Consider the following 144,179-nt stretch of genomic DNA (forward strand, 5'->3'; position numbering starts at 1 on the left):
GGAGAAGAGGAAGACAGACGATGAGTAAGCGACGTCGACAACGCCTGAATCGCTGCCGTCAGCTGTGTTTGTTGTTCAATGAGCGCTTGCATAAGCTGTTCCATGTTTGCCCCGTCACGAACACGCAAATCCACAACGCGGTGAAAATATCCCGACCTCGTCGCCAAAAAGTGTTATAACCTTTCATCACAATAATTGCGTGGATTTTCACACTCTCTTTAGAAACAATAGCTGATCACATGATTACAACTCAGTCTCTCGTATTCGACTGCTGTGCCGTGACATGCGGCCGGTGCCGTTCGTAGCTAGGTGGCGCTCCCGCGCTCATCTGATTTGCGGAGCGCCTCTATCGCCGTTTGTGCGTACTGTCGTGGCGGCACTGTTAAATGTCGTGGCACTATCACAACAACAACCAGGAAGCATAATTCAGTATATTCCATTTCTGAACGCTTTGTCTATTCTCCGTCATCCCTGTTGTTAAAAGGACATGTTTTCTTTCCTGTGAAATTCATGAACGCAGCACAGTGTATTAATATTTTGTAAATGTGTTGCACAAAGATACTCGGCTGGTAATGGCAAATGTTTCATCTTCATCACACACATGAGTTTTAGATGATCTAATTGGCACTAATGCAGTTCTTATATACACTCTTTGGGCCAGAACCATTGTTGGCCAGAACCATTGTTGGAATAAAATTTACAATCATATTGCACACATTAATATTTATTGAAATGGAAACTTCATACACCATTAAAGCAGAGAAACTAAGCTTATATTTAATGTAACAAGGGCTTCTTGACTCTTCACTGTTTTTTTTAACTACAGTACCATCAAAGATAATCCAGTCACAAGAACAGAACAAATAGTGGAGCTCTTGTCAACTTATTTAACTTTTAACAAGAGAGAATGCTGATATTGTCACAAATTAATTGTAAAATAAGTGAGTCCTCCACTGGTGTTAGTGATGCTACAAAACCTTAAAAAAAATTCATAGGCATCTGTGATGTGTCCAAGGGGAAGATTTTACTGTTTGAAGTTCTGACTGATTATCAATTGCAGACCATCACTCATTACAGTAAATTGCATACATGCTTTAATGTATGGTGCACTAAGATCGAATGTCAGGAAAGCAGAATACATGCTCAGCAAAAAATTTCACTATAAGTGTCATTCTAATTGGGAGAAATTTATTACCATGGATAGGAAGAGACTTGTTAAATCCTCAGTGAGCTGGCCAAGGTTCTTGACAAAGAAGTGATTGCTCAGTGGTATCTGGGATGGTTTTGGACAAGGTGGGAGAAGATTTATCAGTAACTCCAAGTCAACATGTGCACTTCGAAGAAAACAGTGTGGAGAATACTAGTGAATCAGCCATTACAATTACAATCATATCATAAACAATTATGCAGACAATGAGGCCTACTGATTTTGAAGCCAGAGTTCAATTCTGTCAGTGGATTATTTAGACCACTACAGCAGTGCTGAATTGTGTGCTCAACTGAGATGAAGTTATCAGCTGCTACAACAGCCATGTTGTGGGTGATGAAAATTGATATGCTACACTTGTTTCAAACCACCAGCAACAATCTTCCATCAACTTGTGGACTGGAACTGTACAATGTCAACTTTAATTATTATCTCATCTGAACACTGCACATTACCTGGTGTTCATTCAAGATTTGGTGCCATACTGTAGGAGTTTGTACCTCTTGTAATGTAAGCACTGCTCGATATCTCCACTGGAATTAGCATGTTCCACCACATCTGACATTAAGCTCAACATTACAAATTCTGTTTCTGTTCAAAAACACACATATTTACAGGATACTTAGCTTTGTTCTCGATGGTCTCATACAAGTTGAAACAGCACCGTTAGTATCTCTAAGCTCACACTCACATCTTTGCAAGAACTCATAATGGATTTAATTAGCACAAAGAAAACACCAGCTGTTAAGTTTCAATACTCTTCATGATTTATTTAGGGTTCTTGCTCAGCTCGTATCTTAGAAGTATTTCAGCCAAAATATAAGAACTAAAATTGTGAAACACTGTAACTTGAGAAGAATTTACATAATATGCCTGTATCCTAACACATCTCGTCAGCGACTCTGCCCTCCTCCTTTCTGTGACAAACATGTTGTACTTGGTCCAAAAACAATTTTCACATTTTAGCTTCTTACGGAAGACCACTAATGATATTTCAATTTGTTTGTTAAATATTAAACAGATGATGTTAATTTTCATACAATGTCTCCATTTCTTCTAAATGATCGTATTCTTTATAAACATAATTTTGCATTTCTGTTTTTAACTTTTTGAGGAATTTGGGCTTGGTGATTGTTGTGATACTCCAGAATCTGAAATTACACTTCAGCGTCATCTTTTCCCTTGAACAAAACGTTTCCAGTTTTTTATATTGTTTCAGTGTTACAAAAATCTAGATATGATGTTAGTATTTGTAACTGTGAGAATTGTGTACATTTTAGAATTTTGATCTGAGGTGCAATTTACATTTTTAATACTTGGTTTTTATCTCAACTCAACAGATTTGATATGATTCAAAGAGGCACTGTAAATCTTCCTGGCAAATTAAAACTGTGTGCCTGACCAGGACTCAAACCTGGGATCTTTAGCCTTCATGAGTATGTGCTCTACCAACTTAATAAGTGCTCAGAGATTATAAGGTATGCAATTTAGAGCTCGTGTTTATGGCACTGTTTTGCTCTGAATGATCATCTGTCATATCCTTGAATATTGGCTAATCCCTGAATATTGGCTATTATTCCAGGGACATACTGTATAAGTATAAATATCCATGTTATTCTGAAGATTATTTCTTAATTTACAGGTGTTATTTGCCAATATTTAATTGGGTAAACTTCTATTGTAGTACCCAGTATATGGTAAACAGTGTTACATTTTCCAATACAAGACCTAAGTAAGTATTGTAGTTTCAATGCAGGGTTTAAAACATTGCAGTATTCAATAAAATGACCTGGTTTCAATAATGGGGTTACATAAAGTTGTTAGTGTATGAAACTACAGTATAAACTGTCTCGATGTATAATGGATAACAGGGATATTTGATATTGCACAGTAAAATTATGTGTGCCACACACTGGTAATCATTTTGAACAACTGAGCACTCAGTATAAGATCTGTACTTTGTGGTAACTACAGTACAAACTGTCTCAATGTATAATGGGTAACAGGGATATTTGAGAGTGCACAGTAAAATTGTGTGTGCCATGCACTGGTAATCACTCTGAACAACTGAGTACTCAGTATAAGAGCTTTACTTTGTGGTAAGAACAAGAAGGATAGCAGTAACATAATATGAAAATAAAATTTTCGATATACTATAAAATAAGGACATAAGAAATTGCTACCAACCATTTTACTACCTTTAGCTTTCAGGCTACTGCTCCCACACACACACACACACACACACACACACACACACACACACACACACACACACACACACACACACACACACACACCTGAAGTGTTTTACGAGTAGTTGCTCAAGCTGATCACAATGGGCAAAGAGGAAAAGCATGTTGCACCTGAGAGAGTAAAACGTATTGTGTGAAGTGATAATAGGAAGCATAATAGAAGGGGCAAATATAGCTCTTAGTGACAGTGCTGCAGAACCTCACTAATTTGACCTTGGATAGTTTGACTCTCCGCTTAGTTCAACCAACCAGTATCTGGAGTTTAATGTACACGGGCCATTGGTACAGGACTTGTCAGTGACTCACCGTGTGATAGTTCAAGCAGTTTTAGTATGAAATAACTTGTTTCTAACTTGATCAATAAGCGTTATTGCACAAGCACTTATTTTATAAATTACTGACAGTGCTGTTCTTACATATTGAAGAACATAAAACTAATGACACCAACTAAATGTAAAGACTTGATGCTGTCTTTACAACCAGACATGTAGGCAAATGACATGAGTGGATCATTACAGCAGATGTTAACTGTACAATAGAAGTAGAATTAACTGCTGACCAGATCATTGATGTCCCTCCCATGGCACCTGTCAGAGGCACCTTCAGTGTTGGGTGGGAGAGCTTGCGTGTTCCATCAAAGTCAAGAGCTGTGCTGGCAGTAGTGTAGCTACTGACAGGATCCCCCAAGCCGGAGTGGTCTTGACGGAGGAGCCAGACAAAGTGTGTCCCACAACACTGGGTAGGGAAGGCTCTAGAGGTGTAGGGAAACGAACTTCCCTAAAGGAGTAAACCTGACACAAATTGTGGTCCTCCAAGCTGTGGGTTGGGCAAGCAGCTGACAGCCCCTTCCTATAAAAAAAACCGTGTTCAGAAACCTCAATGTAAAGAAACCATGGCAGGCAAAGTTGCACTAAGAAATGTGATGGAATGCACACAGAGTGCTTGATACAGAAAGCTGGATAATTTTCTACCATGGTCCAGAGAGCAACCACGAATCTGGTACAGGGTTCACAGTAAGACAAAAATTTAAACATATAGTGGGTGGATTTATTGGAATAACATCTAGAATCTCACAAGTGACTGAAGACCCGATTTGCAAACTGTCCATTGATCAGTTTAAATGCAGCTACAGAAGCAACAGATGATCAGGACAAAGATCCCTTCTATGAGAATCTCGAGGGAGCCTATGACAGATGCTCTGTGCATGTTGTTAAAATAATTATGGGAGACCTCAATGCACAAACTGGAAAAGATCATTAGCATTCCACAATGGGAAAGCATAGCCTTCATGAATACGCAAATGATAATGAACACCGAGTTATTCAGTTTGCACTATCACGTAACATGACTGTAGGTTGCACTACATTCCCACACTAAAGATCCATAAAGCAATATGGTGTAGCCTTTATCACCATTCCTTCAACCAAAATGATCATGTAATTACTGACAGTAGGCATTTCTCAAACTTACTAGATGTACGTACCTACAGAGGAGTTAACATGGATTCAGACCAACACCTTGTAATAGCGAAACTAAGAGCTCAGATATCTAATGCAAGGAAAGTGAAAGGAACATGTTAAAGAAAGTATAGGGTATCAAAACTGAAAAATGAAGACATTGCTAAAACATACTCTGAGAATATTATTCAGAATCTTGCACTATACACTTCTACTGTAAGTGATACTCTGGATCAGGAATGGAGGGCTTGCAGCGACACAGTCATTAAGGCAGCACAAAAAGTGCTAGGGAAAGAAGAAAAACAACCAATGAATTCTTAGTTTGTGAAAATTACAAGAGGATAAGTCATAGGAAAAACCTGGCTTATAGCAAAATGCTTGAGAAATCATATATACGTTTAGGAGTAAGAAATTATCCAGATAAAAGGAAAGAAGAGAAGAAACTGCATAACTGCATCATAAAATGCAAAGGGAATGGGAAAGAAAGCAGATTGAAGGACTGGGGACATTTGGAAAAACAAATAATTTCAGAAAATTCTATCAGATAATTAATAGTGAAAGAACTTTTAAGCCATGTATTAATATACGTAAAAGTAAAAATGGGGAACTATTAGCTGATGACCAAGAGATATTGGAACATTGAGTAGAATATTTTAGTGAACTATTGGATGCTCCAGAGCCCCCTATCAAAGAGGTAATAATGCCCCCAGAAAAAGAGGATGAGGCCACCTCCCCTCTCTCAAGGAGCAGTACACAAAGCAATTGGCTCATTGAAGAACAATAAAGCACCAGGGACTGCTAATATAACATCAGAACTATTGAAAGCCAGAGGAGCTGAGTTTAATTGCAGGATATACAAGATTTTGTGCCTTAGCTGGGAAAAAAAGAGTAGCCAGAAATATGGAATTTAGGGTCAGTGTATACAAATACATAGCTTCACAGTGACATATAATGATTAAATTTTCTCGGGCTTCAAGTCATGTCCAGTAGTTTAAAATACATGAGTTTTAAGCCCAGTTCTCCTCGGCCATGTCACCACTTGACAATGGTCGTGGAGAACTCAGCCACAAGCTTGTGGATTTTAAACCACTGGACGTGACTGGAAGCCGGAGAAAATTTTATTAGGGACAGTGTGTTTGACACACAAGAATGGAGATATATTCAAATGTGACATCTACTGAGGCGTAACATATTGCAAATAAAGTATTGTCAAATATCTTGTTTAGTAGACTTTCACTCACAACAGAAAACATTATTGGACATTATTAGTGTTGATTCAGAGCAGGAAAGTCAACTATGAGCCAGATATTTACTCTCCTGCAAATAGTAGAAGAGACCAACAAATGTAATGTTGGTGTGCACCATCTTTTTATTGATTTCAAATCTGCATATGGCACAATAAATCAGGCTAAACTTTATGAGGCACTGCAGGAATTTTGGGTGCCTGAGAAGTTGATGCATTTGAGAGGCCACCCTAAGTCATCCCCTGTGTACTGTGCGAGTGCAGTCTAGGCTGTCACCCCAGTTTCTCATACAAACTGGGCTACTCTTAAACTTGGCATTCGAGGAAGTGGTGCATGAATTGGGTATCCAGACAAGAGGTACTATCTACTATAAATTTACTACTGTTGGGTATGCAGATGATTTGAACCTAACGAGTAGAACATTTAGAGATCTACAAGGTGCCTTCTCAGCTCTAAAACTGAGGGCAGAGAAGATGGGCCTCAAAATTAATGAAGGAAACACCAAGTGTATGTACAATGGTACAAATCAACTCTTACAGCCCACAGTAAACCTTGATGGAATAACTTTAGAGCAAGTGGAATGTTTCACAAGTCTTCACACAAAGATAGAAGCAAACAGCAGTACATCAACTGAAATTATGGACTGCACAAGTGCTTCTAATTGGTTTTATTTTAGAATGCTGTGACATATTAAATCCAAGCTTCTATCATGAGAGACTCAGTGCCGACTCTATAAAATGCTGATATGCCCAGTACTTGTGTATGGTTCAGAAATGTGGACGATTACAAAGCAGGGTGAAAGTAGACTGAGATCAAATGAAAGAAATATATTGAGGAGAATCTCTGGACCTGTGTATCAAAATGGGAGCTGAAGAAGATGAAGGAATGAGAGTGTGCGTAAACACAACTCACACACTCAAGACCACAGTCTCTTGCAGCTGAAGCCAGACTACACACACTAAAGTTGTGTAGATTGAGATGGGCTGGACATGTAATACGACACGATGAGATGGCTCCCACAAGTAAAGCCTGCTGCAGTGCACCTGGAGGAAGAAGAGCCAGAGCACAACAGAGGTTGGGATGGAGTGATGAGGTTGGAGAAGACACTGACAGCATTGGTTGTTGACAAGTCCCATCCTGAGATGCAATGTCAATGGAAGCGGAAGAAGAAAAAGAACAAGAAGACGAAGATATCATTGATGCTGTAACTAAACAACCGATGAGAATGAGAAAGATGACGACGATAATGAACCTACAGCTTGAGTATCACATACAGATATTAAAAACGCATTTGATATAGTGTTTAAATTCATCGAGCAAGCTTATCTATTCCAGTTGACATTTTGTGGATGGCTGAAAATTGCAACACTATCAAGGTTGTCATCTGCTAAGTAAAAGAACATTTTAGACTTTTTTCATCCTGCTTAAGAATAGAACACCTTTTACTGTGTGATTTTTCATATTGTATACAGTTCAGTTTAAATCGGTTGTCTCAATGTAGTATGGTAATAAAGTATCTACAGAAGTTACACTTTTGCTAACAGTATCAATATCTTACTGTGTTATACAGGCATATTTTACAGCATTGGCAATAATATACATTACACTTTCATGTAAGATTTTTTAGTGTGTCGACATTTTCCTTTAGTTTTGTTACTATTTCAACACAGAACAATATTTCAGACAGTGTTTCCAGTCGAAAATTAAAATTGTGCGGTACTGTGATGTAATGGGTCACATCCAACCACCTTTTTTTGCATTCTGACCATACTCCCGGACGCATGGAGGACAGATTAGCAACACAGATTTAATCCGCCAGGAAGTTTCATATCAGCGCACACTCCGCTGTAGAGTGAAAATTTCATTCTAGAGATTAGCAAGGAGCTACGGTACCAAAGTGGGGACTGAAAAAGGGATGTTCACTGAACATTAACAGGGAGAGGGGAGGGGGCAGTGAGTAGAGAAATTTAAGTATAAAATTTAGAGGAGCAGGAGAGTGGTGTACGGAAAGAAAAGAGGAAAAATTCAGTAAGGTCATAGATATGGGAAGGGCACTAGCAGATGTTTAGATCCATGGGATTGAGATAACAGAGGATATGCTGGAGAGACTGTTCTCAACTGTTCACTTCTTTGTAATGTACTTTGGTAATGTACATAGGGGATCCAAATTGTGTGGTAATGCAGTAATTGATGTTGTGATGGGCAGTAGATTCATCAAGTGGGTGGTTGTGTTTACAATTAGCCACAGTTTGGTGGTGGCCAGTTATGGAGGCAGGCAACTGGTTGTCAGGCTTACATGTAATGCTGGAACAAGTTTAAAAATATTGATCTCATAAATGACCTGGCTACTTGTAAATACTCTTTATAGGGTAGGAAATACCTGTAACTGGTCTACATTATGAGGCAGCGGATGTATGTCTGAAAGAAGTCTCTCATGTAAGTCATTCATAGGCATGGCCTAGAATATTGTGCACGTCTACTGAACTATCAAATACTATTTTGGGTGGTAAGTGTAGTATTTTGGGTAGGCTAATTTCATGTTAAAATATTTGTCTATGTAACTGTATTTGCAGATGTGGAATATTTCAGGTTGTGCATAATGTTTTTCCTACAGCAGTTAGATTACTAACTTAGAGCAGCAGTGCAATGTGAAACAGGTAAAACACAGAATTTTCCTTAATTGGAATACTGTGGTTACACTGCATAGGTACCTTTTTAATTATGTGATACACAAATAAAAATTTAGTAGCCTGATGACAAAATACTGGTCACTTCAATGAATGGCACAACATATGAAAATGTTCTCCCTTCAAACCACATACCAACAATACCTATGTAAATTAAACTTGCAAGTTAATAATTTATTATTTATAAGATGGTTTGTTTGGAAGTTGCATGCCACATGCTTCACTATATGATGGCGGTTGATCTTCACCTGCGAGGAATGAAAAAGAAATTATTGTAAGTGTACAGTAATTAATAATGATACAATGCTGTTGAATAATCAGTATAGCATGAATGATAAAATGAGTGTATATGCAGATGACATTGGTCTGAAAACTGAAAAACCAAACAGTATTAATTTTTCTGGAGTACATTCTACATACACTATTGTTTACAATATTTATTCATACTGATCATGACGCAGACAAAGAATAGTACAAAAGATTGACAACTATAATTTACTGCTGATGCAATAATTCAAAAGTATCTAGGCAGTAATTATGTAGACAATGGTTGTTTAGGGTAGTATGACATCTAATTTAACTTTAGACCACTAATATTTCATTTCTACACAGTAAGACAACAAAATGAAAAAAAAGATAGCTATTGTATAAATTATGTTACAAGCACCACAGTTTTTGGAGGGGGTGGGAGGCCACTCAAAATGGTGTAAGACTAAAATGGACAGCAACCTGTTCAGTGGCACACCAGTCTAAATTTGCACAGTCAATTCGAATTTATTTGTTGACATAACACATTTTATAAACCTTCCTATTATTGTGAATAGCTTAGAACAGTCTCCATCTACATCCCATTACAGACTAAGCTTTGATAATTACATTATTAACTTTTCAACAAAATGAATTATTCAAACCTCAGGGAGCAATGATCCAGAGTCCAGAGAATCTGACTGATTTCAACATGTGAGGTGTTTTTGATACTTTATATACAGGTCAATAATCTAAGAAAATATTACCAGAAAAAATACATAAATAAATTAAGATAAAAAAAGAAGAAGAAGAAATAGTTTGGCTGCCACTACTAGACTGCCACTACTAGACTGCCAGTCTAACTTCATGTACTTATCAAGAACAGTTTAAGGTACACAGCAGCCAACAAGTTGACTTCAATGACCATAGGTTGTAGTACTCCAGTGCCAACCATTCCTCCTCCCACAGTTGCATAACTCTCTGACTCAACAGCAAGATAACCTGTAGTAGAAAGTCGCATGGTGATTAATGCAGGCCTATTAGTTTCTGTCTACTTGCCGCTCCTTTCCTCAAATTCTCACAAGCTCTTGCTACCCAGTATAATCGGAGATGTTTCCCTTGCTGCAGAAGCAAGTGAAATGTGTCCTGCATCTTGTGGGTCATTTCGTCTGTTGGTCACTAATGGAACTGAAGCAGAAAAGTTTTTTTCTGTACACTTCAAGGAGTCTAATATACTGTGAAAAAGACTTAAAAAAATAATTTAAAGTACAGATTTTCTTTATTTAATAAGTCTAAAATAATTCCACGTTTATTATGAGGCAATCTCTCATATGAATATTGGAAGTCATCATTGTTCACCGACAATTGGAGAGTTATTCTATTGGTGGAATTGCAATGATGTAGTATGACAGTATCTTTAGAATGGACAGTATTTTATAGCCATGCTGTATTATGAGGTATCACCACCTCGAACAATATGGTGGTTTTCCTGCGTCAGAAACAGGCTGTGAGTAAGACTGGTTCCAAAAGTAGTGGCGACCAGACTAATTCCGTCAAACAGCACCAAACTCCTAATACTTTGAAATAAGATAGTGTGGTATACCAATTAACCACGCACACAGAAACAAGACTGTACAAATGTTATGTAAAACTAGAGCAGACAGGCTTGGAAAAACACACTTAATATTTGAACCTCACAGGGACTGTAATTTCTGGTCGGTAAACGTGGGCATCACATAAGCTTAATTAAAATCAAATGTGAGACACACAAACTTCACTATTTTTTTTTTTTTAATTTAGAACACTGAACTTCATCCTCAGTTTGAAAACGTGAACAATAGAACACAAACATATTTTTTGTTTCAGTACTTGAAAACTTTCTTTTACATCCTTTCTTCAAGCTTCTTAGCTGTCAGTTGCAACTGACAGATTACTATTGTTATGCGGGTAGACGAAAAGAAGACAAAGACATTGTCTGCAAATAACCAAAGAGGCTTCTTATTGTAGATGTTATATGATTTATAGTGATAGCAAAAAAAGTGAAAAAATGCCATGAAGGATCTCTTGTTGAAAGTGGTCAGACAATGTCACAAAGACAATATTTTAAATAATATGTGGAGGGGGCTGTATAAAGTTGTGAAGACTTCCTCAGAAGCTTCATCCATGGAAATGTCTGAGGTAATGTGTCATCAAATACACTCCTGGAAATGGAAAAAAGAACACATTGACACCGGTGTGTCAGACCCACCATACTTTCTCCGGACACTGCGAGAGGGCTGTACAAGCAATGATCACACGGACGGCACAGCGGACACACCAGGAACCGCGGTGTTGGCCGTCGAATGGCGCTAGCTGCGCAGCATTTGTGCACCGCCGCCGTCAGTGTCAGCCAGTTTGCCATGGCATACGAAGCTCCATCGCAGTCTTTAACACTGGTAGCATGCCGCGACAGCGTGGACGTGAACCGTATGTGCAGTTGACAGACTTTGAGCGAGGGCGTATTGTGGGCATGCGGGAGGCCGGGTGGACGTACCGCCGAATTGCTCAACACGTGGGGCGTGAGGTCTCCACAGTACATCGATGTTGTCGCCAGTGGTCAGCGGAAGGTGCATGTGCCCGTCGACCTGGGACCGGACCGCAGCGACGCACGGATGCACGCCAAGACCTTAGGATCCTACGCAGTGCCGTAGGGGACCGCACCACCACTTGCCAGCAAATTAGAGACACTGTTGCTCCTGGGGTATCGGCGAGGACCATTCGCAACCGTCTCCATGAATCTGAGCTACGGTCCCGCACACCGTTATGCCGTCTTCCGCTCACGCCCCAACATCGTGCAGCCCGCCTCCAGTGGTGTCGTGACAGGCGTGAATGGAGGGACAAATGGAGACGTGTCGTCTTCAGCGATGAGAGTCGGTTCTGCCTTGGTGCCAATGATGGTCGTATGCGTGATTGGCGCCGTGCAGGTGAGCGCCACAATCAGGACTGCATACGACCGAGGCACACAGGGCCAACACCCGGCATCATGGTGTGGGGAGCGATCTCCTACACTGGCCGTACACCTCTGGTGATCGTCGAGGGGACACTGAATAGTGCACGGTACATCCAAACCGTCATCGAACCCATCGTTCTACCATTCCTAGACCGGCAAGGGAACTTGCTGTTCCAACAGGACAATGCACGTCTGCATGTATCCCGTGCCACCCAACGTGCTCTAGAAGGTGTAAGTCAACTACCCTGGCCAGCAAGATCTCTGGATCTGTCCCCCAATGAGCATGTTTGGGACTGGATGAAGCGTCGTGTCACGCGGTCTGCACGTCCAGCACGAACGCTGGTCCAACTGAGGCGCCAGCCACTCTACGATCGTCTCCATGGGAGAATAGCAGCCTGCATTGCTGCGAAAGGTGGATATACACTGTACTAGTGCCGACATTGTGCATGCTCTGTTGCCTGTGTCGAGTGTAGTATCACGTGGGTTCTTACTATGATACTTTATAAGACAGCCAGTTGTGTAGCTACTGACAGTAGTGTCAGGTTATGACTAAGGAGCTCTGGATTCTAAGACTGACCTGGACTTACAGACTGAACCCCCCCCCCCCCCCCCCCCAATTTTCTATATTCATATGAGATTTGAAGGTAAGTAACTTTCCAAAGCAGTATAATGCACCACTCAAAAAGCTGACTGTAAGGATTTGAAGATTAGAGTGCTGTTAAATGTAAACTATTTTAATGAGCATGCAGCTGTGTAGTTCTTGGCCTTCAAACATGAAGTTTCTGGTTTTGTTTTCAATAGATGCAACTTTTTTATTAAAAATTGTCATATAATATTTGTTAATCATTTAAGTTTCCTAATAAATACAGAATTTAGAAAGTTGTGTATATCAAGAATCGAACTAACGACCTCACAAATTACAAGAGGAATGCTTAGCACACACATATGAGTGACAATATTTTAATGATGCTTAAAATGATGAAGAGTTAACAGCACTCACATTTTCAATGTCGATTTACTTGAGTGTTTTAGAGAAATGCACCATATGCCTGGGCACTGACCTTCAAATCCTGTAAGTATCGTAAATTTTACAGAGGCAATCCAGCACAGAATAATGAAAATATTAGACAGTGGTAGATTTCTACTCACCACTGTTGATCCCGCCTCAGTGGCCAGACAGTGGTCATGTGGATGTGAGTAGTGCTTGCCTGAATTTCTGTGTTTTCTACTTTAGAGGGAGACCTTTTGGCCAAAAGCTTAAATGTATAGCAGTCTCTTTGTTGTGCCTGTCTGTGACTCATCATGTCATCTGTACTGTGAGCAGCAATCTATCCTTTTCATATATTGTCAAAATAAAGAGAGCCATTCTGTAAGCTCCAACCCTTTTATGAGGATGGCTCATTATTAAATATTAGGTCTTTAAAAAATAAAATTGATGATCCTAGTAGTAACTTTATAAAGTATTATAATATAAATGGTTTAAGTGCTGAATACTCATGTGACAGAAGCTCTAAGTTAGATGAGCTAAAAGTCTTTTTATCTGAATTTCTAAATGTTAAAGTAATTTGTTTAAATGAACACTGGCTTAGTAGTGATACCTTAAAAATCTTAAATAAAATTGAAACTTCAAGGTAGCTACCAGATTTTGTATGATAAATAAGTCACAAGGAGGTTCATGCATACTCATTCATTCTGATTTAGATTACCATGTAAGATGTGGCTTCAATTGTTTTAATGAAGAGTGTATTTTTGAGCGTTGCTGTGTTGAGTTAAAGGACTTCAATGTTGTTATAATATCAATTTATAGAATCCCAGGGAAAGTGACTACTGAGCAGTTCCTACTTAAATTTCAGAGCTTGTTAGAATATCTCAGTAAGAAAAGAAGAAAAAAATTGTAGTTCCTGCTGATTTAACATCAATGTGTTGAATGAAACATGTGAGGTATCAAAAATTACAGACTTAATAAAAAAAATTAAATTTTTTTGAATCTACAAGAGAAAATGCTCACTCAGCTACATGCATTGACAATATTTTAACGAATTATGTATTTGAAGATGGATATAAATTTCGTCTAGATCTAGGAATTTCTGATCATTCAACATTATTCATTGAGCTACCCAGAGCAGGTAGAGAAGTCCTGTGTAAAAAAGCTTATGTAAAAAGGATCTTCAACCAAGAAACTTTGGCTCTATTCCATGATAAGCTGAACGAGACCGAATGGCACATTGACAAAAATATTTCATGCACAGCAAATTTTGAAGCATTTCTAAGGGATTTTCCAAGTGTTTTCAATGAAAAAAATTATTTTATTGAAATGACAAAATTAAAATGGGTCACTAAAGGTATAAAAATCTCCAATGCTAAGAAAAGGCAGCTACATAAGGAACTAAGACAGAATAAAAAAAATTGAATTTATTGAATATGTTAAACGACACAAAAGTACATTTAAAAAATGTTGTCGAGGCAGCAAAGCAAATGACAAATAATAAATTAATCTTAAAACATGAGAATAAATCAAAGGCAGTGTGGTCAGTTGTACAACACGAATTAGGCATCAAAGCCTCTAAACATGGGATTAGTACAATTGAGCCTGAATATGAGATCATTGTAAATCCGGCTCAAATTTCAGAATGCTTCAATGAGTTCTTCATTAATGTTGTAAAACCAGAGGTTAATGTTGCAGATTATGAGAACAATGTATGTCCCTTTGGACTAAATCATAATTCTGAATGCCTTACAAAATTCTAAACAGTTTCAAAAAAAACTAAAAAACAAAAATTCTGCAGGTTGGGATGGAATACCAGCAAAAGTCCTTAAATTTCCATGTAAAATAATAGGATACCCACTACCTAAAATAATAAACCAATCCTTTGAACAATGAAGCTTCCCAGAGGTGCTGAAGTATGCAGAAGTAAAACCGATGCTCAAAAAAGGGTCAAGAGAGGATATGGGGAATTATCATCCTATCTCCCTCCTTCCAGTCCTATCAAAAATCTTTGAAAATGCTGCTGCTATGCAGATTCGATATTTTATGGAGAAATATGATATTATTACGGAAAACCAATTTGGTTTCCAACATAGCAAAAGTACTATTGATGCAATTAACAAGTTTATTGACAAGATCAGCTCATCATTAGAATTAGCAGGAATATTTTGTGATCTCACAAAATCCTTTGACTCTGTAAATCATGCACTGCTCATCTATAAGCTTGACAAGTATGGGATCAAGGGTAATGTTCTAAATTTGCTTACTTCATACTTATCAAATAGGAAACAAAGAGTGATTGTCTCATCAAATGCAGCAAATTACTATTCAAAATGGAAAACAGTAGCCCAAGACGTCCCTCAAGGCTCAATTCTAGGACCTATTTTGTTTTTGTCTATGTTAATGATTTTCCGAACAATATAAATGCTCCATCGATTTTATTTGAAGATGACACATCTGTATTAATTGAAAACCAGGAGCCAGAAAACATCCCTCTCTACATAAGAAACACAATGAACAAACTAGAAACATGGCTCCAACTGAATGGATTAAGATTGAACATCCCAAAATCCACATGGTCCAATTCAAAACAAAACAGTCAAAGCCCCAAGAAATTAAAATAACTCATACAAATCAAGATACAAAAGAAGTGGATTCTGTGAAATTTTTTGGGTTAAACCTAGATAAAAATTTAAATTGGAATAAACATGTTGACTACCTGTTAAACAAATTATGTAGATTTGCATTTGCTATGCACATATTAGCTGGTGCAACAGACAAGGAAAATTGCACACCACAGCTATTTTCAATCAGTTGTAAGGTATGGTATTATTTTTTGGGGAAATTCAAGCAATACCACTATTTGAAAAACAATAGTTATTAACAGTTCCCTCCTCATACATCTATGATATCATCATCTTTCTACACAACAATTTAGAGTTATTCAAGAAAAACTGTTTCAGTCACACGTATAACACAAGAAACAAAGACAATTTTATGCTTCCCACTCATCACTTAAACCTACATGCACAGTCTCCTCAGTATATGGCAATGAAAATTCATAACAAGCTAAAAGGACAGAATGTTCTGATTATGAACCTAGAGACACTGAAAACAAAGCTATATGATATACTTGTAAAATGCTGATACTACAATGTTGAGGAGTTCATGTAGGATGAACTGAACAAAATGGCTCTGAGCACTATAGGACTTAACTTCTGAGGTCATCAGTCCCCTAGAGCATAGAACTACTTAAACCTAACCAACCTAAGGACATCACACACATCCATGCCAAAGGCAGGATTCGAACCTGCGACTGTAGTGGTCGATCAGTTCCAGACTGTAGCACTTATAACTACTCGGCCACTCTGGCCAGCGATGAACTGAACATTTAAGCAAGATAAATTTTCATTTACTCATAGTATTGTGTGTAAATGTAGCTGTCCTTCACAAAAGGGAAGAAAGAAAAATAAAAGTTTATATTAATGTTAAAATTCTTTGTACCAATTAGGCCTAAGTTGTGTTATCCATTTTTTGGCATGTCTCCTGTACACTAATCATATGATTAGAAATTCTATGTTATGAGACGAATAAAATGCTATTCACTATTAGTGAGACATGCTGTCAGTTAGTCATCTGCTGGTGAGACCAGTACTATGGCAGTTACTTGGGCATGCATGATCCTCCTAATGTTTCACGAAAGAGATTAAAATGTCTTCCTTCTAAATGCGAGGCAATTACACTGCCACCCAAAACTGAAAATGGTTACGATAGTTTCTTTATTTCTCCATGTGAGGTACCTCAACTTGCTATCATGGAAGCAATAGTGATAAAATCCAACTTACACTTGGGGTTGGAATGGCTGTAAACTTTATTATTTGTAGAACAAAAATCTCTACATCCCCTTTCAGTGACTACTCTGTGGTCTTAAAAAAAACTGCAGCCCAGTTGGCACTGGTTGCACCATGTTTAGTATCAAAAATTAGTTCTGATGAGACTGCTATCTTTTCCACCTAACCAAAGCCAAGGAAGTCTTCATTTTAATGCATTTATGATATTTATAATTCAAACATTTATGCAAATGTTTTTTTTTTCTTTTGATGATACTGTGTTGTCACAAATCACATCTTTTACATTTGTGGGGAACCTTGGGAGTACTAGACAACCACAGCCTTTTAGCCGACTGTGGGTAAGTGCGAGCAGATGGTACCCACTTTGTAAAGACGTTCTATGATCTTTAACATATAAGTGAAATGAATGAAATCATTATTCTTTGTAAACAACTTTTTTAATGTAATATAAAGAAAATCTTCATACTCGTTTGCCTGTCAAAAGACAGAGTGCAGATTTTGTATTGATACTGGTCCAATGATAACTGAAATGATGTGTAAAGAGAAGGTGAAATGCTAATTTATTGTAGTAAGTAGTGGAAACTGTTTAAATTAATACCAAATGTTAAATTTTTTTCCAGATGAAAGAAAGTCTATTCATTCCAAGATGTATCTTTCTTCGCTATCAAGCAAAGAAAAGAAGCAAAAAAATCAAGTACAAATGAAGTATAAAGTATTTCTGAAGCAAATAATCACATGATATGATTAATGGTCATACATGTGAAAATCTAAATTTTCCTGCTGTGATCTATCCAATGGCATTATCCCCATACACAGTTCAAATAGTTCTGGCTGCCTCCACTGCTGTCATCCCTCTATTGAACTCAAAAAGAAGAATGTTGGGAATGTTCTGACTTTTCCACGTGACTTCATTTTCTAGCACCCACAGCTCCATTCAGTATCTCAAAATGACAAAATGTAAATTCTTATTGTACCATTGAACTACAAATAAAAAATAACGATCGGTAAATAAATCCTTAACAACTGGAATACCAACATACAAAACAAAACCCCTACAAACTTATGTGCCAATCTAATATTAAAAATATTTTCATCAATTTAGTAAAATGGTTTAGTGTCATGGACTCTTGTTAAAGCAAAAACTGAGAAAGAGAGAACTGTTAAGTGTGCCACACAGACAATAGAGTTGAAACAACGAAGTTCCTGGGTGTTATGATTCATTGCAGAGTAACTGATCTTATCGTTTAACAAGCTTCACAAAGGATTCACCTTATTGATTTTTGCCATATATATTACCTCTCAGATTGGGGATTAGAACACTACTATGTGGTGCACTATGCATACTTCCATGCTCTAATGACATAAGGACTTATATTTTGGGAAACCAGTCACTAGTAAATAAAATATTCTTGGCCCAAAAATGTGTTGTAAGAATAATGAGTGATGTAGACTGAAGATGTACTTGTCCAAATCTTTATCAGAAATTAAACATTCTAATTCCTGCTTCTCAATTTGCATTTTACCTTATGTGTTTCATCAATAAAAATTCTGAGTTATGTAAAAGTAATAGTGAATATCATGAATACAGTAGTAGAAGGAAATGACTACAAAAATCTTATGATTATGCACAATGGAGTGCAGTACTATGGCACAAAAGTTTATAATGCTCTTCCTTCGGGTATTAAATGTAAGTTTTATAACAAGTCCATTTTTAGGGATCCTCTGAAACAGTTTCTTCTGGAAAGGTCATTTAAAGACAATGTGTTCACAAAGTTTGGGAACACTTTCAATTATTTATTGCACAAGAACCGAACATTGTACAGATATCATATATATGTCATTTTGAAGAGAAACCCTGAAAGTTTTTCACGTGTACTGCCACAGCCTAGTTTGGTAATCTGCTGATAGTCAATGCTAGTCCAAACATGGCGAGTTCAGGTGCGGAGCGAGCTTTCTCTGTGTTGGAATTTGACAAAAACAAGTGTGCTAAAGCTGTTCAATGGATGTTTAGAACCAAGTATGGTAAGAATCCACCAACAAGGAAGGCCATCTACCATTGGACCAACAAATTCATTATGAAGGGTTGCTTGTGGCCAGCGAAGAGAAGCGGACGTCCCAGTGTGAGCGAAGTGAATGTTGAGTGCGTACGAGAGACATTGATACTGTAAGGAGTCCAAAGAAACAGGCAGTGGAAAGTCCTGCGACAGAAGCTGTCTATGAAATCATTCAAATTGGAGCTAGTGCAGAAGCTCAATGATGACGACAAAGACAAGTGTTTTAAGTTTTGTTCACAGCTGCAACAATTGAATGTGGATGGGGAAGGCATTGTTTATCCCTTAACTTTTAGTGACGAAGACACTTTTCACACTAATTGGAAAGTGAACAGGCATAATTGTCGAATCTGGGGTACAAAAAATCCACATGAATGCATTGAATGTGAGTGTGATTCTCCAAAAATAAATGTTTTTTTTTTTGCCTTGTCATGTGGGAAACTTCACGGGACATTCTGCTTCGCGTGAGTAGTCACTGGATATTCCTACTTGGACATGTTGCAGCAATGGCTGATGCTTCAAATGCAATCTGACTCTCCATTCATCTTTCAGCAGGATGGTGCTCCACCCCATTTTCATTGTGAAGTTTGTGGCTAACTGAACATGGAGCTGCTGCATCGATGGATCGGCCTTTCTACAGAAGAGGACAGCTGTTTCATGAAATGGCCTCCCCGATCTCATTCCGTGTGACTTTTCTGTGGGGACACATTAAAGATCTGGTGTATGTACCACCTCTACCATTTGACGTAGCAGAGTTCCGGGAAGTGACTGCCACAGTCAACAATGCCATGCTAGGATGGGTATGGCAAGAATTCAATTACCTTATTGACATCTGCTGGGTCACTAATGGTTTGCATATCAAATGTTTGTATATTAAAAAGAAATTTCAGAGTTTCTCTTCAAAATGCAATATGTATGACATCTGTGCAATGTTTAGTTCTTATGCAATAAATAATTGAAAGTGTTCCAAGACTTCATGTACACCCTCTGTATGTGTGATGTTATGTAATGCAAGATTGAACGATAATGTACTTTTTTATTATTTTTAACTTGCAGTGTCTAACTTTGTAAACATAATCTTTTATTACTTTTGTATTTTTAGGATTCCGTTCCTCAGTTGGTAAAAATAGAACCCCTATAGGATTGCTATGTTAGCCACCTGTCTGCCTACGACCATTTTTCTCAGGAATGGGAAGACATATCAGATGGAAATTTATAGTACATACTTGGATCTACTGTCCCTTGGCGGTGTAAAAACTTTTATCAAAAGATATGGTCATTTATGTCATTTGATTCTTGTAAAGTCACTCATCAGTACCTATTGGTTACTTCTGTTTGACTGAGAATCATGAAATTTGGCAAGCAGCAAGGTTTCAGAGTAAATATAAAGAGCAAAATCTGAAAACTTAATTTGTTCTTACATTGCATGAAAAAATTTATATTTGTTACCCTCCTTTCCATCTGTTAAAACCCCATTTTCTCAAGAACTACAATAGCAAATGTGAAATTACACAATAATTTAAACCTAAAATTTAAAGATATTGTAATGGTAAAATTGCTCTGTAATTTAGTACACTATGGTGAGACATTTCCAAACTGGAACAGTAAAGGACCAAGAATGGATTGCTGTATCAGTCCATTTGATGCCCTTCCAATCTGATGTAGCTAGACCACCACAAAAAAAAACCATCTATAAAGCTTAATATTACATTCAGCTTCCAATCTTTGGGGTATGACTGTGGCTGCCTATTTAATACACCACTTATTCTAAAAGATTACCTTTCTGTAATAATATTTAAGTGTCAAACGTTTTCGATAAATCACAAAATAATCCACTTGTTGCCATTTTGTTACTTATAGATTCTAGAACATGTCAGGCACAGTTCCTTGTTTAAGGATGCACTGAATGTGGTTAAGTTCATCACTTATAGAACCACAGCACTGTTTCAACAAATTGTTAGAAATATTATCTACTCTAGCATATTTTTTTCTTCAGAGTGGTGATTGTTGTTTCAATTTCAGATACTGTGAGAAGGCTTGAACATAAATTTTACTGATATTTCTGGAAATAGTAATTTGCATAAGAGTTAAGACTTGATTAACTGAACCCTTGCAGCCTATTTGGCCAGGCACTGTTCTTCCCCACCTACTTTCTAATCAAGTCTTCATCTTATTATTACAGTTATCAATTTATTGTTCATACTATAAATGGTTTTGATTTTTATCGACTATTTAAGGTCTTACAGTGCATTTTATAATGACAAGAGAGTCTAACCCCAACAAATTTTGCTCTTTTGTGCATGGTTGTTTAATTCTCTTTGTGATCCAGGGTTTATTCAGGGATGCATAAGTATCGTTTCTAACAAACTATTTTGGAATAATCCCTTGAGGGATGAAAATGCATTTATAAATATATTAAATATATCGTTAACCTCATCCATCCTGTAGTCCATGCTCCAGTTTATATTTACCGTTTTTACTCGAATCTAAGCCGCACTTTTTCTCCGATTTTTGCTATCAAAAACACCACCTGCAGCTTAGAATAGAGTGCAAAATAAGCGGAAGTTCTAAAAAATGTTTGTAGGTGCCGCCACAACTAATTTCTGCCATCGAATATATTTAGCGATACACAGGCATGCTTTGCAGGCACAAACATAAATACTGGCGCCAAAACCTCTGCGTCAGTAAATAAATTTAAAAAAAATGCTAGAGGATGAGCTTGCACTGCACATGGGCATAAATTACCCCCATTCATAGGTTTCAAGTGAAAGACTTTACCGAAATAGGTAGTGTTTCTAAAAACTGTAATTGTACGAGCAAACGAAACTAGATGGTTTTCGGAGGACATGGTGCTGAAATGGATTAGGCGTGTGTGGAATCGTCATCCTGGCGCAATGCTTGGTTTACGCTGTTTGTTGGTATTTATTAGATGCGTGCGCAGGCCATACAACACCTGCAGTAAAACGAAAATTAGAGGAAAGCAAAACTGACTTGGCAGCAATTCCAAGTGGGATGACTTCAATTCTGCAATCACTTGACGTCTGTTTGAATAATTGAACAATTTAAGGGCAAGCTAAAACGCATGTACACAAACCGGCTTTCGAAAAGCAACAGACAACTGACACCAACAGGACGTGTAAAACGTGCAAGTTTGTCAATGGATTTATGATGCATGGAAGTGTGTTCCAAATCAGACTGTGCAACAAGCATTTAAAAAATGTTCGATTACCAATGCGCTAGATGGTACGGAGAACAATGCTCTGTATGAAGAAATGTACAACAAAGAATCAAGTGATACTTATTCACAATCATGACTGATATTTTAAACATTTCGTATAAGATGTATTCCAAACCTACAAAAATTTTGTTTTAAATTTCAACCTTTAATTTCTAAGTTATTTTCAATCTTATTTTATAAGTGTTGCACAGGATATAAAAGCGTGGGGAGCTGCATCAAACCAGTCTATGGACTGAAGGCAACAACACACTCTGCATTTGAACTCATCACTAAAAATCTACTACGAAAATCCTACTGGCAAGACTGTGTGGGATATATGTCAATATGACCAACTGTACGTTCTGAATTTTTTCCTACCTGTTGCTAATAGAAACTTTTATGAATCGTGAATCACATGCAGTATTCTGTTCACCATAAGAATAATACGAATGTAAACATTACACCATGTATTCTTTCATGTTTGCTGCTATCGCATTTAAATCCTGTCTGCCTAATAAACTACGAAACTAGAGTGAAACAACAGCAAACGCGGAAGAATATACATATCATGTCATGTTTATATTCGTATTATTCTTATGCTGAATAGTGATATCGTCAGAAATGAAGAACGGCAACTAACTAGATTTCTAAATCTAAGATGACTCCGATTTCTGTGCAGAATGTAATGTACTAATGAGGCGTTTGCAAAGATTTTCAAATGGAGTGAAATTTTCGCTAAACTCTCGTTCAGAACATCTTCTATCATACTCAGTCTATAATTTGGTTCTTGTTGATCGTTATCAAAGAAAGCAGCAGTGTAGGTGACAACAAATAGCAGTCTCTTGCCATTGTTTCGCTAATGAGACAATTCTCTTTTTTTTATTTTAAGCGGCGGTAGCGCTCACAAAAGCAAGCCATGCCACGAGCGGCGACAGGTTGTGAACACTCATTATCGGAATGCGACAAACAATGCATGACACAGTACAATAATGCATTTTCAGCCTTGAGTGATGTAAGCACCTATAACAATGAGAAAGGCACTTATTAGATCAATGCAAAATAAGCAATCGGTTCAAATCATACGAAGCACGTGACAAGGGAAGTGTAACCGTATAAATACAGACGGAGCGTCTGACGCATAGGAATGGCTACCTAGTAAAGCTTAACTGCTAAGCTTACGACTCGAACCAAACTACTGTTGCTGTATTTTCATCCATTCGACCTAAATTGTGTCTCATGTTACAATGGACCAACTTTGCTTCGATCTGTCCCTTGAATTTCGAGTCTTAAATTTCAGGTGAGGCTTAGATTCGGGACTCTCTCTCTCTCTCTCTCTCTCTCTCTCTCTCTCTCTCTCTCTCTCTCTCCTTGATTTCGGTTCACATTTTTCAGGTGCGGCTTAGATTCGAGTAAATACGGTAAAGATTTTCAGTGAGTTTCTGGTCATTAAGCTTCTAGATTTCCAGGTGAGCAGTTGTTCTGTCATGCCAAGTGAGGACCTGTCCATCATGGTCAGGGGCGACCTTGAAGCAGTGGCACATACTTATATCCATAAATATATTTACTATCCAAACTCTCTCAGATGTGACTTCGGTTGGAAAGTCAACTACTGATGTAAGATTATATGAATTCATCAGGTGTTCAGCTTTCAGAGAATACAGTAAAATGTACCTGGGTTCAGTAAAGTTACATAAAATTGATTATTACTATTATTCTCGCATCATAAACATACATAAACCACTGTTTACACAACTGTTCACAGCTCAGCACAGTTTATGTAGTGTTTCACCAAAATCTGGCCACTTCCAGTGCATTTTCCATTGTCTGGTGAAGGTCATTTTCTGTGCATGTAGCTGGACACAGTGGACACTGAAGCACATGTTGAACAGTCTGTTCTTGCCCACAGTCACATTGAGTTTAGTTTTCTCCCATGTATCCCTATTTTGCCAGGTTAACTCATGATCTGCCCACTCCTGACCTAAGCATATTCAAGGACTCTCATCATGCCCTGGGGGGGGGGGGAATGATTTTTAAAATCTTTTCCAACCAGGACAGCAGGATGCCTCATCGTTCCATAGTTGCAGCCTGCCTTCTTCATCAGTGGTTGTGAGTTTCTCTGATGTTCTGAGGAAACTTTTCCTTGACTTTAGTCATTGTGGGTATTGCTTTATTACTTTACTTTATTACTAGATCTGTGTCATTTACCAGCCATGACTGGACAGACTGCATCAAGATTAACTACATATATACATTTTAAAAAATATTCACAAAATTAAGGCATTTTTACCTAATAGAAACAATATTTGTTTGTCCATTCACTTTGGTCTCTATTAAAAGAATTTACCAATGGAGTACAATGGGCGTTCTTTCAGGTCCTGTGCTACTCTCCTTCTGAATGTTCCTATCGGCAGTTTTAAAAAGAGGTCTACAGGAATGTTTCACTTTAGCCTTTTTTATCACCCTGATAATCTTTTTCTGCATTTTAAATATTTTTGTAGAATTCCCCCAAAAAATTATTCCATACATAAGTAGCAACAGTATACTACAATGGTACATTGTCAGCACTGATGAGCAGCTTGTATTCTGAGTGAGGATCCCAACAGCTAGTGAATTCAGGCTGTTATTTAGATTGTTTAGATGCACCTCTCCACTTCAGATCTGCCTGTGCATGAATGCCTAGAAATTCTGTATGACTGACCTCACACATTTTTTTTTCCTTTGATAGCGAAAACAGGGTTTGCGGGATGGAGGTTTTGTGTGGTGTGGAAGCTCACAACCACAGTTTTTTCAGAATTTATGATGAGCTTATTGGTCCTGAGCCAGTGCATTAAGGTATGCATAACTGAAATTGCAGCCTCCTGCAGATATTCCTTATTCTATGAATTAATTAGAATATTAGTATCATCTGCAATAAATAAAGTGGTTCCATCATGTATATTTTACTAGCCAAGTCATTTATATACAGCAGGAATAGGACAGGTCCCAGAACTGACCCTTGTGAGACTCCATAATTGATTTTTCTCTTTGTCACTGTAAAAACTAGAAATTTTTTGTGTTTCACTATCTTTGTATTTTATTTCTATAATCTGCTGATGATTACCGAGGTACGACTGGCCTCTAATTCCATAATTACTTAATTTATGCAAGAGAATGCCATGATCAATGACATCGAAGGCTTTACTTATGTCTAGAAATATCCCAGATACAGGTTGCTTATCAACCACTACTTTTAATACTTCATTTACGAAGGCAGAATTTGCTGTCTGAGTTGACTTTCCATGTTGGAAGTCACTTATCGGCCCCTCTTTATTTAATAAAACCGTTAATCTTCTAAAGAACATTTTTTCCATAATTTTGCTGAAGACTGACAATATTGAACCTGGCTTATAATTAGCTTTATCACTTTTTGCACCCTTCTTATGCAAAGCAGTTTTCAGATTATTTTGAAGTGCACCACTGTCAAAAGATGAATTTACTAGGTCTGTCCATTAACAACTGCTTTGTTGCTGCATTTGATGACTTGCAATTTAATGTAATAAGTGTGTTGTTGTGACTTCCTTTGAAGTTTTTTGTTTTTTTCCCAAAACTGTGTTTTTTTCATGGGTGGCACTTTAATTTGAGACTGGCACTTTTTATCTGTTTGTCCATTTGCACATGCTTTTTCCCTGTACCGGTACTTGGTTTTTCAGTTTTCGCCATGTATATGAAAGAACAAAGCCTATTACAGATGTGAATCTTTCCTTGTTTGTTCAGATTTAAACCATGAGTTGTGTATTCATTTCTTTTTACATATGCCTGTGGCAGTGTTGATTTTTTCTAATATAATGAGATTAACAGATCTGAGTTTTTCATTTAGACCTTGTGTGTCGCCGGACGCGGTGGTCTCGTGGTTCTAGGCGCGCAGTCCGGAACCGTGCAACTGCTACGGTCGCAGGTTTGAATCCTGCCTCGGGCATGGATGTGTGTGATGTCCTTAGGTTAGGTAGGTTAAGTAGTTCTAAGTTCTAGGGGCCTGATGACCACAGAGTTGAGTCCCATAGTGCTCAGAGCCATTTGAACCATTTTTTTTTAAAACTTGTGTGTCATGTCTAAGTGGTATCGGATGAATTATTACATTCGTTTCTCATGTGAGTTGAAGTATATATTCCAAAGAATCTATCATGTTCTTCTGAAGTTCTTCCAGAGGTTTTTCAGTGTCATTTGTGTCACCAATAATGATTAATGTATCATTAAAGGAGAAATTATCAGTCAATTTGTCCACGTGTTTCACAACTTCCTTAATTGGCACATCAGATTGTATAATACTTCATACACTGAATTTTTTTACCTAACTTGCCTTGTAGTATACTCCTATAGTTTCTGCCATGACTGTTACTTAAAATAAGCACTTTTTCTCCTTTTGTAGCAGTTGTTTGAGGCCTAACAGATTGTGAGTTTTCGCATGAAAATGATAAGCATTTTTCATTGCACCTTGTTCATGTGTCCTGAATCAAATAAATGTGGGTCTCGCCTATGCTGTAAGATTCAGATATGCCAACAAATTACTTGCGGATGTTCTGAACAGGTTCACAGTAAATTTTCTATCTGTGAATCTCTGCAAAACCATTTACATTCATTTCCATTCTTATAACAAAAGACCAAGGTGATGAAGATTGTACATGAGAGCCAGAAGACACAGTGTTCAAAATTCTTACACATCCTTACAGTTAGCATGATTAAACTGAACACCATATCCACAAAACCCTTAAAAGGCTTAGCTCTGCACTATTTGGCACCTGGACAATCTCCATAATCAGAGACATCAGTGTCTCAAAACTATGCCTACTTCCATTCACTTGTGTGTTGCAGAATATGCTGCTGGGGCGATTTGCCACTGTCAAAAATAGTGTTTGCAAGTCAGAAAAAGCTTGTCCAAATTTTGTGTGGAGTGTCTCCAAGATCCTCATGCTGTATTATTTTAAGTAAATAGGCACCACACACTCACAATATCTCTTTTCAATCAGAACAATCATGACTGACTATCCTTCTCAGTGAGAAATAAATGAATCGTACCATCATCATAACAAAGGGAGGAAATGTGACCTACAATGTGACCGGAAAAACTTGTCACTAGTGCAAAGATGTAAAATACACGAGGACAAAAACCTTCATGCACTTCCAAGTTATAATAAGTGTCTAGGAGTTAATAATGTACTACTTAAAAGTAAACTAAATAATTTGTGTTCTGTAAATCAAGATGAACATTTTTTACTATATCAATTACTGTTTGGATAACATTTCCAAAACTGTAATTTAACCTCTATTTGTGAGTATAATTAGAGCTTACCATTGTGTTTTTCATTATTATTTTCTAATTTGTATTCCAAATCTTTGTGATTCTTAATAATACAAATGTAATAAAGAATTAAATGTTTTGACTCGTTCCATGTTCCATGTCCATGTGTTACCATGCAAAAATTGATCTATGGAATATTTGTCATAATAAATAAATATACATAAGTGATCTTTCTTTTCTTTCTCTGTTGTTCTGTGTAGGTGACCACCAACTGTTTGGCCTGAATATCTAACCACGCACTGGCATATAGCAGAACTCAAGATTTAGTTTATTAATAGAAGTCTGCTCTGTCTTCATTATTTGGAAGATTAGACTAAGATTCTACATCCTATGATACAAAACATCCATCATCAACACACATGATGATACCTTGACCATGATCGGTTATAAAGTACTCAGTCACATTATTTGGGAAGCAAGTCTTGGGTTTCTTGGTGCATCAGTTTAGGCAAATTCTCAAGCTTACCATGAATGCCTCAGTCTTATTCTTCAGGAATGATCAAGTACATCACACTATCTCAGAAACAGCACAAACTGTAAATGCTATATACTACAGTTTACAAACATATGTACCCACATGACTTACTGTGTTTATTTATTTAATATAGCAAGATTAGACCATCTTGCCCTGTCTTACATCCAACCAGTTAATCTACATGACATTCAAAATGTAAGAATGTTATAAGTTACATCTAACATAGAATACAACTTTTAGAAATTACTACAGTGCCAAAGAAAAAACACAGTTTAATTCATTTGAAGTACAACAATGAAGACAAATTAAAGGAAGGCAAATGTAAATTATGTGTGCTAGCAAGAATGGACAGGAGAGAAAGTGTTGGAAGAGGGAGTGAAAAATGTATGTGATAAAAAAATTAATGAAGATAGGGGGAAAAGAAAAGGACATAGCTCAGGAGTGGAAAGAGGAACTTCAGGAGTGGAAAGAGGAACTGGTACAAGATGAAAGTATTTGCTTTAGTGTTTGACAGGGGGAAACTGGCCAGAAATGTTAACTTTTAGGACATATTATGTGTGTGACAGGAAGAAAATGCTGTAGCATCTTCTTATAAGCAACAAGGTAGGGTAGCTCATTCCAGAAGCATCTGGCAGCAATAGAGGAGGAGTTTGCAAATGTTTTTGTTTTACATACAGCTAAGACACTACATAAGTGAGACCTTGGGTTTTGATCGCGATGAGACATCACGTACACAATCTCTGATGTGAGGTACTGATGTGACTGAGTAACTGGGGTACTGAGTAACTGATAGAGTAGACATAGCGTATGGTAAGAAGTCTGGCCACAGCCAAACTAACCAGGCTTATGTAAACTTTTGTACTTAATGAAAACTGTGGTCATCTTCCAATTTCAATTTGTTATTAGTCTGAAAATCTAATTATAACAAATAATATTCCATCAGATGTCAAAATTATTATTCTGCTACCTAAAACTGATTTGGTATGTTCTGGAAAATATTGTGAAACTCAAAATTAACTTTAAAATGTTTAAAAAAATTCTACCAAACGTCTGGCTGAACAAATTTGTCAGTCCTACATTAAAGACTTAGGAAGAATGTTAGCAGCAGAAAGAACTATGTGATGAAAATATACATTAACTTTTTTGTATTAAGTATTTACAAAATGAAAAAATGTACATTAACTTTTTTGTATTAGGTATTTACAAAATGCACTTCATTAATTTTTGATTTAAAATATGTATTTTAACTAGATTCTTCTTACATGAACAAGTGTTAACTGTAATTCCAATTATGTACTCTTCTAAACAATATTGTGTCATACTGTTATTGTGTATATTATTTTACACCACAGTGGTAGTGTCAGGCAGTAGTTGTAGCTGGGTTGTGAAGAAGTGACAAATCAGCAGTGAATTGTAATGAAATCCTATGTTTTGAAGACATCAGCACACAATGTATAAATTTAATTTTGTGAAGTTCTGAAAAGTTTATTGCAATGTGAAAGTTGTTACAGTGTGGTGCTAATGCAATTAATAAATTGAAGAGGAATCAAATACAGTGTCTCAGTTTATTTCCAAATTTTCAGACCCAGGCAATAATCAATTCAAATTCCAAGGTTACGAATTCATTGGCTTGCTCTGATCAAACCCCAGAAAATTACAAATTTAATCTCTTGTAAAATTTCAGTTAACGTTCACAAGTTTGCCCCAGGGATCAGTGTAGGGGCCAATTCTGTTGCCTATTTATATAAATGATATGCCCTCTAGTATTATGGGTAATTCTAAAATATTTCTGTTCGCTGATCACACTAGCTTGGTAGAAAGGATGTTGTGTGCAACATTGGCCTGGTTTGAAATAGTTCAGTTCCTGACCTAAAGTTCATGTTGTTGTTGTTGTCGTTGTCTTCAGTCCCGAGACTGGTTTGATGCAGCTCTCCATGCTACTCTATCCCGTTCAAGCTTCATCTCCCAGTACCTACTGCAGCATACATCCTTCTGAATCTGCTTCGTGTATTCATCTCTTGGTCTCCCCCTTCGATTTTTACCCTCCACGCTGCCCTCCAATGCTAAATTGGTGATCCCTTGATGCCTCAGAACATGTCCTACCAACCGATCCCTTCTTCTAGTCAAGTTGTGCCACAAACTCCTCTTCTCCCTAATTCTATTCAGTACCTCCTCATTAGTTATGTGATCTACCCATCTAATCTTCAGCATTCTTCTGTAGCACCACATTTCGAAAGCTTCTATTATCTTCTTGCCCAAACTATTTATCGTCATGTTTCACTTCCATACATGGCTACACTCCATACAAATACTTTCAGAAACGACTTTCTGACACTTACATCAATACTTAACGTTAACAAATTTCTCTTCTTCAGAAACGTTTTCCTTGGCATTGCCAGTCTACATTTTATATTCTCTCTACTTCCACCATCATCAGCCTTTTGCTCCCCAAATAGCAAAACTCCTTTACTATTTTAAGTGTCTCATTTCCTAATCTAATTCCCTCAGCATCATCTGACTTAATTCGACTACATTCCATTATCATCGTTTTGCTTTTGTTGATGTTCATCTTATACCCTTCTTTCAAGACACTGTCCCTTCTGTTAAACTGCTCTTCCAAGCCCTTTGCTGTCTCTGACAGAATTACAATGTCATCGGCGAACCTTAAGGTTTTTATTTCTTCTCCATCGATTTTAATACCTACTCCAAATTTATCTTTTGTTTCATTTACTGCTTGCTCAATATACAGATTGAATAACATCAGGGAGAGGCTACAACCCTGTCACACTCCCTTCCCAACCACTGCTTCCCTTTCATGCCCCTCGACTCTTATAACTGCCATCTGGTTTCTGTACAAATTGTAAATACCCTTTCGCTCCCTGTATTTTACTCCTGCCACCTTCAGAATTTGGAAGAGAGTATTCCGGTCAACATTGTCAAAAGCTTTCTCTAAGTCTACAAATGCTAGAAACATAGGTTTGCCTTTTCTTAAGCTTCTAAAATAAGTCGTAGGGTCAGTATTGCCTCGTGTGTCCCCATATTTCTACGGAATCCAAAGTGGTCTTCCCCAAGGTCGGCTTCAACCAGTTTTTCCATTCGTCTGTAAATAACTCGCATTAGTGGTGGTGGTGGTGGTGGTTAGTGTTTAATGTCCCGTCGACAACAAGGTCATTAGAGACAGAGCTCAAGCTCGGGTTAGGGAAGGATTGGGAAGGAAATCGGCCGTGCCCTATCAAAGGAACCATCCCAGCATTTGCCTGAAACGAATTAGGGAAATCACGGAAAACCTAAATCAGGACGGCTGGAGATGAGATTGAACTGTCGTCCTCCCAAATGCGAGTCCAGTGTGCTAACCACTGCGCCACCTCGCTCGGTGTAACTCGCATTAGTATTTAGCAGCTGTGACTTATTAAACTGATAGTTCGGTAATTTTCACATCTGTTAACGCCTGCTTTCTTTGGGATTGGAATTATTATATTCTTCTTGAAGTATGAGGGAGTTTCGCCTGTCTCATACATATTGCTCACCAGATGGTACAGTTTTGTCAAGGCTGGCTCTCCCAAGGCTATCAGTAGTTCTAATGGGATGTTGTCTACTCCCAGGGCCTTGTTTCAACTTAGGTCTTTCTGTGCTCTGTCAAACTCTTCACGCAGTATCATATCTCCAATTTCATCTTCATCTACATCCTCTTCCATTTCCATAATATTGTCCTCAAGAACATCGTCCCTGTATAGATCCTCTATATACTCCTTCCACTTTTCTGCTTTCCCTTCTTTGCTTAGAACTGGGTTTCCATCTGAGCCCTTGACATTTATGCAAGTAGTTCTCTTTTCTCCATAGTTCTTTTTAATTTTCCTGTAGGCAGTATCTATCTTACCCCTCGTGAGATAAGCCTCTACATCCTTACATTTGTCCTCTAGCTATACCTGCTTAGCCATTTTGCACTTCCTGTCGATCTCGTTTTTGAGACGTTTGTATTCCTTTTTGCCTGCTTCACTTACTACATTTTTGTATTTTCTGCTTTCATCAATTAAATTCAGTATCTCTTCTGTTACCCAAGGATTTCTACTAGCCCTCGTCTTTTTACCTATTTGATCCTCTGCTGCCTTCACTATTTCATTCCTCAAAGCTACCCATTCTTCTTCTACTGTATTTCTTTCCCCCATTCCTGTCAATTGTTCCCTTATGCTCTCCCTGAAAGTCTGTACAACCTCTGGTTCTTTCAGTTTATCCAGGTCCCATCTCCTTAAATTCCCACCTTTTTGCAGTTTCTTCAGTTTTAATCTACAGTTCATAACCAATAGATGGTGGTCAGAGTCCACATCTACCCCTGGAAATGACTTACAATTTAAAACCTGGTTCCTAAATCTCTGTCTTACCATTAATCTGATACCTTTTTGTATCTACAGGGTTCTTCCATGTATACAACCTTCTTTCATGATTCTTGAACCAAGTGTTATCTATGATTAAGTTATGCCCTGTGCAAAATTCTACCAGGCGGCTTCCTCTTTCATTTCTTAGCCCCAATCCATATTCACCTACTACGTTTCCTTCTCTTTCTTTTCCTACTGTTGAATTCCAGTCACCCATGACTACGAAATTTTCATCTCCCTTCACTACTTGAATAATTTCTTTTATCTCATCATACATTTCATCAATTTCTTCATTATCTGCAGAGTTAGTTGGCATATAAACTTGTATTACTGTAGTAGGTGTGGGCTTCATGTCTATCTTGGCCACAATAATGCGTTCACAATGCTGTTTGTAGTAGCTTACCTGCATTCCAAGCTCATGGCTTGTAGAAAATAAACCAACGCTAAAACACGGAAAGACTCAGTTTTTACAGATTCTAACACACAATTCAACAAAACCTGATGTTTAATTTCACAGAATGGGCATATGATTAGTGAAACTGAATTTCTAATAGTAAACTGTCATGGAAAAAGCATGTTCAAGGTCTTGTTCAAGGTTACTATTAGAACGGCATCTGTAGCGTCCGTTGGACACGAAAATTAGTCTACTTTGCTTATTTTCATTCGCTTATGTCATATGGTATTATATTTTGAGGTAACTCTTCCCCTTCTAAAAGGATATTTTTGGTTCAGAAACAGCCAGTTCGGGCAAGAAGTGGTGTAAGTTCACAAACCTCTTGTCAACCCGTTCATGGGTCTGGGTATTTTGACATTGGCCTCTCAATATATATATTCCTTACTGTCATTTCTTGTTAACCATATTAGCTTATTCCCAAGAATAAGCAGCTTTCAGTCAATTAATACCTGATAGTAATCAAACCTGCATTTGGATCGGACTTCCGTATATCTTGTGCAGATAGCTGTGCAGTATACTGCTGTATCCCCAATAAGCTACCATTCGAAATCAAAAATCTTAGCAGTAATCCATGTGCTTCAAATCTAAACTGAAGAGATTCCTCATCGGTCACTCCTATTCTGTTGAGCAGTTCCTTGAAAGGGTAAGCTAATTCTTCTTGTATTGTCGACTGCGTTTACTTAAACTTATGGATTGACTTTTTTCGGCTTCATAAACATTTTATTATTACCTGTTATTACTTTTATGTTGTAATTTCATGTACTGAAATGTTCCATGACTTTGGAGATTTGCTCCTCAATTTGGTCCTATGGAACTTGATATGTAAATAAAATCAAATCTACGCACACAACATCTTCAAGATATTATGTAGTATCTGACCAGCAGTTAATGTATCTGCCCTCTGAACTACTTCTATTGCCTTAGTGCAGAGCAAACATATATTAAATATCGTGCCTCAAATTGCCAACACAGCTCCAGTACTAAAAAGACTTATTAACTTATTAACATATAAGAATTATTCCAAGAACACTGAAGCCTACTATACAACGACTGCACATCATAAATAATATTATCACATCTACACAACTCAGGTGACAGGAAGTCACAATTCGAGCACTGAGAAAATGACATCGTCCCAACCATGTATGAGGCCTCTCAATCCCTGGAAACTTAGATGACCTTCTGGCAAACTAGCTTAAATATGGGACTCTGGTATTGTAATGTATGAATGAGAAGATGGACACTACAGAAGAATAATGCCAGATATGTAACTAAGCCACAAATTTAAGAGAGATGCGTAGATTAGATTTCACTTAAGATAGGTCATCTCAAATACAGTGTACTAAGGGAGACACTGCAATACTCTTACCTGCAACTGTAGACTTCATGAACAGACTGTGGAACTTCTGGTCAAAGAATATTCTCAGAAGAAATATTCTGGAATGCTCCAAGACTTCTGCATATTTTCATTTCTTACATAGAAATTGTTTACAGCAATTAAAATAATCAGTTTTTGCAAATATAATGTAATTGGATAGATAAAAAGTCTACTCGCCAAGTAGCAGCAGGAGGACACACATATACCGTATTTACTCGAATCTAAGCCGCACTTTTTTTCCAGTTTTTGTAATCCAAAAAACCATCTACGGTAAGTGGAAGTTCTGAAAAATGTTGGTAAGTGCCACCACAACTAACTTCTGCCGTCGAATATATGTAGCACTACACAAGTATGCTTTGCAGGCACAAAGATAAATACCAGTTTCAAAACTTCTTCTTCAGTAAATAAAATAAAAGAAAAGGTAGAAGAATGTAAATATTATGCAACGTATTCTTTCGTGTTTACTGCCATCTCATTTAAATCCTGTCTGCCTAATAAACTACAAAACTAGAGAGACACAACAGCAAATGCGGAAGAATATATACATCGAGTCATGTTTACATTCATATTATTCTTATGCTGAATAGTTATAGTCAGAAATGAAGCACGGTCACTGACTAGATTTTTGAATCTAAGATGACTCTTAATTTCTGTGCAGAATGTAATGTATTGAAGAAGTGTCTGCGAATATTTTCAAATGGAGAAACATTTTCGCTAAACTCTCGTTCAGAACATCTGCTATCATACGCAGATTATTATTTGGTTCTTGTTGATCATTATCAAAGAAAGCAGCAGTGTAAGTAACAACAAATAGCAGTCTCTTGCCATTGTTTCGCTAATGAGACAATTCCTCTCTTTTTTTTATTGTAAGCCACAGTAGCGCACACAAAAGCAAGCCATGCCGTGAGCGGCGACAGGTCGTAAACACACATTATCAGAATGCAACAAACAATGCATGACACCAATGCATTTTCAGCCTAGAGTGAAGTAAACATCTATAACAAAGAGAACGGTACTTAGCAGATCAAAGCAAAATAAGCAATTGATTAAAACCAGAGGAAGGACGTGAAAAAGGAAGGGTACCCATATAAATACAGATGGAGCGCCTGACACATAGCAATGGCCACTTGGTAAAACTTAACTGTTAAGCTTATGACTCGAACCGAACTACTGTAGCTGTATATCCATCCATGCGACCTCGATTGTGTCTCGTGTTAGAATGGACCAACTTTGTTTCGATTTGGAGGGGCGGACTAAAACTTTTCTCTCCCCTTGAATTTGAGGCTGAAATTTCAGGTGCGGCTTAGATTCAGTTAAATTTTTTCTTCTTGATTTCGAGTCTCATTTTTCAGGTGTGGCTTAGATTTGTGTGTGGCTTAGATTCGAGTAAATACGGTAAAGGTACTTAAATTTGCAAGCTCTTGGAGCCAATATCCAGCTCACAAATTGAAATTTGTATGTGTGTTCTCCCGCCACCACCAAGTGAGCAGACTTTTTATCTGTCCAGTCACACTGTAGAAGCTGTTTTGCTGCACACACAAACAATAAAATCTAAATGGAATATCAGAGTTAAGCTCTGTGTCAGCCTTGATGTCACTAGGTGTGGAGCACAAGATTACTCTGGACAAGAAAGGCAAAGGAAACTGACTTTATGCTTGTCTGACGACTAAAAGAAAACATGGAAAATCAGGCTTTAGGCTTGTGTGAGGATTAAAAGAAAACATGGAAAATGTATTTCAAAATGGCCAATTGTAGAATGGAACCTGCCTCCCCTCAAACGTAATTTCATTGTATTAACCACTTGGTGTTACAGCTGAAGCAGCAGTAATATAGTGTTCTTCCAATGTTAAGCAACATTGCATGTTTGAATGTTGTTATGTATCTAGTCTCATCAAACACAGTTTCAAACTAGTTATTAATTTACTGTTACATATTAAAAATGTTTTCATTTCATCTGTGAATGTACGGGACACTTATTGTATTTGGGTTTTGTAAAATAAACTCCAACGCAATAAGGGTAGTCCAAACATCAAAACACTTTGTTAGGAATTGTACCACTGCAGGTAATTTGTCCTAGCTTCTCTCTGTCCTGTATAAGAGAACTTAAAGAATTAAACATGGAATCTGAATGAAGGTAGATTTTTCTCACATACAAATATGTTTCACAGTTTAAAAAAAAGAGGATTTACAGTCTGCAATGACCCCAGTTGCTGGTAACTGTTCAAGTTTTTGCGATAGTCCAACAGCTGATACCAGACCAAATAAATCATGTCATAAACAGCTATATTTGTGTTGTTTGTCATAAATCTTCTACAAAGTGTGAACATCATACAAAGAGACAAGTACTTTACAACTGGCTCACCTGGAGGTTGAGTTGATGAAACAGTTTTTTGTGGTGGAGGTGGTAGTGGTATAGGCTGAAATGGATTATAAAGGGACCTTGGCAATGGCTGTGGCTGCTGCTGCTGTTGCTGCTGGAAGTTCTGAGGATGTGTCAAGCTTCCACTAGTTGATGGCTGTCTTGTTTCTGGTGTAACAGTGACTGTTACTTCCTCCACATCTGTCAAATGACACAAATTAGTCAAAATGACAACTGCATAAAGGAAGCACTAAGAATATCACATCACTTACTCGCATATGGTATTCCTCTTCTTCGGCGCTTGCAGCAACAGTACAGACACCATTTACAAAGTATCACAAGAAGGCCAACTGGTATTATAACAAAAAAATGCCGCTTCCTATATACTCTGAAACATTATAATGTATTGAAATCAGCAGGGACTAATAAGAGCAGTGTATTTTATACAAATTACAATAATGTTTTAAAGAGGGGATGTTAGAATGAGAGTTTTTGCTTCTAGTGAGGTATTCACTGCACTGTATAACCATTATGGGTTATAACTGTATACAGGACCAGGACTCTAGCTTGGATCCATGGCTTCAGGAAAGTATTCTTCTAGTTGAGCCATCAAGGACCAACCCAGCTTACTTTGTACAAGTAGTGTCACTAGGGGACAAGGTATTCAGAAGAGAGATTTGATGTTCATTATAGACTTGTTAAGCCATCACAAGTGTTTCACGGAAATTCCCAACAAACTCTGATTATAAACACCACTAGATATTGTGCGTCATGGAAAGTATTGCTATTATAATTTTAAGAACAGATATTACAAAGAAAACGAAGAAAAACAATAAATCCTCCCACAAAATATTACATAATTACATTGGGAGTAAAATTAGAGGGATTTGGGGGATGGGGGTGGGTTATACAGGTACACAGTGTTCCTTCCACCACGCGCTGTTAAGTAGATTTAAGTATAGGCACCAAAGTAAGTGTCAGATCCCTAGTGAATGAGACCAGAACTGAAACTGAGGGTAGCAAAGCAAAAGCTGAAATGCTTAACTCTGTTTTCAAAAGGTTCCTTTAAGAAGGAAAACCCAGAAGAAGTGACCAATAAAACTGCTATCTAATGTCCTCGACATCAATTTGTTGGAGAATCATAGAACATAATCTGAGCCCACAAATAATAAGATATCTTGAACTGAATGATTTCCCCAATGTCAACCAACATGGATTCTGGAAACATCAATCATGAGAAACCCAACTCTCACTTTTCTCTCATGACTTACTGAAAACTTTGGATAAAGGTAGTCGCATAGATGAAGTATTTCTTGATTTTTGAAAAGTATTTGACTCAGTACCACATATACACTTATAGTTAAAAGTGCCATCATATGGGATATCAAATGAAATTTGTTACTGGATTGAGGACTTTTTGGTAGGGATGACGCAGTGTGTTAACGTGGGTGGAGGGTCATCATCAGATGTGGAAGTAACTTAAGGTGGAGGATCCTTGCTGTTAATGTTGTATATTAATGAGCTTGTAGACAATATTAACAGTAGCCTCAGGCTTTTTGCAGATGATACAGTTATCTATATTGTAGTACTGTGTCAAAGAAGCTACAGTAATGTTCCGTCAGATCTCGATATAATTTCAAAGTAGTGCAAATATTAGTGACTTGCTTTAAATTATCAGAAATGTACAATTGTGCACTTCGTCACAAAATGAAGAAACTATAGTACCCTATGTCTGTAATATCAGTGAGTCACTGTTGGAATTGGCCAACTCATACAAACACCAGGATGCCGCACTTTCTTGGGATATGAAATGGAATGATCACAGAGGCTCAGTCATGGGTAAAGCAGGTGACAGACTCCGGTTTATTGGCAGAATTGCACTGGGAAAGTGCAATCAGTCTAAAAAGGAGATTGCTAACAAATCACTTGTGCAACAAGTTCAAGAATACAGCTCAAGTGTGTGGGACCAGTACCAAATAAGATTAACAGGGGACACTAAACATATACAAAGAAGGGCATCAAATGGTCACAGATTTTTTTGATCCATGGGGGAGTGTCACAGATATACTGAAGGAACTGAACTGGAAGACTCTTAAAGAAAGATGTAAGCTATCTCAAGAAAATGTATTAACAAAGTTTAAAGAACCAGCTTTAAATGGTGACTATTGGAATATACTGCAACTGGTCTTGTATCATTCACATAGGGATCGTGAAGATAACATCAGAATAATTATTTCAAGCACAGAGGCATCTGAACAATAATTTTTTCTGCACTCCATATGTAAACGGGACAAGAAGAAACCCTAATATCTGGCACAATGGGACGTAGCCTCTGCCATGCAAATCACGGTGGTTTGCAAAGTGTAGATGTAGATACATTCATCAGCACATTGACTGTTCCTTCCACTAAACATATTGAGGTAGGTTTTATGTGTAGATATGTTCATTAGTATGTTGATGCTGTGAAAAATTTGATTACTGTGTAAATTCCTCTACCTTAGACTAGCTAATCTTGCAGTGAGCAGGACAGCCTATGTGGAGACTGAAATCAAAAGAGACTGGTAGGAGTGGATTTAGGTTATGAGGGGCACAAACTTTTATTTTATCTTCTTTATTACAAGTTCCAAGATGCCTTGATGTGAGCATACTGCTAGGACACAGAAAAAGTCAAATAATGACAGTAAGAATCACATGTCATTAGTTTTAAAGCTTGCAGTACAATACACAAATAAACAGTTACATGAATAGTATGATACCAGTGCTTAGATACTGTGTTCATATAGTAACATTTAAGGCAATCACAAAGCACAGGTATTACCTTATTTTAAGGACTATAAGATGCCATGGACTATATAAAACACATATTTACTGTCAAGCATTTTTAAATAACATTTTTACCATTTTATTATTAGATTTCAAAGCCAGATTAAAGAAAGAATATCTTTGTTTATAAAACCTTATCTGACCTTTAAAATCCCCGAAAAACTGTTTTTTTTTTTTTTCTTTTTCTTCTACTTGTTCTCCTTCTTCTTCTTCTTCTTCTTCTTCTTCCTCTTCATTACCATCTTTGTCTTCTTCATATATGAGATGGTCTTCACTGCCATCAAGAGCATTACATACGTCATACTTCTTGAAAGATTTAACAATAATGTCTACTCTCAATCTACACCACAACTGACACATTTGTCTGATTGTAGATCATTTTAAAGTTCCCTCCAGCAGGAATTAATGTTGAGTTTGATCCATCACCCATTTCTTCCATTCCTTCTCATATACAATTTAAACAGCTTATCAAGAAATCAAGAGGAAGCAATTGTGAAGTAAGTCCTCTCAGAATGGCAAGCTCTGTTTTTCCCTGTCTCAGTTCCTCTTTCGCAGAATTTTTCAAATGGCTACTAAACTAATCTAGCACAGGAAGAGAACTCTTCTCCAATAAAGCACCTTTCCTTCTCTTCCACATTTTGTCAATCCATAATTTCATACTAGCCATGTGCCTCCAACTCTTGCATGTATGTGAATAACACCTGGCAGTATTTCAGAAGGATTTGGCATTGTTTTGCACTTGAAAATGGTCACTGGATTAAGTTTGGTACTGTAAGCACTACATGAAAGGACAGCGGTGTAACGCATTTTTTCATGTCCACTTGTTTTTGTAGTTAAAGTTCTAGCATCTTTCATGGAAACACTTCTGTTAGTTGGCACATCAAATGTCAGAGGGGTTTCATCCATATCTGCTATTTGAGTTAGTTCTACACTGGTTTTCTTTCAATGCTGAATAATCAAGTGATGGAAAAATAATATTTTCTCTTCATACTCTTGTGGCATGTTCTGAGATATTTTCATTTTGGTTCACATGCTAAGTCTCTGATGCTTCATATATCTGTAGCAACAGCTCTACCCTTGTCAAGTTCCACAATAGCGATAGCTTACAAGCATATGTTTGAATAATTTTTTTTTTATTAATTCCAATGTCATTTTGATGGTGTCCTTGAATCCATTTCAGTATGTCATGTTCTGGTTTTGGCCTTTTTGCATTTGCTCCTCTTTTTGCACATTTAGTCTTCCAGACTATTAGCCCACCAACTGCGAATGGTTCTTTCTATTGGTGGGAGGACTGAAATGCTGCTCAGCTGTTCTGTTTCCACATTGTTTTGCATATGCTGTTAGTTTCAATTTAGAGTTCACATCATATGAATATCTTTTATTTTTACTATTATTAAACTAACTACTAACAAAGATATTGTAGTGTTACTGATAATGCAAATCACTTTCAGTTCAAGTATACTGGCATCATAGACTGCAATGATACATCATCACAGGCTAGACAGTGTCCTGGCTTTGTAATGGTGGGGTGGGAGAGAGACAGTGTCAGCATACTTGTGAATTGTCAGAACTCATGTTTGTCACATCGGTGCACTGCTGTATTCTTCAGTTAACTTAATATCCTCCTATAATCCTCTCTTTTAAGGGTCTCCAGAACAGTAGCTACTCTTTTACAGAATGCCCATTAATATAATGGACAAAAAGTAAATTGATGACATCAGTCGATTCATCAAGATGAATTGCAAAAGAAGAACACGCATGAACTATTTCCAAACTTTCATTTTTGACATATTTTTAATCTAGCAGTTGATCATATTGTCACAATGGTACCATATTGAGTTTTTTTGTCACAGATTCTCCAAGAATGCACTGTACTAGACTAATATACATGGCTACACTAAATCTTCAGCTACCAAATGAGGCTTGAAAGTTTTGGCAATTCTGGAACTAACACGATAGGCACTTCAAGAGCATTCTTATTGTCACTGTTTGCAATGGATACAAAAGTAGTTTAATCATTTTTCCATATGTTAGTTTTCCATGTGAAAAAATTCAGCAGAGTTGTTTACATGGGTGTGGTGTTTAGTTTTTAAATGGCGTATTGGTATAGAAGGTTTCTGAATACTGTTAGCAAGAATGTCTCCAGTAATAACACACTGTTTTCATGGACAGTTCATGACACTTACGTAGTGTAATTAGCACCTGTTTCCCTTCCAAACTTCCACTTTTCAAACAGTTCTCTTTTCAACCAGTTATCTAATTTAATGTGAACAGAAGTGATTCCGATACACTGACAACTTCCTGCATTTGCCACAAGGAGAGAATAAGTAGGCTATTGTTGTAAAACAAAGGCCTTACTGCCATGTAGACATTCCTCAGTGGGTTGCTGTACTGTTGTTAGTATTGTTAGAACATAAAGAAGATGGCAGACTAAATTTTCATTGTAATGAAATCAAATGCATTCCTAATGTGGTTACATAACTGTAAATCAGGCAGTCAAGGTAAATATTAATTTATTATGTAAACAATGCGATAATTTCTGGAAGTTACACGTACACTATGTGATCAAAAGTATCCGGACAACCCCAAAACATAGGTTTTTCATATTAAGTGCATTGTGCTGCCACCTACTGCCAGGTACTCCATATCAGCGACCTCAGTAGTCATTAGACATCATGAGAGAACTGAATGAAGTGCTCTGTGGAACTCACGGATTTCAAACATGGCCAGGTGATTGGGTGTCACTTGTGTCATACATCTGTATGCGAGATTTCCACACTCCTAAACATCCCTAGGTCCACAGTTTCCAATATAGTGAAATGGAAACATGAAGGGACTCATGCCACACAATATCATACAGGCAGACCTAGTTTATTGACTGACAAAGACCACTGACAGTTGAAGAGGGTCGTAATGTGTATTAGGCAGACATCTTTCCAGACCGTCACACAGTAATTACAAACTGCACCACGATCCACTGCAAGTACTATGACCGCTAGGCCGGAGGTGAGAAAACTTGGATTTCATGATTGAGTGGCTGCTCATAAGCCACACATCACGCCAGTAAATGTCAAACAACGCCTCGCTTGGTGTAAGGAGCGTAAACATCGGAAGACTGAACAGTGAAAAAATGTTGTGTGGAGTGACAAATGATGGTACATAATGTGGCGATCCGATGGCAGGGTATGGGTATGGTGAATATCCAGTGAATGTCATCTGCCAGTGTGTGTAGTGCCAACAGTAAAATTTGGAGACAGTGGTGTTATGGTGTGGTTGTGTTTTTCATGGAGGGTGCTTGCACCCCTTGTTGTTTTGCTTGGCACTATCACAGCACAGGCTTACACTGAAGTTTTAAGCACCTTCTTCCTTCCAACGGTTGGAAAACAATTCAGGGATTGCGACTGCATCTTTCAACATGATCGAGCACCTGTTCATAATGCACAGCCTGTGTTGGGGTGGTTACACAACAATAACATCCCTGTAATGGGCTGGCCTGCACAGAGTCCTGACCTGAATCCTACAGAGCACCTTTGGGAATTTTGGAATGCTAACTTCGTGCCGGGCCTCACTGACCAACATTGATGCCTCTCCTCAGTGCAGCACTCTATGAAGAATGGGCTGCTATTCCCCAAGAAATTTTCCAGCACCTGAGATTTGAAACTGTCATCAAGGTTAAGAGTGGGTCAACACCATATTGAATTCCAGCATTTTCAATGGAGTTTGTAATGAACTTGTAAGTCATTTGCAGCCAGGTGTCCGGATACTTTTGATCACATAGTGTATGTAACAAAGGGCATTATAGGATTAATTTAATTCTAAACTAATAATATTAATAATAATGATGATGATAATAGTTATTATAATTATTATTACTATTATTATTAACATCCTTACAAACCTAGGAAAGAGTAATACGCCTTACCTCAAAACCCACCATTATTGAAAAGAGTTCTAGTGAACTCCTGAAACAGTTTGCAAACTCCCTGGGGTTTCACTAACCACAGAGTGGGAAATGATGTACTAGATTATAACATTTAAGATATTAACAAAAAAGATAGAAAAAATGAAAAATATGAAGGTACAATAGGCAGGGAAGTAAATTTGTTCAACCCAAAGCTACCAAACTTGAAAGTGACAAGAAATAGTTACTACTTTATGAGGGGAAAGTTTTAATGTGTGGGGAGTCTTAAATTTAGCTATGAATCTACTAGAAAGTAAAATTTTCCGATAAGAATTATTATAAACTAACATGTTTCTTTAACAAATGTATACATTTCAGAAGGAGAAAAAATGAGGCTACTACACTGTAACAATGGATTTTGAAAAGAATTACTCCTTAAAAGTGGAACATTCTATCATACATGGACTACTGATGAAATGAGATTAGAAAAGGAAATAATAATAATAATAATAATAATAATAATAATAATATGGCTGTCAGGAGTTGTGTGATAACAAGTATGATAATCCCACCTTCCTTTGTACAAGACATCATTAAATTTTATTGTAATGCCCATCTTCTTATACAAAATTGTGGTCAACAGCTATTGTATTGTTGGCTAATATCTCAGATAACAACATATCCACCATCAGCTCATATGGCAGGCCAGCTAGAGAAACCTACTATATTATGGTATGAGACTGCACCAGGAATACTCTACAGCTACAATGGGGAGGATTGTTGTTGGACAAATTCATTTGAGAATTTGGTGTGGCTGATGTGAATGCAACACAAGATGTTTGCTTCTTTTTAAGAGACTGGGAGTGAAGATTGCCATTCTTTAATAATCTCTTGGATTTCCCACAGTTTGGTGGGGCATGTGCTACTTTTCTACTCATTTTCTCATGCTTTCATAATACAATGTTGTAAATAGCTCCCTAGGTCAGTGTCTGGGGTTCTCAGACCTAATGAAGCCATTTTGATTCCCTACTTAGACAGTCTGTTAGCGAGTTCACTACTTGGTGTACTGTGTGGCTCAGTATCCAAAGGAAAGTAACATAAAGTTACATGTCTATGGAGATTATATAGTAGACCATAGATATTGATAACCACTGTGTTTCATGAATAGTATTGCTCTATTGCTAACAGTCTACTCAAGAAATCACTGTGCATGAGGAAGTTCTGGGTTGGAAGAGTTCTGGCTCTGGCTGTCAGCTCTGGTTAATGTGCTGCATGCATTCGGTAGAGAGGACTGCTCAGGACTACCCACAGATACATTGGGGTAGATAACATGACCACTGACCTTGGAGCCATTTGTGGACCCAATTCCAAAACAGATAATCATGTTGGGCTTAGTAAAATATGGTTGGGTAAGTGGTAGGATCAGTATAATCATGAGTTATGTCCAGTCAGGGTACATACTATGCAGGAGCTTGAAATGTGATTTTCTGTATACAGGCAAAAGGGAGAAATTGGAAGTTCACTGCTTAAATATACAAGTTGCATTTTGGCCAGTTTACTGTGTCAGAGCCAATTCATGAGCAGTCAGATCCTTTAGTTTTGGAACAGAGTTGGGTAACAAGGGAGTTCACACTCTTGGTTCATCAGATTGCATAGCTGCCCACACACTGCTGATGTTGAGGTAGTATGGGAACTTCTTCAAGGAGACAACTGACTGGACTTTCACAAAGAACTCCAGTGCTAATCTTACTTCATGTTGGAGTATGGAGTCTAGTAACTGGAGGATAGATGAGGCTGTTGAACCGTTGAACCACAAGTAACATTATCTGTAGTCTAGATGAGACAAAACTGTTTTGTAAAACCACCTGATTTGCTTCCCAGGAAATGTTTCTGAGGAAACAGGGAGCATTATCTTTCTTCATACTGTCTGCTTTTAGTTGGCATATGTGTGGTAACTATATTCAATCTGTTGTCAAATTGTAGACCTACAAAACTGAAATTGTCATCATCTTGTAGCAGTTTACATCCTAAGTAGAGCTCAGAATGGTGATGTATAGATCAGAGTCTACAGAGAGATGTGACACAGTATTCTACCGGTGAGAAACAATAACCATGATTTTGAGCTCAACAAAGTACCTTTTCTATATTTCTCTAAAGACGACATTCTGCAACATGCAGTAACACAGAGCTGCAATATAACCAAAATCATCATAGTACACAGCTGTGAGACTGTTGTTACAATCTTTTATTGCTATCACAAAGAGCATAGTTCTTGGTACCAGTTCTTGTAAGACCATGCTTTCCTGAATATCTTGGTTGCTAAGAGATATGTCCACTTGGACCTGAAACAGTTAAAGTGAGAAAAAGTTTTCTATACAGTTGGGCAGCCTGACCTAAAAGCCTCATTTATGTAATGGGGATAAAAGGTAATAATGCTATGTTGTACTGTATACGTTTTGTAGTTTCTAGGTGCAGATGATGATCACACACTTCTCGGAAAACACAATGGAATTAAGAAAGAAATTTAGCTGATTACAAGCACCAAAAGTGGCTTATTAACCATTATTTCCAACATTTTACTTAAGCTGACTATAGGACATACTGAACTTTAATTACATGTGTTTTGTGCTCTTTTCCTTGTTTGAGTGCTTCCCCACTATGCTTCTTGGCACATTTGATTAAAAATCTCTAGAAAATCTTTTGTACTGTTAACACTGAGGTGTTGGAGCATCTGATTATGTATTTTGCACTTCCTGAAAAAAGATCCTGACATAAAGGTAAGGCTCTGTCAAGTTCCCACTTGTTAAAGAAAAATTAATGAGTTTACAGGTGCTGGGAGTGGAAGGAGAATTTGCTGCATTCTGCTAGATGTCAGTGATTTACATAGGTAAGATGGTAGGTTTTGGAAGCAGAGTATTCTGCTCTGTGTGCTGCTAGAAGTTCTGTAATATTCTGGGGATCAGTGATAAGCATCTTTTAGCAGAGATGCCAGAGATTCTCGTAAGCTGAAGACGTCCACTAACGTGGTGGAGCTTAGTCCATGCTTCAGTGGATGGAGTGTGTACCCTTTCATAAGTGACATATTCCTTTTTTTCGTATTTTAATGAAAATTATGCATTCACTTGAAGTAACCTGAAATAAAATTAAGTTAGTCATTGACGATAGTGTTTATGACATTGGAGCACTTTTCTACTATCTCTAATGGTCTCTGCTGTTTCTTCAGACCTCCGTGGCACAGCCTTCCAGTGCTGAGAACCTGAAGGGAAGGAAATTGTTGCATCTGTAGCATATATGATAATAGCAGTTGTATCTTGAACCATACGACTGATTGCTTTGTCCTGGTTGGTGTTGAGTGGTGCTTCAGAAGCTTACACTTACGAATTGGCTTATATAAGGGACCAAAATGGAACACGTTCATTATGTATTCAGTATGGTAGGAATATGACAATTGGTAAATGGTTGTTATACAGAGGTCTCCACAAATGTTCCACTGCATCCAAGGGGCAAAGCTAGGGCTCCATGCTGTGAAATGTACTACTGAGAAGGTTCCATGGGCCAGTACTGAAATACATTTCAGCTTCTGCCTTTAGAGCATTACAAATTCAGTTTTTTCTATACCTGGGCCAATGAAACATGTCTTTTGACAGCTTGCACACAATTGGTTATACTGCAATATCGCAATAGTTGCCACTGCATATGCCCACAGCTGATAATCTGAAGTATTTTTGTGTAAATCTGGATTTCAGTCAGCTTGTATATAAGCCACAGCATAACAAAATACACAAAAGTATAACAAAGAACATGTTTTTGATACTGGAGGAAACAACTACAGAAAAAAACACTTGATGGCACATAAAACTGTAAAATAAATAAAGAACAATCAAACTTAATGACATAGTATATGAGAAGTCATTCCGAACTATTACTGTAATAGCTGCATGTAAAACATTATTGTATAATGTAAACCTCATCATACCACAGAGCATGCTATTGACATGTCTAGAACAAAATAAAGAAACAGTTGCATACTCTGGTGCAGAGTCAACAAATTAATTCTGGATACATTTATGCACACCAATCTACAATATCAATAGCACAATTACATACAGTTCTCCACAATTATCATCATTCAAATCAGTGTCAAAACTATCATAATGATCATGACCATGATCATGATCATCATCAGAAGAAGAAGAAGCAATCATTAACTATTCATTTTCATTCATAACTTTATCTTATAGTCGGTGCTTCTCTAATAACCTTACCAACGTGTTTTACTTTATTCCTTGATGATCTGGCGTTTACAGTGACAAGATCTATGCAAGTCTTAACATCAGTCCAAACCAATTCAGTTGGGTTGAAATGACAGTGATAAGATGGTAGACTAATTACTATATGATCCTGTACCCTTAATCTACAACATATGTTGGCATCAAAGGCTTATTTTGCTTAACAAGTGAATATAGGAAGCAGCTTTGTCAAACTCATGCCTTCAGCAATATCTCTTGCCAGTACCCACTGCACCACACTTTCTTAGCGGTCATTAGTTGCTGCAGTCTTGTCTAATATTACTGAATGGTAAGGTGTATTAGCCATTACAAAAACTGTCAGAACACTAAACTGAAGCAACATATTTTTAGATCACTGCAGAAATAGTGGTTGGTCGATATCCTCATAGAAGTCACAGGTTTTTCTCAATCATACAGCTAAACATCCTTCATGCACAAAACCATTTGAAGATCTGTCATAGGCCACAATTAATTTGGCTCCTCTTCCCATTGGGTGATGACTGCTGCCAGGTGGAGTAGAATCTATCCAGCATTCATCAACTACTTCTCCATTGTTGACCCATCTTTCATCTAACCATACAATTAATTGGATATCCTTTCCTATAATTTTGTTTAAGAAGATACTAAAAGCCACAACAACATGAAGTTATTTGAGCAACACCTTTTACCCACCTACCTTTTTAAAGTGGAAGCCCATCTTTTTAACGTCATCAAAAAAGTGATGCCCCCCCCCCCCCCCCCCCCCCGAGGAAAGTTCACATTCCTTTAAAGAAATTAACAACTTTGCCATTGTGCAGTATTCTTTCCTACTATAAATCCATAAATGTGCAGACTAACTGGATCAGCTCGGAATGAATTTAGATCTGTAACAGGGTGAGGCTGCTTATTTTATTTCCAGGGATACCTAAAACTAACAGTTTCCTCCTTAGGAACTTTGATCCACATGGTTTACTTCAGTATCTTGCAACTCTTGAAGAAGCATGCCTTTCCTTATTACAGATCTTTAATTGAGTACAAAAGTTTTTGAGGTACACTCTAGAGCTGTATCAGCAGGAACTTATGGATGCCCACGAACAGAAAAATTCTTTTCCTTGCTCATAAAATTCACATATCCTCTGCAGAAATTCTAAAGTCTGACTATTTAATGGGATTCCAAATCCCAACAGACTGTCACATGGTGAATGATGTCTCTTTGGTGACCTTTTTTTAATAAACAAAAATTGTAGGCAAAGTGAGATTGCGACACAATTATGTAGAAGCAGGTGGTCACACACAAAAGTGGTGTGCATGTAAGAAGGTGGGTGGTGGGACAATGCGCAGTGGCAAGGAGCGAGTACCATGTAATGCTCATTCTGCTGCAACACCAGTCTGTAGCACGTGCATGGGTTACACATAGAACTTTTAATGCTAATTTTCATGTTAATTTGGTTTCATTAGGGGTGACATAAAACAAACATGACGAGTATTATGTTAAGGAGCAACAGTGATAGATTTCCGAGCATATAAATTCTGCTAGGCAGAGTCAGAAGCAGAAACAATGGCCAAGTGTAGCAGTCACCACTGTGTTGCCAGTTACCAGGATAGGAGACAGGTTGAGTGTGAAGCACGGGAGTGACAGAAAGAGTACAATGGCACTGGCGCAATATATTCTCTCTCTCTCTGTGCAGAATGCATCTCACTGTTGTCTTCTTATGTGCACCTCACTATAGCACACAATGTTTACATAGAAGCCCATAACATGATAATGTCCAATTCGGAACAAGCTCATGTTGCTATGCTGTATTTGGTGCAGAAGACACAATGCATTCTGTTCCTCATTAATTTGTCAGACATACTGCCAACTTTAAGGCATTTGTGGAGTGACCTTGAAGCGACACGTTTCATTGCCCTGGTATCATGGTTGTCCTCTACTGTCCTTAGTGGTGTTCGCTCCCACCTTATCATCCAACATGGAAGAGAAGGATCTGTTTTATGATTTACTCAGAGACTGAATGGCCAAGGTACCTAGCACCGAGACACTGTATATTCTAGGGGACTTTAATGCTAGAGTTGGATCAGATAATAACATATGGCCGAATTGCCTGGGACATCATGGGGTGGGAATAATGAATGAAAATGGCCAGAGACTGCTTGAAGTGTGCTGCTTTTATAGACTCTGTATTACAAACACATATTTCCAGCTTAAGGATCAGCACAAGGTATCTTGGAGACACCCGCGCTCTCTTCACTGGCATCAACTTAGTCATAGCTAGGCCTACTGGTCTCAAAAATGTGCTACTGACATGAAGCTATCATAGTGCTGATAGCAACACTGACCACACCCTGGTGGCGTGCACATCGAGGCTCACTCCTAAGAAATGTCACCACGCTAAACCAAGAGGTCACCCCCGTATCAACAAAGATCATGTTCATGACACACAAAGAAAGCAGGATTTTGCCAGTAATTTTGACAGTGCTTTCCCAGAAAATGTGGAAGCAGAAAGGAATGTTGATAAGAAATGGGCAAAACTCGCAGGTGCAATCTACAACTCAGCATTATTGGCCTATGGAATAAAAGGAAAAAGAAATAAGGACTGGTACAAGCAAAATTTGAAAGAAATGGAACCAGTCGCTGAGGCTAAACAGAAAGCCCTGCTTGCTTACAAAAGAAACCCAAATGAAAGAATCCGAGATGACCTACGAAAAGCAAAGAATAGGGCACAGCATACATCCAGGAGATGCACAAATAACTACTGGCTGAATTTATGTGCAGGTATACAGAAAGTGGCCGATTCTGGGGATGCTAAGGCAATGTACGATGGTATTAAGAAAGCAATTGGACCAACTGTCAGAAAAACAGCTCCTCTGAAGTCCAAGAAGGGTGAAGTCATTACTGATGAAGGCAAACAAATGGAACGCTGGGTTGAACACTACCTCGAGTTGTATGCAGCCGAGAATGAAGTTAGCAAGAATGCATGTGATGCCATCAAACAAATGCCAGTTATGGAAGAAATAGATGCAATGCCTACTACGGAAGAACTCAGCAGAGAAATAGATTCTCTTGCTAACGGAAAGGCCCCAGGTGAAGATGGGATCCCTGCAGAGGTTATTAAGTATAACAAGTCTGTTCTTCTCAAACATTTTTATTCACTTATCACAACACGCTGGGAAGAGGGTTATGTCCCGATGAGTATGCAGAATTCGAGGATAGTTAATTCATATAACAATTCAACAATTTCATATAACAATTTAAGGAAAGCTTGAAACGGGTAGACTGGGAGGATGTTATCGGGAACCTGATGCAAATGTTAAATTTAACTTATTCCATGATAAACTTGTGGGTATATTTGAAAGCAGCTTTCCTAAGAAATTAGTGAATCATAATTCAAATAAACTTGATAAAAAACCATGGCTGACTAAAGGGATTAAAATTTCTTGTAGCCGGAAATGGGAACTATACCAAGACACTAGAATAAGTCGAGATGAAGAAAAGCTCAACCATTATAAGAAATATTGTAATATACTAAGGAAAGTTATAAAAAAATCCAGAAGTATGTGTATCAAGTCTGAGATTAGCACCTCTGATGACAAAGTTAAAACAATATGGAATATCGTTAAAAGGGAAACAGGGCAACCAAGGTCACAGGACAACAGTATTACTGTTAAGCACAATGAAAAGCTTATAAATGAAAAATCACAGGTTGAAAATATTTTTAATAATCATTTTATAAATATAGTGGAAAATATAGGCACTAGCTGCTCACCAGATAGGGCAGAACTCTATATGAAAGAGGCATTCCCGGTGCAAACAAATGAAATTGAAATCCTACCCACCTCACCGTCTGAAATTAAGAAAATAATAAATTCACTTAAGAATAAAAACTCACATGGAACTGATGGTATCTCCAATAGAATACTAAAATCTTGTCCACACCTGATAAGTCGAGTTCTTAGCCACATATGTAATAGCTCATTGAATCAGGGAATATTTCCTGACAGATTGAAATATGCCATAGTTAAACCCTTGTATAAAAAAGGTGACAAGACAGACGTCAACAATTATCGTCCTATTTCACTTCTGACATCCTTCTCAAAAGTGTTTGAAAAAGTAATGTACTCAAGAGTAACTTCACACATCAGTGGGAATAACGTTTTAACAAAATGTCAGTTCGGTTTTCAGAAAGGTGTTTCAACAGATAGTGCTATACATGCTTTCACTGATCAAATTTTAAATGCTCTGGATAGTAGAACATCACCAATTGGGATTTTCTGTGATCTCTCTAAGGCTTTTGATTGTGTGGATCATGAAATCCTCTTAGATAAGCTGAAGTACTATGGAATGAATGGTTCAGTACACAGATGGTTCACTTCATATTTAACTGGTAGAATGCAGAAGGTTGAAACAGTAAACCCACATAGTACACAAAGGGCATCAGATTATTCAGACTGGGGATGTATCAAGAATGGGGTACCACAGGGTTCTGTCTTGGGACCTTTATTGTTTTTAATATATGTTAATGACTTGCCTAATTATATTCATGAAGATGCAAACTTGGTTCTCTTTGCAGATGACACAAATATTGTAATCAAGCCTAAAAAGCAAGAATCAGCTGAGGAAAATGCAAATAATGTTTTTCAAAGAGTTATTAGGTGGTTTTCCGCAAATGGACTTTCATTGAACTTTGAAAAAACACTGTACATACAGTTCAGTACAGGCAAAGGCATAACACCGGAAATAAATATAGAGTGTGGGGGAAAATCTTTAGCTAAAGCAGATTGTTCAAAATTTCTGGGTGTCTGTATTGATCAGAATTTAAACTGGAAGACACACATTGACAATCTACTGAAACGATTGAGCTCAGCTACCTATGCTATTAGTGTCATTGCAAATTTTGGAGACAAGCATATCAGTAAGTTAGCTTACCATGCATATTTCCATTCGTTGCTTTCTTACGGAATCATCTTTTGGGGCAATTCATCACTAAGAAAGAACGTATTTATTGCACAGAAACGTGTTATCAGAATAATGTCTGGGGCTCATCCAAGATCATCTTGTAGACAATTATTTAAAGAATTAGGGATATTGCCAGTAGCTTCACAATATATATACAGCCTAATGAAATTTGTTGTTAGTAACCCAGATCACTTTAGAATTAATAGCACAGTCCACAGCTACAATACTAGGAGACAGGGTGACCTTCACTACTGTTCATTGAATTTGACATTGGCACAAAAGGGGGTGAATTATACTGCCACAAAGATTTTTGGTCACTTGCCAAACAATATCAAAAGTCTGACAGACAACCAATCGGCATTCAAAAGTAAGTTAAGGGAATTCCTGAATGACAACTCCTTCTACTCCATAGATGAATTTTTAGACATAGGCTAAAGAAATACAGTAAGTATTAACAATTGTACCATATATAAGACTAACAAAGATTATTTGGGATAAATGAATCTTTTGTACTTTGACACGTTCCACATCATTACGAAAGAATCGTGTTCATGATCCATGGAACAAGTAATATAAATAAGAAATAACAAAAATATAAACAGAAGTGAATGTGACAATTACCGAGGCATTTCATTACTAAGTGTAGCCAGGAAAGCTTATGCAAGAGTCATCCTAATGCGATTACAAATATTAGCTTCCAGAATCTACCCAGAATCTCAGTGTGGCATCAGGCCTGGCCGATCAACCGTTGATATGATCTTCTCCTTAAGACAGCTACAAGAGAAATGTCATGAGCAGCAGAGGCCACTTTATATTGCTTTCATTGACCTTGTTAAAGCGTTTGATTTAGTGAGCATAAATGGGCTTTTTAAACTGTTGCAGATGATTGGATGCCCACCTAAACTACTACAGATAATTGTCTCTTTCCATGAGAAAACACAAGCAACAATCTGCCTCAACAGTAAAACATCAGAAGCATTCCCTGTTAATAGCAGTGTGAAACCTTCTACATTATTTGGGATTTTCTTTTCCCTTCTGCTCATATTTACCTTTGAAGAGGGAGTGTATCTACATACGAGGTCTGATGGAAATATTTTCAACATTGCTCACCTCAAGGCCAAGACCAAAGTAAATACAGTTGTTATCCATGAGTTGTTATATGTGGACGATGCAGCTCTAGTAGCGAACACAGAAGATGAGCTGCAGTATAATCAACAAATTATCAAATGCCTGTGAAAAATTTGGTCTACTCATCAGCCTTCAAAAGCCTAAGATCATGGTGCAGAGCACTACCAACCTTCCATCAATCAGCATTGATGGCAATCCTCTCCAGGTAGTTGATGACTTTACCTACTTGGGATCCACAATATGTAGCAACTGTCCATGGACACTGAAATTACTAACAGAATCACAAAGGCATCATCTGTCAAGACTAGATTGAAAAACAGAGTGTGGAAAACGGACTGTTTACCACAAACACTAAATTAAAAGTCTACAATGTTTGTGTTATAAGCACCTTTCTCTATAGCTGTGAGACATGGACAACTCTTTCTAGGCATGAACCTCTACTCAACGACTTCCATCTCCACTGTCTCCGGAAGATTCTTCAGATCTCTTGGAGAGATAGAGTACCCAACACCAAAGTCTTTCATCGTGCAAGCACAACCAGCATCTTTGCACTCCTGAGTCATCGATATCTAAGATGGTTGGGACATGTCAGGCGCATGGATCATGAACGGATACCGAAACAACTGCTGTACGGAGAACTTCAGGAGGGTGTGAAGCCAGTGGGATGACCGCATCTTCGTTTCAAGGATGTCTGTAAGAGAGACCTGACCAAGACCAGAATCAATCCAAGTCACTGGGAAAGCATTGCAGGTGGCCGTGTCAAGTGGTGAGTGACTGCGCAACGGTGTCAAGCTCTCAGAGGACGAACGCAAGCAGGAACAAATCAGCAAGAGGACAAAGCGAAGAGACAGAGCCGCTTCTGTTCGAAGTCCCTCAAATTTCACATGTCCAAACTGCAGTAGGGACTGCCACTCTCGAGTGGGACTTTTTAGCCACAGCAGACGCTGCAGACTCTGAACCAAGCATGTTACACCATCATCCCTAAAGGATGGACGGATGCCATTATTATTATTATTATTATTATTATTAGGGATGTTATCATATTTTGTGCATGTGAGCTTTTATGGACTATATCAAACAGTTAAACTCAAAATTTTGATTTATAGTCAAATTTTCTGATCCCACTGAGTAAATAGCAAGTAGGGACATTTTCTTCCAGTGAGCACAAAGAGTAATGTGGACTTGCAGACTGGAAATTATGGCCAGTATGTTCTCGATCTCTTTCTGGCTAACCACAAATGTAATTTTCAGGTTCTTGTAAACAGCAAGGGTAGGTGTAAAGCACACATGCATAACTTAAGTGTTTTTCATAACAACATAATGAAGTAACAACCATTTTATTTACCTGCTGCCCAAAATTTCCGAAGAGATGGAAACTATAACCACAACAGAAGACAGGGGTATTGAAATAATTGTAGCAGAAAGAGTAACAATCAATACATGAACAGGCAAAATTATAGCAACCAAAACAATAGGGAGGGTAAGACACCACAAGCAGCAGAAAATAAGAAAAGAAAAAAGACTGCAAAATCAGGTGCTCCAATCAAGTCCTTCAAATGTCAACAAGTCATATAAAAAAGCTCTAATACGATTACAAGAAAATCATTGTTAATGGAGGAATTGATCAAAGCAGTCTAGAAGAAATCTGTACAGGAAATAATTTGTGTGTGAGAGGAACAGTAACTGGGAAAAAGACAAATTCGGTTGTGGATACCAGGAGTGAAGCTAGTATACATTAAAGCCATTTTAAAACGAAAATCAGGAAAAATGCAGGTGTCCTCCATTCACAGTAATCAATGTTTACCTTGCAGGAGTCACAGGTTGTGAAAGATATATGGGTTTTAGTGTTGTAGGATTGCCGAATCCAATGATGTACACTATACCACATGTTATAAGCACTATTTTATAACTTGGAAACACACATATACAGTTATATACATTCTTAATTCTCTGTCCACATGTGTACTCTTTGGTGCACGGCCACAGACTGCCGCAAAGAGCTTGTTAAAACAAAGATATTACACACGACTTGGTCGATAGTCACCACATTAGCTCCTCCCTCCCCATAGTGTGGAGCACAAAACATAAATATTGGGCATACATGTAAAGGAAACACCGAGGGGGGAGGGAGATGCTGTTTAAACCGAAACCATACCTTACATTACATTACGTTAGTAACTGAAGTCTTCAAGCAAGTGAGAGGGGCAGATGGTCCTGCCAGACCGGGTGAATCCTCATATTCTTGTACAGCTGTCGAGGGATCCGGGGAGGGGATGGTGGGTTGTGAGGAGCTGGGGTAGCAGACCTGAATGCCTAATGTAGTACATAGTACTTTTACTGTTGATGGGATCAGTACCAACAGGCAAGGCGACTGACTAGAGAACAAGAATGGGGGTTAAGTTGTCATTGGGGGAGCTGGCTCGTTCATAGAAGATACACACATTATCCGGCTGCATAACAAAAAACAGTTTAGTGCTGGAAATAAAATTTGTATTGAGATTCACTACCACTTACGTACACAGGTTGAAAGAGTTCCACACGAATCGGCGGCGCTGACATCACATGTTCTGAGACTGGCCCCTGATATGTTACTGAATCCTAACAAGGGAGAGGTGGCGGGCTACCTGCAGGAGGGGGGAGTCATCACATGCATCACTCTGTATGGGAATGTCGCACGCACCTGTAGCACTGTCGCATGACTGGGAGTGGGTAGTGTCACAAGGGCGGGGATGGGCATCAGTTGTCCGCAGACAGTCGGTAGATGCCTCATGCGAGGCGGTTGTAGCATAGAGTTGGGGCTGACTGGGTGGGGTGTCGAGTGACAGATTTGATCTGGAGGAAGTGAGGGTTCGACTACCTCTGTTGGGGTGGGAGGGGTTCTCTGTACAGCACTTCTGCCAGGGATGCACCAAGGTCCTCTTTGTATGCGGTCCGAACGTCTATCATTACCCATGGAAAGGTGTCGGCCCACTCACCCCGTGCCACATTAGGGAATTTTTAAGCATTCAGTGCCAGTGTTCGACAAGTCCACTGCTCTGGGGATGATATGCTGTAGTCCTAAATCGTTTCACCCCACACAGTTCACTAAGCTGTTGGAAGAGGGCAGACTTGAATTGGCGGACGTGGTCAGTGGTGATAGAAACTGGACAGCCGAAGCTGGACATTAATAAAAGGGCTCGGGCCATTGTGTTATCTATGATAGTAGTGAGAGGAATTACCTCTACCCAGCAGCTAACCAGTCAATGGTGGACAGTATGTAATGGAAGGGGCCCGAGCGCAGTAAGGGCCCAATGATATCGATGTGTATGTGCTGGAATCTTCTTTTTCCACATCAAACGTACCCATGGAGGGCTGTGCATGACGTCCTACTTTTGCGCGCTGACAAGCCACACACACTCGTGCCCAGCTGCGACATTGTTTTATCACCCCAGGCCAAATGAAATGTTCAGATACCAGACGTGTGGTGGTGCGAAGGCCATGGTGTTCCAAGTCGTGGATACTATTAAAAATGTCCATGCAGAGAGGTGCAGGAATCACCGGACGTATGCACCAGATGGGTGATGAAAACCCAGGAAGTGTCCGTAACTCTAGTTTGAGTCCTGTTTCAACATCGGAGCACAATGCAGCGAGTTCAGTATCCTCTGTCTGCAATTTAGGGAGTTGTGAAGATAAAACCAACACGCAACATATAAAATCAGCGACAACATTGTCTGCCCCTCTGACATAACGTATGTCGTTCATAAACTGACATATGAGGTCCATATGCCGAAGACGTCTTGGGGATGAGTCCTTGCCTGGGTTACGGAAAGCATATACCAATGGCTCGTGATTGGTAAATACCACGAGATGGCGACCTTCAATATTGTCTTGGAAATATTTGATAGAAGCGTAAATAGCAAACAGTTCCTGGTCGAAGGTCGACCATTTACATTGGGAAGAAGACAGTTTGTGGGAGAAAAATCTGAGCGGCTGTTCAACAGAACCCACTGATTGCTGAAGTATCGCCACCACTGCTGTAACACTCGCGTCTGTAGTAAGTGAGATGGGAGCATCAGGAATGGGTCAAGCGAGCATAATGGCCATCTGTAAGGCTGACTTTAGGTTATCGAATGTGCAACGCATATCTAGAGTCTACATGACCGCCCGAGACCCTGAAGTGTTTCTTCCTGCAAGAGCATCTGTCAGTGGGGCTTGTATGCTGGCAGTGTGGGGAATGTGTTTGTGGTAGTCATTTACTGTTCTGAGAAAGCGGTGGAGGCCCTGAAAATCTTTGGGCAAAGGCACCATACTAATGGCCTTGACCCATTCGTGTAGGGGGCAGATACCGTCGGCAGAAACCCTGTGGCCCAGAAAAGTGACACTAGTGCAGCAGAGTTGTGACTTAGCAGTGTTCACTGTGACACCGTTTGCTTTTAATAGTTGGAACACTGTATTTAAACGGAGTTCATGTTCGTTAAGGGAGGAAGGAAAAATTAACAAGTTGTCCAGGTAGGCATATGCAAAGTTCAGTTTCCCAACCAACGAGTCAATGAACCGTTACCACGTCTGTGCAGCATTTTTAAGGCCAAACGGCATAAACAAATACTCAAACAACCAGAATGGGGTGATGATAGTGGTTTTTTCAATGCCCTCGGGTGACAATGGCAGTTGGTGATACACCTTGTGACAGTCAATTACACTGAATTTGTTCCCCATGCAGTTAGGAAGCAAAGTCTTGAATATTTGGGATGGGATAATTATCTAGAATTGTTCTAGTGTTAAGCAACTGATAGTCAGTGCACAGAGGCAGAAAGTGTCATCTTTCTTGGGCACCAAATGAATGGGTGACGACCAACTACTAGAAGAAGGGCGAACAGTCTTACTATCTAAAAGTTCCTGAATAGTAGCTTTGGCGTGTTTAAGTTTTTCCAGATTTAAACACTTAGCCTTTGCACGTACCGGTGGGCATTCTGTGGTATTGATTCTGTGGACAGTTCCATTGTCGATCACAAACACCAATGGGGATGATGGACCCACACCCAATGCACTATGACTAACCTATAATGCACACACTTGTGTATCCCAGGCTGGCGGGTCAGTAGCAGTGGTGGTGATCCACTGGTAGTCCTTGTCATAGAGCTTGATGGGGTACTTGCTAGTGTCGCGGGCATAGCTTCTGTCTGGCAGTAGAAACGTCACACAGTGTCGGTGGCAGGTGCGAGGAGGCGGTGTGGGGATTGGGGGCATGGCCTTGTGTGACAGCTGGGTGACCTGCTGATGAGCATCCATGAGCTTGTCTTGCACGGCGGCAATGTGTAAGTGGAGGGTTTTGTTGCTGTCCCAAAGTTCGTCGTTGGGTGATCCAAGAGAGAGCACTGCAACAGCAGTTTCAGCTAGCTGATACAATACAGTGGCACTCTCGGATGAGAGGGAAGAGATACCTGAACCGGTGGCACAGTCTATCAAGTTAAAAGTTAGTGTACTTGGCTGTAGGCTGGTTTACAGTGCATGGGCTAAGAGAAAACCTACCCTGAGCACGGGTTCATCCACCTCCATGATAACGAAAGTTCTCTGTAAGGGGGTATTAATGTTCTGCAGTTTACGGCTTAAATTAGTTATTCCATGAGATTAGATCAGGGACTTATTGGCGGCTCCAAGTGGGAGACAAGGCTGACAATCGAATTTAATAACTGCGACAAAGGTATCATACTAACCTTGGCCCATGTGTCGACTAGAAATGAAAGGCAAGACACTTCGTCTTTCACGTGCAAGTGTCCTGGTGCATGAGGTGAAGAAGTATTAAGTGATAGGCATCTGTGCAGTGCAACGTGGCCCATAGTGTCTGAATGGGGTCGCATTATTGGTTTGGGAATGAGCATGGAGAACGCCATTTCTTAGCCACGTCGTCAAAGTGAGAACGGAAATAACACCAACTGGGACGGTGCATGGTGTTGGCCGTCGTGCTGGCTGAAGTCGAAGTGGCAGTGGAGGGGGTATTTTTTATAGGTTCCTCTGAGGGCGGCGTTGCAGTAGTGCTGGTAGCAGAGGAGTTACGGCGGCGGCTACCATGTGGCGTTGGGTCCATGCGCACTCTGTAACGCACGATGTAAACTGCCTCACATGTGTGCCAACCCATGAGACCTGAGGGCCCCCTGGGGGAGCAGGCGTGGTGGGCAGAATGTTGTAAATCTGGTCTGCGATCTTCAGTTTGGCATCTAGTGGGGCTCAAGTCACATGGAGAAGATGAATTTGAACTTCCCCCAGAAGTTTGAGACGAGTTGGATAAAAGTGTAACGTCTGGCATGTGATGTGTGTCTATCATGGCGCAGAGATGGCGCCAGAGCTGTGACGAGGATCTGGAACCCAGCGACTCGTGACTGATTGGGCGAATAGCGTACTCTGTCGATGTGAATAGTCGCTCAAGGATGGTGTGTCAGGTGAATGGATATTTGTCCTTAGTGGGGGGGGGGGGGGGGGGGGGGGGGCAAAGATCCAGATCCAGTTCATCATGGAGGTGACATAGTAAGCAAAAGAACTTCGAATTGTAATTGGCAACGCCGTGTAGTTGCAGGACATGGTCAAACAAGGCAAACCGCGTACGTGGGTGGTTCTTGAGAAGGGGTGGTAGCTTTGGCCAGCGGATGGGGAAGTGTTGACATAACTGTTTATCAGAAACTGTCACTCCCTGTCCATAGTTCTGCAGTGTAGTTGGCATGGGTGCAGTAGCGGTGCACCAGCTTCTGACACTGACAGTGGCAAGTGGCACAGTAGGCGCGGATGGCTCGACCTAGGTCGCGAAGTCAATGAGTCGTGCATTCAACGGAGTAATGCCAACAGGCTTAGAATGGACCAGTGCGGTAGAGTTGACCATAGTCAATCGATGTGCGGAGAATGGCGGAGTACAGTTTCCGGGACCCTCCCCAATAGGTGCATTAAAATTGTTAAAATCACCTAATGTTTGTGGAACACACACGGTAGACATGGCATGAATGGTGTGTGCCGTCAGAAAGACTCATAAAACGGATGCTGGTAGTGTGGGTGGGGGGCGGTGATGGGGGGGGGGGGGGGGGGGGGGGTGTAGGGGGCTGGTGCAAAATCTGGAGTTCCAGGACAAAGATAAAATTTCTTGTCCTGAGCATCCGGCTCAATTTTTACCACCTCTAATTTGGGTAGAAAGTTCACACTGGCACTTGGGAAACCCGTAAACATAGTCACTGGGGTTTGAGCACATTGTGTCGGCCTTGGTTGAGCACTCGGAAATATGGAAAGTACATATTCGACGTAAAACGTTCGCATTCAAAGTTTTGCGTGCGAAAAATGTTCTGTTGGTATGGAACACTGCCACATGACTGCTGACTCACGAACGATAATGGAAAGTTATTGTTTGTACGTGATGCCAGCACACTTGGCTGTGGGAATGCAGAATCACTGTCCTGTTGAGTACAGCTCATAGGTGTGTTCGGGAACTGTGTCGAACTATTGTGAACACAAGGTGGATAATTGGAAAACGATGCCAAAGCATCTTTTGGGAAACTTAGTTGGCACGTGTGCGGTGTAGTGGTTAGCAAGCGATGCATTGTGTCGACAGTATGAGAGTTCGTTGTAGCACTCGCGAACAAAATTTGGGGTCACCAGTATGGGTTTTAGTGTTGTAGGATTGCTGAATCCAATGATGCACTCTATACTACACTATACCACAGTAATAAGCACTATTTTATTACTCGGAAGCACACATATACAGTTATATACATTCTCGATTCTCTATCCACGTATGTACTCTTTCATGAGCGGCAGCAGACTGCCACAAAGAGCTTGCCAAAACAAAAATGTTACACGCAACTTCGTCAATAGTTGCCACAGATACAAGGCTGAGCAGTAAAGTTTACTTATCTTTGACGCTGATGGAATGCACTTTGAGCAATCCATGGTCATGTCCGCAGATTTTAATCTGAAAATTTTACTATGTCTTTATTGGTTGATATCCAATCGAATAGTACTTAACCTTAACAGAGAAGTAGGGTACTAGTGGTAAAGTTAAAAAGGGTCACATTAGAGAATGCAAAAAATAAAAGTCAGAGGGCTGGCTTAGTTTGAAACAATTTCCACAGGTAGTAACTGATAAAGGTAGGGATGACAAAAATGGAGAAACGATCTGGCAGACTGAAAGTATTTGTGGAAGTGAAAGAAATTCTTCCAGTTGCTCAATAGATCTTACGTAACAGTAAAAATCCGTCATCCCAAAGAGTTAATGTTAGCCAGTCTAAATTCAGGAAGAATGGAAGGCTTATACAGCATACAGAATTTGAAGAAATACCTCCAGAACAGAAAGACAGCGTAGACAAAATAATGCCACTTCCAGTAAAAGAAACATTTAGTTTGACTTCACATGTATACTACCAAAATCAAGGTCCAGATAAACCTGCCACCACTACAGATTGGGAGTGCTTTGGTGATTGTAGGAATGCATGAATAAATAACAGATGGCACTGTCATTCATCAAGATTTTGTGTCGAACTGGGGCAAGGTACTGGTTGAGAATGTGAAATTAGTCACTATGAAAAGAATGGATAATATGGTAAAGCACCTAATGAAAGATTTAGTGATAAAATGTGGGAAGTACTTTTACTGAATTATGAGGATACCATCAGCATCAGCCCTAGTGGCTATTGATGAGACTGGCCTGGGCACTTCCTGTGCTAGATCAATAGTTCACCATTCACCTACCTCCCTTCGTATGTGGACTGGTAGGAGCACTCTCCTACATTTTGCAAATCATACCTGTTGTATGTCTCTACTTTGTTTGTATCTTCAATACTCCTTTGAGTACGTGAGTGTGTCTTCATCATTGTTCCCATCTCACCTTATGGACTGTCGTCAATGTCATTGCAGCTTCGCCACATCTGCAGCAATCACCTTGCTGCCTCCACAACAGTTGTCTCACTGCCTCCATTATCACTGTCACTACCGCCTTCATCTGTTGTTTGCCGTCATCAGCACACCACCCCAAAAGTCATTGCTGTCATCCCCCATCACCTCAGCAACACTTTATCAATGGTAATTATCATCTGCTAAATGTTTCCTGTTGTCTTATCACACTATGGACACTATTACTACCTCTGTCATCTATACCATCCCAAACCCTGCTTCCACTGTCACTATATGGAGCACTTCTTTAATCCACAATCCTATGATCTCCCTCCGTCTCACAGTCTAATCTACATTGCAACCACTTCCTTTGTGTTCCCTACCCTCCCACGAGTTCTTCTCCAATCTTCTACCATTTTCTTTGCAACCCCCCGCCTCCAATCTATCCCTTACTGACCACTTCCTCTGCTCAACCACCAACAAGGCTAATGTCTTGCCAGATTACCATGCCAATCCCAGGAAGGGCCTGCACCATGACATATTCCACCATCTCCAGTTCCCCAAACCCCTGGCTCCACAAGTGCCCACAAAAAAACTCAAACCAATCCGCAAACCCATTCAACACCCCACCCATCACTCCCATGTTATACACCCTCTACCTCATCCCACTTTGTTCACAGCTCCACTTTTTCCAGCCCCGATCCCAAATTCCTCAGTTTCCAATCCCTCACTCTTGAAATCAAGAAGAACGCCCAACTCATTCCCATTGGCCAAATCATATCCTGCAAAGATTCAGTGTTTATCAAATGCACAAACCTCAATTTCCACACACAACTCCTCTCCAAAATCCCACAACCACCCTTGGCCCAAAATCCCAAAACCACCCTTGGCCCTCACACTTCCCTTGCTCCTTCAACACTACCTCCCGACCCAAACAACCCCACCTCCTGGCTGTCCCCCCCTCTCTCAGTGCCGTAATAACTGTTGTCCCTCAGATCATAGCAGAGGAGGTGGTCTCTGAATAGCATTCCCTTCCTGCCTTAGAAATCAACAAGGACCTCCGTATTTACGAACACTCAGAATTGATCAATTGATTTTTTTGGACATCTGCCAGCAACTCATGATGGACTGCAATGTATAGTGTTAGCTGCAAATGTATTCTCCAAAAATGCTTAATTGCACCCACTAAAAAAAACACAAGTAAGGGTGTAGTTAATAAACTAGAAAAGGAGCATTATCTAATAATGAAGGATGTGTTCAAAGCCATGTATGAAGGCGGGATGGCTTTTAACCTGAATAAGCGAGAAATTGTGCAGCCAGAATTGTCATTCTTAGATTATCAGTTAACATCTGATGGTATACAACATAACAAGGAGAAGATAAAGGCTATTGCTTAGTGTAAGAGACCAACAAACAGGAATCAACTGGAGTCAGTTATTGAGCTATGTACATTCCATAGAAAATCCATAAGTGATTACAATATGAATTCACCAAATCTATGTGGGTTGTTAAAAATGATTGTTACTTGGAGATGGTCTGCTAAGTGTTAAGGAATTTCAGGCTATCAAGAACAGCTTAAGTAGCAGTAAAGTATAATACTATGCTGACACGTCACTGCCTTTCTGTATTGCATCTGACTGTTCAGATTATGGTGTATCATCAGTTCTGTTCCAGGAGAAAATGACAGACAGGAAAATAAATTTTGTTTTAAATTAAAAACAAAGAAAGTCAATTTTCTTATGTATATAACCTTCCATTAATTTCACCTTAACTTTTTTAATTCACTGGTGATTGTCTCACCTTTATTTTATGGTTTTGTCATCTTCATTTTATTTGTCCCATGGCTGAAGAGCTGGTTGAAGGCACCACTGACAGCCTGCCCCCCACTATTATGGGGCAAGAGAGATGAAATGACTATAATGAAGGGAAAGAAAGTACTGTCAAGGAAAGTTGCTCAAAAAAATAAAAGAAAGTGACTGGATTCACAACAATGACAGCTATTTTATGATAAACACTGGACTATGATGCAATGGCCATGACTATACAACTGAGGTTAGGACGTCAACGTTGCACAAACACAGTATGAAACAAAAGGGAGAATAACACAGAAGACTTGATCAAAAAGTCAGTAGTATCCACCAGGCCACATGAACTATTTATAGAGGCCAACTTTCAAAATTTATATTATGGTGTTTGAGAAAGAGAGTAGAAGAAAAGGAAGTTCTTGTTAATATACACATCCATAACATAGATTTTTGTTTTGTTTTAACAGTGTGAGGCTTGTGATAGGACATATTATGGTGGCCCATACATGGATTATTACGTAACACGTCTTTATGTATTATGAGATACACATTTCACATCTTAGAAAATGATAAAATACTAGTTTTAGTGCTCTGTATTGTATCAAGCAGCATTGTACATGAGATATATAAGATGTAACACACCCATTTAGTCAACTATAGCTCACCTAAATACAAGAATCTTTCATTAGAAGAAATTAACTTATTGTAATCATCGATTTCTTAGCCACTGGTGCCCCCAATACTTATCTTCTTACTTTAAACACCTATCATCATTCCACAATCGCAACACCAGATCGAATACGTCTATCATCTTGGCTGTACCTTTACATAACACAAAATCTCTCTCCGTGTCATTCTCCATCTCAGCCATACGACTATGGAACGCGCTCCCATGTGATCTTCGTCTTATCCAGAACTACTCAACATTCAAGAGGGAACTCAAGACTTACATATTAGGGACAGTATAGCCACCATTGTTGTGCCCCTTCCATCTCTTTCTTTCTCCTCTCCATCACAGCTTCGAATTTTACCGTTCTATTTCTCTTCCTCTAACCTATCTACCTCTTATATATCTCTTTCACCCCGTTCTATCGTCTTATGTCTCTGCTCGATGAGAATAACTCATAAGCTGCAAGAACATAAAGAGAAAATTCCCACTAACAATGGGACTGACATTCAGAAAAGAAAAGTATGTTTACTTTCATATACATAGTCATTATTATTATTATTATTATTATTATTATTATTATCATTATTGATTGTTATAATTATTTTTTATTGTTATAATTATCATTGTTCTACTGTTATAATATCTATTTTTTTCTTTAACATCAATACTGCATAATAGGCTATATTTCCTTAATGTTATGTAGAAACTGTAACTCGTTCAATCTGAGTATGCCTGGTTAGGTGTAAGAGAGGGCCTGAAGGCCCTAATCTTGCCAGGTAAAATAAATGCATAAATAAATAAAATAAATGTTATGAAATTTACAGAAAAATTAATTATTTCGTTTGTTGTAACTATCAGACAATAATCATGCACAAACATTAGTGTTAAAATCAGTTCAGTCATTAAATAGGAAATTAACTGACAAACTTTGATTATTCCATAAAACATGAAAATTGATTTGGGTAGATTTTGTAGTGCTTCGAGAATTTCCGCATAAATTCCAGAACCACTTGTCCTTCTACCCTCTCGAACACACGATATTTTAAAAATAAGTGTGAGAGAACATACATATTGCTCAGCACAAGTTTGTATGTACAGGCTGGAAAGGAGTCACGAGCATAAGGTAGACGCTACAGTCGAACGGCATCGACAAGTGTTTGCCGCTTGTGCCACGGAAGTCGTATTGGAAGAACAAGAAGTAATGTTGCAGTATGCTTTGCTGTTTTAGTGTCTGTGATTATTGGTAAAGAAAAATGAACAATTGATTTATAGACATTTAATTGTACTTCATTTATTAGAATCGCTTGAGACTAAGAGACTTTTATCTTAATTCATGTCTTGGACTCAGAGAAGTCAAGGTGAATGTTCATATTTTCGTATGGTTTTTAAACCAACTCTTATGTCTCAGTGTACTTAATTATTTCTAAAGCTCGAGATATGAGTGAGACGACAAAGATATTTATATGTCTAAGAAGAGACTTTTGTTCTGCATAGCAGTTCTAGTGCATAATTAAACAACGAGTATGTTGACACTTAAGTTCCTATATGTGATCAATAGATTACAGAAATAAGAAGATATTGTTTACTGTCATCCAGAAAAGCATTAGAATGTGGTGACCAATAAAAAGGACTCGAAAAAACCTGAATTTTGAGAGGAAATAGAAGCAGAAGATATGATGTTTTGCCATAGCAACCAAGTCAAAAAAGACAAGAGAAGTGTTTCAGGGAATTGGAATCGGCCTAAAGTTCAAATGGTTAGAAGTATTAAATGCAATAAAAGAGAAGACGTAAGAAAGATATTACGCTAAAAGAAAAGAGAGAAGATTCTGGCATATTCCAACTAAGAAGAAATACGAAGAGAATAATTTATTGAAGAAGATCCGGTGTGGGGAGTAAGTGGCTCTCCCCCACATCGCTAGGACACAGATGTGGAAACCAGTTGCTGATCACCGATGCTGATTCCACATATGCTCACCGATGCCGAAACCAATATTCGATGCCATCAGCGCCAGAGTGTTCACCGGCACTGATTACGCATCCACTCGCCAATGCAGCTATAACTCTATGCTGAGTGAGTGTGAAATAAAAACTTTATTACTCTAGTAAGACGTGTTATAAAATACTGTGGGGCGAACTTTCACTGTGTAATTGGTATAATTTAATTAGTATTAAATGCTCACAAGAGCTAAAGTCAATAGAAGTAGGGACAGTATACAACAAGTTGGAGGGAAGTCAGGACCACCCATGACTATGAGAATTACTGAAGAAGGGCCTGACTGGTCTGAGTTAGTAAATCTGATCAAAACTTTAAATGCAAAATTAGACGCTCACTTCAATGTCCAGAGTGAAGCTTTAAGTGCTCATTTCAATGCTCAGAGTGCAGCCTTAGGTGGGAAAAAAACCCTAGACTTATTCTAAATTAAAGGCTTGAGGTGAGATTCTAAATATAGGACTAGATTTAATAAATTCTCAATTAAAGGCTCTAAATGAAACATATTCAAACAACAAATATATTTGTTTGTTAAATGTCAAAGTAGATGCTCAAAGCAAAGAATCTAGTAATCTATGCAAAGGCATAGGTGCTTTAAAAAATGAATTTGATGCCAAATGTAATAATGGACAATCAGAACCTATTGAAAGCTTAGACTCTTTGGAAGATGTGTACAATAGTGAATACAATAAAGTAAGACAGGGAATGAATATTTTGAAATGGGGTGTAGATCAGCCTAAAGAATTAATACCAATTATTCAATCACAAATTACAGGTGAAAGTACTCGAGTGGATAATGTCGATAAATACTTCAAATAGAATTTATCTAACTTTGATATTATAAATGTATGTAGTTTGGAGGAACCATCTGCACAAATTATAGACCGAGATATTACTGAGAGCATAATCTTCGGAAACGTTGTGACTGTTGCTTGTCCGTACTTAATGATGCAAGCAAAGTTATGGACAATTTGTGTGAAAAATTCAAATTTGTCCATGACAAAGTAGAAAATAGGCTAACTTTACCTAATGTTGTGTTTCCTAGTAAAGTGGTAATTGTTTTATTGTGGGGAGGCTTTCACACAAAATCTAACGAGAAGTATTGGACCGTAAGTAATTGAGTGAGGTCAATGTCAGACCCTGTGGGATCTGGGCGGAGTCCCATTTGTCTCCCAGGGATGTTACCATTCTCTGTTAATGGGCGGAGTGATGACCGTTGCATTCCTAGTTGTTTTCGGTGTTTCTTCTGTACTATTTTTCCTGCACCAAATTCCCTTCAATTCTTAAACTATTCTGTAATATATTCTTGAATTCTTAAACTATCCTATAATGTTAGTAATTAGGAAACTGGATATGACTACAAGATTAGGACCAATTTAAGAGAATCCCAGATGAACAGTGATCTCTAGACATGAAATGAAATGGATAAAATAGTATTTGAGTCAAAGGTACAAAATGATGGTACTATTTACACCTAGTGGAGTCTGGAAGACATAAACTGAACAGAGTATTTTATGTGTGTACAAAATATAGTGTAAAGTGATTAAATAAACAACTATTTGATTGTAGTGTATAATTTTCTATTTTTATAGAACATTTTATACCTTTTATGAGATGTGATGTAAAGGGAAGGGTTTGTATTGATTTTGGAAGGGCTGGGTATTATAGGTTTAAAGCATGATTTACACTAACTAATAAATCATGGCTAACACAGAACACACACCACACCTTTCAGACAGCTCTTGCAGACAAGTGTGACTGATTCTTCACCATTTGCCATTCCAAAGGGATTGTTAGGATTTTCTTTAGGGACTTCAAAGGTGAAGATGAGAATGTCTGTTCTGTAGGAGACGTTTAACATCATACCTCCTCCAACTTCTCACTCAAGTACCAGCGAAGTAGGGATCCTGGGGAAGGGGGACGGGAAGGATTTCCTGTCTTTGGGGCTGTCTTCTTTCTCTTCTTTGATCTTAGCAACCATTTCTATTTTTTCCTTTCTTACTTCTCTTTTGTGTACCTGCCTATTTTTTCCCTCTTTCCATATTCATCTACTTCTCTTCTCTACTTCTCATTTTACGTGGTTTCCAATAACTTATAACTTATTTTATATAAGTAGGCCGATGAATCAGGCTACACACACACACACACACACACATTGTCATACACACAAATATACACAAGTACGCAAACAATGAAACTACTAACTAGAAACCTGTCGAGAGGTATCAACTGTCAGGTGTTGTAGGAGGAAGGTATGTGTACATCATGAAATATGCACACATTGTTGTTCATTGTGACGGTCCTACATCACACATGTATTATAGAATAGAGAGTAGAGGGGTTTTTTGGGCGCACAACAGAAAGGTCTTCAGCACCCGTTCAGTAACATAGTGAGACAGCTGTCAATAAAAATCCCAGAACAGGAATATAAAACGGGTAAATATATATATACACATGAGAACTATGATGATTTCATATCACATATATACATAAGTATAGAAAAACTATGATGATTTTACAATGAGTATACAAAAGAAGGAGGCATGAGTAAAGAAGAAGAATGCAAGTCAGATTGGAGTTAATTATGATGCTTAATTAAGTAAAGTCAGTGTAGTAAATACTCTGATGGAGTGATGAGTCAGCCGCGTGGGATTAAAATGGTTCAATTGGCTCTGAGCACTGTGGGACTTAACATCTATGATCATCAGTCCCCTAGAACGTAGAACTACTTAAACCTAACTAACCGTAGGACATCACACAACACGCAGCCATCACGAGGCAGAGAAAATCCCTGACCCCGCCGGGAATTGAACCCGGGCGTGGGAAACGAGAACACTACCGCACGACCACGAGATGCACATGGGATTAGGTGAGCGGTCTAAGGTGCAGCAGTCCTGAACTAAGCGGCTGGTCCCGGCGAAGGTTCGAGTCCTCCCATGGGTATGGTTGTGTGTCTTTGTCCTTAGGATAATTTTGGTTAAGTAGTGTGTAAGCTTAGGGACTGATGACCTTAGCAGTTAAAGTCCCATAAGATTTCACACATTTTTGAGTGATGAGTCAGAGAGTAGTGGTATGTGATCATTAGGTGTAGACGTAGTATCTCTATGAGTTGAATAATATGTGTAGACATAGCATCTATTAAAGATTACAGAAGTTGAAAAGTAGAAGAGGACTCTTACAGTATTAAATGAAGTATTAAGAAGTGAGCATGAAGTGTGAGATAGATTTTTATTTTTTCCAGGAAATATTTAATTATAGGGCACATAAAGATGTATACTAGGGCAATAAACCATGAGGCCTACTCCGGAAGGGTAAGGAGGGTACACCCAGCATTTATTGAATATAAAAGGCAGATAGGCAGTCCTCAGAAAGGCTGACCTATAATGTATGGACAGGGGCACAACAAAGGGGATTGACCTGAACCTATCAAAGCGGAAGGAGGAAATGCACTCATAGGGTCAACCCAGGTGTAAGGTATAGATGCTGATCGTAGGAGAAAAGGACAGTATTGTGACAGAAGTTGCACATTTAATAGGAATTATTCTGATAAGTTTGAATTCTATATTCCACCAGCATTATTGTTTTATGTGAGTTTGCAAGTGTCGAGAAGAACACTTTCATTTGCCCAGAGTTCCTCCAGACTACAAACAGTCCATAATGAATGAGGCTATTACATACTAAAGAAGCAGTACAAAGGATTAGAATAAAGAGTAAAATACTCAAGTGTCATTAGCACCTGGAGCTTATGATTGGAAAACCAAAGATTGAGGCCCCACGACTCCTAGATATAAAAGAATTGACTCCAACATTGAGCGAAATATTCCCGTTTTATAATCAAAGTAAAATGAAAAAAGAAAAGCGAAGTAGTAGATAAATGGGTTATGCACAGTTAATAAAAAATGTGGAATTATGAGTTGTTATTCTTTGTAATAAAATGCACATAACGAGTATGTATAAAATATCGCGTGTTCAAGCTGAGGGGAGGGATATGTAGTGTGTTGAGAATTTCCACATAAATTCCAGAACAATTTGCTCTTCTACCATCTCAATTACACGATATTTAAAAAATAAGTGTGAGAGAATGTACATACTGCGTGACACATGTCTGTGTGTGCAGGCTGGAAAGGAGTCACGGGCACAAGGTAGAGGTGACGGTTGAATGTCATCGACAAGTGTTTGCCACTTGCACCACAGAAGTTGTTTTGGAAGAACAAGAAATAATCATGTAGTATTCTTTGCTGTTTTAGTGTCTGTGATTATTGTTAAAGAAAAATGAACAATTGATTATAGACATTTAATTGTACTTCATGTGTTGGACATGCTATAAGTAAGACATGTTCATGATTACGTGGTTGCAAAAACTACACTAAAAAAAAAAATTTAATCGAATCTAATGCTGGACGAATCGGTCGACTTGCAAACATTCGAATATTTATGTGAGAAGTGGTGAATTTATTCTTTGTGGAAGTTGAAATATACCATGGCTAAACTACAATTATTTTGCGAGTAAAACAAAGATTCCAAGACTTACCAAGTGGGAAAGTGCCGGTAGACAGGCACAATAAAATAACACACAAACACACGCACACAAAATTACGAGCTTTCGCAACTGGCGGCTGCTTCGTTGGGAAAAAGGGAAGGAAAAGGAAAGATGAAAGGACGTGAGTTTTAAGAGAGAGGGTAAGGAGTCATTCCAATCCTGGGAGCGGAAAGACTTACCTTAGGGGGAAAAAAGGATAGGTATATACACACACACACACACACACACACACACACACACACACACACACACACACACACACACACACACATCCATATATATGACTTACCAAACAAAAGCGCTGGCAGGTCGATTAGACACACAAACAAAGCGCTGGCAGGTCGATAGACACACAAACAAACACAAACATACACACAAAATTCTAGCTTTCACAACCAACGGTTGCTTCTTTAGGAAAGAGGGAAGGAGAGGGTAAGACGAAAGGATGTGGGTTTTAAGGGAGAGGGTAAGGAGTCATTCCAATCCCGGGAGCAGAAAGACTTACCTTAGGGGGAAAAAAGGACAAGTGTACACTCGCACAGGTGTCTGTGTATGTGCGAATGGATATGTGTGTACACTTGTCCTTTTTTCCCCCTAAGGTAAGTCTTTCTGCTCCCGGGATTGGAATGACTCCTTACCCTCTCCTTTAAAACCCACATCCTTTCGTCTTTCCCTCTCCTTCCCTCTTTCCTGAAGAAGCAACCGTTGGTTGCGAAAGCTAGAATTTTGTGTGTATGTTTGTGTGTCTATCGACCTGCCAGTGCTTTTGTTTGGTAAGTCACATCATCTTTGTTTTTAGATATATTTTTGCCACGTGGAATGTTTCTAGAGAGAGAGAGAGAGAGAGAGAGAGAGAGAGAGAGAGAGAGAGAGAGAGAGAGAGAGAGAGAGAGAGAGAGAGTCTGATAAATTCCCGTAACCAGCATTATTCTTCGGAGAAGGAGGTTTTGGACATCGACGTAGCCCACTATCCAGTGAAGATCGGCTGTGGATATCAAGTAAGTCACCTGATGTGAGAGACACTTGGATTTTGCTTGCAATCCAAAGTCACACCGCTTCTTATTGTCACACAGCATTAGAATTTCTGGCTTACTGATGCACTGCCAATCATGTTCACTCTCAACAGATTATGTTTCTATAAAAGCTCAAATCAGATTCATTGTAAGTTACTCTGTAATTATGAGTCCTAGAACTTTTTGTCATGAACAAACTATTGTTCTGATCACTAAATCTATTTTTGCATTATGTAAAGAACTCCAAAATATGTTAGCCTCAACATTCCTGTTGTAATTAATGAGATATTAATTATTTTGTATCAAGAATTGTTAGTCAAATTTGTCAAGCAAACTTTCGATACTAAATCTGAAAAGCAATTTTAGAAATCATGTTTGTTATAATCAGTCATTTATTATCTTCAAGCCTGTAACTGTAATTCCTTATGAAATAACTGATTTTAATTGTAACAATTAATGTGACTTTGTTGAGCACTACTTTGAAAGAACCTGTATTGTTAAGAAACTATACAAACAATGAGATTAAGAATGGCAGTAGAGTAGTTGTTCTAGAGCAATATAAACATTAACACAAGATGCAAATTATGTGTTGGTGTAAATTATTTAATGTAATCGGCTTCTCACATTGACTCTTGAGATTTCTACAGCGAAGCAATTAATATTATGCACCCAAATTAACACTATACTGGTGGAGAAAGGTCGTCACAACCAATAAGATAGGTACACACTCCAAGCATTTCACTGAAGTTAACACAGACTCATAATCTACGAGTGTGTCACTCCAACATTTTTAGCTAGAATCTGGTAAAAAGTTTGTGTTAGAGGCTATATATGTAGACCACATAAATTCAAAAGAAGTATCTGGATAGGGAGGTAGTATAATAAAGAGGATGACTGATATTAATCCCAAGGGATAATAAAAAGTCATTCTGGTGTCTATGGTAACTATAGTGCTTGAAAAATGAGTCAAATGAGTGAAGATAGTGGGGGATACATTAATACCAGTTGATTTTAACTACAGTTGTTGATTGCATAGGAAAGTTATACAAATGATGAAATGGCTTATGAATAGGCAGGGTTGTCAATTAAAAATTAATGAAAGGTAAGATCACTGCACTGCATTTTTAAGGAGGAATAAAGAGATACAGTACATGTCCAAGGAATCATCTGAAAGTAAGGTGGATACTTTGGAGGAAAGAGGTTTTGTTCTGAATTAGGATATTGATCGTATATGATGGAAGAATTGTTGCTAAGTAATGCTAAGTGGAGTTCCTGGACCTGAGGAGCTGACAGTATAATTGGAGTGTGTAGGTCACACTTGGAGGAATTGATTGTAATTGGGGATGCATTTTGCAGATGGAGCATCCCATAGAAAGCTAAAGTAACCCTAAATATTCATACAGCTATATCAATCTCTTTCTCCTTGACGGCTCCTATTCTGTAGAAGAAATTCTATGTTTGTAATACGTAAAAGGTGGTGGGTAGGAATGGCGATTTATTGTGAAAAATGATCCATGGAACATGAAAGTAACTAACTAATTATCATAAATTAGAGGAAGTTTAATGATTGTCGCCTAATGACTGAAGTACTCAGTGATGGTAGACTCATTAATATAGAGGACAATTCATATGAGAAGACGAATGAATGTACTGTCAAACAAAGTCATAGAAGTATGAAACACCTCTCAGTCTTGTGAAAATTCAAATGGATTTGATGAACTGGTAAAATATAATGCACCAGAGAAAGTGACTGAAGAGTTTGGTAGAAAGTTTCAGGGTGAAAGGTCTTGATATTTCTAGACATTAAAAAATGTAGGTGTTTGATGTTAAAGTTATGAAAGCATAAAGAAGAATCGCTTCCACAATAACAGTTGTTGCCCATATCCTTCAGCTGAGAAAACTTCTGGAAACAAAAAGGGTAATATGAGAAAATATATATGTTGAACAGAGTCAGAAAAGTAAAGAAGTTGCATAATTAGTTATTAACATTATTACTGAGAATATCAGTATTCATTGTATAATAATTGCTGTTTTGTTGTTACAGTATCGGTGTTACTTGACATTGTGAGGATGGTCTGGGGGGATGCAATGCAAGATGCTGTATTGATATACAAATCTCAGTGGGTATTTTTTTGCACATTTCCACCCATTAGAATGTCACACCGGTGTTTTCTCTCTCTCTCTTTTTCTTTTTAAGGGGGGTGGGGGGTGAAAATGATAGGTGTGTGTTAGTTGAGATTGTAATGTTATGTTGCATGTACAGCACACAACTTAGGAGAGCTGGAGCTGGGGTGACAGCAGAGCCATCCAGAAATCAGAACCTGAGCCACAGCTGGTGTCAAACAGGAACGCTCTCACTGGGCATTGAGCTGGCCGCAAAATTTAGGGTCTATGTGAGGTTTCTTAAGAGAGTTAAGCCTAAGCCAGTGCATCAAATGAGGTGATGTATAATGTTGTGGACTTGTGGACTTTAATGTTAATATGTGGAAGGAGGAGAACTGTAAAAGTGGCGGACCCATATAAGATCAGCTCCAATTTTTTTATACATTTCAAGTAGAAAATTTAAGTTGGAAATGCATAGACTTCACAGGATTACCAGATTTTATCTATAATTCAACACCGCAAAAAACCACTGTACAAATTTGGATGAATAAATAATAATCAGTGGTCCAGTATATCCTCTGTTAATTTTTGTAACAGAGAAAATTACATTGCTTACCACCTGTCTAACTGAAAATGCTCACAATCCCAGTGTCCTAGTAAAAATGAACACTAACTCCATGGTTCTCAAGGGGATTTTGCAGCTTCAGCATCATAATAGGGCCTCTGCATTGTTAGGGGCAATGACTGGGAGTCTAAATGATGATCCCTTCACAATGGACATGCAGTGGCATTGTGCTCCTGGTGCATCTATAAGTCCATATGATTAACGTGTACAGAAGGTGTTGGGTGGCTGGTTGGTTGTTGGAGTTAAAGGGACCAAACTGTGACCCATCATCCTACATGTATCGAACTAGGAATAACCCCAGAAGGATAATAGGAAAGGCACATCCTGGGAAACACAATTGTAACCAAGATACAATATGACAGAGATAAAATCAAAGAGAAGTAGGAGGGGAGTAGGATAGGGTAAGGTGGGCAAGCCGCTCTACCCAGAATGCAGCTGAGAGTCCTGGGAGCATGGTATGCTGTGGGAGACGCACCCTCTGCATCTCACCAGCAGCACCTCACTGTCCGTTACCCCAAGGAAATGAAGAACACAGATAAGATGATAAAAAGTTTAGAAAATATAAAACATTAGAAACAGCAAACATTAAAGATCAAGGAGAATAAAAATACGGGAAGGATAGGGGCCAAGTCAGACTGCCAAGCAAGAGCCGCCGTGGGACCAGTGCCCCCGAGCAGGTGAGGGGTACCCTCCAACCCCTCACATAGTCCAAGAGGCCAAAGTGCTCCACCACACAGAGATGAGTAGAAACCACTTTCATGTGTGAAACGTAGAACCAGGTCAGCCATTTTGGCATCGTCCACTACCACCAGAGGTACAATGCCAGGGAGTTAAGACATCGTCACAAAGAAGCCAAATTTGAGCATTTAGTGGGATGTGGACCACCATCAGATGGGCATGACATCAGCAGTTAAGAGGGTCCTCACGTCACACAATGTGGCTGTGGGTCAGCCAAGTGTGGCCATTGCATAGATGACAAAGGACAGTAGATTCCCTGTGAAAAGGGCAAAGGGAAGACTGTCACATGGTCATGGTCTCCTTTATTGCCCTCAGTTTGTTTGGGGAGTTAAGAATGAATGATTCCAAGGTCCAGACATTCAACAATTTATGGCACAGAGTTGTCCGAAGGACCAGTTCTAGGACCCTATTTTCACAATTGGCATCCTGGTAGCCTACTTTGGCAAATAGTCAGCATGTTCATTCCCTGAGATCCCAACATACCTAAGGGTCCAAATAAAGCTGACTAGCCATCCAGCTTGATGGAGGTAAGAAAGAAGATCCTGGATAGATGTGACTAATGGGTGACAAGGGTAGCACTGGCCTATAGCCTGAAGGCTGCTCAGGGAGTCACTGCATATTAGAACCATCTTGCCGGTGCAGGAACAAGCATGGCTAAGGGCTCATTTGGTGCCCACCAACTCAGCAAAGAGCGTAGTTCACTCTACCCTGCATGTAAAACTGATTCATCCATCACAGATTGAGATGTCACAGTATACCGCTTCCGAACCCAGAAATTCATCAAAGGCAGACAGGAACAGGTGGCAAAACACTATGGAGTCAACTGAAGCTTTTGGTCAAAGGGATAAATGAAGACAGATCCAAGGTCTGTGTACACATCAAGGGGGCATATGCGCTCCCTGACAAGAGGCAACAGTGAGGATGTTGGAGTTCAGAGCAGAGATATTGTAGTCGAACTGCAATTGTCATCCTAATTCTAGGTCTCGGTTGTGGGAGGTGGACCTCCCTACTAGGAAAAAGGACACAGTAGTTTGGGTGCTTAGGAGAGCTGTGAACATGTAAAGCATAACTGAGTACCTGCTGTTGGTTCCTGATCCGTAGTGGAGGGTCCCAGCCGTCATGAGTAGGCTGTTCACAAGGCTACCTCAAAAGCCTCCTGCTGCAAGTTGGACCCCCCCCCCCCCCCCAGTGGTGTATCAGGTCCAGTGACCACAATGCTAAGGGTGATACTGAACCATATGGCAGAAACTCATCATCAAAATGGGATAGGATCAGGGCTTTGTAAAGCTGCAGAATGGCCGTGCAGTCTGCACCTTAGTTGGTGTTGTTGAGGCAGCAAAATATATTAAGATGTAGCCAGCACCTTTGCTTAAGCTGGTGAATATGGGGAAGCCACATCAGCCAGGCATTGAAGACCAGTCCCAAAAAGTGATAAGTCTTCATCACACTGAGTAATTGGTCAGTAAGGTAAAGTTCTAGTTGTGGATGAACAGTATGATGGTGACAAAAGTTCGAGACCCGAGTTATGTCTATCGAAAACTGAAAGGCATGGATGAGTGCCCACGACTGCACCTATGAAAGGTGCCCTGGAGTCAGAGTTCACCAACACCCAATTAGAGGAGCAATAACAAAAATCATTGGCATACAAGGAGGGTGATACAGAAGATCCCATGGCTGCTACTAGATCATTGATGGACACTAAAAAGACATGGACACTTAACACAGGGACCTGTGGGACCCCTTACGAGTATGGGGGGAGGGGGTGGGGTACTATGAAAAGCACTGACTCTAATGTTGAAAGTATGGTGCGACAAGAATTTCTGTACAAATATCACAAATGGGTGCCAGAGTCTCCACTCATGTAAAGCAGCGAGAATGTGGTCAAGGAGACAGCAATTAGGTGATAAAGTCAGTGAATAGTTGTCCAGATGGCAAACCAAATTATGAGCAGTGGAATGGCATTGGCAAAAAGTCTCAGATAGAGCCAGAAGGCCCTGAGACTCAAGAGGCCAGCACAGTCACTGGCTCACCATGCATTTGAGTAACTTACAGAGAACATTGGTGAGACTAATTGGATAACAGCTGTCCACCTCTAGGGGATGCTTACCCAGTTCCAGTACCAGGACAATGATGCTCACCCGCTATTAAGATGGGAGCTCACCCTCTCACCAGGTAAGTTTGGAGATGGTAAGGAGATGATGTTGATAATCCAATGACAGGTGTTTGAGCATTTGGTTGTGGATGCAGTCTGGTCCTGGGGTTGTATCAGGGAAAAGGGTTAGGGGACTGAAGAACACCCACTCAATGAATGTAGCATTACAGGGACCCAGGTGGCGTGTAGTGAAAGATAAGTGCAATTGCTCAACCTTCTGTTTAAAGACATGAAAGACAGGTTGATAGTTTTGAGAGGCAGAGGCTTGAGAATAAAGCAGAGCAAAATGTTCAGCTACGGTGTGTGGGTCAGTAAAAACAGTACTGTTTGAGAAATACCAAGTACATCTGTGGAAGACTGGTATCCACAGAGGTATCTAATCTTCTCCAAAATCTGCGAAGGAGGCGTACATGGTCCAATGGTTGAAATATACTGTTCCTTGCATTCTCCCTGCCATCACTTGATCAACTAACAGACCTCAGCATGGAGCTGCTTAAAGGCAATGAGATGCTCTATTGATGGATGCCACTTATGGCATTGGAGGGCCGATCTCTGATCTCTAATGGCCTTGGCAATTTCCGAGGTCCACCAAGGTACTGCCTTTCGACAGGGGGATCCCGAATAGAGAATCACTAAGTCAGCTGCTGATAGAATGGCTGCTGTTACATTCTGGACAACCTCATCAATGCCTCCAATTAGTGAGGAGCACAGAACAACAATGGAGGTAAAAGTCTTGCGAAGAGCCAAACTAGGTAGGCATGCTGGGGAGTGACGCTGAGGGAGGGACAGGGAGATTGGGAAGTGGTCACTACCACACAGGTCACTGTGCACTCTCCAGTGGTTGGATGAGAGAAGACCAGGGCTACAAATAGAAAGATCAATGGCTGAATAAGTTTGATGTGCCACACTAAAGTGTGCAGAGGCACCAGTATTCAAGAGACAGAGGTTGAGATCTGCCAATAATTTTTCTATGTCTTTACGGCAGCCAGTGATCATGGTTCCATCCTACAAAGGGGGGGCACTGAAGTCACTCAAGATTAGCACAGGTGGGTGGAGATGAGAACCCAATGCAGAAAATACGTTCTGAGGCACTCCACAACTGGGAGGGAGAAACATTACAGATGGTAAAACGCTGAAATGCCCTTACCCAAACAGTCAGCCTCCAAAGTTGTGTCAAGAGGAATAAGTTCTCTGTATATACAAAGTGCTATCCAAAATTTACGGGACTGCCGCTGCCATCTCTTGAAAACATTACCTTTGGACTAACAGTCACCATCACTCTCAAAGTAGTTCCCATCTGCATGTACACACTGGACCCAGCACTTCTGCCATTGGTCAAATGTTTTCGGGAAATCCTGTTCTTTGTATTTATCACCGCCACAAGATTTGCACAGAATTTGATATACACACACTGTTCTGTTCACACATCCATCGTAAAATCATCACACACCAAACAGAGTATTATGAAAATCACTGTGGACACGCAAAACGTCCTCCCAGCTAAATGCCACACCACACACTGACTCATAAGATATGCAGCTCTTGCCGCGTAGTGGCGCAAGATCTACTACTCCTACTTTCCAGATGGGAGCACCAGTCCCAGAAATTTTGGATTCCACCTCGTCTATAGTTCAGAATATACTGGCAAACTCCACCTGATACCTTATCATAATCAGTATGACTCTTAAAATATCCCAAGTATCCATGAAGGGCAGAGGCCCAAGTTGATGGAAACCAAGTTTCCTGAAAGGCAATGCACAAAACAGGGGGAGAAGGTTGAGAGATGTTGTAGTTCAGGCAGGTAGTGGAAAAATCCACTGCAATTCCGCTGGAGAATTGTGCTGTCAGTATACTGGGAGGGCGTGACGGGACCAAGGAGGCAGGTTATGTCCCAGGATTACCTGCTGCCACTGGTTGAGAGGGTATGATATCAAGACACATAGTTTCTGAAACACATTGTATGGTGCAATCTGTAGTCTCAGAGGCCACCGGGAACACTGACATGATCACAGGAGCAGAACATATGGGATCAGTTGGCGTGGGGTGCCACCAGAACTTCATTCTTCTTGAAAGACTTCTGTTTGTCTTTCTGTTCTTTAAGGGGTTTGGATGACTGGGAGGGCTTCCCTGAAGTAGTTTCAGGGACTGAAGATCATGAAGCTCTACAACAAGCAGCCTGTGGCTCCCAGGAATGTCCTGGGGGATCCGTTCCTCGCATGAGTAACTGGACAAGGGTGATGGGGCTTTGGGTGGGGAATGGGAATCAACATCTCCATTGGGTGGAGAGCCATTGATCTCAAAGTGTGTGTGTGTGGTGGAAGATAGTGGGAGGGGGGGGGGGGGGGAGCAGCAGGAAGAAAACCCCCAACCATCAGGGGGAGGCATGGTCAAGCCCTGAGGGCTCGTTGTAGGACGCTTAATGGAGAAGACTACTGTTTGCAGAGACAGTGACATAACCTTAGGTATAACATATGACCTAGAAGCAACCTCATTGTCCTTTGGCCCCCTATGGGCACATTGGACAAAGTGTACACCCTGTCGCTCCAAGTTTGCGTGTAGCTCATCATAAGACTGCATGAGGTGATCATGATGGAAAGTGATGCCTTGTATCATGTTTAGACTATTACAGGGAGTGATAAGTCACCAGAATGTTACCCAGCTTGCCACAAGCAAGCAACACCCATGACTGGGCAAGGGATATTGTTCTACTCAAAATTGACCCATCTTCATTTTGGAGATGGGTGCATACTCTTTGGCATACATGGGGAGGTACCAGCTCAGGCACCAAGAGGCCTGCTTGGTCAGGGGGCTGCTACCATGCAGGTGCCTAATATCCCCTCCCTCCCTCACGCTGCTTCCACAATGGGAGCTACTGTGCTGGGTTTTAGGCGTAGGTGTATTACCTTACTGGAAAGGAAGGATGCTTAGGTAGAAAGGCACAAAGGTGGAACAGACACCGCATTCAGCAACCTTCCATGCACCATCACACTTCTGAAAAATTTGGAAAAATGGTGGCAGTTCAAACCCCACAACGGGGGACCACATGTTTTTTAATGAAAAGGTATATAGAGTGCCGAAAGTGAAATAGAAAACCAGGGTCCTAAATCACTTACCAACTCCAAGTGGGGTCTACACCAGAAAACCATCCAATGGAAAGGCAGGCGGAGAAAGGGATGGTGGAAGTATAGGCTTGTAGCAGAGAAAGGAATGTAATGGTGCAAAAGCTGGGGCCCTGTTGTAGCCACGCATGTACTCACAAAGAGTTGTGAGCCTTCAGGGAGGAAGGGGGGGGGGGGGGAGGCACAGAAGGTGTTGATCTATTTTCAAAGAATGGAGGTCAAACGAGGAAGCAGTGGCAAAGCATGAGTTAGCTCGAATGGCCAAGGAAAAAGCTAGGTTGCTAACAATGAAGCTATCCTATAGACCAAACCAAAGAACAGGATTTCAATACAGGAAAGGAAGGAATAGTGGCTCACAGTTCCTTGCTTGCCACACAATTACTCACACAGCATTTGTGAAGCTGAAGGGGGAACTAAGAAAGAAATAAGTTGTGATTTGTTTAAGTTGTTCCACTGGAGTTGGTTAGATTGGTTTCGAGAAACTTTGGATATATAAAGCAGGATGACTTTGGGAATTCAAATTATGATAAATTACCTAAATTCAGAGGCTCTAAATTTAGGTCTGTACCCAGACAAAGACAAACACGGATTTGCAAGCAGGTGCACAATTATACACAGATGCACACATGTGCATATGTACAACTGCTTGAAAAGGAATGCTCAAGTGGAAGAGAGAAGGGAAGAATTCATGGGGAAGGGGTGAGAGGTAAATGAACATTACTTACAGGTGTTCATTTGAATCTGTCATTGATGACACCCCATGCTTGAAGTCACCTTTCTGGACACAATCAAAGCAGTCATCACCTGAAAAACAACACAGATATTTCTGGGGTGCGTAATTGAAAATGTGTTATGAACATGTTAAACAAGGAAACAAAGAATAAAAATTCCATTCTGCTCAAAATATAATTTACCTGGGCTGATATCATATTTGAAACATTATGTAGCCACTTTCATATTTTTTATTGTGTGCTCTTAAAGTAATTCCCTGTCTCTAAAAACTTGGCATCTTTTTTGTTGTTCATGCTTCTTTAAGCTAATTTTTTTTCTATTGCTGACAACATTTCTCATTGCACTGAAATTTTTTTATTCAGATTTAAATGACTGGCCATAAGTAAGTGACACAGTATTTAATGAAAAAATGACTAGCAGCCTATACACCATAAAATAATGCAATACAGTGTAATTTATATATTCACATGGCTCATGGAATTGTGAATGTCTTCCAATTGCAGGCCACTTTAGCAGCTTCTGTGTCTGATGTCTTACTTGCAACTGGTGTGTTAGGCGACTGAAGTGATACAGAGAATATTAGTTTGTAACTGTATTAAATGGGAGAAGCAAGAGGGTGAAATTTGTGCCAACACATAGCTTAATCTCCTATAATACCACCAAGGGGGCTGCTGAGATTAATGTTCCCCATCTGGTGGAAGATGTAACGTACCGGTTTACTACCCAATACACTTCGATAGTGATGCACTTGCTACTAGATCACGTGAGTGACTATTTCACAAATACAGTTGATATTTTTTGTCATTTATTGTTTATTGGTTTTGTTTCATCATCAGAACTAATGTCATGTAAAATTAACATTTCAAAAAAACACAATGTAGATTCTATTTTATGCTAACTCATATTTCAAGAAAAGCAACCAACCACACTAACTTGTATAACTCCTGTTCGGCAACTTATGATCAGGAAGGCATTTGATGTACTTGCATAATTAGTATAAAATTTTTCATTATTTGGAATTCACTGTTTGGTAGAGCATATTTGTTAAAGTTTGTGTAGAACAACTAATTTTTCCAAAATTATTGTAATAATGTTTTTTTTTCTAAACGCGTGATATGGTTAGACTGGAGAAAATTATCTGTAAATTTGAATGTTGTACTAAAACTTTTATTTGCCTAAGATAGAAAATTAGAATACTTTTCATTATCTAATAAAACAAACTGTTGTGTTAAAGTTTAGTAGTTTAATGTAGTATGAATTGAAACAATATTCCAAAAGGTATTCATTGGTATAAATGTAAAAACAATATGTGGCACAACCTGTCATGTGTAACTGCTGAGTTGAGTAGCTTTATTTCAGTTGTTGTTTCAGTTTACATTCACATCTACATATACATCTATGTGATTACTCTGTTATTCACAATAAAGTCATTGACAGAGGGTTCAATTAACGACCTTCAAGCTGTCCCTATAACGTTCTACTCTCGAACAGCGTGCAGGAGAAACAAGAGCACTTAAATTTTTCTGTGAGAGCCCTGATTTCTCTTATTTTTTCATGATGATCATTTCTTCCTATGTAGGTGGGTGCCAACAGAATGTTTATGCAATTGGAGGAGAAAACTGGTGATTCAAATTTCATGAGAAGATCCTGTCACGACGAAAAACACCTTTGTTTTAATGATTGCCACTCAAATTCACATATCACACCTGTGGTACTATTTCCCCTATTTCACGATAATACAGAACGAGCTGCCCTTCTTTGTACTTTTTCAACGTCATGTCAGTCCCAACTGTCAGTCCCACACTGCACAGCAATACTCCAGAATAGGTCAGACAATTGTGGTTTAAGCAGTCTCTTTTTAGTAGGCATGTTGCACCTTGTAAGTGTTCTGCCAATGAATCGCAGTCTTTGGTCTGCTCAACCTGCAACATTTTCTATGTGACCGTTCCAATTTAGGTTATTTGTAATTGTCATCTCTAAGTATCTAGTTGAATTTAGAGCGTTCAGATTTGTGCGACTTATAGTGTAATTGAAATTTAGCAGATTTCTTTTAGTACTCATGTGAATAACTTCACACTTTTCTTTATTCAGGGTCAATTGCCACTTTTCACATCACACAGATATCTTATCTCTGTCCTGTACAGTGTGTGTCCAGTCTATAATGAACCAAGTTCATTTGGTTAAAATCATTTTTTTAAGAAAAGGAAAACTGAATTCATCATTTTGGAGACTGCTTGGAGGAGATCCAACAAGTGAAAGCCATGGTATATTACATTTTCAAACTACTGGAAGAAGTTTGATGTGTGATAACTACAACAAATACATTTTCATACTATGATTCTCAAAGAATTTGTTTTGTCATAATTAACAAAGTCTTAATAGTTATGTAAAATGTAAAGATAGACTGTGAGGTCAGATTTAAATTTATCTATAGCCAGGTATTTAAGTGTGAAATCAGTGCTTTTATTGTTCATATGATATATCAGAAATGTTATCAGCTATGATGAGTTTAATACATGCAGGAAATACCTGGTACTTACTATTTCACTTTGACTTTAAATTAATTAGTGCACATGAGAAATCAAGCAGGCTAAGCTTTGTGTAAATGAGAGCACATAATGATGATGATGATGATGATGATGATGATGATAATGATGAATTATGGAATATTTGTCAGAAATAATGATGTGCTGGAATAAGTAGAATAAGTAAGTTATGATTAGTGCTCTGCTATCACTAAATTTAAATTATATTCATCAGATCACACAGAAATGTTGAAATGTGGAGGAAATAAATTTCTGCATGGTGAAGAATTAGTTGTGTTTGAGGTACTTAGTGAACTTGATTGCCATGAAAGGCAAGTGAATAACAGCAACAACTTTTTGCCAAGTCAACTGATCTCTTTATGAAGACATGATGACATAAGCAACATCTGTAGTAAGAAACTCACTGGACCATGTGAGAACATGTTATTACAGATATAATTAATACAAGTGAATGAGAAACTGCATGAAGTATTGTAAAAAGAAACTGAAGGCAATTACTCACCATTAAGATGATGATATGTGGAGTTGCCGACAGGCATAACAAAAAGACTGTTACACACTAAGCTTTTGGCCAAAGCCTTCTTCAGAAAAGAGAGGAGAGAACACACACACACACACACACACACACACACACACACACACACACACACACACACACAACCACCATCTCCAGCCGCTTTTGGCTTTGTTCCTGTCTGCATCTCAACATGTGATCGTTACAGTGAGCAGCAACATATCCTTTTCAAAATTGTTGATATTCCAACCTGGATTTTCTGTTGTCTGAAGGTACTACTGTAAAAATTGTGGGGAACGCTAGTTAAAAGGTATAAAATGAAAGCATTACTGTTATCACTGAACATTTAAAAAGTCCGCCTGTCTCAGTTTGTACATAGTAGCACTATGTTGTTTAATTTTAAGAATCGATCTTGTTTATGTAGTAACCAAAGAATTTCTACTAGTTCCATGAGTGTGGCTGTGGAGTTTACATCCACATGAATTCTGTAGTGATGCCAAAAATTTACAGGAATGTTTTCATTTTAATGTTGATGTGTGCCATTATAGTTAACTCTAGTTCACATGTATTTTTATCTGGAACCCATGCGTCTACAGTACTACATGCACTTATAAAAACAACTTTTGAGTAATTACGCATTTAAGATGAACAATATGCTTCTGCTGCTTCAATACCTGTACATGATGATTAATAATATATTCAAATACAGCTGTTTGACTTGCTATATACATTATTTTTGCCCTGATTATATTAGATTTATTCTCATAGAGAATACTGACTGTGAACTGCATCCAGTACTATGGTTCAACATGAAACTGAACGACAAAGCCAAGAACTGGGACTGGACCAGAGTGAATGATAACAGAGACACAAAAGAAAGAAATGGGCAACCAAGATGAACCTGAATGAATTGATAATCACATCAGATAATGCCAGTTCACCTAGAAAACAAAATAATTTATGAAATATGTCTTCATAACTGAATTAATAATCATTCTTATTAAAGCCTAGTATTTTCTGTGAGAAAATAATTCCTCATAAGAAATAGAAATTTTGCCATGTATTTTCTTTACAAACAGAAAAACTATATGTTATACACTTTCACATCTCTTATGTATGTATCATGATTCTGTTATGTCCAAATCATTTAATATATTTTGCATAAGTAATTTAATAATGTTGTCTCATAGAAGGTAGTTATTTCCTATTCAACTGAGTTAAAGTAATTTGTAAGAGAATAACTTATCATCATGTTTATTACCATTTTGCAATTTTTTACTTACTGTAATTCTTCATTAGCAAAAATCATTGTAAATTAAACATCATTCACAGCAGTTTTGTTTCATTTCCAGAACAACACAAATAACAACACTTTGTAGGAACGTTTGTACCCAGTTATAGCCATATAGAACCCTATTTGGCCAGGTGTCAATTCCTTTTAAACATATCCTCTTGCTTTGGTACATGCAGTTTCTGGCAGAATCTCATGCATAAGGTACATGATATTCTTGGGGGGAGGTGGGTAATTATTTGGAATTAACTGTTTAAAAGTTCATATTTCTTGAAATTTGTGTAAAAAGGCTAACTTTTCCATGAGTTGAGCACTTTTATTTCAGGTGCTGTTTTTGTTCAAGTTCTGTACAGCATGTGTCCCATCTGTAATGAATGACATTTGTTTAATTAAAATCAGAATATTGTTAACCCTCACATTGCCAAGTGGGGTATTCTGATTACCCCAGGTTGATTTTTTCCCTATAATAATGTTATCTGAAGGGCCACATGCCTGTGGTTTCATGACTTTGTACTAAAATGATTGACATTGAATTCACACTCATGACTGTCTAATTTATTTGATTTTATCATTGTTATTCAAGTCATTTATTGGTGGGATTGTGAGACTACCCCGCTTGGTATGAAACGTCTTATTTTCTTATTTGTAGAAAGAGAAGATTTTGGGAAATATATCTGTCATTCATCTTCTTTGCTGAGTTTTGCCATAGATCCAATGTCTGTTATTGTTGAGTTGAATTTGACATTTACTGCTGAGCTAACATTACACAAGTCAGTATTTCATCTGCAAGTAAGGCCGTCCAAAGGACTTTCTAGCGAAGAGATCATGGAAATTCTATACAATTCTGATGTCAGTGATGATGAAAATGAATGTGACATTGATCATGAACTGAAAGAATATATGGAACCTCTTGACAAAATACCATACCATAGCATCAGCTGAAGCTGATGATGAAATATTAGAAGACATTACACATTCACGTGAAAAATTAGTAGTAGAAGAAGAAGAAGAAGAAGAAGAAGAAGAAGAAGACACTGGAGATTTGTTTGTTTCTAGAAGTGGACTACAATTTTCTAGTAAACCACCAAAAGGTGGGCAGTGTCCACGTCACAACATTTTGAATGTAACCCCTGGCCCAGCGAATGATGGAAAAACACTCAAAACAATAACAGATCCATTTTTATTATTTATCTCACCAGAAAGCGTGAGCGTCATTGTAGAAGAAACAAACACGGAAGCCAAACGAGTAATTTCTTTGTGGAATGCAGCACATTCTTGGAACAAAATGACATGGAGAGATAAGTATGCAACTGAAATGTACGCTGTATTAGCAATTCTAATAGGAGCTGGTCAAACTCATGGACATCGCACATGTGCCTCCGATCTGTGGGGAGGTAGTGTTGCCTTTCAGCAACCATTCTTTTCTGCTGCCATGTCAAGAAACTGATTTTTGTCTATACTAAAATTCTTGCGATTTGACAACAGAGGCATAAGAGCACAGAGAATTGAAGAAACCAAGGACAAGCTACAAGCCATCAGGGTAGTGTTGGACAAATTTCCATCTAACTTGTGCAAGAACTTCTATACTTATGAATACGTGACTATTGATGAACAATTAGCAATGTACCAAGGAAACTGCACTTTTAGGGTTTGTATGAAGAACAAACCTAGCAAGTAAGGCATTAAAATTCAAGTTTGTGCTGATTTGAAGACATCTTACTTATTACGGATCCAAATTTGTGCAGCAATGGTGGACAATACTCGGGAAGTGAATCAAGAACAGAGAGTTGTTTTGGATCTGATGGAACCAATTCTGAATGACGGTCATGGTGTAATAACTGATAATTTTTTCACAACTTTTCCACTGGCTACTGAACTAGCAAAACAAAACATGACATTGGTGGTACCTTGCGTTCCAATAAGATTCTGAAGGAATTCCTGCCAAACAGAAAGAGAGAAGTTCACTCTTAAACCTTTGGTTTCACAAATGATTTGACCCTAGTTTACTATGTACCAAAGAAGGGAAAGGCAGTGATACTATCTCTACTCAGCATAATGAGAGAAAAGTGAGTGGTGAAGAAAGTGAACACAAACCCGAATCATACTGCACTACAACAAAAACAAAGGTGCTGTAGATAATGGGGACAAAATGATAAGAGAATACAGTTGTGTTAGAGGAATGAGGTGGTGGCCACTAAGAATCTTCATGGAAATGATAGATATTGCAGCACTGAATTCATATATTCTGTACACTCAAGGATTTCCTGAATGGCAGAAGAATAACCGAAGCTGACATGGTAGAGACCCTCCCCCCATGAACCATGAACCTTGCCATCAACCACAACGGAGGGGTATCTGCTGAGAGGCCAGACAAACATGTGGTTCCTGAAGAGGGGCAGCAGCCTTTTCAGTAGTTGCAGGGGCAACAGTGAATTGTGAATTGTGAATTGTGTTTTATTCATCTCATGACGTACATTTGCAATCCATTTGGTTTGCGTACAGGAGACATGTCAAAAATTTATAAAACAATTACAATGATTTTTACATTAATTAATGATAGCACTATAATAAATAACAACACTATAAGGATATTTCTTGGAACATGTAACACATTGTACCCAGCTCAAATTTCCAGATTGTCCTGCATGAATTCATCCACTGAGTAATAACACTTCATTGTCAGTACCTCATATAGCTTTCTTTTAAGTGAACCTAAATTCATCTGCATCAACTTGTTCCCTTTTAATTTATTAAAAATTTTCATTCCCATGTATTGAGGTCCCTGGGCAAACAGTCTGAGGCGGTGGGTGGGGAGCATAAAATTTTCTTTGTTTCTGGTATCATGTGAATGGACAAAATGGTTTCCCTCAAATAAGTCGCGTCTGGAGTACAAAAATATAATAATCTCATATATGTATAAGGATGGCAGAGTTAATATTCTGAGTTTCCTAAATAATGGTCGACATGGTTCTTTGTGATTGGCAGTGCACATATTTCGTATGATTTTTTTCTGTATTTTTAGTATCCGCACTATGTTTGTCGAGTTACCCCAAAAAACAATACCATACCTAATAATGGATTCAAAGTAGCTTGTATATGCTACTTTCCGCGTGTCAATGTCCGTTGCAGTTGATAATATTTGCATTGCAAATGCAAAGCTGCTCAATTTGTTTGCAAGGTATTCAATGTGTGCCTGCCACCTCAAATTTTCATCTACTTTTAGACCTAAGAATTTGACTGAGTCAACTTCTTCTATAACTTGGTTGTTGTGTACAATCTTAATTTGCTCACATTTTGACTGTTTGGTTTTGAACTGCATCACGTGAGTCTTAGATATGTTTAGATTCAGCCCATTTAGCTGAAACCAAGTTTCTAAGGTACTGAGGGTACTGATCACAGATTTGAGAATTTTTTCTGAATCCTGATCTTCAACTAAGACAGAAGTATCATCTGCGAACAGAACTGATGGGGAGCTGATATTTAATGGTAAGTCATTAACATAAAAGAGAAATAGGACTGGGCCTAATATGGAGCCTTGTGGAACACCCTGAGTAATTTTTTTCCAGTCAGAAAAATAATATGCGCCATTTGAAGAAATGCTAACTCTTTGCTTTCTGTTGGATAAGTAGGATTTAAGCCATTGTAGGGCACTGCCGCCAATGCCATACTTTTCAAGTTTGTAAACAAGCAATGCGTGGTTTACGGAATCGAATGCCTTTGTGAGGTCGCAGAAAATTCCTGCCACCTTATTTCTCTTGTCTAATGACGTACTTATTTTCTCAATGAAACTGTTAACTGCATCTACGGTGTTTTTCCCTTGCTGAAAACCAAATTGATTGTTTAGAATAACAGAATATTTTGCAATGAAGTTTTGGATTTGAGCAACAGCAAGTTTTTCAAATATTTTAGATAGGACTGGGAGAATTGAGATAGGACGATAATTTCCCATGATCTCTCTTGATCCCTTCTTGAAGAGTGGTTTGACTTCAGCATATTTCAGTACCTCTGGGAAACAGCCCTCTTCAAAACATTGATTTATTATCTGAGCTAGTGGATTTGCAATTCTATTGTGTACCACTTTAATAACTTTGGTGGGTATTCTATCCCAACCTGCAGATTTTTTGTTTCTTAATGTTAAAATAGCATTTTCTACATCCTCAAAAGAAACTTTTGAGAATTTTGTAAAGTTTTCAGAGTTTTTGCCTAGGCCAAAGGGATTTACTTTGTTGTGATAATCTGCTACATCTACATCAGATTTTGCTACATTTATAAAGAATTCATTAAAGTACTCTGGTATTTGAGTTGGATTTACAACAGTTTTTCCTTCAATGTCAATTTTTGGAATTTCTTGGTTACAGGCTTTAACACCTAACTCAGATTTAATGACTGACCACACAGCCTTTGTCTTATTTTTATGATTTAAAATTAACCTGTTGTTTGCCAGTTGTTTTGCTGCCTTGACAACAATTTTAAATATGGTTTTATAGAGTCTAACATAGTTAATGAAATTTATATCTTTATTATATTTTAGTTCTCTGTGCAGTTGCCTTTTCCTTACACTGGAAATTTTTATGCCCTGGGTAATCCACTTTACTGTATTTGTTATCTTATTGCTGCAGAGTCTAGGTGGAAATGTTTCATTAAAGTCTGCAAGAAAACTATTTAGGAATTTCTCAAAGTTTTTATCACTTGAGTTACCATAATCAAAAGGCCATGTTTTATCTCTTAGCTTCTCACTAAATGTTAGCAAGTTTTCTTTGCTAAAGTTCCTGCTCATATGGGTTCTTGTATGTGAAATGTTTGTGTCTGTCTGTGGCAGCTCAATAAACAATACATAAAGATCTGAAATACCTAGATCTACACAAAATTTATACACATCTTCATATACATAATTAGTTAGAACATTGTCAATGCATGTTGCTGATTGCCCATTGTCCCTGGTAGATTCAAAGAAATTCAATTTGAAACCATATTTCTTAACTAAGTAAGTGAACCTTGAAGCTTGGCTACTATTACATGTGATATCAATATTAAAATCAGCAGCTATTACAACTTTTTTCTTTGTTTCTCTACAAAGGTCTTCTAGCATAATTTGAAGCTTAGATAAGAATAGTTCTGTTGTTGATGTCCCTGGAATTCTGTATATTGAGATTATTATAACATTTGCTAGCGAGTCCACTATTTCTACACAACAGCTCTCGAACACACATTCTTCATTTAAATAATTAAAACAGTTTCTGGTCTCATAATTTATGTCATTGTGTAGAAGTATACATGAGCCTCCACGTAACTTGTTTCTTCTACAAAAGCTACTTGCTAATCTGAAGTTCCCTATTTTGTTCAGAATTTTAATTGTCCCCTCAGTCAACCAGTGTTCATTTAAACAAACAACTTTAATATTTGCATATTCTGACAGAATGATTTCCAATTCATCTATTTTGGAGCTTTTATTATTAGAAGCATCAGTGTTTAAGCCATTTATATTCCAGTGGATAACATACCTACTTTGACTATTTCTTACAGGCTTTAGCATATTTCTTGCCAGATAATGGTTTGGTTTTTTCTTTCTTAATGCTACACACGTTTTTTCACCCCCATCACTACTTATAAGTTTCCCTTATTTTTTATGATCTGGCAAGTATCTAAGAACATCAGATGATTGACTGATCTGGCCTTGTAACACTAACCAAAATGGCCTTGCTGTTCTGGTACTGCGAACTGCTGAAAGCAAGGGGAAACTGCAGCCATAATTTTCCCCGACGGCATGCAGCTTTACTGTATGATTAAATGATGATGGCGTCCTCTTGGGTAAAATATTCCGGAGGTAAAATAGTCCCCCATTTGGATCTCCGGGCGGGGGCTACTCAAGAGGACATCATTATCAGGAGAAAGAAAATGGGCATTCTACGGATCAGAGCGTGGAATGTCAGATCCCTTAATCGGACAGGTAGGTTAGAAAATTTAAAAATGGAAATGTATAGGTTAAAGTTAGATATAGTGAGAATTAGTGAAGTTTGGAGGCAGGAGGAACAAGACTTCTGGTCCGGTGAATACCGGGTTATAAATACAAAATCAAATAGGGGTAATGCAGGAGTAGGTTTAATAATGAATAAAAAAATAGGAGTGCGGGTAAGCTACTACAAACAGAATAGTGAATGCATTATTGTGGCCAAGATAGACACAAAGCCCATGCCTACTACACTAGTACAAGTTTATATGCCAACTAGCTCTGCAGATGATGAAGAAATTGATGAAATGTATGATGAGATAAAAGAAATTATTCAGGTAGTGAAGGGAGACGAAAATTTAATAGTCATGGGTGACTGGAACTCGTCAGTAGGAAAAGGGAAAGAAAGGAACATAGTTGGTGAATATGGATTGGGGCTAAGAAATGAAAGAGGAAGCCGTCTGGTAGAATTTTGCTCAGAGCTTAATCATAGCTAACACTTGGTTCAAGAATCAGGAAAGAAGGTTCTATACTAGGAAGAACCCTGGAGATGCCAAAAGGTATCAGATAGATTATATAATCGTAAGACAGAGATTTAGGAAACAGGTTTTAAATTATAAGACATTTCCATGGGCAGATGTGGACTCTGACCATAATCTATTGGTTATGAACTGCAGATTAAAACTGAAGAAACAGCAAACAGGTGGGAATTTAAGGAGATGGGACCTGGATAAACTGAAAGAACCCGAGGTTGTACAGAGTTTCAGGGAGAGCATAAGGGAACAATTGACAGGAATGGGGGAAAGAAATACAGTAGAAGAAGAATGGGTAGCTTTGAGGGATGAAATAGTGAAGGCAACAGAGGATCAAATAGGTAAAAAGACGAGGGCTAGTAGAAACCCTTGGGTAACAGAATAAATATTGAATTTAATTGATGAAAGGAGAAAATATAAAAATGCAGTAAGTGAAGCAGGTAAAAAGGAATACAAATGTCTCAAAAATGAGATCAACAGGAAGTGCAAAATGGCTAAGAAGGGATGGCTAGAGGACAAATGTAAGGGTGTAGAGGCTTATCTCACTAGGGGTAACATAGATACTGCTTACGGGAAAATTAAAGAGACCTTTGGAGAAAGGAGAACCACTTGCATGAATATCAAGAGCTTTCATGGAAACCCAGTCCTAAGAAAAGAAGGGAAAGCAGAAAGGTGGAAGGAGTATATAGAGGGTCTATACCAAGGTGACGTACTTGAGGACAATATTATGGAAATGGAAGAGGATGTAGATGAAGATGAAATGAGAGATACGATACTGCGTAAAGAGTTTGACAGAGCACTGAAAGACCTGAGTCGAAAAAAGACCCCTGAGCAATCAACATTCCATTAAAACTACTGACAGCCTTGGGAGAGCAAGTCCTGACAAAACTCTATCATCTGGTGAGCAAGATGTATGAGACAGCGAAATACCCTCAGATTTCAAGAATATATTAATTCTAATCCCAAAGAAAGCAGGTGTTGACAGATGTGAAAATTGCCGAACTATCAGTTTAATAAGTCACGGCTGCAAAATACTAATGCGAATTCTTTACAGACGAATGGAAAAACTGATAGAAGCCGACCTCGGGGACGATCAGTTTGGATTCCGTAGAAATGTTGGAACACATGAGAGAATACTGACCTTACGACTTGTCTTAGAAGAAAGATTAAGGAAAGGCAAACCTACGGTTCTAGCATTTGTAGACTTAGGAGAAAGCTTTTGACAATGTTGATTGGAATACTCTCTTTCAAATTCAGGCACGGGTAAAATACAGGGAGCGATAGGCTATTTACAATTTGTACAGAAACCAGATGGCAGTTGTAAGAGTTGGGGGGGGGGGGGGGGGGGCAGGAAAGGGAAGCAGCGGTTGGGAAGGGAGTGAGACAGGGTTGTAGCCTATCCCCGATGTTATTCAATCTGTATATTGAGCAAGCAATAAAGGAAACAAAAGAAAAGTTCAGAGTAGGTATTAAAATCCATGGAGAAGAAATAAAAACTTTGAGGTTCGCCGATGACATTGTAATTCTGTCAGAGACAGCAAAGGACTTGGAAGAGCAGCTGAATGGAATGGACAGTGTCTTGGCAGGAGGGTATAAGATGAACATCAACAAAAGCAAAACGAGGATAATGGAATGTAATTGAATTAAGTCTGGTGATGCTGCGGGAATTAGATTAGGAAATGAGACACTTAAAGTAGTAAAGGAGTTTTGCTATTTGGGGAGAAAAATAACTGATGATGGTCGAAGTAGAGAGGATATAAAATGTAGACTGGCAATGGCAAGGAAAGCGTTTCTGAAGAAGTAAAATTTGTTAACATCGAGTATAGATTTAAATGTCAGGAAGTCGTTTCTGAAAGTATTTGTATGGAGTGTAGCCATCTATGGAAGTGAAACGTGGACAATAAATAGTTTAGACAAGAAGAGAATAGAAGCTTTCGAAATGTGGTGCTACAGAAGAATGCTGAAGATTAGATGGGTCGATCACATAACTAACGAGGAGGTATTGAATAGAAATGAGGAGAAGAGGAGTTTGTGGCACAACTTGACTAGAAGAGGGATCAGTTGGTAGGACATGTTCTGAGGCATCGAGGGATCACCAATTTAGTATTGGGGGGCAGTGTGGCAGTGTGGATGGTAAAAATCATAGAGGGAGACTACTTTATTATACCGAACAAAAAAAAAAAAAAAAAAAAAAAAATTGAAGTACAGTATTTTTCATAAAATTTTAAACTATGGGCCGTCTGCAGTTGAATTATGTTTCTTCTGTATGTTATTTTGGTGTATCATGCCCCCAATTATCACACCTCATTTTATGTGTAACCATTGTTATAACAAGTATGGTACAATTGGCAAGAGGTCTTCACATATTTGGCAACTATAGCTCTCTCACAGCTCGAAGAATAAAATAAACACTGTTTGGAAGCTAATAAAATGGGGGAAAGATGAAACAAGTGTGTTATAATTCCAGAATGATAAATGAAGGGCAACTGTTGGCAATATTTTCAATAACAACTTCTTTACAGCAGCTGATCAGATTAGTTGTAAGGGATCTGTTGTAGATACCATTAGATTCTGCAAACAACAATACACAACAATATCAACTAGATTTGTACACTTTCAAAAAAACTAGAAAAAATAATCAGAGACATGAAACACATAATGTGTGCTTTCTGAAACACTGCTGTAAATGTACTAAGGGTTGGACGAAAATGTAGAAACACCACGAAAAATGCATGCTGCTAGCCATAACTACAAGTTGTTATATTTGACCACAAACTGCACCAGTGCAATGTCTTCAATATATTGCAAGTGTCAGTCATGGTCAGAACACTGTTCTGTACAGTTGTGGGTGCATTACAGTGGAGCTAAGTGATTTAAAACTTGAGCGAATTTTTGATGTTCATATGGTAGCTGGTACCATAATCAAGGTAGCTAAAAGATTTGAAGTGTCAGAATGCACCACATTTATGATTTATACCACTTACAGAAAAGCAGAAAATATCATCTGCTAAGTCACAACATGAATAAAAGTATGTGTTGAATGGTCGTGACAGACAGTCATTGATAAGGATTGTGATGAAAAGTAAAGGGACGGCAGCTGCAAAAGTCACGGCAGAACTGAATGTTGGACTTGTGACCCCTGTCAGCTCCATAAGAATGGAATTGCATGGAAAGTTGGAATTCTAAAACATCATCTGTAACAGAAACATTCATAACATAAGAACATGGTGCCAAAGTCATAAAACCTAGACTATGGAGAAATGGAAGGAAGTCATTTGGTTGCATGAGTCTTGTTTCCTACTGTTTACAACTGCTGGCCGAGTTTACACACCAAGAGTGAAACATGATTAGGGTTCAGTGATGGTTTGGGCAACCATATCGTGTTATTCCATGGGATCCATGGTTACTCTGCAAGGTCGTGTTACTGCTGAGAATTATGTGAGCATTTTGGCAGATGAGGTCCAGCCCATGTTACAAGGCTTGCTCCCAAATGGTGACATTGCATTCCAAGATGAGAAGGCTCCTGTTCACACAGCTCACATCACCCACGACTGGTTTTGTGAGCCCAAGAATAAATTTTTGTGTCCCTCCTGGCCACGATAAATCTCAATATTCTTGAGCCTTTGTGGTCTACTTTGGAGAGGAGTGCATGATCGCTGTCCATTTCGATCCTCGTCATGGGAAATTGCCACTATTTTGCAGAAAGAATGCTATAAAATTACCTTGAAATCCATAAGGGACCTGTTTTTATCCATTCCAAGACAAATGGAAGCTGTTGTGAACACCAACGGGTTTCCTACAAGTGTTAGGCATGTTAATGTGTTGTGGTTTACTTCTTCCCAGATTTTTGTCCTCCTACTACCCCTCCCCCCTAGGACAAGAACTGTGTCATACATATTAAGTCAGTCACAAGATCAAGGAATAATTCCCAACAAGCCCAAATAATCAATCATTAAACAACTTTTCAAAACAGGTGGTAAAGAAGAGATCTCAAATTACTATTCAGCTTCACTGCTAATGAACACTGTTACAGTGCTTGAAAAGCTCAAGCTGAGTATGGATACAGGACATCTTAATAATCAAATGATCCCCAATAAAATTAGTTTTAAATCCCAAATAGACTTAACAAGATAAATGGTCATGTTCTCATTCACAAATCAAGTTTTAGAGTTCATCAGTTATAAGATGTCACCAGTGGAAATCTTTTGTGATTTCTCTAAGGAATTTGACATAATGGAACTATGTTGAAGCCTGAACGTTGCAACATTTGATATTCATGTGATCACATCCATTTGTGAAAATTCGAAAAAGAAGCTAACAAAGCAGTGTATAGTCAGTCTGTAAAGTGCAGGGTGAGCAGGTGAGTCCACAGTCTCTCTACCAGACTTAGTCACAAGGAGCACCTATAGACTGTTTCACAAGGCTATATTGACAATTCTGCAGCATGCCTTTCAGAACACTAGCAACACAATGAACAGATGTGGTCATGGACAGTTTATTTTTGACTAAATGCATTAAGACTATACAGAATACAGAAATTAATAACTCATGAAACCAAAGATAGAAATGAACATCAGCACAGTCTTTGTAAATCACCATAACCTGCATTGCACCACACTGTTGGACAGAAAAATGATTCTTTATCACTCTGTATGCCTGTTGTAGCATTATTCTAGGAAAGGCCACAACCACTGCTCTTCTGATTACCAACAGACTCTGTTACAGTAATATTCATTAAATTATCATTCACGGCATTGATTCCTGGAATAATGCGCTTACCCTTAATTACCCCATTTTTTAAAAATTGGATATTTTTATATATTTTCAGTTTATTGACTTCTTAACATACAACTAATACACAAACAGTCTATTGTTTGACCTTTACCTGCCTTAGTGCATCTGTAACATTCTGTGTTCATACAGACACACTGGGCACTTAGATGCAAATTTTAAATTTGTTCTGTGACACTGAAATTCAGCTACTAATATTGGTATAAATCAGATTTTACGACATAAAGGCCAAATTTGAAGAAAATAATTATTATAATCCAATTTATAATAACATACATAAATTAATTCACCATCTTTGATTTACTGAGATTTGTGGTATTCTTCAAAGCACTCTAGACACAATTCTAAGTCACATTTCCCACATTTTATGTGAACTGCTGATGACTTCTGTTTGCTGTACAAAAGTGACACACCTTTCCTTTTTCTCAGTTTTCTTGATGTGTTTCATTCCATCGTATCTTATATAACATGGAACACATGATTAGATAGGACTGGTAGCAAGTCTACCTGCTCCTTTTACTGTTTAGGTATACTTTTTCGGAGTAGATATACTTGTACAATTTCTCTCCTGAATTCAAGCAGAGCAGGCCTAGCAACTGCTCCTTTCTTTGTTTGCCAGGAGTTAAGGGCACATATTTATTCTGTACATGACAATGTTTTCATTCATGCTATCCATTGCCCTATATTTATCATTATAAGTGCAATAATCTGAGGATGTTGTACTTGATCTGTTTTCATCTCCTTTGCAGGGTGTCGTTTTGCAAATGATACAGGTTTCATGCCTGCACACATCAATGCTACAGCAACCACTGAATTGTCCACCTATTTTATGACAATAACACAATTACCCTTGTAAAGAGAAGATTCAAAAATCTTCTTTCATTTCTGACTAGGTCTTGCTTTGCAAAAATGGGGCAAGGTTTGGGAACCTTGTTTTCTCTAAAAGCACCTGTTCCTCTATAACCTTCTACTCTTAGGAGGCAAAACAGCATATCCTATAAAGAGGTCGGCAAAGAAGAAATGGAATGGTAATTGCTTTATTTCCTGTGTTAAATCATCTATTACCTGAATGAATGGGGCAGTAGCCTCACCAAATTGTTCTTCATACACTGTATCTGCATTTGGTGATTTTCCTTGATGAAAGGAAACATTTACGAGATTTCCAGAAGTGGTTGATAAACAGAATGCTTTACATCCAAATCATATTGGTTCCCCCCTGATAAACTGTCTGCAAGAATGTCTCTCAAAACATTTTATCACTGATTAATAATAAGGCAGATGTTGCTGAGGAACGAAAAGCTGATTACATTTGTTTCTTCCCCTGCCGTATGCATCACCTGAATCAGCTGGATCAGCATGTGCTATATAAATTCTGTCAGCCTAAGAAGCATTTGCTTCCTCGAACAGCATGTCTTAAGAAATCCTGCATAGTCAAACCCAGTTATAAACTAAGATTCTGTGAGGACTCTGTTATGAAATAAAAGAGTAAAAGAAATTAAATAATTTCTGATCTTTTAACTCCCTAGAATCTCAATATGGACACAACTGAAATACCAACTTCATAAATAACAAGTGAGTCGATGGATAACAACTTCTCTAAAACGAAACTTTCGATAAACATATTTAGAGTTACTGTAAACAGTTTTGCTTGGAAAAATGAAGAAGTTCTTTGTAAAACGCTACTTATTTCACACTGATATGCTCCACTGTGGTGTCAAAGCATTACTTACAATATAGGCTGTAGCAAACACACTAGGAATGGCAATAATCAACTGTTAAAGCACTGACTGCAGAATTCAAGAATACGTTATTGTCAAAGTAGGCAATGAAGAGAGAACAGAATGATTCGACAACTGTGTCCATACAGACATGAGGGCAGTTAAGGGTAATCAAACAGGTGTCATCAGAATTATTAACAGAGCCCATTCAAGATGATGTAAGTGCTTTGTCCTTTACACTTATTAGGTACTTTTACCAGAGATTATTTGTTTTTGTATTTCTATTTTTACTCTTTCACATCAGTTGTGGCTGGTCATCTCTTTACTCATTTATTTATTTTTATACATTTATGTATTTCAAGTCCTGTACATTCAATAAGGAGCAATTCGCTTTAATGTAGGACAAGTCATAAAATACATTTTACAAAGATTTTTTAAAATACTACAAAGTATGTGGAGTATAACATTTACAAATTAAAGATATATTAAGTTAACAACAGTACAGAATGAGATAACAAAAGTTGTTAAAATGTTGAATGTAACATGAACAAATGAGACATATCAACAGGTGATTAAAAGAAATAGAGACTTTGTAAAAATTAAGATCTTTTCGTGTGTATAATAACTTAACTGATAATTAATGGATTTGAATGAATAGCATTAGATTCTGTTGTATTAGATAATATCTACTGCTATACAACTACTCTCCAATTCACACTTACACACCTTGCAGAGCATTGAACAAACTACTTTCACAATATTTTTCTGCCGATTGACTCTCTAAAAGCATGCAGGACAAAACAAACACTTAAATTTTTCCATACGAGCTCTTATTTTATTACAATGATCATTTCTTCCCATGAAGGTCAGTATCAACAAAGTGTTCTTGCATTAGGAGCAGAAAGTTGGTCACTGAAATTTTGTGAAAAGATCTAGTCTCAACAAATGACAACTTTGTTTTAATGACTGTTATTCCAACTCGTGTATCATATCTATGACACACTCTTCCCTATTTTGCGGTAATGTGAAATGAACTGCTCTTCTCTGACCATTTTTTGTGTCCTCCATCAATCCCATCTGGTAAGGGTGCCATACCACACGGCACTACTCTAGCACAGCATGGACCAGCTTAGTGTAGACAGTCTCTACAGTATATTTGTTGCATCTTTTAAGTGTTCTGCCAATAATAAACAGTTTTAGTTCATCTTCCCCACAGCATTTTCTATGTACGGCTCCAGTTTAAGTTACTGGAAATTGTCATCCCCAGACAGTAAAATGTATTGACTAATTTTAGAATTGTGCAATTTATCATGCAACCAAAATGTAATGGATTCCTTTTAGTAGTCATGTAAATGACCTCACACTTTTCATAATTTATGGTCACAACTTCCACTTTTCGTGCCATACATACACCATGTGTAAGTCATTTTACAATGGGTTTTGATCTTCTTATCACCTTATTAGACAGTAAATGACAGTCATTTGCAAACAATCTGAGAGGACTGCAACACATTGTCTTGTATATTTATATAGATTAGGAATAGCACGACCTACTACCTTGGGGAAGGCCAGATATCACTTCATTTTTCCAGTAAATAATAGGAACAAACAGTTTACACGACAAGTAAAAAGAACAGTATCATAAGTCTTCTGGAAATCTAGAAATATGGAATTAATTTGAGGTCCCTTGTTGATTGCCCTCATTACTTCATGAGAGTAAAGAGCAAGTAGTGTTGCACAATATTTTATGAAGCCATACTATGTGTCAATAGATCTCATTTTTGTGTTCGGGGTAGGCCTAATTCATAATGTTCAAACACAAAATATGTTCCAAAATCCTACTGCAAATGGACATCACTGATATGGGTCTGAAATTCAGGGAGTTCCCCAATTTCCTTTCTTGAGTGGTAGTGAGACCTATGCAACTTTCCAGTCTTTAGGTATGGATCTTTTGTTTAGTGAGCTATTGTATATGATTGTTAAGTATGGAGATATTATATCAGAATGCTCTGAAAGGACCTTAATCGGTATACAATCTGGAATGGAAGACTTGTCTTTATTAAATGGTCTGAGTTGCACCAAGGATACCTACTTCTAAGTTACTCTTTTTGGCAGCTGTCATTGATTCAAATTCTAGGATTCTTCTTCTTTTTTGGAGAAGGAATTTTGTGAAACCATAATTTGTAACACAGCTTCAGTGGCACTGTCACTGCTAACATTACCATCACTATTACACAGTGAAAATATTGACTGTGTTTTGCTGAGGTGCACTTTACATGCGACCAGAATCTATTTGGATTTTCTGCCAGATTTTGAAACAGAGTTTCATAGTAGAACCTATTAAAAGCCTCTCGCACTGAAGTCCGTGCTAAATTTTAAGCTTCCATAAAGCTTCACCAGTAGGGGGCATTTTGTATACTTTTAAATTTGGCATGACTTTTCCGTTGCTTTTGCAACAGTGTCCTGACGTGTTTTTGAATTGTATGGGATCCGGTCTGTCTCGCATTAATTTATTTCCTATAAATCTCTCAATTGCTGTTGATACTAGCTATTTCTCTGAATTAAAGCCACATCTGGTCTATGCTTACACAGTTAATTCAGAAGGAATTGAGATTTTCTTTTAGGGAGGTTTCAAGCAATTTGTTATCTGCCTTTTCAAACAGATATATTTTGCATTTATTATTGTTGTATTTGGATGTTAGATATACAGTCTCTCCACAATGATTGTGTGGTTAATAAAACCTATATCCATCATTATTTCCCTATTTGCTCAGGATAATTGTGTGGGTTTGCAGTCAAAAGTGTGGTAGCAGAAAGTTGTTCACATTCAATACTCCCAAATCATGAGCATTGTATTACTGTAGATAGCCTAGTGGAGAGCTGCAAAATGAACAATAACAGAAATTATTACTGTTAGTTTAGATATTCATCTAAGTATAAATGAATTTTTTCTACTATGAACTACTTATGAGGATGTCAAAATTTAGATAGGTCACAGACAGTAAATATAATTTGAGGAGTTAATGCACTTCTTTCTGCATCATTTCAAGGTTCTTTAATTCACTATGTAGGCCTAGCTCAAGACATCTCCTTTTATTGTGACTGTGATAGTTGAGTAATAAAGAGACTTGAGTCTTACCAATAAAATACATCAATGAGTACATACATTGATATATTATCATCAGAAGTCCCAATTTTCTACAGATTTCTACATGCACATGTAGGGTGAACCATGCAGCAGACTAATTATTGTCTGTTGAGTAGTGAAAATATTTGTTGCCTGAGACTGGTTCCCCTGCAATGTAGTGCTATAAGGCAGTAGTTAGTGGAAGTAGCTACAGTATGCAGTTTTGATAGAAGTAATAATCCAGTCAGTGTAAGAGCCAAAACATTTTTTTTTTTTTATGTTGAACAGGTGAAGAATATTATTGTACCATTTAAGGTTATTGCCAATATGTACACCCAGAAACTTAAATGATTTCACAATCATTACACCTTAATCATTACTTATAATATCAGCCTGTTCCTGCAATTTTTTGCTCACAGTGAGATGAATGAATGGCATTTTGTCTGGGTTGTGAGAGAGTCTATAGAACTTTGCAAAATACAGTATTTGCAGTTTCCTCATGATCACTGTTGCCCATCTTGTTAATAATAATGGTTGTCTCATCAGCAGACAGTGGTGCACATCTGAAAGTCATTAATAAAGATGAGAAACAAAATGGGATTAGGCACGGAGACCTGTGGAACCTACTGTTTCCTATCATTCAGATACAATTTACACCACATTCTACTTGACCCACTTATCCATAAGCTTCCTTAAAAGAATCTTGTGGGTGACATGGTTGAAGGCTTTAGACAGAACACAAAAGATTGCAGTTGGAGACAATCTTCCATTAATGAATTCTAAGTTTTAGCTGGTTAATGAGTATATGCCCAATTCACTTGATATATCATGATGGAAGCTAAAACAGTTTTTGTTTAGTGTGTTGCTGTTGTGGAGGTGGTTAACTAATCTTCTATGAAGAAGTTTTTCTTGAATTTTTAAGAAGGCAAATAGGATGGTAATTAGTTACTTCCACTTTACAGCCCTTTTTAGAAAGGGGCAGATCATTGGATATTTCAGAGCATCAAATCCTGTTGCAGAAGCTTCAAATATATAGGAGTAGAGGAACTAATTTGTCAAATTGGAAACACAAATAAAACATCAGTTAAATTATAGTAACAGGGCATAGTTTTCAAATGCGCAAAATCTGAAAGAAATTGATTTTTAAAGGCTCCATCCTTGATTATTCACATACTGAAGTACCTATTTGTTTGTGTAATGGTTCATAATTGTGATCAGTTGTTACTACTACTCAACTACACGTAAAAAAAGCTGAAACTAAAGATCTGGTTTAAGAGGAATCAATTTACAATAAAAAACACGCACCAAAAAAAATCGTAAGTTTTACTTAATGGTTAGCATATCCAAAACCAGAGTGGCAAATTATATCTGAACTGCACCCTCAATGGAAGCATTTTTTAATATAATTTGGCTCCAAAATTATTTCTGATAAAACACACATATAAATAAACAAAGAATTTATTATTATTATTATTATTATTATTATTATCTCACACTACAAGGACAATTTTTAATTGTCCTCAATACAGAATTTATTATTATTACCGCTATTATTATTATCTCCTACTAGAAGTTTTCACATTGTTTGAATTGTTTGTTTTTCTCATTTACACAACATGAAATTATATAAGGTGGCAATGATAAATTGCCTACGCCCGTCATCTTGGCTCAGAAAATGGCTGTAGTAACGATGCAACATGATCAACAAAGAGACCCTCGCACAACTGCCTTTCTAAAGTCTTCCTCCCTTTTTCACTCCCCTGTATTTACCTCTATATACCAGAAAATTGGAAATATGAGAGAAAAAATTTAAAGGGCAGAAGAGAAAACGAGAACGTCACTGAAAATAATAAAAAGTTAAAAGTTTCATGTCCATTCAGTAATGACACCAGACATTGGTTCAGCAGCAGATATTGAACGCATAAAGAGAAGGGCAGCACGAATGGTCACAGGTTAGTTTAATCCGTGGGCGAGAGTCACAGAGATACTGAAGGAATTGAATTGGAAGACTCTTGATAGGCTGGCCGCGGTGGTCTCGCGGTTCTAGGCGGGCAGACCGGAGCCGTGCGACTGCTATGGTCGCAGGTTCGAATCCTGCCTCGGGCATGGATGTGTGTGATGTCCTTAGGTTAGTTAGGTTTAAGTAGTTCTAAGTTCTAGGGGACTAATGACCACAGCAGTTGAGTCCCATAGTGCTCAGAGCCATTTGAGCCATCTCTTGATAGACGTAAACTATCACAAGAAGGTCTATTAACAAAGTTTTACTCCAGGGATATACTACAACCCCTATGTATCGCTCACCTAGGGATCGTGAAGATAAGATTAGAATAATTACTGCACGCACAGATGCACTGAAACAATCATTCTTCCGCGCTCCAAACGTGAATGGAATAGCAAGAAGCCCTAATTACTGGGACAATGGCACGTACTCTGCCATGCACCCCACGGTGGTTTGCAAAGTATAGATGTAGAGTTTAAAATTTCCACTACGGGTATAAGTTGTGCTACACAATTTTACAATAGATTTCCACGTAAAGCAAATGCTATTTCTTCATGTTTAATAAAACCCCAAGGGCATTTTAACTAGGCACTGCGATTTAGTACCGGTAAAAACATTTTACATCACGTATAGTACAAGATACTTGTTAAAAGGAAGAGCAAAATCTGCTACCTTTACAAAGCAAAATCTGCTACCTTTACATATGCCTAAGTTTGTACAATATGATGCTTAATTTTATTTAAGTGCGTGTGTGTTCGTGTGCGTGTGCGCGGGCTCCGCTTTAGTAATGCATGCTTCTAACTACAATTTGTGGGGAATTTTTTATACATAAAAAGTTTGCATCCTGATTAATCGCCGGTGTCGTTCACGCTGAAGCACGTGTGCTATTGTTCTTCACATGCACCATACGAGAGTGTAACAGGAAGAACGTTATATTCTGTATGCCACAATGAAAATTGTCGTATGTAACAAACCGTTCAGTGATCATCAGAATTTGTGAGGAAACATCTTACTTACCGTAGGCTGATGCTAAAATAAAAAACACCGTCAACACGTTCACAATGCACGGATAAGTCATCTTTTCACGAGGTGACTGCACGAAGCTGCAGATGGAACTAACTTTTCCGTGTTTGCGCAACACATTTCAACTAAGCGCTGAGCTTCCCCGTATCATTCAAAAAAAGAAAATGTGTGCATTGCAGCCCACGGTTGTCATTGCAGCCAACATACGAAATAGAATTTCGAAGTGCTCTTGCCTTCGCTGCACCATGATTTCTGAAGAAGTAAATCTGACTGAAAAGCAGTGCGCTAATAGCTCATAGTTTTCTGCGTTCGTGGTGGAATCCAAAAACACATGTATGTGGTAGAGTCAAACGTTTTGTTCCTGTTTACATTCTATTCGCGCGTTCGATTGTGTTCTCATGTTTGCTGTACGCGAAGCGACACACAGAATGGTTTGTTTTCAGTACGTAGTGCTTTATTAACACACCTCCGCATAGTCTGATAAAGGCATTCATCGTAACAGAAACGCGTTTCGGGCACGCTTTGCAAAATTAAATAACATACGTTGAATGTTTATTTGTACTTCGTGGTAAACGGCTTTTTTTAGAAATATTATCTAAAGCATTATTATTACTGTAACTAGTAATTGTTGTCGTTATTGTTCCAGGTATTTACACGCGCAAAGTTGACACTCGGCCCGGAGGGAGATGGGATCGATCGTAAAGGTATGTCCCATTTATAGTCGCTCCGTCAGCTACCGAGCCGAGTGTCAACTTTGTCTGCGCGAGTATTATCTCGTACCGTAGGCTCTACAATTCTAGAAGGTATTGGTCAATTTCCAAATACTTCTGCCGGCCGGAGTGGTCGTGCGGTTCTAGGCGCTACAGTCTGGAACCGAGCGACCGCTACGGTGGCAGGTTCAAATCCTGCCTCGTGCATGGATGTGTGTGATGTCCTTGGGTTAGTTAGGTTTAACTAGTTCTAAGTTCTAGGCGACTGACGACCTCAGAAGTTAAGTCGCATAGTGCTCAGAGCCATTTGAAACATTTTTAACCAAATATTTCTAAATATATCAAGCGTCGAGTATGAAATACCAGTAAGCATAAAAAGACAAATCGGAAAACGCTCATAATGAAAAAAATTGGCCACAGTGTTTTGTGAGCATTTACGCTAGCTCGCTGCCTCGCCATTTAGAAACGAGTTACGCTGCCAGTTTGTATTAGCACATATGTTTATTGTGCTACTGGCTACATTGAACATTTCCGCTAACCAGGTCTGTGCTGCAGTATTTTTTAGATAATTTTTATCAAGAAAATGTGGTATTTTGCGACCTGAAAACCACTTAAACAGAAGACAAACGGCATTCTTTCAAGTGGAGAAATTACTTGTAGTCTAAATTATACCCACAAAATTATAAGCAATAAGTTATTTACCACTGTAAGACCGAAAGTAGCCTTGAAGGTTATTTGCTGGTTACCGAGTAAAATGGATCAAACTGGGTCGACAGCATTTTCATTACTTTGTTTTCAAACTGATTCAGCTTGGTATGGATCATATTACACTGAAAATTTAATACGATTAAGAGATGTACTATGGTCAGTGGCGTAGCGTGAGGGGAGACTTTGAGACATAGTCTCCCCTGTATTCGTGCTTAAAAAAGATGCAATAGTAATTCATAACAAAAATATAAAAAACTTTCTACTACGAACACTAAATGTGCGAAGACATCAGTTTTGTAGCCCGCGCCACCGCACCCATGAGTATTGGTGAATCTGCCTGCTTGAGACTGCTCTGTCTCTGCCTCCCTACCCTTGCCTGACTGTGTGCGCCTGAGCGTTAGGCATTCTCGGCTCCCCTCCACTTCCCCTCTTCCACGAAGGCCGGTGCGCTGCACTTGCTAACCAGCTAGCAGGTATCGAGACTAGTCTCTGCCGCTTCTATGCTCGCTTTCAACACGGAAGTGAACAGTTGCACGGTTTGTGTTCATAGTCATTCTTGTGTGATTTTAGTGCATATTTTCGTTATGTCGCCAACATGAGTGAGCCAGCAACTGAACACTTTATAGAATTTTTATTAAAAACGCTTTTTTCTACATTGACGTACGAAAAAAAGTGAGAATTGAAGGACAAAAGACCAACTCCTATACTCAGTGTAGTTTTAAGTGAAGCCAAACAAAAACGCACTTTTCAGACAGCCTGGTACGAAAAGTATGCTTGGCTGACTGCAAATGCAGTTAATAACAGATTATATTGTTATATATGTCTTCTGTTTGGTGGTGAAAAGGAATGATGCAATGAGGGCATTTGTACAATAAAGAACTTTGACAGGAAAGCGCAAAAGCATCAGATATCAAAACTTCACCTGCAGAACAAAGAATCATTTCAGTTGTTGGGCAAAAGTAGAATGAGCACGCCCTTTCTGAAGCCGCTCGTCTGACAACAATAAAATGAAACAAGCTGCATCCAGCAGGAGAGTATTGGCCCGTCTTATTCAGGCAATTGTATTTCTTTGTAAACAAGAACTAGCCTTTCGCGGCCATCGAGAAGACGAATCTTCCAGCAACAAAGGTAACTATCTGGAATTGTTGGGTTTACTAGCTCAAGGAGAGCTGTTAATCCGAGACCATCTGTCATCATCTTCAACCTTTAAAGGAACTTCTCCAGATATACAGAATGATGTAATAGAAATGATAACTCTAGCAGTTAATGAGAAAATAAAATCTGAAATTCATTTCGATTCAGGCTGATGAAACATTAAATGTGTCATGCAGGAGTCAAATGAATATAATAGTCAGGTATTATATTGCAGACAAAATTGAGGAAAGATTCGTTGGATTTTACGATGTTACTGGAAATAAAACTGCTGAAGGTTTGTCAAACATTATTCATACAGTACTGAAAGAATGGAATGTGGAAGGAAAAGTGGTTAGTTAAACATATATGGCACTTCAGTAATGGCGGGCAGAGAAAAAGGGCTACAAGTATTGGTGAAGCAGTTCTGTCCCTATGCGCTGTTTATTCATTGTTACACACACCAACTGGATTTGGTTCTGTTACATGCCTCCAAAATGATACGACAAGTGCACGTTTTTAAAGTGAGCTTACTGTATTCCATTAGTATTTCAGCAAATCATCAAACCGAACTATATTGCTAACTGAGAAAGGATTTAATCTGCCACATGCAAGCAACACTCGCTGGAACTTTCGTTCCAGGACAGTTTCAACAACATCTAGTCATTTCTCAGGGCTATATAGTGTTTTTAATTATATATTTGATGATACAGACTCTCAGTGGGACCCAGAATCTTTGAGCTGTGCTGTGGAAATGAAACGATGGATGGATGATCCTACGTTTGTCTGCTTGCTTTGCTTCTACCGAGAGTGCTTTGTTTATGTTGATCATCTCTTTAATGTTCTTCAGTCAAAATCTCTCAGTATAACTGCTTCCCACAACGAAATAAGAACTCTTTTGAGAAACTTAAGAACGGAAACATTCGTTAATCAATGCATTAAATGTAGCTTGTGTTTGAATGGCAACTTATCATTCTGTGACAGTCAAAAGACATCTCTCAGGGCACTAACTTGCGAGATACTGGATTTGCAAATTGTTCAGATGGAAAGGTTTCAAGACTTTCCCCAAATTCAGTTTGTTGAACTTTTGAACGAAAAATGTTTTCCGAACTATCAAAAAGAATTCCCAAAGTTGATACTGCTTCAATTATTAGAACAATACCGTTTTTCAAACAAGAACAACTTGAAAATGAACTGTGGAACATATAGGCTGATGAGAAAAACACTTATCTCCAAGAATCCTCTTAAAACACATTGTCAACAACGTTTTAGACTTCGTTTCTGAAGAAACAACGAAGTTCCTGCGTTGGTTTTGACCCTACCCGCAGCTACAGTAAGCTGTGAACGAAGCATGAGTACTCTTAAAACGAGTGAAGAATTAAAGGAATTCAATGTCCAACATCCGGCTGTCGTGTTTGAACACGTTAGCAATAGAAAAGACACTACTTGGAGAGCTATCCAGTGATCACATCTTTGTAGACCGAGCTATAGACTTATTAGTGGGAAGAAAAGACAGGCGCATTGCACTTGTGTACAAGAAAAAAAATATAAGTGCTTCTTCTCTTGCTGCTGGAGTTCTACAAATTTGTCATCGTTTCTTGAATAAGTTAGTTATTATTATTATTATTATTATTATTATTAGTAGTAGTAGTAGTAGTAGTAGTAGTAGTAGTATTAGTGGTGGTGGTAGTAGTAGTGGTAGTAGTAGTAGTAGCCTAGTAGTAGTAGTTGTTGTTTTATCTGATGCATTTTCTTTCATTTGTTTAAGTTATTATTTATTGTACTATTTTGTCTCCCTATAATAACTGCAGAGTCTCCCCAACCTCTACACCCACGCTATGCCACTGACTATGGTATGGGTAGAGTTGGGCTGCACCAGAACAACGGTTCGCTAGTTTTGGTTCTGTACATAAATGATGTAGTAAGTGGCAGAATTACCGGTAAAGTCTTAGTAGCATTAGCAGGGAAAGAGATATGAATATGCAAGAGGTAGACTGAGAGCCGATAACTTTTCTTTGTTTCTTTCTTTGTTCATTTGTTTTGCAAATAATTAGAACCGCATGTCGTTCAGTGTTAGTCGATTATGTATTTTATATCCTAACTGTACTGTTTCTCTGCACTCACTAGGACAAAAGTCTTGAAGAAAATTTATTCTGATGTGACAACGAAATTAATTACTTCGTGTTTGGATACATCTGTCCATCCATCAGCGAGAGCATTTGAACATTTAATCTCATCAGTGACAGCATGAACACGTTGACATTCAACGTTGAGCAACATGATGCCCATTGTGTGGTAGTTAAATTGCTCGTAACCAGGACGAATGAAGTGAAACGCTTTTTGTGGTGTCACCGCCAGACATCACACTTGCTAGGTGGTAGCCTTTAAATCGGCCGCGGTCCGTTAGTATACGGACCCGCGTGTCGCCACTATCAGTGATTGCAGACCGAGCGCCGCCACACGGCAGGTCTAGAGACACTGCCTAGCACTCGCCCCAGTTGTACAGCCGACTTTGCTAGCGATGGTTCACTGACAAATTACCTTCTCATTTGCCGAGTCGATAGTTAGCATAGCCTTCAGCTACGTTACTTGGTACGACCTAGCAAAGCGCCATGCTCAGTTTCTATTGATATTGTAAATCATGTACCATCAAGAGCGACGTTCGTCATTAATGGATTAAAGTTAAGTATTCCACCAGCTACGCCCGTTTTTCTCAATTCTAATTCCCTTGTCATGTTCCAGACCTCACGCCAGCCTGCGTGAGCTAAAACGCGTGCATGTCTCGTAGAGAGACAGGAGGAGCCGAATGGTCGACCTCCATCGGGCCGGGGCAACCGACGGGCGAAGACGACATATGGTCCGGAGCAGGCAAAAGTTCCATGTCGGAGGACAACTGGTCACGGGAAGTGATTGGCAGCACGTGACCCAGGGAGTCGCCCGGCGGTTGCAGCGACGCGTCCACTGCGGGCGTCGCCGGCGGGAGAACAGGCGGCGGCAGTGGCGATGCGTCGCCATGGTGCAAAATGGAAGGCAGCGTCGGTAAAACCTGGGGCTGAGGTGAGCCAGTAGATGGGTCCCCGGGGCGCTGACTGGACGGCACCATCGCTGAAAGCAGACAGCGAGCGGCAGATCCCGTGTGACGACAGAGGCGCAGTTGGTTGAGATGCCGGCACACCTCACCAGAGGACCCCAAAACCAGATACATAGGGCGTTCGAGGCAGCGAAGAATGTGCCCTTTGAGACAACGCCATGAACCTTGGTAGTGGTGATAGACAACGTCGCCTGGAGCAAAAGCAGGTGTCTGCAGCGGCACAGGAACCTGATGCGGTGGATGCCATCAAGGGTCAATGATGACGACCGTGGAGCAACTCAGCCGGCGAGCGACCTTCTCGGGTCTGAGAGCAATACGAGGACAAAAAGAGCAATAACGCGTCCTCCCGAGAATGCGACTCTTTTAACTTCAACATCTGTGACTTGAAAGTCCTGACCAATCGTTCAGCGGCACCGTTTGACTGTGGCGAAAACGGCACGGACGTCAGATGTTGAATACCATTGGCCTTGTAGAATGACTGAAATTCTGCGGACATGAAGTGTGGGCCATTGTCGGAAACAATAGTCTGTGGAAAACCCTCAATGCAAAAAGATAGCGGATAATGCTTGGATGGTGGCAGATGACGTCTTGGAAGACATCCGGACAACAAAAGGAAAATTACTGAATAAATCTACCACAACCAACCATCGAGCATTCCAGAATGGTTCAGCAAAATCGATGTGTAAGCGTTGCCAATCGAAAGTGGCTTTTGGCCATGCAAAGAATTTCCGCGGTGGTGCTGATTGTTGTTCGGCACATATTCGTAATCGCGGCATCGATTCCAAACAAAGTACAGTGCTGATGAGCAAGTTGTTCCGTTCTCACTATACCACACTGTCCTTGGTGGAGAAGCTGTAAGACAGAGGACTGTAACGAACGTGGTACCACGACCCTGGACTGATCATTATCAGAACGCAACAGCAAAACACCACGTCGAACGAAAAGTCTCTCCTTGTGAGCAAAAAATCGGCGAACCAACGGGTCCCCGATCTGTGACTTTGACAAGGGCCATTGCGTAGCAACAAAACGCAGAACGGGAGCAAGGACATGGTCGGCAACTGTGGCTGTAGCTATACGACGAAAATGAATCAGAAACGATTCGATCACGTCATCGGTTTCCGTATCAATGAACATACAAGCAAGTTCGGAGGAATCGAATGCCCTATCCTCAGCAACAGGCAAGCGGCACAACGCATCGGTGTTTCCGTGGTTAGCAGTGGACCGATACAGGATATCGTAGCGGCACTGCAAGAGGAAAATAGACCAGCGAATGAATTGCTGCACTGTACGTGGAGGTACAGGCTTGGTCGGATGCAAAAGCGATGTCAAAGGTTTGTGGTCTGTGATTATGGTAAAGCGACGACCATAAAAGAAATCATGAAACTCTGTAACACCAAATACGAGAGCCAATGCTTCTTTCTCGATCTGTGAATAATTTCTTTGCGCAGACGAGAGCAATTTGGACGCAAAGGCAATAGGAGGATTGTGCGATCCATCTTTGTGTGCAAGCACAGCACCGATCCCGAAATCCGATGCATCCACCCTCAACAAAAGTGGCTTCTGTGGATCGAATGGTGTAAGGCAAGTATTGGAAAGCAATGCCGATTTCAACTGGCGAAACCGAGCGAGGTGGTGCAGTGGTTAGCACACTGGACTCGCATTCGGGAGGACGACGATTCAATCCCGTGTCCGGCCATCCTGATTTAGGTTTTCCTTGATTTCCCTAAATCGTTTCAGGCAAATGCCGGGATGGTTCCTTTGAAAGGGCACGGCCGATTTCCTTCCCCTTCCTTCCCCAACCAGAGCCTGCGCACAGTCTCTAATGACCTCGTTGTCGACGGGACGTTAAACACCACTAACGTAACATTCAACTGGCGAAATGCGCGTACGCATTCTGTGGTCCAGACGAATGGAACACTTTTACGGCGTTATGGATGAAGTCGATCTGAAATGGAAGAGGCGTGTGGTATAAAACGGTGATAATTAATTTTTCCCAGCACACTCTGTAGCTGCTTCAGATTCTGCGGCGAAGGTGCGTGGGACAGGGATGTGTGCCTTGGGCACTGATTACATGTCCCAGGTATAGCAAATCACGAGCAGAAAACACACATTTGTCCTTCCGCAAGCGGAGACCATTTTGTTGCAAGACCTGAAATAATGTTCTGACATTGGCCAAATGTTCTTCTCCCGTCTTTCCGGAGATCACAATATCGTCCAGATAATTAGCTGCAGTAGGGACCAACGCACAAACAGTTTGTAGATGTTGCTGAAACAATGCAGGGGCGGATGCACACACGAATGGCACTCGTTTGAATCGATACCATCCAAGATGCGTGTTAACCACCAAAACGCACTGGGATTCTTCGTCCACCGGTATTTGCAAGTACGCATCTGCGAGGTCCAACTTCGAAAAATATTTACCCGGGCACAGTTTGTCAAAAAGATCTCCTGAGCAGAGTAAAGGAAAAGTTGCAATCCCTAGTTGTGGATTCACTGTTGCCTTGAAGTCCTCACAAAGTCTCAACTTTCCGGAAGGTTTTGGCAAAATTACCAAGGGTGATGCCCAGAGAGAAGCCTGCACACGTTCAATCACACCTTGTGATTCCAAATCGTGTAATGTTTTTGCAACCTCATCACGCAATGCGTGGGGAACATTGCGCGCTCAGAAAAATTTCGGTTGCGCATTTACTTTCGGTTCCAAATGTGCTTTATAGTTCTTAGCGCAACCGAGGCCCGGTGCAAAAATGTCTGCAAATTCTTCACATAGACGAGAAACACCGTCTGAAGGCACAGTCTGTTTCACTGATCTGATTTACTATAGACAAGTTAAACAACTGAAATAAATCGAAACCAAACAAGTTCACTGCAGAAGAAGAACGAAGGACGTAAAATGACACAAGTTTTGATTGTCCTTTGTATGTTGCATGAAGGCTGCACTGTCCTAACACAGGGATCTTTTGTCCGGAATAGCTAGTTAACTTAACATTTGCGGCACGCAACGGAGGTGTTCCCAGCAGTTTGTAAGTGTCTTGATTGATCAGTGAAACTGCAGCTCCGGTATCAAGCTGGAATGGTATCACTTTGCCGTTAATGTCCAAGTCTGCAAAAAGTTTATTGTCCTGCTGCCGACAAAAGTTACTGTGCCGTGCAACGTGAACTGACACCGGTACATAATCACTTGCGACTTCACGGGAGTTCCGGCGATGCCGACGCACACTATTTTTGGGACGAACACAGGCACTGTTAGAGAGAGTGGCACTGGGCGGAGTGGAATGAACTACATGAATTTCCATGGGTGAAGTTTCGCAAGCCTGAGGATCCTTGGTTCGATTCCGATTCAGGCGCGAAGTAAAGGGCCTGGATTGGTTTTGAGCTTCCGATCTGAGCTTTTTCTGGCAAACACTCTGAACATGTCCTATTTTATTACAATAAAAGCAAATAGTTTGGCGTGATGGGCAATTCTCACGCGAATGTTTAGTAGCACATCGCGGGCATGATTTGATCACTGCATTTACTTGCCGGCGCGGCACACAGCACATGTGGCTGAGAGCCTGGCGGCAGCGACGTGGCCGGGCGCGAGGGCTGTTTACTGCTCCGCGCAGCTCGCCCGGCGGGCCGGTGAACCCGACACACTGCTGGCGAAGTTTTAAATGATTCCTGAGCAAAGTCAAGTGTGTCCTGCCGATCCAATATGTCCATCACTTGTTGAAGGGAGGGATTGACAAGTTTCAAAATCTGTTCCCTTATACGAACATCAGAAATGTTCTGCGCAATTGCATCACGTACCATAGTATCTGAATAAGGGGGTCCACATTGACACTCAAAAGCACAATCCCTAGTAAGGCTTTGCAAGGTTGCAACCCACTCCCGATTAGTCTGACCTGCCGTACATTTTGTACGAAAAAAGGTATACCGTTGGGCAACTACACTGACTGATTCTTTGAAATATGCATCTAATGCAGACAAAATTTCTTCGTAGGACAGAGTTGCTACATCGCGTCGGGGAAATAATTTGACTATCACACGGTACGTTTGTACCCTGACGGAGGAAAGGAGAAAAGGCTGCCGCTCGTTTCCTTGAATTCTGTAGGCGGCGAGATGGAATCCAAATTGGCGTGACCACTCCGTCCAGCTTTCCAGTGCAGCATCAAAAGGTCGAAAAGTGGGTGCAGCAGTGTGTTGTGGCTGCGTTAAGGGCGGTTCCCACTAGAGCGCGGCAGCACGTTTGTGGAATTGGCGTTCCCATCTGGAAGCGTCAGACGCTAGTGGTAGCCAATGACGGACAGCCACTGAGGTACGGGGCGGGACACACTGAAACACCCGGTGCGTTTGATTAACTATATTTTACACCTACATGAAGGAAAGATGAAGTTGGGTGAAGACATACCAATTTTTCATTTTCTGTACAATGTACGCTTTCACATATTTCATTATTCATGTTTTCTCATTTCACCATAAACAGATTTCAGGACTACCGTTCATGATTGTTCAATATCTCCTAACACATTGAAACAATGTACGACAAAAGACATTATTCAGATGGTTAAGCGAGACAAAAATTTAAAATGTGATACGGTAGCATGTACAGGAAAACAGTAAGAACACAAAGGCTTGGGGGAAGGGATGAAAGTGGAAGCCACCTGATAGAATTTCGCACAGAGCATAATGTAATCATCGCCAGCACCTTGCTTAAGAATCTTGAGAGAATAATATATTTTTGGAACAAAGTTTTCGAAACCAGATTTTAAATTATTAGACATTTCGTGGTGCACCCGCAAACCTACAATAATTTGTTGGTTACGAGCTGCAGTTTACAACTAAAGAGACAGTAGACGGTAGCAAATTAAGGAAATGGTACTTGAATAAGTCAAGACCCACAGTTTTCCGACAACCTTAAAGTTACCGTAATGCAACGACTGACAGAAACGGAGGAAGGAACCCGCTAGAATACTAATGGATATCTTTGAGAGAAGAAGCGGTGAATGCAGCGGAGTATGTGAACGGGAAGAAGGTACAGTAGGAATCGTTAGATAAAACGTGATATATTAAATTTGACAAGAGGGAAAAATATAAAAATGCAGCAAATAAAGTAGGCCATGGGAAATAGAAATTTCTAAACATGACGTTGGCAGAGAATACAAAATTGCAACGTGATTTTGCACTTGGAAAATATAGGGGAATGAAAATGAGAAAGAACAAAGAAAACTTTGCTCAAAGGAGAACTGTTAAGAACTCATTTGGCAAAGCCAGAACTAAGCAAATGAGAGAAGGCTAGAAAGTGGAACTAAAATGTAGAGAGGAGAGACGGAGGGGTTGTACAAACTAACATAAGCACAATGTTAGATTCCTGTGAGATGTCTGAACACGCAAGGCAATACTGACCCTACCACTTACCTAAGTAGACACACTGAAAAACTGCGAAACTGTGTTTATAGCATTTGCATGTTTAGAGAAAGGTTTTGACAATCTTAATAAAAACATTCTTTGATACTCTGGAGATGTCATCGATAAAACACAAGGCCACAAGATTATCTACAACTTGCACAGAAACCAAACTGCATTTCTAAGACTTCAATGGCTTGAAAGGGCAGTAATTGAGAAGGCAGAAGTAGAGAGGATATAAAATGAAGACGGTGAATAGCAACAAAAGCGTTCTGAAAAAGAAAATTTGTTCACATCGAATATAAATTCTAATGACTGGGTGTTATTTTACAAAGGTATTTGTGTGGAGTGCGGTATTTGTGTGGAGTGCAGTCTTGTATGTAAGTGAAACGTGGGCGATGAACAGTTCTGTCAAGAAGACAATGGATGCTTTCAAAACGTGGTGATCAATAAGAATGCTGAATATTAGATATGAGGACCGTGTAACTAAAGACAAGGTATGGAATTAAATAGAGGAGGAAGAGGAAATTATGGCACAACTTTGACTACAAGAGGGGTAAGTTGACAGGACATATGAGGTGTCAAAGAGTGAGGACAAAGGGGTTGGATGATAGTATTCTGATAATAATCATCAGTTGAAATGCTATTCTACTATTTTATCTATTAATGTAAGCAGTGAATTTACTCTTCCATGCACTCATCCACAAAACATTTAAACCAAAACTGAAATCAGCTGAACACCAAACTTTCAACCACTGTCTGACAACTACTGCATTCACTTTCAACTGTCTGTAACTATCACTGGCTAGCCACACACACATACATATATAAGGAGAACAGAAATAAACAAACATTAGTTTTCAGCATATAATTCTTTAGGTTGGCAACATGTACATAAACAAACCAAACAGGAAGGGACAGGAGGTGAACACACTGTAGTTACGACTTCAAATCAGTGTTTTCGGTAAAATGTCTACAGCTAGTGACAGAAAAAAAAGAACATGAAAATGTGTTTATGTTCCATAATCTAAGTTTTAGTTCAACCTCCAGGATGTGACCAGGTGAGGGGAAACGCAGATGTCCGCCAAAAACTCGATTCACTATAAGTAATCAGTTATTCACGAAAAAAAGATGTGAACTGTTGTTGGCGTGCACCCTGGAGCAGGTTTTCAGGTGTTTCCTAGCTCCCCGCGGTCCGAATGGCAAGGTGCGGGTGGCACAGCCTCGCGTGTTGTTAGGCTCCCCACCTCGTCGCATACGTCAACATGCAGTCCTCCCCACGGCGGGCGGAAGCCTTATGCCACAACCGTACGCCGATTTGCGGGGGAGGAATGTGGTGTCACAACCAGACACCACACTTGCTAGGTGGTAGCCTTTAAATCAGCAGCCGGCCGCAGTGGTCTCGCGGTTCTAGGCGCGCAGTCCAGAACCGTGCGACTGCTACGGTCGCAGGTTCGAATCCTGCCTTGGGCATGGATGTGTGTGATGTCCTTAGGTTAGTTAGGTTTGTTAGGTTTAAGTAGTTCTAAGTCCTAGGGCACTAATGACCACAGCAGTTGAGTCCCATAGTGCTCAGAGCCATTTGAACCATTTCTTTAAATCGGCCGCGGTCCGTTAGTATACATCGGACCCGCATGTCGCCACTATCAGTGATTACAGACCGAGCGCCGCCACACGGCAGGTCTAGAGACACTTCCTAGCACTCAACCCAGTTGTACAACTGTCTTTGCTAGCGATGGTTCACTGACAAATTACATTATCATTTGCCGAGACGATAGTTAGCATAGCCTTCAGCTACATTACTTGCTATGACCTAGCAAGGCGCCATGATCAGTTTCTATTGATATTGTAAATCATGTACCATCAAGAGCGACGTTTGTCATTAATGGATTAAAGTTAAGTATTCCACCAGCTACACCCGTTTTTCTCAATTCTAATTCCCTTGTCATGTTCCCGGCCTCACGCCAGCCTGCATGAGCTAAAACGTCTGCATTTCAGCCTCCTGTAGTAATACGGTGTTTGCTCTCCTGCCAACCACAACACTGTTCTTCAGTATTGGGTCCAATACTGATAAAGAAGCCCCTGAAGCATAAAGAGTTCTTGCGAAGCTTCATCTACGTCTGTCTGAAATTGTAGGACTGTCCGATGAAGTTGAGCATGTGGCGTTCGAGAGACTAGAATGCTCACCAGGTGAAGTCACAAATATACTCATAGTAGAAATCGAAGTTTCATTAGTTGTTTCGGAAGTGGTTTTTAAAATCTTCATGATCTCTTAATGTACCATAGCCACACGATTGATACTGTGTGACAGAGTATACACTTTGTTGTTGCATTACTAATGTTCCATAGGTTACGAACCCAGTTATGTATTCTCACTTAGTTTCTAGACTGTTATGGTTTCGAGAGGACTCTAGTACGGTAAGGCACAATTCGCATGCATAAACAAAAGGACGGAAATGAGATAACACCTGATAGGTTTGCATCACACTTAACGTACGAGTAATGTGGGATCTTAACTGACCAAGCCTACTGGGAAAACCACTGTTTTCTACACTTACTTACACTATGTGGTCAAAAGTATGAGTTACAAGTTCGTGGCGCCCTCCGTCAGCAATACTGGAATTCAGTATCGTGTTGGCGCAACCTTAACCTTGATGACAGCTTCAACTCTCGCAGGCATACGTTCAATCAGGTGCTGGAAGGTTTCTTGGGGAATGGCAGCCCATTCTTCACGGAGTGCTGCACTGAGGAGAGGTATCGATGTTGGTTGGTGAGGCCTGGGCCTGTGCTGTGATACTGCCACGCAAAACAACAAGGGGTGCAACCCCCCTCCTTGAAAAATACAACCACATCTTAACAACAACACCACCGCCTCCGAAATTTACTGTTGGCACTACACACGCTGGCAGATGACGTTCACCGGGCTTTCACCATACTCACACCCTGCCATCGGATCGCTACATTGTGCACCGTGATTCATCACTCCACACAACGTTTTTCCACTGTTCAGTCATCCGATGTTTACACTGCTTACACCAAACGAGGTGTCGTTTGACATTTACCGGCATGATGTGTGGCTTGTGAGCAGCCACTCGACCATGTGGCCATATTACTTGCAGTGGATCCCAATGCAGTTTGTAATTCCTGTGTGATGGTCTACCTATGACACATTACGACCCTCTTCAACTGTCATCATACTCTGTCAGTCAACAGACACGGTGGGCCTGTACAGTTTTGTGCTGTACATGTCCCTTCACGTTTCCACTTCACCAACACATTGGAAACAGTGGACCTAGGGATGTTTAGCAGTGTGGAAATCTCACGTACAGATCTATGACACAAGTGACGTCCATCACCTGATTCACGTTCGAAGTCGTGAGTTCCGCGTTGTGCCCGATTCTGCTGTCTCTTGAGGTCTAATGACTACTGAGGCCGCAGATGTGGTGTACCTGGCAGTAGGTGGCTGCACAATGTACCTAATATGAAATAGAGTGTTTTGGTGGGTGTCCAGATACTTTTGATCATACAGTGTATGATAGTGTATGGTAGCGCATGGTAGGTTTAGAACTCTAGATACCATTGTAAAAGAGAGCTAGGACTTTGACAAAGTGCAGTTTACAGCTCTGAAAATGTGAAAGAGTGCCTGAAAGCTGTAAGAAATGGAATTCTTGCATGAAATGGAACGCCGGCCGCTGTGACCATGCGGTTCTAGGCGTTTCAGTCTGGAACCACGCTGCTGCTACGATCGGAGGTTCGAATCCTGCCTCGGGCATGGATGTGTGTGATGTCCTTAGGTTAGTTAGGTTTAACTAGTTCTACGTCTAGGAGACTGATGACCTCAGATTTCAAGTCTCATAGTGCTCAGAGCCATTTGAATTTGAAATGGAACACAATGTTTCTAAACCAGACACTGGAATATCATCCTCAAATAACTGGAAATGACGTGTAGATAAAGATGTACTTAATCACAAGTGGAATGATACAGTGAAAGTATAAATCTCTCAAAATGGTTAAGCGAAAGAGGCATTTTCTCAATGCCAGAGTTGTCGATGGTGTGAATCTGTGCAAAATATTCTTCTGGTGATGGAACATTCGCATTTTCTTTTATAACAAAAAAACACTGAAATATGTAAATATTTGTTGCTTTTTTACATCTTAAATTAAAAGAAATTACATTTCTCTGATTCTATTTCTATTTTTGTCCCTTTAATGACTAGGAGTACTATGATCCTATAAGGTGGGACAATTTTTAAAGATGGTAAAATAGCCCCAAGCCGTGCATTATGAACAAGTGCTCGATTGGGTTGAAAGATGCAGTCGCCATTCTCGAATTGCTCTTAGACAGTGGGAAGCAAGAAGGTGCTTAAAACATCAATGTAGGCCTGTGCTGTGATAGTGCCACACAAAACAACAAGGGGTGTAAGTTCCCTCCATGAAAAACACAACCACACCATAACACAAAGTGTAGATCATGGACATCAAGCTGACTGTATTTTCAGACAGTTGCAGATTACGTTAACCGTAATTATACTCCATTAAACGACTATTTTTTTCTTTTACGCATCGACACGAGAGTTTTATTTGAGTCTTCTGTAGTCTTCCATGCACTTGTGACACAAACACACTCGACAGTTTCTTCGGTTTACATTGTTGACAAAGCTGACTTTGTCGTTTGTTCATCAGTACAGGGTGTTCCAAAACGATCCTTACAACTTTGATCTCATATTTTTCAGAAACGGAGCGCGTCATCTGTAGCATGTAGGATTAAGCGACAATCCACTTCCTCCCACGTCCTTATTAATGTGTATAATTGTTGCTGTAATGTGAGTTCCCAGTTCCTGTAGGCCCTTCACAATGCCTGTTGCATTCATTCCCAGAACTCGTCCTGTTCGTGACAATTACGGATTCCTTGAACGACGTGTACCATACTCTGATGATCGGGCGAGATAGTGGTGTGCTTCTGTAACTTTTCCAGAAGTTCCGTTAGACCTGGGTGACCGTTTTGGTCTCTGTCAACCATTCCATACACTGCTATATGCTATAGGATGTCCATTTTTGTCAATAACTCGGAAAAACACATAAAAAGAACTTTAGGTGTATGTGTGAGTCGGCCGAGCGGTTTTAGGTGCTTCAGTCTGGAGCCGCGCGACCGCTACGGTCGCAGGTTCGAATCCTGCCTCACGCATGGATGTGTGATGTCCTTAGGCTAGTTAGGTTTAACTAGTTCTAAGTTCTAGGGGACTGATGTCCTAAGATGTTAAGTCCCATAGTGCTAAGAGCCATTTTAACCATTTTTGTATGTGTGAACATTATGAAGCAAACCGTCCCCATTTCTGAAAGTGCGTGATCAAAGTTTTAAAGATAATTTTGGAACGCTCTGTATCTCACAGAATGGCTAACCTGGTTCAAGGTTCACAATTCCAGTTGCAAGATGGCAATCTAATGGCTTACGAGGGTAACAAAATTAGTTTTTCATTACTTGATATAATTACTAAACATTTAAAATGCTGTCACAATGTACATAATGGAGGGCACACTCACGTAAAGGTTGAACACAGTAGAACAAGTACTACAGTTAGAACTGTGTATATGTCTATAGGCAGCATTAACACAGTGGACAAATATCCAGAATATGTTGTTGTTGTTGTTGTTGTTGTGGTCTTCAGCCCTGAGACTGGTTTGATGCAGCTCTCCATGCTACTCTGTCCTGTGCAAGCTTCATCTCCCAGTACCTACTGCAACCTACATCCTTCTGAATCTGCTTAGTGTATTCATCTCTTGGTCTCCCTCTACGATTTTTACCCTCCACACTGCCCTCCAATGCTAAATTTGTGATCTCTTGATGCCTCAGGACATGTCCTACCAACCGATCCCTTCGTCTAGTCAAGTTGTGCCACAATCCTATTCAATACCTCCTCATTAGTTATGTGATCTATCCACCTCATCTTCAGCATTCTTCAGTAGCACCACATTTCGAAAGCTTCTATTCTCTTCTTGTCCAAACTAGTTATCTTCCATGTTTCACTTCCATACATGGCTACACTCCATACAAATACTTTCAGAAACGACTTCCTGATACATAAATCTATATTCGAAGTTAACAAATTTCTCTTCTTCAGAAATGCTTTCTTTGCCATTGCCAGTCTACATTTTATGTCCTCTCTACTTCGACCATCATCAGTTATTTTACTTCCTAAATAGCAAAACTCCTTTACTACTTTAACTGTCTCATTTCCTAATCTAATTCCTTCAGCATCACCCGACTTTATTCGATTACATTCCATTATCCTCGTTTTGCTTTTGTTGATGTTCATCTTATATCCTCGTTTCAAGACACTGTCAATTCCGTTCAACTGCTCTTCCAGGTCCTTTGCTGTCTCTGACAGAATTACAATGTCATCGGCGAACCTCAAAGTTTTTACTTCTTCTCCATGAATTTTAATACCTACTCCGAATTTTTCTTTTGTTTCCTTTACTGCTTGCTCAATATACAGATTGAATAACATCGGGGAGAGGCTACAACCCTGTCTCACTCCCTTCCCAACCACTGCTTCCCTTTCATGCCCCTCGACTCTTATGACTGCCATCTGGTTTCTGTACAAATTGTAAATAGCCTTTCGCTCCCTGCACTTTACCCCTGCCACCTTCAGAATTAGAAAGAGAGTATTCCAGTCAACATTGTCAAAAGCTTTCTCCTAGTTTACAAAACGTAGGTTTGCCCTTTCTTAATCTAGCTTCTAAGATAAGTCGTAAGGTCAGTATTGCGTCACGTGTTCCAACATTTCGACGGAATCCAAACTGATCCTCCTCGAGGTCCGCATCTACCAGTTTTTCCATTCGTCTGTAAAGAATTCGCGTTAGTATTTTGCAGCTGTGACTTATTAAACTGATAGTTCGGTAATTTTCTCATCTGTCAGCACCTGCTTTCATTGGGATTGGAATTATTATATTCTTCTTGAAGTCTGAGGGTATTTCGCCTGTCTCTTACATCTTGCTCACCAGCTGGTAGAGTTTTGTCAGGACTGGCTCTCCCAAGGCCGTCAGTAGTTCCAATGGAATGTTGTCTACTCCGGGGGCCTTGTTTTGACTCAGGTCTTTCAGTGCTCTGTCAAACTCTTCACGCAGTATCGTATCTCCCATTTCATCTTTATCTACATCCTCTTCCATTTCCATTTCCATAATATTGTCCTCAAGTACATCGCCCTTGTATAGACCCTCTATATACTCCTTCCACCTTTCTGCTTTACTTTCTTTGCTTAGAACTGGGTTTCCATCTGAGCTTTTGATATTCATACAAGTGGTTCTCTTTTCTCTGAAGGTCTCTCTAATTTTCCTGTAGGCTGTATCTATCTTACCCCTAGTGAGATAAGCCTCTACATCCTTACATTTGTCTTCTAGCCATGCCTGCTTAGCCATTTTGCACTTCCTGTCGATCTCATTTTTGAGACGTCTGTATTCCTTTTTGCCTGCTTCATTTACTGCATTTTTATATTTTCTCCTTTCATCAATTAAATTCAGTATTTCTTCTGTCACTCAAGGATTTCTACTAGCCCTCATCTTTTTACCTACTTGATCCTCTGCTGCCTTCACTACTTCATCACCCAAAGCCACCCATTCTTCTTCTATTGTATTCCTTTCCCCCATTACTGTCAATTGTCCCCTTATGCTCTCCTTGAAACCCTGTACAACCTCTGCTTCTTTCAGTTCGTCCAGAGCCCAAGTCCTTAAATTCCCACCTTTTTGCAGTTTCTATTCACCCAATATTTGAGAATGAGCGCACTTGGTGACATGCAGTAATCTTGACATACAATTTGAAACCTTTACGAAACTTCTTCTCTTTGACACCCCACCCCCTCACACACACAAACACACACACACACACACACACACACACACACACACACACACACAGGAAAAAAGTTTATCGCTTAATACATTTTCGCGGTTAGTGCAGAAAAATTGTCGCTCAAGTGTGAGGTTTAAATTTATCCTATTTTACTACTAAAATTGTTCGCAAAACAATTATACACATTAATAAGGACACAGGAGGAAGTGGAATGTCGGTTAACCCTACGTGCTGCAGATGATGCGCACTGTTTCTGAAAAATATGTGATCAAAGTTGTAAGGATCGTTTTGCAACACCCTGTACTTATGAACAAACGATAAAGTCAGCTTTATCAACAATGTAAACCGAAGAAACTCTGTAGTGTGTTTGTGTCGCAAGTGCATGGAAAACTACAGAAGAGTCAAATAAAACTCTCGTGTCAATGCGCAAAAGAAAAAAAACTGGTTTCATGGACTATAATTACGATTAACGTAATCTGCAACGGTCCTTCTGTGTCCTCCACCCCAGTGCTTTTAAAGTGGAGGTTTTAACGTGTTGCAGATAACCTACAATTTTGTTAAGCTTACTTGCTTGAGCAGGACTGAAAAATATGTTCACCAATAGTGTATACACTTCGACAAATAAGACCATTCAAATGACCTGTGAAACATGGGATTAACTACGTAAGTATCTTTCGCCCATCCAAACTTGTGCCAGAGCTGATTCCCGCGGATTCCATAGCACCAATGAACGGTATGGCCCCTGTATTTTTCTTGTGAATGTATTATTTTAATTCTGTATAAAATAAGAGTGTAGCAATAATAAAATTTTGTTTCACTATTTTGTATCTACACTTCGCCAGCCACATCACAATGTGTATCTGACGATTCCACGTGTATGTACCAGTGTCACTTCCCCTTTCCTGATCCAGCGGCGAGTGGTCCGCGGGAAAGAACAAACGTTGGTAAGCCTTTGGGTGGGCTCCTGTCTCTCTAATTTCATTTTCACTGCACATACCACTGAATGTACCTGCAAAATTATATTGCTGCGCGATATGTAGTTAAAGAGATATGACGCCATAAACATTGAAACGCGTGAAAAACTGGCTTTTGTTGGCGACTTCCAACAAACTTTCAATTAATTTCAGACCTTTTCTTAACTTCCTCTCCCTTGCATGCTAAACGTCAAGCATTGAACACGTTAATTCATTCGAAAAATAATCAGGCGTTTGAAGACATTTTATTCATGAGAGTTTGATTCCTTAAAAAATAGGGAGTTTACTGATGTTCCTTAGTCTGAGAGCGACTACTCATTTAAATTAGAATTACTTCTAATCTAGCTTACTCAGTGGTATTTTGCGACACTGTATACTTGTCCACCATGTTTCAGCGCATACCTTGTAAGTAGGCTGTTTAGGTTTTTATATTGGTAATGCCATGTAGCGCCCTGTATGAAAATCACTCGCTGTGCTGTGAGCAGTCTGTGGCTGGTTGCCATTGTTGTAATATTCGCTATTGTAGTGTTGGGCAGTTGGCTGTTACAGCGCGTAGCGTTGCGCAGTTGGTGAGCCGCCAGCAGTGGTGGATGTGGGGAGTGAGGTGACGGAGTTTTGAGAGCGGATGATCTGGACGTGTGTCCATCAGAGAAAGTAAATTTGTAAGACAGGATGCCATGAACTGCTATATATATTATGACTTTTGAACACTATTAAGGCAAATACATTGTTTGTTCTCTATCAAAATCTTTCATTTGCTAACTATGCATATCAGTAGTTAGTGCCTTCAGCAGTTTGAATCTTTTATTTAGCTGGCAGTAGGGGCGCTCGCTGTATTGCAGTATTTCGAGTAACGAAGATTGTGAGGTAAGTGATTTGTGAAAGGTATAGGTTAATGTTAGTCAGGGCCATTCTTTTGTAGGGATTATTGAAAGTCAGATTGCGTTGCGCTAAAAAAAAATATTGTGTGTCAGTTTAGTGTTGATCAGAATAAGTAAAGAGAGTAATGTCTGAGTACGTTCAGTTTTGCTCAGCTGTTTGAAAAGCAAATAATGTAAGAGGTTTATCAGCACAGTAATTCATTAATGTTTTAAGGGTACGTTTCAATCTGTACATGTATCGTGGATTATTTCGTGTTTCAATTTCTTCAGATACCGTACTTACACAGATTCGTCGAATGGCGCAGCGTTATGTTTCCAGCATCCATCGCTAAGAGCAGCCTCTTGGATAACGTCGGTAGTTTCCAAGGGGCGGAAAGAGAGTTACACTGACGATGAACAGAAATCTTAATCTGCACGAAATATTACGTGTTTCCCGAATAACTGGCGTGGTTTCTTATTTTCACGAGCGTGTTAGCTTCGAATCTCTCAAGTGCGCCAGTATTTTGCACTATCAAATCGGTTTTCGTAAGTTAAAAAAGCGGGCAGGTTCTAAATAATTACTACAAATCGTAGCGATCTCATTGGGACGTGGAAGCCGCCCGCCTTCGGAGAATGACATACCCGCTTTTCCATTGTTAAACCTGTCAATATCATACCAAGGGTACTAGCTGTACATAATAAAATAATATCGCACGAAGTTTAAGCAAAAATGAGTATGCTTCTAACTTATGATACACACGTCTTAGCAGATCACAGTTAGAAGGGGGAAGGTGAAGAGGGAAGTGAAGTATGTGGGACAATGGACGTCTATTGTTTTGTAACGAAAACATTTTCTAAACTGATTACTCCAGGCTTTACGCATTATGCTTGCATGTCTTCCACACATATTTTTTCTTCATCACAAATAATACATCTATAGTCACTGTTACCCTTTCTCTAAAATAAAGTTGTTTTATTAAAACAAGGGATAAGAGAAAGTTACTAATATATCGTTCTAAGACCAACCATTGGAAGCAGTCACATCCATTAAATATTTGGGAGCATGTGTACGGAACTATGTAAAGGGAACGATCACATAAAGCTAAGGCAGCTGACAAACACCTTCATTGAAGAGATCTTCAGGAAGTGTAGTCCACGCACGAAAGAGGTTTACATAACCCTCGTTCGACCAATACTTGAATACTGCTCCTGTTTCTGTTGGGCGGGAAAGGGGGGGGGGGAGGGAGGGGAGAGGACGGTTCAAACCCGTGTCCAGCCATCCTGATTTATGTTTTCAGTGATTTCCCTAAATCGCTTTAGGCAAATGCCGGGATGGTTCTTTTGAAAGGGCACGGCCGACTTCCATCCCCATCCTTCCCGAACCAGATGGGACCGATGACCTCGCTATTTGGCCCCTTCTCCCAAATCAACCAACCTCTTTCTGGGATCTGTATCAGATAAGATTGGTAGAGAAAATAGAGAAGATCCAAAGAAGAGCAGCGCATTTTGTTACAGCTTCATTTAGAAAGCATCACGGAGATATTCAGTGAACTTCAGTGACAGACGGTACAAGAAGGCATTCTGCATCGCGTGTGGTGTACTGTTAAAATACCGAAAGATCAACCAATATATTTTTTTCCTACTTCGTAGACGCCCGAAAACACAGCGAATATGAAATTAGAGAGACAGGAGCCCACCCAAAGGCTTACCAACGTTTCTTTCCCGCGGACCACTCGCCGCTGGATCAGGAAAGGGGAAGTGACAGTGGTACATACACGTAGCATCGTCAGATACACATTGTGATGTGGCTGGCGAAGTGTAAGATACAAAATAGTGAAACAAAATTTATTATTGCTACACTCGTATTTTATACAGAATTAAAATAATACATTCACAAGAAAAATAAGAGTACAGGGACCATACAGTTCATTGGTGGTATGGAATCCGCGGGACCTTACCACAGCTCTGGCACAAGTTTGGATGGGTGACAGATACTTACATAGTTAATACCATGTTTCATAGGTCATTTGAATGGTCTTATTTATCGAAGTGTATACATTATTGGTGAACATACACTCCTGGAAATGGAAAAAAGAACACATTGACACCGGTGTGTCAGACCCACCATACTTGCTCCGGACACTGCGAGAGGGCTGTACAAGCAATGATCACACGCACGGCACAGCGGACACACCAGGAACCGCGGTGTTGGCCGTCGAATGGCGCTAGCTGCGCAGTATTTGTGCACCGCCGCCGTCAGTGTCAGCCAGTTTGCCGTGGCATACGGAGCTCCATCGCAGTCTTTAACACTGGTAGCATGCCGCGACAGCGTGGACGTGAACCGTATGTGCAGTTGACGGACTTTGAGCGAGGGCGTATAGTGGGCATGCGGGAGGCTGGGTGGACGTACCGCCGAATTGCTCAACACGTGGGGCGTGAGGTCTCCACAGTACATCGATGTTGTCGCCAGTGGTCGGCGGAAGGTGCACTTGCCCGTCGACCTGGGACCGGACCGCAGCGACGCACGGATGCACGCCAAGACCGTAGGATCCTACGCAGTGCCGTAGGGGACCGCACCGCCACTTCCCAGCAAATTAGGGACACTGTTGCTCCTGGGGTATCGGCGAGGACCATTCGCAACCGTCTCCATGAAGCTAGGCTACGGTCCCGCACACCGTTAGGCCGTCTTCCGCTCACGCCCCAACATCGTGCAGCCCGCCTCCAGTGGTGTCGCGACAGGCGTGAATGGAGGGACGAATAGAGACGTGTCGTCTTCAGCGATGAGAGTCGCTTCTGCCTTGGTGCCAATGATGGTCGTATGCGTGTTTGGCGCCGTGCAGGTGAGCGCCACAATCAGGACTGCATACGACCAGATCACACAGGGCCAACACCCGGCATCATGGTGTGGGGAGCGCTCTCCTACACTGGCCGTACACCTCTGGTGATCGTCGAGGGGACACTGAATAGTGCACGGTACATCCAAACCGTCATCGAACCCATCGTTCTACCATTCCTAGACCGGCAAGGGAACTTGCTGTTCCAACAGGATAATGCACGTCCGCATGTATCCCGTGCCACCCAACGTGCTCTAGGTGTAAGTCAACTACCCTGGCCAGCAAGATCTCTGGATCTGTTCCCCATTGAGCATGTTTGGGACTGGATGAAGCGTCGTCTCACGCGGTCTGCAAGTCCAGCACGAACGCTGGTCCAACTGAGGCGCCAGGTGGAAATGGCATGGCAAGCCGTTCCACAGGACTACATCCAGCATCTCTACGATCGTCTCCATGGGAGAATAGCAGCCTGCATTGCTGCGAAAGGTGGATATACACTGTACTAGTGCCGACATTGTGCATGCTCTGTTGCCTGTGTCTATGTGCCTGTGGTTCTGTCAGTGTGATCATGTGATGTATCTGACCCCAGGAATGTGTCAATAAAGTTTCCCCTTCCTGGGACAATGAATTCACGGTGTTCTTATTTCAATTTCCAGGAGTGTATTATTTTTCAGTCCTGCTCAAGCAAGTAAGCGTAACAAAATTGTAGGCTATCTATCTTTAAGTAAAAATTCGGGTATGGAATTGGAGGAGGTGTCCAGGACAACATGATTTTAGCTTAGATTTAGAACTTGCTTTGATACCCGTCAGGCGGTTCATGTTATTACGGTAATGATCAAAGATTTTTGTTGAAGCATGTTGAACTCCTGCCTGAGCCACTGACAGCTTTAATAGTGGGTACTAAAATTCATTTTTATTACAGTGCTGCAGCAAGGGAATAGTGTTATTTCAAAGGAAACGTCTCAGTATGTTTGGGGATATCGTGGTAAACTTATGGCCACACGTTGATTCCAGGCGCTGCTTCCTGGTCGGACACAACTTCCGCGCCTTATCATTGAGCCACATTAGTCAGCTGTTACACACACCACTTCCGTAAACTGTAACACTGAGTACAGAGAGATAAATCGTATTAAGCTGCGTAAGGAAACAAGGAAGTGAACAAATATCAGTCCCGCCAAAAATATACATAGTCCAGCATTAATTACAACAATAGCGCAAAAACGAGCCTGATAGCTTCATTGGTAACGGAGGTATTCTCACTTTTACTAGGAGCGATTTTAGAAACATAAAGGAAACATACATTGACGTATTTCATGAAAAGGAGAACGTCCCGGATCGAATCGTCACGCTCTGTAAACGGCCTCTGGCATGGTAAGTCCTGCGTCATTTCCAATATCTCTCATTGCGTCATATTGCGTCATTTCCAATATCTCTAATTGACATAACACTAGAACCAAAAACAGCCTCTACGAAGTCTCCCAGAGGTTAACAGTAGTACAGAAAGGAGTCAGAAACCTAAGTATACATGTATTCAGCACCCTAATAATTGTCATTTAGCAACTGTAGTGGAGCTTCAGACCTAATTAAAGAAATTTCTGTTGATTCTGTGACGGGACAAAGACGTGAAAAGCAGCGCAAATGCAGACGCGGGAGAATAACATCGGAGCGAAAAATCCCTGGCTGGCAGTCATCACCTAATGATTGAAAGGTCTAAAACGTTATTCTTTTGTTATCTGAAAAGGGTTACATGGCGTTTTTTTAACAGCTTCGAGACAGATCTTTGGTCCTGAACTCAAAAATATTTTTTGAGGTGAGATATCGAATAGGATCGTACAGAAGCCACCAACACCTGAAGGGTGAGTCGACTGAAAAGAATTCTTTTAAGTATGACAGTGACAGATTCTGGACTGCATAAGATTTTTAGTTTCCGTTTAACACACTTCGTCTGGGAGCAAATCATAGTTAAATTTTTCGAAGAGTAAAGAAACAAAACGCATTAAATAGCTGGCTGAATGATTGGGTTCCTTCCCTAGAGGGTAGTGTTTCCGATTCATCTGACTTCGGTTAAGGTACGGAACCATTTCAGTCGTTTGGTACCCATATTGAATCGTGTTTACACAACACTTGTATACAAACGCGTGGGATAAGTCAGATCAATAGAAGCCAACCCCCCAAAGAAGGTGAAATTTCATAAATGAATTAATGGGCAGGGAGAAGGTGGCGGTGGCGATTGTTTTTTTTCTCTTATTTGTTTGTTAGAACAGGTTAAGTGCTAGGGTTATGGCTCTGAGCACTATGGGACTCAACTGCTGTGGTCATCAGTCTCCTAGAACTTAGAACTACTTAAACCTAACTAACCTAAGGACATCACACACAGCCATGCCCGAGGCAGGATTCGAACCTGCGACCGTAGCAGTCTCACGGTTCCGGACTGCGCGCCTAGAACCGCGTGACCACCGCGGCCGGCTGCTAGGGTTAAGGGGATGTCACACTTAAATGCCTGGCAGAGGATTCATCGTTCATCGCTCCTTCTTCACAATAATTCTTTATTATTTCACTCTCGAACAGCACGCGGAAAGAATGAACACCTATACCTTTCCATGTAACCTCTGATTTCCCTTATTTTATTATCATTATCGTTTCTCCCTGTGTAGATCGGCGTCAGCAAAATATTTTCGCGTTCGGAGGACAAAGTCGCTGATTGAAACTCCATGGAAGATACCGCCGCAACGGGAAACTCCTTTGTTTTAATAGCGTGCGCCTCAAATCCTATATCATGTCCCTGACAATCTCTCCCCTGTTGTTTATCGATAATACAAAACGTGCTGCACTTCTTAGAATTTTCACGATGTACTCCGTTAACCCTATCTGGTAAGGGTCACACACCGCGCAGCAGTACTCCGAAAGATGATAGAAAAGTGTAGTGTTGAGATCTGTTGCATCTTCGAAGTTTTATACCAATAAAACGCAGTCTTTGGTTCGCCTTCCCCACAACATTTTTCTACGTGCTTTTTTCCAATTTAAGTTGTTCGTAATTGTAATTCCTAGGTATTTAGTTGAATTTACGGCCTTTAAAGGATTCCTTTTAGCAATCATGTGGATGTTCTCAGAAGTTTCATTATTTAGGGTCAGTTTCCAAATTTCGCACCAAACAAATATCTTTTCTAAATTGTTTTACAATCTGTTTTGATCTTTGATAACTTTACTACGCAGTAAACGACAGCAATATCTGCAAACAACCTAACACTGCTACTAATGTTATCTCCTAAATATCAGCAGGGAGCCTGTAACACTATCTTGGGAAACGCCAGAAATCACTGATGACTTTCCGTTAGTTAAATTGTAATCGCGTAACTGAGACGATGTTCCATAAGCACGCGTTTGATTTCATGCTGCTTGTGAGGTACGGTGCGAAAATCTTCTGGAATTCTAGAAATGCGGAATCAATTTGAAATCCCTTGTAGATAGCACTCAACATTTCGTGTGGGTGAAGAGCTAGCTGTGTTACCCAAGAACGAAGTTTTCTAAATCCGTGTTGACTGTGTGTCAATAGATGGTCCACTTTGAAGTAATCCACAATGGTTGAACAAAAATATGAGTATGCCCGAAATGCTACTGCAGATCAACGTTAATGATACGACCTGGAATTTAATTGATAATTACTATTGTCTTTCTTGAATATTGGTGTGACCTGACAACTTTCCATTCTTTGGGTACGGATCTTTCGCCGAGGTAGCGGTTGCACATGATTGTTAAGTATGGAGCTATTGCATCAGCATATTATGAAAGGAAAAAATGAAATGATCGTACGAGATTATTGGCTGGGAGACCCCGTGCAGGGACCTAAGTCGTACACAGTCTGGACCGGAAGACTTGCTTTTATTAAGTGATTTAAGTTGCTTAATTACACCCGGGATATCTACTTTTAAGTTGCTCATGTTGGCAGCTGTTCTTGATTCAAGTTCTGGAATATTTACTTCGTCTTCTGTGGTGGATCATTAAAATAATGAATTCGAAAGACGGAAAGACGAAGTAATACAACGTAAAACAAATATAAAGAAAGGAACAGGAAATATTTTGTAAAGAACAATGCAATATAATTTCATCGTTTTTATGCTTTATTTCACCTACAACTGTTTTGATCAGAACTTTAGTAACACATTTTCATCATTACTGCAAATCAATTACTTAATGCTTTCTGAATTCGCAGATATGTTGGAAACTGTGAAACGTCTCGCTGCACGCGGTAAGAAAATTGTGCATTTATTTATGTTACAGTTTAACGGATATGTGTTTTAGAAAACGTTTCTGTTGAAGTGCTTCTACATTCTAGGTAACAATGAGTGGGGCGTAAATTATTCTTCTTTTGCATGTGCCTTTGTCCTGCATCGAGCATAGCTATTAACGGATTTGGCATGGTTAGTTTAAGGGCTGGCCGAAAGTCTTTCCTACTGTCTGATGGTACCGACCGACCGCCGTGTTATCCTCCGCTAATCACGTCATTGGACACAGTACGGAGGACTATGGAATCAGCACACTGATCTCCCGGCCGTTGTCAGATTCCGGAACCCGGAGCCGCCACTGCTCGGGCAAGCAGCTCCTCAATTGGCATCACGAGGCTAAATGCACCCCGTTCCAATCCTCCCAGCAAGGAAAAATCGCTGCAAGTACCGTGAACCGAACCTAGGTCCACTGCACGTCAGTCAGTCGTACCGACCACTCGCAAGGGAACATTCCCAAATTTCAATAAATAATCTTGATTACTTGTATAGAGGAGGCGAAATAGTGCAATAAGCATTTTTTTGTTCTCGACCACTTTCACTTTTAAGGGGTAAAACACACCCCGAAAGGTAATTGGACATTTTAGGTTTAGAGGGAATATCTTCGAAACGATGATATATAAAAAAGTAAGTTGATATGCAATTAATGTTCTTGAAAATATATAATCAAGTTATGTAATAAATGTTCTTCAAAACTGTATAATCAACTTCTGTAATAATCTGAAATCTTGAAAAATACCCAACCACTATTAATAAATGTTGAAAAATGACAACTTTTGTTACAACATAAATTAAAGAACCTTTCAAGCCACATACATACCTGTGTAAAAAAGCTGGTTTCAGAAATACAATTTTTGTAAAACAAGGTGTACACAATCTACTGTCGGAGTATTTTCAATGTACCTAGTTAAAGTATTTAAAAATTCACTACTATAATTATATTTGTATTTGCTTTATGTTTTAAATTGTATTCTTATGTTTCACATGCCTGTATTTTGGTTTTTTATTTTACCGTTTCAAATACGCTTATTTTGTTTATTTCAAATTATAGGTAACTCCTTATTATGATAGAAAATAATTACAATACTGAAATCTGCAAAGAAATGCTTAAAAAATAACTTTTTTTTCCACCATGTATACAAGATGAACGAAAATTCTTCACGTAAGATGCACAACCGAGAAGTTTATACGAAAATAAAGTTCAGCAGGATTTCAGATTGTCACTGGTGATCCTCTAAATATCCCTATGTGTATTCAGTACATTGATAAGCCTTAGCGAAGAGAATTGATTATTTATGAAGGACTGCAGATAAGATTATTTTGGTTCTCTCAAGCGGAGACTGATATCATGATCATTCACCAGAACTCGTCTTCTCACCAAATTTCCCAACAGCGAAAGCTGTACACGTCCCATGATCGTACCTGCACCTTCAAGCTCTTTGGGCTTTTCCATATTTCTAGATTTCCGGAAAGCATTTGACACCGTGCCCCACTGCAGGCTGTTAACAAAAGTACGAGCATATGCAATAAGTTCACAGATATGTGAGTGGCTCCAAGACTTCTTAAACAATAGAACCCGGTATGTTGTCCTCGATGGCGAGAGTCCTTCAGAGACAAGGGTATCGTCAGGAGTGCCCCAGGGAAGTGTGATAGGACCGCTGGAAATGACTTAGCGGACCCCACGGTAGCTGTGTGGTCAGCCGGCACGGTAGCTCAGAGTGTTAGGTCAGAGAGCTGCTCGCCCTCTGAAATATAAAACTGAGTAAAGGAATCAAGGACCAACTTGAACGGATGTGACGTCCGCCCAGACCAAACGCAACGAATAATACCGAAAAAAAGTGCTCAGCGCGACAGAATTTCAATTCTAAAGGCCCGGGTTCGATTCCCGGCTGGGTCGGAGATTTTCACCGCTCAGGGACTCGGTGTTGCGTTGTCCCAATCATCATTATTTCATCCCCACCGTCGCGCAAGTCGCCGAAGTGGCGTCAAAGCGAAAGACTTGCACCCGACGAAAGGTCTACCCGACGGGAGGCCCTAGTACACGACATTTACTTCGCGGACAGGGAGGGCAGCAATCTGCGGTTGTTTGCTGATGATGCTGCGGTGTACGGTAAGGTGCTGAAGTTGAGTGACCGTAGGAAGATACAAAACTGCTCATACGGAGGTGTATAGACGTTCGTTTTTCCTTCGATTTACTTGCGAGTGGAACAGGAGGGGAAAAGACAAGTACTGTTACAGGTTACCCTCCGCCACGCACCGTGCGGTGCCTTTCGGAGTATCAATGTAGATGTCGTTGTAGATGAACACGTTCCTTGTTTTCCCCCGTCGGATGTTCGAGTCCTCCCTAGGGCATGGATGTGTGTGTTGTCCTTAGCGCCGGCCATGGTGGCCGAGCGGTTCTAGGCGCTTCAGTCTGGAACCAAGCGACCGCTACGGTCGCAGGTTCGAATCCTGCCTCGGGCATGGATGTGTGTGATGTCCTTAGTTTAGTTAGGTTTAAGTAGTTTTAAGTTCTGGGAGACTGATGACCTGAGATGTTTAAGTCCCATAGTGCTAAGAGCCATTTTTTGTCCTTAGCGTAGGTTAGTTTAAGTTAGATTAAGTAGTGCATAAGCCTTGGGACCGATGACCTTTCGCGGTTTGGTCCCATAGGAACTTACCACCACCACGTTCCTTGTAGTCAGGCACGATGCTCTAAACGGTTATATTGCACTGACCACCCAAGCTCTAACAATAATGTAGGTTTTTCTCCCTCGCTGGGAAAGAAAACATCTTTCAAATAGCTTTTGATCTGGTCAGTCATTTTTATCAGATTTCGATGCCGTCACTAGGAAATTTGGGTCTTCAAAAAAAGCTTCTCGAATTCTCTGTGCCAGCTCAACATTTGTTTCTTTAAAAGCTATGAAAAGGTGGATGTCAGTAAAAAGAAAAGAAAAGAAATGTTTTGAGCGTCATACTCGAAGACAAGAAGCATTTGATGATCCCAAAGGGCTCGAAGGCAAATGTACAGCCATGGAATATATACGGTTTTCGATGTCGGAAGTACTTTCTGAGAAGATTCTAAGGTCTAGTTCTGTTGAATGATTATGTCAACTTCTGTAGTAATCTGAAATCTTGAAAAATACTCAACCACTATTAATTAATTTTGAAAACTGAGAACTTTTGTTACACCATAAATTAAAGAAGCTTTCAACCCACATACATCAGTGTGTAATAAAGCTGGTTTCTGAAATACCATTTTTCGAAAATAAGCCGTACACAATAAGCTCAAAAATGGTTCAAATAGCTCTGAGCACTATGGGACTTAACTTCTGAGGTCATCAGTCGTCTTGTATCTTCCTACGGTCACTCAACTTCAGCACCTTACCGTACACCGCAGCATCATCAGCAAACAACCGCAGAACTAGTTTTGAAGAACATTTATTACATATCAACTTTTATATAAAAAACATTTTCATGTATCATCGTTTCGAAGATATACTCTCTAAACATAAAACGCCAAGTTACCTTTTGCGGTGTGTTTTACTCCCTAAAAAGTGAAATTGGGCAGAAAGAAAAAAATATGTGCTGCAGTATTTTGCGACCTCTACGCTCCCGCCAAGTCTTATAAAGTTTGATTACTGACTTTTGGGAATATTTTCTTATCAGTTATGGAGGCGTAAAACTGTGCTTATAGAGTGCGGCTAATGTGGGTTACTACAAGTTCTGGAGATCAGGAAATTCCAAACGTGTCAGAGAAATCTGGGAAATTAAAAAAGAAATCACCTGTTCTGATTGTGACAAATTTTACATTGGTCAGTCAGGCAGAGACATATCAACTAGGCTGGCAGAGCATGAACGCACCTGGAGGTTGCAGAATTCAGACTCTGCATTTGCTGTGGATGTACTGAGTGAAGGTCACAACTACCAGCCAGTGTCCCATGTACTTCACTTAGCAAACAAAGGCCATAAACTCAACCTGCTGGAAGCCCTGAAAATTAAGACATCTTGTTCACAGTCCAAATCTCATCCTAAATGTCCAGATACAACTCAACACTTCCCCTCCCCTACATTTCATATGATCATCTTTGCTGTTCATTACTTCCCACGCTCTCTCTTCCTACATATTCCCATTTTCCTGTATTCATTAAGTTGTTTTATTTGTTGAAGTTGTCTTTGTATTCCACATAGACTGTAGTTTCAACAGTTAAGGCTTTCTTTTAACTGGCACTTGTATTACTGTCCATGTTTAACACCCCTTGAAGTTGTCTCATCAAATACTGTTCATATTTTACTTCGCTCATTTATTTAATGAAAACTGGTACACAGCTTTGATTATAATGTTAATGTTAAAATGCAGTACCACCACTCTCTCAAACTGTAGGGTCCCTCAAACACCTCCATTTTCCTGCATTTATTAATTTCTGTTTATCTTATTGATATTGCTTAAGTTCCTTATGTATTCTATATTTACATTGACAACTGTCTCTTCTTTTAATTGGTTGTGTATCACTCTTCATGTTTCATACCTCCTGATGCAGCATTGTCTAGTACGAATTTTATTTTATTTTATTAGTTTTGTTTATTAACAGAAACTGCTATGTAGGCATGCTATTCCTATTTTGTGCTAAATGCTTTCCTGTCAACTCCATTGTTATTTATGTGCTGTTCAGTTTTTACTATTTCCTTGCAAAGATGTTATTTACTGTATGTTTCTACTTCAGTCTCGATATGTTACTTCTCTTCCAATTTAACTTCTTTGGTGATAGCACTCAGTAAATGTCTGAAGATGGCCTTGTAAGCCGAAAACCGGTTAACAATAAAAGTAATATTGTAGAACAAAAGCAAACTGGTGCTTTTCATTCATTTTAAAAAAAAAGTTGGAAAATCTCGCTGTTGGCCTTGCGGATGAAATTGTTTCTTCACGTAGACGTTGGTTATGCGCAGTCGAGTAGCTGCTGGGCGTCGTGCGCTCCCTCCCTGTTCCAACCTTCCTATCCTCCCCTCCCCCCCCCCCCTCCCTCCCGCGCCATCAACCGAGCAGCTGCCCCCGAGAGCGTTATGGAAGCATGAGGAGGGGTTTGTTTGGAACTCAAGAGTATTCGCACAAGTTATCTGCTGCACGGAGTGAAAACTGCGGTCCCTATACATCAACACACTATCGCTGACTCATGACTACGGGCGCGAATTTTTAGGTGGTCAGACACGAGCGATTTCCGCGACAGGCCAGAACCGCGGGACATTTCCGTGGGTATCTCTAACGAATTGGACCCGCTGATCTGAGGCCTATCGGTTCCCACTAACGTGCAGGTTCCGCCTGTCGGATGTGGTCTCTTCGATCTGCCCGCACGTTGGGTCCGTTCGCGTGTGACGTAAATCAGCTGATTTTTGTGATTTATTTGCGGGTTCAGAATTGTGGTGCATGCTCGACAGGCCATAGGCCACGGGTGTCGGAATTGCCACCGCGTCACACCGCCAAGTACGTTATACAGTGTGCCGTTTTATAGACATATTTATTGCAATATAATTTAGCACTTTGAAACTAATTTGTATATTTGAGAGAAACTACCGACGATGTTAGCAAGAAAACTGTGTGAGTCGCCAGCAGTTTGTTCGCTATGTACTCATATATTTCTCGTAAGAAAAATCGCACAATACCTGCGGGATAATGCTTATAACACAGTGCTTACATTAATGAAGGCAACGGCCTTTCCGCAGTGGATACACCGTTTCCCGTCAGATCACCGAAGTTAAGCGCTTTCGGACGTGGCCTGCACTTGGATGGATGACCATCCAGGCCGCCATGCGCTGTTGCCATTTTTCGGGGTGCACTCAGCCTCGTGATGCCAACTGAGGATCTACTCTACCCGATAGTAGCGGCTCGGTCAAAGAAAGCCATCATAACAACCGGGAGTGCGGTGTGCTGACCACACGCCCCTCCTATCCGCATCCTCAGCTGAGGATGGCACGGCGGTCGGATGGTCCCGATGGGCCACTTGTGGCCTGAAGACGGAGTGCTTTACATTAATGAACATAGTAGAGCAACATTTTATTGGCAGTAGCTACAGTGTTGGGTAATACAATTCATTCCTCCCCCCTTTTACACTTTTTTCAAGAGGCCTACGTCTTTTTGAGTTTATTTATGGAATTATTGAAGGAATTTTAAATCCGTCTTTGCAGCTTCAAGAAATTCGTGTCTTGTTACCAAGTGAGTTTTGTTTTATTCAAATAAAATGTGTGTGTGTGTGTTTGAGGTTTACGGGCACTAAACAGCGTGGTCATCAGTGCCCATTCAAATAAAATGTCGTCATTGTTGTCCCACTGCTTAGCTGGGTGGTAGCGTGCTAGCCTCCCATGTAAGTGTGCCCGGGTTCAGTTCCCAGCCGGGTTGGAGATTTTCTCCGATTGGGGACTGGCTGTTGTGTTGTCCTCACCATCGGTACGCAAATCGCCCAATGTGGCGTGACTGAAATAAGACTTGCACTTGGCGGCCGAGGTTCGCCCGACTGGGGTCTGCCCGCCAACGATGCCATACACTCATTTCATTTTTATCGTCAGTGATCTGTAATGAAACATATTTACGATATAGCTTAACTTCTACATAAAAACAATTCATTAAAAGACGTTGATGCTACTTACGACATGTTATGTCTGATTTCCGCTCACATGGAAACGCCATCTTCATGCACGCCTTTTAGCTATTCCCTTGTTTGCCTCTGTCGTTTCTTGTACTGCAGTTGCAAAGACATACTTAAAATAACTTCAGTTATTACAAAGCAACTACGGACAATACGGTCACACAAATAAAGAATTTTTTTCTGAGACTTCATTTCAAATTTTGTAATTCGTTTTTATAAAGCAGGTATTACACCACACACCTAACATATCCAAGTCAGGTGTAGACGCCTGCCACCTAGCCGTACAGCGGGTGCAGCTGCGATTTCAGCAGACGGTTTATCCGCCGGAGAGAAATAGGAACAGTTCTATTCTGCCGTGGGTCTGCGCATTCCCTGTAGAAGATGTGTATGCGCTCATGCGCAAAACGCAACATTTCGAGCAGGCGTTCTGCTTGTTATTATTTTCACATGTGATCAGCAGACGATAAATAAGTGTGAGGTCTCTTTTGGCTGTTTCGGTGAGTAATATTTTCTAAATCCAGTAATAGAACGAATGAAGATCCTCTTTTTTTTTTTGGAACTGCGGTTGAGGAAACCTGTATGTCTGATGATAGCTTCTTATTGTAGAAATGGGATGAAAGAAGGAAAGTATAAGCGTGCTTATTGAGGCACATAGTAATACAGATGTCTATATGACCTCTGGACACGCTCTACCGTAATAAGGTACATTTACAAATGTGTAATTCTGAGTTTATATGTTTTACGTAAACATGCATATTAATTTTACTTTCAATATGTGTACCTATCACCTTAATTGGTGAAAGCCCCGCCTGTATTTGATTGCATCTTTTATATTATTTCAGTCTGCCAGGAAGGATAGTGTGGAGAGAATAAGCACAAGAATCAATGCAGCTGTGTTGGTCACTACCAGTGAAGACTGTAAAAGCAGTTTCACTATTGTGAAATAGTGTCATTTGCGCGAATACCGGCAAGTTCGATCGACAAGGCACATCCATTCTGACGAAGTTCCTGAATTCCTCGGCTCCTTCATTAACAGGGAGTATATGTTCCTGCCCTCACCTCTTCCCAACCAGGGTAGAACCCAGTTTCCACACTTGACGTTAACACCGTTGTTCGGCCCTTCTCCTAACGACTAGACAAAGGTAATCATTTGCTTGCACCAGCATGACATAAAACGAACACATCGCTCCGTAATCCTCTATAATCATAACGTAATTCAATGATAGGTGTAAAACAAAACAATAACTGCTTAATAACCGCGTGGAATTAGCCGAGCGGTGTAAGGCGCTGCAGTCATGGACTGTGCGGCTGGTCCCGGCGGAGGTTCGAGTCCTCCCTCGGGCATGGGTGTGTGTGTTTGTCCTTAGGATAATCACACACACTTGAGCATTTGAACTGATTAATAAATACAAAGGCAAACCTCTCAGAAGTTTCAGTATGAGTAAATAGCAGCTTTACAAAAACAACAACTTTCACGCTCAACGACGTAAATAAGCCTGTGGTTCCGAATACGTACTACTGGCACGCTGTGAAGACTACGCATATCTCGTAGTAGGGCTACCGAAAAAACTGGCAATTCCAGACTTTTACGCTTCGAGTGCAGACTTTTACACGATAGATGTGTAATACCGGCTTCAACACTGTGGTCCATAATTAGAATACCGCGTAGGAATGTTTTAACCATGTCTTTACCGGCCAATTTTTATATTCTTGTTTGTGTGATGTTCATGGCCAGTTTTCCCAAACAAGGTATTTCGCGGAACAACTGTAAACGTTTTTCGATGTGCAGCCCCTTCATTACACTTGTGGCAACTAAAATTTACTGTCACCTGCAACCCATGATGAAGCTTATTGCTGCCAAAGAAATAGGCTTACGTGATGCAGGTACGATCTGAACTGAGGAAGGTAAAAGTGCCTGGCAAAGATATTTTAATTTTCAGGACTGAGTGCAGGGCCTTTGTGATCAAAAAGCGCTCATCTCTCCTTCTAAAGTCACCTCTGAAGTATAGCATTTGTAAATGCATAAGCTTTTGTGATCCAGCTGTGTTTAATAGCATTCCAAGAACTAGCAAGAGTAGAATTTCAAGTGCCTTACACAAGTTCTTTTCGCAGAATTGGATGGACGCTAAAGACTGTGATAAAGTAGCGAAAAAATTCGAGCAAGTTCATGGTAATCAAGAATTTTTGGATCTCTGCGCAAGCTACAGGAGGAGTGAGATGAGAATCGATCACTTTTTGAGGGACTTATTGAATGGGAATACCACATGTCAGCATTTGCGTGGTTTTCTTGGAAAGGTTCTCGTTTTCATTCTGAGCCATCGTGAAACCTTCGGAGAGCGAGGTTTTTCCCTTAATAAAGAGTTTATCATAAACAACCAAGGAACGAAGTCATTGTTAGCGCTGTCATCGCTACGGGGAGGCTTTGTATCGTATTCAATTTTTTTATTAATTTTATTGCTGACTGGATAATAATAATAATAATAATAATAATAATAATAATAATAATAATAATTGGAAATGTTTTCCAACTTTCAGCTGTGAAGTCATAAATGGAAATTAATGAAATACTTTTACGGTCGGCTACCGAACAGACACCGTCAAACGCATCTAAAATAAACTTAATAGTAATTGTTCTAAGTTACATTTTCTTCTCTGAGGGAAACCTACCTCTTCTTTCTGCTGCGATGGTCGTCTCGAATACAGCCGCCGTAAAAGTCGCCAGTTGTTGACTGCGTCGCCTAATGAAAGAAACTCATGTTTCGATGCCGTGAGATGGACTGTTTGACGTATAAACAGACAGGCACTATAGTTCACTTTATTTATATTAACCGAAAATCCAATATTATTAACAAAACTGTTACAATAGGAAGAGCGCTAAAAATGTTCGCATCCTCTCTTCAAAGAGACACACCATAGACTTCTCTCTTTTCGACGACTTGAAAAAAAAGTGACAGTCAGATCTGTCTCATCCAACAGCGTCTCTGCTGCAGCGCAATCTTTTTTTTTTTTTTTTTTTTTTTTTTTTTTTTACTCTACGAGTACCTCATTGCAAGCATCTAGTAAGTGCTATTACACTTCAAAGCACAAGTTGTGTGGAGAACATGGAGAAGCCGAGAGAGCTAGACGGAAGAGATCCATCGCTCAGCAGGTTAACGAACTGAACACCAAAAAGTCACAGACACTGGTCGAGAGGGCCACCGGACTGAATGGAATTGACGAAGTTATCGCTTCTCTCACAGAAGAGTTTTGAGTGGTTTTCATTGAACGATTTTAATTGTTTGACTTATTATTGTTTTCTGTAAATTGAACGTGGAGGGAGGAGAAAGGAACGGAGTTACTCATGTCACATGCATCGGCACTTTATGCGTAATCAGCGGTGACGAGTGGAAATGTGTGCGGGATTAGAACTCGAACGCAGGACTGCCTGCTTACTAGTTAGTTGCGTTTCACCACAGCGCCACCAGGACAGAGTGTTTATCGCAATTACGCGGACGGACTATCTCGGCATAGCTTCCGGCCGACCCACAATTCCACCGCGCGCCACCTATTCGCAGTGTCTGTCCGTGTCCTCCATGCCCATTACTTTGAAATTCCCTCTGGGAGGTCGAACGTAATAGTGCATCCGTACTGAAGATGGTGGATTTATCGCGCATCGAGACGAATCAATTATATGAATGCGTGGCGTCTGTTCATTTGGACACTGACAAAACACTGAGTATTCTTTGGCGGAGAAAATGTCGCTACACGTACCCCAGTGCTGTCGTTCTTATTTTTTAAACTTTAATGTTATGTTAAACGACGTGTTCTTTTTATTTTTCTTGTGCGGTCTGACGTAATATCTCGCCTGAAAAGTTCATAAATCCTGTATGGAAGGAGGAGCAAAAACTTGCTGTTAATTCAAAGTTTGAGTTAACTAATTAACAAACACAAAAATCGTTTAACTAAAAATGGCTTTATATGTCGACATTTTACCTGATTACTTACCCTTAATATTATAAGGCCTGTAAAGGAGAGAATAACTTGCTGTTCATTCAAAATGAGAGTTAATGGCATGTTCACGAACACGGAAGTCTTCACATTTTTTTCTCAACTTATCTTTTTACTTACCCTACAGATCTCAAAATTTGTCAGGAAAAAATGCTAAAACTGCGCCTGAAAATCAGAGAATTTTAAGGGAATTTCATTTTGGGAAACTTGTGGCAACTCTGTAATATGTTGGACCGTCTAAAACATAAGATTTCGTTTATTAACTATGTACCTTAATGAAAAGTGTTATAAATAAAGCGAAAATACAC

The 144,179-nt window shown here is 39.6% G+C and overlaps 1 protein-coding gene across 1 annotated transcript; it reads right to left on the reverse strand.

Moving 5' to 3' along the window:
• Nucleotides 1-703: 703 nt before the first annotated feature.
• Nucleotides 704-105,597, reverse strand: LOC126272353 (uncharacterized). Its single transcript, XM_049975161.1, has 5 exons — nucleotides 105,449-105,597; nucleotides 81,959-82,037; nucleotides 36,833-36,948; nucleotides 36,564-36,761; nucleotides 704-9,095 (listed from the first exon to the last, which is right to left on the reverse strand). Exons 1-5 carry the CDS (start codon nucleotides 105,507-105,509, stop codon nucleotides 9,025-9,027), a joined length of 525 nt encoding a protein of 174 aa, XP_049831118.1. The 5' UTR covers nucleotides 105,510-105,597; the 3' UTR covers nucleotides 704-9,024.
• Between the last annotated feature and the right edge of the window lie 38,582 nt (nucleotides 105,598-144,179).

This window comes from Schistocerca gregaria, chromosome 5 (genome assembly GCF_023897955.1).
Source record: "Schistocerca gregaria isolate iqSchGreg1 chromosome 5, iqSchGreg1.2, whole genome shotgun sequence".
In the NCBI taxonomy this organism is placed as follows: domain Eukaryota; kingdom Metazoa; phylum Arthropoda; class Insecta; order Orthoptera; family Acrididae; genus Schistocerca; species Schistocerca gregaria.

What these genes read in the sequence shown, in the direction of transcription:
- LOC126272353 (XM_049975161.1), bottom strand. Translation starts at nt 105,509, where the DNA reads ATGACTTATCCGTGCATTGTGAACGTGTTGACGGTGTTTTTTATTTTA. An exon ending in ACAGATTCAAATGAACACCT is followed by an intron (nt 36,949 to 81,958) that starts GTAAGTAATGTT and finishes ATAATGTTTCAG; the next exon opens with AGTATATAGGAAGCGGCATT. An exon ending in AAGAGGAATACCATATGCGA is followed by an intron (nt 36,762 to 36,832) that starts GTAAGTGATGTG and finishes GTCATTTGACAG; the next exon opens with ATGTGGAGGAAGTAACAGTC.